At 33.8% G+C, this 129,404-nt stretch overlaps 1 protein-coding gene across 28 annotated transcripts; it reads right to left on the bottom strand.

Annotated features, from left to right (window-relative positions):
- Nucleotides 1–7,941: 7,941 nt before the first annotated feature.
- C2cd5 (C2 calcium dependent domain containing 5) lies at nt 7,942–103,448 on the bottom strand. 28 transcript variants are annotated; one of them, XM_078015089.1, is made up of 30 exons: nt 103,235–103,445; nt 102,953–103,071; nt 91,472–91,558; nt 87,250–87,421; nt 84,858–84,953; nt 82,865–83,020; nt 81,657–81,855; nt 77,114–77,238; nt 70,950–71,035; nt 70,354–70,386; nt 70,031–70,075; nt 64,492–64,600; nt 61,785–61,850; nt 51,900–52,014; nt 48,456–48,551; nt 44,747–44,938; nt 41,409–41,595; nt 37,885–38,049; nt 32,638–32,778; nt 31,382–31,445; nt 30,945–31,006; nt 30,617–30,715; nt 29,868–29,957; nt 29,030–29,117; nt 27,888–27,974; nt 18,207–18,257; nt 17,248–17,349; nt 15,740–15,930; nt 12,885–13,031; nt 7,942–9,253 (listed from the first exon to the last, which is right to left on the bottom strand). In XM_078015089.1, the coding sequence occupies exons 2-30, from the start codon at nt 103,040–103,042 to the stop codon at nt 9,122–9,124; spliced, it is 3,273 nt and encodes a 1,090-aa protein (XP_077871215.1). In that variant the 5' UTR covers nt 103,043–103,071; nt 103,235–103,445; the 3' UTR covers nt 7,942–9,121. The 28 variants fall into 28 exon arrangements, with proteins under 28 accessions (XP_077871215.1, XP_077871214.1, XP_021584491.1 ...); XM_078015088.1 differs by lacking the exon at nt 77,114–77,238 and adding an exon at nt 75,991–76,142 and having other exon boundaries at nt 103,235–103,444; XM_021728816.3 differs by lacking the exon at nt 70,031–70,075.
- Between the last annotated feature and the right edge of the window lie 25,956 nt (nt 103,449–129,404).

Raw genomic sequence — 129,404 nt, 5'->3', positions numbered from 1 at the left:
AATGCTATGATATACACTCTTACCATTATACATTATATCTAATAATTTAATAAAGTAATTATTAATAAGGCCAGTTTAATAAGAAACAAGAAAAAATAAATAACATCATTCAGTTTGAAAAGGAAAAAATAAATGCTTTCCTATCACAATTATGACAGTGATTATCTACACAGAAACTCCAATGATTCTACAAAAAAGTTACTAAAACTAATAAATGGATGCAAGATACAAGATCAATAAATATATATATTTATACACAAGACTTGTGTACTAAAAACTACAAATATCAATGAGAGAAATAAACACAACCTACATAAACAAAGAGAAATATCATGTATGGGAATTGAAAAACTTAATATTGTTAAGCTATCAATAATCTTTAAACTGGTCTGTAGATTCAGTACAAGCGCACTCAAAAATACCAGCAGGACTGTGTTTAAATAGAAATTTAAAAGCCTATTCTAAAATTCACATAAGGAAAAGAAAACAGAGAAACTCTAAGAATAGCTTCATAAATTTTTTTTTAAACATGAACAAAGTTGGGCTGGGTATGTGGCTCAAGCGGTAGCGCGCTCGCCTGGCATGCGTGCTCGCCTGGCATGCGTGCGGCCAGGGTTCGAACCTCAGCACCACATACCAACAAAGATGTTGCGTCCGCCGAGAACTTAAAAATAAATATTGAAAAAAATTCTCTCTCTCTCTCTCTCCTCTCTCACTCTCTCTTTAAAAAAAAAAAAAAAAAAAAAAAAACATGAACAAAGTTGGAGAACTCACACTCTTTGTTGCCAGAGTCACTAGAAAAATTTATAGGAATCAAGACTGAGTGGGATTTAAAACAGCATCGATAAGTAGAGTAATGGACCCACAAAAGAGTCCAGAAATAGGTCCATATACATGTGGTCAATCGATGTTCAACAAAATGTCAATTTTATTCACAATAGCAGGGTGGGGCACTAGGGAAGAATAGAGTTACTTTAGATTAGGTAGAGGGGAGTGAAGGGAGGGGAGAGGGCTAAGGGATAGGCAGGATAGTAGAATGAATCAGACATTATTACCCGGTGTACATACATAGTTATATACAACTGGTAGGATTCTATATCATGTACAATCAGAAGAATGAGAAATTATACTCCATCTATATATGATGTAACAAAGTGCATTCTGCTGTCATGTATGTGACTAATTAGAACAAATAAAAAAAGATCAAAGATTAAAACAAAAGCTTTCCATGCAAAAAATGTGGGCAGGTAGTATATTTCTGTGGGTGGGTCTAATTTGGTAACGGTTCAATTGTGCCTGGGTTTAGCACCTGTTCAGATAAGATTTTTAGCTTTGGTAGCATTAATAATGGGTAGAGGTGGGTCTGGGGTTGTGGCTCAGTGATAGAGAGCTCACCTAGCACCTGTGAGGGCACTAGGTTCCATCGATCCTCAGCACCACATAAAAAATAAATAAATAAAATAAAGGTATTGTGTCCAATTATAATTAAAAAGAAATATTTTTTAAAAAAATGGGTAGAAGCCATTAAAAGCCACTGGTGGGGCTGGGATTGTGGCTCAGAGGTAGAGTGCTTGCCTAGCATATGTGAGGCACTGGGTTCCATCCTTAGCACCACATACAAATAAAATAAAGGTATTGGGTCTACCTACAACTAAAAAATAAATGTTTAAAAAAATAAAAGCCACTGGTTATTTTATTTTTCATTAGGCAATTTTTTAAGATTTTATTTATCTGGCATTTTTTCGCTGTGGAACATAAAAACAACTTTAATAAACGATAAAGATAAATGATAAAATGATAAAGTTAAATTTCACTGGCATATACTTTTTTTTCATTTTATGTTCTATGATCTGAAAAACAAATGCTTTCGGAATTGTATAAGATTTATGTCTACTGTAAACATTGCTTAATTTTTTTGTTCTTGGTTTAAAAAAACATTTTGTTGAAAATGCTTTTGAATATTGCAGTCTGTATCACATACTAGATGGCTTCTTTTGTCTACATGATCTCCTGTGTTACCAGTGTGTACTGTCTCCTCCTTAAGGCAAACTTTGTCTTTGCTTTCTTTGCACAGTCTTTGGTTGCAAGTCGTAAGCCTGAGTCCAACAAAATTCCAGTAATTTCAAAAAATGTGGTATTAATGCTTTTCTAATAAACAGATAAGTTAGCTCAAGAAAAACAAAAGAAAAAGAAAAAATGATGAATTGGACTTCATCAAAATTAAAAAATTTTCCTCAAAAATGTCTGCAAAACACATATTTTTAAAAAAGACTGGCATCCATAATATATGTGAAATATATATACATATATATGTATTTATACACAATATAAATACATGTGTATGTACGGACATCTTTGCGGACCTATTATTCTGCCTTCCATAGATACTTAGCAATTGATCCAAGAAAAATGGAATCTTATGCCCCCCCACACACACACAAAAAAAACCTGTATATAATGTTTCCAAACTTTCATTAATAATCTCCAAACACTGGGAAAAACCCAATACATGATGGCTGGTGAAAGAATAAACAAACTGTGGAGCATCCATACAATGGAAAGCTAATCAGGGGGGGAAAAAAAAGGCAAGAATGAACTGCTAACACATGCAATAACAGATGACTCCGAAATGCATTTGCTGACTCACAGGCTACATTCTGTATGATTCCACTTATATAACACTACTGAAAAGGTAAAACTATGGAAACAAAAACCAGATCACCAGTTTCCAGGGGAAAAGTGTTGGCAGAGGAAATTAATTACAAAGGAATATGAAACAACTTTTTAGTATGATGGAAATGTTCTGTATCTGCTTGTGGTGATGGATGAACAACCACAGTATCTTTCAAAATTCATAGAATTTTACATTTGAAAAAGGTAAAAAATTTTGTATGTAAGCTATACCTCCATAAACCTCAACAAATTATGCTTTTATAGTAAGGAAAGATTTGTTAAAACAGAAGTCAAAAGACATATGAAATTAAATACTCAAAAGGTTAATAATTTTTTACCATATCAAGACCTTTTCAAAATATAATGACATGAACAGATGAAGTTTAATGAAGGATACCGGCAAGGCCCATGGCTGTTACTGGTCATCTTGACATTCCTAAATTCCCTTGGAATCCTTTCTCATGGCTTTTCTGGAGGTCGCGGTAAGGTTTCCTGGAAGCACTGAGAATACAGCTTGGATACGGCAGATTCCAGAACCAGATATAAGGTGGACCTCCTTAGGTTTCCTGGCCTCTGGAGGCAGCCACAATTGAAAAGTAAGAGAGCTGAGCAGTAGGAATTGAACTGGGGCATGCTTCCTTGGAAGAAATAGGTATCTATGGTCTAAAGTATCCTGGAAGCCGGTGTGGGAGTCTTGGCTAGAATGGTATCATCCCTGCATGAAGAGTGCAGTATCTTCTCAGTGCTGTGTGGAGACCACTCCAACAGGACACCACAGGATAGTGAGAAGCAAAGGAAAGCAAACTAAGGAGGTGTGGGAGCTGGATTTAACCCTTTGAGAGCGGTGCTGAGTCTCTGGAGCTCTTAGGAGAATCCCATAAGTAGAGTCAAGCTCAAAGGTGGGAGATTCTGAACTAATGCTAATTAGGCAGATATACAAAAAAAAGGAAAAATATGAAACATTACTATAATTATATTCTGAGTTTATGAAACATTTCCTACTAAATGTTACCACAAATGCATGACTATATGGAAATGTTTTACTTTACATATCTCCATTCTTCCACATTTTAAGAATTTGTATTATTTTTCTACTGCTATCATAATTACCACAACCTTGGTGGCTTAAACAACACAAATTTATTATTGCAATGGGTTGGAACTAATATGGGTGTGCCAGATTAAAGTCAAGTCATTGGTAGGAGTATGTTCCTTTCTGGAGACTGGGGCCGGGCAGGGGGCAGTCCATTTCCTGGCTCATTCACCTTCTTTGCAAAATTCAGTTCCTTACAGTGTAGAACTAAGATCCCTGTTTCCTTTCCAGCTGTCAGCCAGGGCCATTCCCGGCATCTAGAGGCACCCACATTCTTGGCTTGTAGCTTCCTTTTCCCTTCTTCAAGCCAGCAATGGCAGGTTGAATCCTCCTAACACACTCTTCTCTTTCTTTTCTACCTCACTTTTCAAGATTGATGTGATTAGACTCTAGGGCCCTCCCAAATAAACCATATATTCCCAACTCAAGGTCCTTAACCTTGATTACATCCACAGTGCATTTTATCCTATCATGTAATATATGCACGGGGGAATAGGATGAGAAGATTTGAGGGGACCCATTATTCTGCCCTCTATAGATTGTTTCAGGTTTTTTAATACTTAAAATATATTTTTTGAACTCCAATGAACAAATGCTTGTTTTAATTGATTCCTACAGACCTAAAACTCTTACTTCAAAGAGCAGAGGAATCATTTTACTTTTCATACTTTGCCTTTAAAATATAGGCTGCGTTGGAGAATATGTGGAGAAAAGGAAAGCCTTGCACTGTTGGTAGGAATATAAATTATTGTAGCCATTATGGAAAACACTATGGAGCTTTCTCAAACAATTAAAAATAGAACTACCATATGATCCAGTAATCCCACTACTGGGTATATATCCAAAAGAGAAGAAACCAATATGTTGAGGAGACACTGCATTCCCATATTCATTCCAGTGTTATTCAAAATAACCAAGATATGGAATCAACTAAAGAGTCCATCAACCAATGAAAGGATGAAGAAATGCAGTCTATACACACAATGAAATACTACCAAAAGAAGGAAATCTCTCATTTGTGACAGCCTGGATAAACCTGGAAGACAGTATGTTAAATGAAATAAACCACGCACCTAAAAAAACAAAACACTGTTTCACTTATTTGTGGAATTAAGAGTTGAACTCATAGGAGAGAGTAGTTACCAAAGGTGTAGGGTTGGGGAGATATTGGTCACAGGACACAAAATTTCAACTAGGAGAAATAACTTCAAGAAATCTATTATGCCTGTAGTGACTATAATTAGTATCAATGTGTTATATTTTTAAAAATATCTGAAATAGATTTTAAGTGGTTTCACTTTTAAAAAATGCAAGGCAATGCATGTTAATCAGCTCTATTTAGCCATTCAGCAATGTATACATATTTCAGAACATGTTGTACACCTTAAATTTAATATATACTTTACATATATATGTATATATATATATATATATGTATATTCATGTAGTCTTCAAAATGCCATGGCTTTCTTATCAGAAAAAAAATGTCAAACTTTTAAGTACAGCATTTGCCCTGCCATTACTAATATCTTCTTCAGTCCATTTCCTTATTTGACTTGGGGTTGATGAAGTAGTTTTGATAAACCTCCTGAAATAGATGCTAAGTTTCGTGTGTATGCTTATTTTTCTTTTAGGAAAAAGGTCCAGAGCTTGAATAAGATTTTCTGTAAGCATTTGTAAATATGGCCATGTGCTGGCATAACATTTGTCAATGACAAACTACCTATAGGGTGGTGGATCCCATAAGATCAGCAGGGAGCCAATTGCCTAATGGCATTTTAGCCATTCTAATGTCATAGAACAATGTATTTGTGGTGATGCTGGGGTGAACAAACCTACCGCACTGCCTATTGTATAAAAATACAGAACATACAATTATGCACAGTACTTAGTACTTAATAATGATAATGACTTACTGGTTTACGAACTTACTGCACTCTACTTTGGCCTATAAAATGCACTGTTTAACACACCTTATATATAAACAGAGATTTGATAAATTATGGTATAATGGTGTACTAAGAATTTTAATGCAAAAATAATTTTAAAAAATAAAATGCACTATTTCTTTTTTTATTATTAGTTGTTCAAAACATTACAAAGCTCTTGACATATCATATTTCATACATTTGATTCAAGCAGATTATGAACTCCCATTTTTACCCCGTATACATATTGCAGATTCACATCGGTTACACATCCACTCACTATTTCTATTGATTTAAGAAAAATAATAATTTAGTATAAAACAGGATGCCATGAGGGAAAAGGATAGACTTTGGATCTCCTATGTTCCTGATCCAAACTAAAACTGCTAAGTGGATGATGACACTTATGCGGGCGGAGAGGGAGGAAGATGAGAAGAAATATCAAAGGATAGCTAATTTGGTGTTGAACCACTGAGATGAGAACAGTTCAGGATGTGTTAAACTTGATGAACTTTCAAGATGGTCCAAAAAATCAAAAGGAGAAGGAAAGTCATCTTAACTAAGGGAACCTAAAAAAGAAAAGATAGTCACATTATTCATAATCAAATTCAAGTATGGATATGGTAAGGGTTACCATAAACTGTGTGGATAAATAACAAATAACAGAGCTACCACTGAGCCACAGCCACAGCTCCGATATACACAATTTTTAAGCTGTTTTTTACCTTTTACCTGGCTAGCTTTCGAATCCCATCACATACCTCCCCATTGCTGTTAATAACCTAGTATGTAGCCTCCAATGTTTCAAAACATCGGAGATATAGCATATATTCAGCAAAACTCATCTATTTTAAATGTATAGTTTGAAGCTTGACATTTTAATAGATTAAGCCACATAGATGATTTATGTAGCACTTTCATCAAGAAAGTGTATGCATTAAGTTATTATAAATACATAAACTTTTGCCAATAGTCCAATACTGCAATCCAACACTGGCCTCAGTATTTCCAAAAGACTAAGTATGAACACGCTCATTTCAGATGATTGTTTCTTGGGGGTTCCACACAAGCAGTTTGTGGAGCCTAGGTAATATTCAGTCTTTCTGGAAAGACCCAACGTTGGTACAGATCAATTGTGCCTCAAAGATATCCAACAATAAATGCCTCAGTGCAAGTCCAAGTGGCCAGGCTACAAGTCTGAATAAAGAAACTCCAGCTTTGATAGAAATAGTCTGGGTCTATGATGAATAGCAAATTGGTCACACTAAAAACGGAGATGTCACTGTTTCTTTTGTGGTTTCCTTTATTTTTTATTTATTTTTTTATGTTTTTAAAGAGAGAATGAGAGAGGAGAGAGAGAGAGAGAGAGAGAGAGAGAGAGAGAGAGAGAGAGAGACAGACAGAGAGAGAGAGAGAGAGAGAGAGAGAGAAATTTTAATATTTATTTCTTAGTTCTCGGCAGACACAACATCTTTGTTGGTATGTGGTGATGAGGATCGAACCAGGGCCGCACGCATGCCAGGCGAGCGCGCTACCGCCTGAGCCACATTCCCAGTCCGGTTTCCTTTAAATATTAGCAATTATGTGCAGAGAACATGACACAAAGAAGTACTCAATTAGAGATAGCTGCATTATTTTTCCTATGCCTAAATAGGACTCTGGAATATATGAGGCTATCACAAAATAGCTACTGTATAACAAATGGATGGGTGAACGAAATTATGACCAGAGTCAACTGTTTCCTATGCACTGTTTCCTGACTGAACTTCTCTCAACTCTTCATTCCAAGCTGCACTCATATTTCTCACTTAGTGTCGGATACAGAGCTAGACTGACTGTGCTTGATTCTTGGCTCCATTATTCATTGTTTTTGGGAAACTCACACAAACTACTCAACTTTCTCAACTATAACATGGAGCTAACAGGAGGGCTTCTATAAAGACTAAAAGGTTAATAAAAAAAATAGACTGGCTTCCATATAATAAGCATTCAATAAACATTGGTTTTGCAGCCAAATTTGCAGTTCTACGAAAGCAAGAACTTATTTTTGTTCACCACCTAAAACTATGTTCTTGAATGAATGCCAACTACTCAGTTGTTGAAAGACCAGGGCTTTGCATATAATAAGCACACAATGGATGTTTGTTGACAAAGGAATAAATGGAGATGATAAGATGGTTAAGTGATTCAAAAAACTCACAGTACTATATCCAAAAGGCAAAAAAGAGATTTAGGAACATTTCAGTATATCTTTATAATTTTTTTATTTAAAAAATAAAATTATAAACAAAATACAGAAAAATATTGACACCTGTAATAACAAGGAAATAACTAATCCGTAGGGCAGCTTGTTGGAGAACAAAATCATGAGTTTTTATAAAGAAATTTTATTGTGCAAAGGAGAAATATAATATCTAAGATTCATTTACAGTGGGCATTTGGCATTGACAAAAAAAAGTATTTCTATGTATACATTCAACATTTTGCAGCATATTTACTTCAATTTACATTTCCAAATTCTATGCCAAATACACTCCAACTCACTACCAAAAATTTCTAAGATACTACTAAAATTCTGTACATTTGGTAGGAGTGCAATATTATTTTACTGGAAAATAATTTTTATGTTCCTACTAGATCAATTATATTTTTACTACTTCAATAAAATTCACCAATGTTTTCTTCCCACTTGAAGCCAAGCCTCTTCAGACAAATTAAATACTAACTCAAATGTGGCCAGTTATGAAATTATATTATAAATTTTCCTCCCTCGTTGGAGATATTAAAACTTTTCAATGAAAAGATATCAGTTTTAATAAATTACTTTTTCTTTTACAGTAGTTAGAGGTATTTCAGAATCAAGTTACAGAATTTCAACTTTCTAAAAGACGGCTGAAAGCACTTACCCACTGAGAGTTATTACCAAATTCCTCATCAAAATAAGACACATTAAGAAATCCACACAGTAGTTTTCTGAAAACTCTTCTCCTTTTCTCCCACATTTCTCAAATCTATTATTTATTCATTAACAATATGTGACTTTCTTGCTTTGTTTTTCTAAATTATATAAAGTAGCTATTCTAGTTTCCTGATAATCCTCCCATTTCATTTTTAAATTATGATTTTATTAAAATCAACATAAATTAGAGTAACTTTCATTTTTGCTACAGTTCACTTAGAAATTTATTTTAACTTATTGAAGGCAGAAGATTTCATGGGGCCTGTCTATCTAGACTAGGCAAACAAAACATCAAGATTAGAAATTCTCATGCCTTCAACAGATTCCAGACAAAAATCTACGCATAATGTATCAATTCTTTCTCAACTATTTCAAATTAATTTCATTTCTTTTTGTCTAAGACAATAATGACAAAACAATGGAGACAGATAAATCTCAATGAGGTGAGCTCTTTCTTTCCTATTTTCTTCAGGTTGTAACATCTCCTCCAGTACATAATGGCTGGCAGGTGGCAGTAGGTTGCTGGGCTGATACCACTTCTAAGTCTGATTCACGAACAAAAATCACTGCATCACCACTTACGTTTATAAGACACTGTGCCTATAAGAACAACAAACAGGACCAGTTCAGTTACACTCAACAATACTCTCATAGGCTTCTGTTATACAGGGATAGTGTTGTACAGCCAAAACAAAACAAAATGCAGACTTACAAATCACTAGGAAAAACTAACTCAAAAAACAAATAAGAAAGAATGAGAGAACAATTCACAGGAAAAGAAATTCAAAAAGCCTAGAAACATATGAAAAAATACTTAGATATATATGTTGGTTAAAAAAAGTAGCGTTTCATTATTACCACGTATTGGCAAAGAAATGAGGCAATTTAAACACATTTAACATTTCTGGTGGGTGGGGTTTATGAAACCACTTTGGAAAGCAGTTTGATGATATGAAGCAAAAAAAAGTAGACACTTTGTGATCTGCCAGTCTTACTCTCATTTATGTGTGTGTATATAAGATACACATACTGCATATACATTTTTTTTCATGCACTAGAAAAAAATCTTGGATATGTTACTAAAAAATTACTATGATTTTCACTGCAGTGTGTTTGTAATAAAAAAAATAGAAAACAGCCTAAATAATGGAATATAAATGAACTAAAAGTTCTAAGAACTTAGGATAGAACTCATAAATGTCATGATGAATTAATGAAAATAAATAGAATGTGGAAAATATTCTCAAATGAGGGAAACTTCTTCAATATCTAAGAAAACTACAAACAAAGGCCTATTATTTGACCTACCAATTTCATTTTAAGGAATTTTTCCTACAGATACACTCAGACCTCTGCTAATCACTTCTGATTCATATTCGTTACAGTGCTGTATGTATTAGCATAACATTTATTAGAAACACCCTAAAAGTTCATCAGTGGGGAACTAGTTAAAGAAATTCTGGTTGACCCATACCATGAAGCATTATGTGGCTATTATAAACAGTGAGGATAATCTTTTTGCCCTTAAATGGAACAATTGCCTAGAAAAATTCAGTGAAAGAACAAGCTGTGGAAAAGGGGCATATCTTTGCTTAAATGTATCTAAAATCTCTCATGTTACATGCTATGAAGTGTTATAGCTCTAGAAGTGATATACAAAAAAAAACAAAAAAACATGAATAACTTTGGTTGTACAGGGGAAGAAACTGAGTGGATATAAGACAGGGAGAAATTTTCTGTTTATATTCTTTTAATACCCCTTCTGAATTTTGAATTATGTATTACCTATTTTTAAAATACATTAAAACATTTTAATACAAAATGAGACTACAGTTATATACATATATAATTTTTAAAATATAAAAGCCTACATAGAAATGGCAAAAAAATAAGGATGGTCCACTAGGTAGCAAAAAGAAATAGGTCCATAGAGGCTCCCACCATATTTTTAATATTTATTTCTGAAGCTGACTGTCAGGTTAAAAGTGTTTATGTTAGACAATTCTCTATACTTTTTAAGGGTATGCAAGATATCACAATAAATTAAAAGTGAATAAAAGCTAAATGACATGAAATATAGCACCTGACATTTGAGCACCTAAATGGCAAGCAGTAATTAACAGTTATCATTCAGGAAGACTGGCAGTGGGAAGGCCCAAAGCATTTGGAAAGAAAGAAGTGGGAGTATACTCTAGCTTTTCTATTTAGAGCCTCGTACTGAGCAATGAAATTCTTCAAGCCTCAGTTTTCTCACCTACAGAAGGGAGTAAATAATACCAATATGTTACAAAGTGCTAGAAATGCAAAAAAGCACTGTTCATTTGGTGGAAAACTACATAAATCAATACATAGGTTAAGGGCATTGGGGAGAGGTAAAAGGTAAAAACATAAGTCTAAAAAAGTTGGAAGAGTCCAAATTTTGGAAGACCTTGTATGACATACTAATAACCTTAAGTTTTATCATTTACTTTCATTAAAGACTTTGTAATATTTAAAAGATAATAGTAACAATTTTTATGGTATTTACTATCCACCAGGCACTTTAGCATATTACATACATTTCCGCCGTTTTTATCCCAATGTTACAGATGAGGAAACTAAGGCACAGAGAAAGATTTTGTTTTGGACAAGTTGATTTTGAAGTACTTGTCAAAGTGATAATTTTGACAAATTGAATAAATCTAATACCAGGAAAAACCTAAAACTACAAATCTCAATCTCAAATACAAAATAATTAAGCAAGAAAGGATCTTTTCAATAGAACTAGGGAAATCCTATTACACTAAATAAAATTATTGTAAAGAAATGTTCAGTTGAACAAGGTTTATTTTTAAGATCTGATGTTTTCTTCATGATCAGATTATATCAGATTGTTTACAACAAATTATTAATCCCAATCAGGATGCCCCTTCTCTGGTTTCTTCTCCTTACAGATGATCTGTCTTGAGGTAGTTCTTAGCGTCTTCTGATTTTTCTACCTCTCTTTCTACCTTTTTCTGCTCCACTATATACCCTTTTTACCCATTCTATACAATCTACTTGGCTCCAAATCTGATCAATAAACTGGTCCTGAATCTACAACTTCAGTTAAGAAATCTCATTGAGCCCTAAATGCACACTGGCTATCTACCAAAAAATTTCCTAGGATGTTTGTTAGGTCCCCTTCCTTCTCTCCCTTCTAACTTTCCTTAGCTATTGCTGAAATTTATCAAAATGTTGTCTTCCAGGCTCACGGCATTATTTTTTCTTCAATATCTATTAATGAAATATGATACACTCCAATAAGAAAAAGATATAAATTGTTGAGAAAGTTGAGTAAATGAAGCACCCTTGAGAAGAAACCGATTGTGAAGAAACTGAAAATAAAGGTGAAATCACTTTCAATGGTCCCCTCTGCTGGGCCAGAAATGAGGAGCAATCACCAACAGCCATAAGGAATTTCATCCATCTACCACTACCTGTCATTCAAATAATATGATTTTTGATGTATGCCAAGAGGAGCACATTGAGAAGTACTGCCTTTATCACAGCTCATATAGCCATTTGCTTAAAAAAAATCTTTTACAATTTTAAGTGAGTTATCTTAACTCAAAACTGATAAAAGAGGGGCCAGGATTGTGGCTCAGTGGTAGAACACTCGCCTAGCACAGGCAGGATCTGGTTCGATCCTCAGCACCACATTAAAATAAAGGCATTGTGTTGTGTCCATCTACACTTAAAAAATAAATATTTTTAAAAATGCAAAAAAAAACTGATAAAAGAACCTTATTTTATAAATTTAACCCAGTAAGACTCTTTTTATTCCCCATGAACAGAACATTATTTAACAGAAATAAACTAGTATAAACAGAATAAACTATTATGATATACCCTGCCCTGTATGGCAGTTAAAACTGGTCAGCACCACAGGATAAACTAACCTGTACTTTTAGCTCCCTGAAGTCAAGACATCACTGTACTCCAAACATCCACCAAGATGATGGTAGAAATAGGAGCTCAGGAGAAGTTCCAAAAATGGTTAAGAATAACTTGTTTCCTGAGATGTGAGAATAGCACCTAAGCTATATATGACCATACTTATTAATAACTTCACTAAACTATGTTTTTAGCATCTAGAATCAAAGAAATCTGAAGAGCATTTTTATTCTGGGAGGGTGATGGAGGTCGTTGGCTGGCCATGAGGGAAATTCTCAGGTTTCCCCTAAATCAGAGATTTCTAACTATATCTCACCTGGTTTTTATTTGGATTCTCCATGAAGACACACTGCTTCATTATATAGGAGACGACAGCATTTCCTCCTAATGCAGCAACGTGAGCCCTCACCATTGCAAACACTTCAGCAATAAAGGCATGGAGGAAACCACTGACTCCTCCTTCCTAAACAACAATGTGGAAAATAACCATATTATTTATATGTATCTAGGAATGTACATAAAATGTCAAAGAATATGTATTAAATCATCCCAAGTTATCCTAATAACAGGCAAAAATTCATAGGATTTACCGTATGGATGAACAAATAAAACTTTATTACAAACATGGCTAGATGAGGATTCACTATCCTTACTTTAAACTTAACTGAAGCTCAGAGAATTTGTAATCTGCCCATGATAAACTATAATCACATAAGTAGTACTGACTGAATCTGTTTTGCACATTATATACTTATACCTAACAGGTACACAAAATAAGTATTCCATAAATATTTGTTAGGGAGTAAAATCCATTAGTTTAGGGAATTTTTTCCATGTTCAAAAAACAAACAAAACAGAAATTAAAGGTCAATCAAAGTTTACAATGTTTTGTGTACCTGTTTTCTAGAAATTCTCCTGGAGGTTACTTAAATCTAGGAGGAAATTTCCAATTTTAAATTGGAAGAAAGGGAAAAGCTGAGTAAACTGTTAGAAAATCATTTTAATAAATCACATCTTTCTAAAAAGCCAGGGCATTCTACAGTCCTATAAAGGTCTTGCTTTTTGCAATTAAGGAATTAAGTGAGTTGTTTTAGATTGCCTCCAACTTAATCATAGATCAGTGCATTTTTTTGTTGGTCTTATTAGTTTCCTTCTGTCTATTAAGAAATTTTGAAGGTAGAGTACCTATAGAACTTTAATTTTAAAAAGTTTAATTGATGTAAGAAAATAATTTATCAGGCTGTGAACAGAACTGTAATACTGTGCTGTAAAGTTTCCATTAAAGAGAAATCTACTATGAAGCAACATTTTTGGGTACAGGAGCTTATGCAGAAGAGAAGATGTAGAAAATAAAGTCTTACAGATTTGCCAGGGGTCATGGTACATAATTGTATGTAATCCCAGTGACTCAGGAGGCTGAGGCAGGAGGATTACAAATTCAAGGCCAGCCTGGACAACTTATCGAGACCCTGTCTCAAAATAAAATATAAAAAAGTCATGGATGGAGTTGCAGAATATAATGTTAAGTTAGCCAAGCCAAAAAATCCAAATGCCAAATGTTTTCTCTGATTTAAGGATGTGATTCATAATGTGTTTGGGTGGGTGGGGAGGGCATAGGAGGATTAGATGAACTCTAAATAGGGCAAAGGGAGGAGGCATGGGGGTACAAAAGACAGTGGAATGAGATGGACATCATTACCCTAAGTACATGTATGAAGACTCTACTTTGTGTACAACCAGAGATATAAAAAAAATTGTGCTCTATATGTATAATATGAATTGAAATCCATTCTGCTATCATATATAACAAATTAAAAGTCTAGTGTTATAGCTCAGTGCCAAAGTACCCCTGCATTCAATCCCCAGCAAAGAAAAAAAAATTTTTTAATATTTAAAAAATAATTTATCTGGGGCTGGGTGGTACCTCAGTGGCAAAGCACTTGCCTAGCATGTGTAAAGCATTGGGTTCAATCCTCAGCACCACATAAAAATAAATAAAATAAAGGCATTCTGTCCATCTACAACTACAAAATGTATATATATATATATATATGTATGTATATATATATATATATACACACACACATATATATATAAAATATTATATATATAAAGATTTTGAAAAAAATAATAATTTATCTCAAAATTTCCATCTAATTAATGAAACAATCTGTCAGAAATCATCATTCATTTACATAAAATGCATCATGTTACTCCATGCCAAACACTGTGCTAGATGCAGGACAGTGAGCATGATATTGAAAACAGTATGCAAGCTTGATTTCTTTTAATATTTTTCTTTTTTAATTGTAGGTGGGCACAATACCTTTTATCTTATTTTCATATGGTGCCAGGGATTGAACCCAGTGCCTTATACATGGTAGGCAAGCACTCTGCCACTGAGCTACAACCCTGGCCCCTGCAAGCTTGATTTCTAAGAAGTTTTTCTAGTAAAACTAAGGTGGGGGTGGGGGTTGGGGGGTTGGAAGCACAATTAAGTCATTTCCATAACAAGCATACTTTATTAAGTACAAACTGCTACTAAAGTAAAATATAAAGCAATTACCTGCTTTCAAGCCTCAGTAATTAAAAATTATCCCTATATCACAGTATTAATTTGCTTATAACATAAGATTCAATATAATTTTCTTTTTACTGAGTGAAAATGAACAGCTCCATTGTCTTTTCAGAGGGATAAAACAATTAAGCTAAATTACATAAAATATCTACATAAACATGTCTATAATATGGTCCTCCACTATTTCTAAAGGTGATCCCTTAAAAATTGCTATTTAAATGTATCTCAGGCAAATAACTACTGAAAAAACTTAGCTGTTCTTTCAGGGCTATTATAAGAATCTAATGAAACATAGATAAATTTGTTTGATTTAATAAAGCTCTTGATAAAAATCTAGAATTTCTAACAACAAATGTGTTTAAACCTAACACAAACTCCTGGTAATAATACTAGCTACTATATGAAATGCATTAGTTTAATCCAGAATCAATATATTTAAGTTATTAAAATACAAATAAATAAGTAAAATATGTATTTATACTTATGTGTATTTATTATTTTAGGGAAAAATAATAATTTGAGACATGGTTTTGTTACTAAATAGTCAATCAAAGAAAATCCAAACACCAACAAAATAATCTAAGTAAAATTACCTCACGAAGAGAAGTAGTTTCCCGAATAAAAAACATGTTAATTATCCCAAGATATTTAGTTATTTTTGCTCCAGGAATGAAAGAAAGAGGTGTCATCTTAACAACCCCAACTGTGGAATTTGTACAAGGTGGAGCAGAACGGTTCCGGAAATTTCCTTCACCCATTGGACTTGCTTTTTCAAGTGTCACAGCTAAAATTGAAGAAAAGAAGAGGTAACATTAAGAACAGATACTGGTTATGCATATTGGTCACTTATTCCCTAAGGTTTCCAAGTAAGTGGTGACAACATTCAGCTGTCTGTGAGGCTAAGCCATGTCATGAAAGAAAAGAAATCATCATGCACTGCATGCAATTAAAAGAGAGAGAAAGAAAAACACATAAGGAAATGCTGGAATGAATTCTTTTGGAAGAAAAATGGCATTCCTGCAAAAGAAAATGTTGATGCGGAGTAGCTACACACACAATGATCAGTTATGAAGTGAAGAAAAAGAAAAAGCGGCAGAGCATTAAATTATCTGCTGTAGAAACAAATTATTACAAAGAGAGTGTGAAAGTTGTTATATTTCCCATTACAGTTATTTCCATCTTTTTCAGACGACTTCATCATTGTCAACTTGTAGATAAACCTTATGTTAACTAGTGGTATATATTTCCTTTCCAAACCTTTTGATTAAACAAACTCATAATTTAAAAAACTTAGCAAATGACCTTGGCCATCAAAAGGTTATTGTTTATAAAGTAACACAAAATAATTACCACTTGCCAAATAACTGCTATCAGCCAGACATATTATGTGTATGTGTATTGCTTACAACCCAGCAACATAGGTTATTATCATCCCCATTTTACACATGAGGAAGCTGAAGCTAAGAGAAATTGAATAGCTTGCCCAAGGTCACACAACTATTAAATTGGCACTTCCAGAATTCAAAATCAGACCTGGCTGGTTACATAGCCTCTGTTATTTACTCTAAAAGGTAGTTCCTTCCCTTTTAATGTAGTTTTTTTTTCCTCAAATATAGTTACTTTAAAATCTACCAAAACACATGGGGTATAGATAAAGAACATAAACATACCGAGTCTAGCAGTAAGATGAGAGTTAATTACTTTCTCTCCAGAAATACTTATTCTTTTAGCCCTCTGGATATCTCTTAGTAAGCTAACAGATGCAATATACAAAATACGCTGGGTCCTAGAAAAGTTACCTCTTTGATGAGAGAGCTGGTGATTACCTTCCATCTAGAAGGAGATCATATCTATTTATATATTTTTAGTTACGCCTTCACAAAAAGTTATATTTAAAAAAAATTCTGTTTTGTTAAAATTAACAAATCTAAAGGTCCTTCATTTACTCTTCCTACATGACCATTAGAGTCTGCAGCTTTCACACTCCAACACACGACTGATTGGCAATGTTAATACTAGGTAGTAAGGTCTAGCCTTCATCACTGCGAAATCAGGGATATGCTTCTCAGATCATCATAATGTGGTAGAAACATCCGCCTACTTGTCTTAATTGATCCGCGCCTTATGGTCTGAGCTTTCAGTTTAATGAGCTCTATCCAGCTGCTGCATCTGTCTGCAAAGGAACTGTAATCAACTGACGTTGCTGAAAACACAGACAGAAAACAAAAGAAAAAACAAAGAAAAAATATGGATGACGTCTCTTACTCGTCATAACACTCCTTCTGATGATGTAATTTAACTGCAACTTAAAAAAAGAATGGTCTTTTAAAGTCAGATTAGAGAGGTGGTAAAGAGTCAAGCTTACGACACTGATTTGTCCAAAACCAAGTTCTTGATCATCTGGCTGAGCATTTTTGGTGATGTCACAGCTGTATGGTCTCTTGGGGAGAATGTTAGTGGGGTCTAACAGCAATGAGAGGGCCACACATAAATAACTAACTTTATTTTCTATTCTATTTAACTATTTTAGCTATTCCTATTAGAATTTAATTTACAATTTCAACATTATAACTAATCCCCTTCTCTATTTTTATCCTAAAATAAAAAATAAAAAGAATCAAAATGTTGAAAACACTTGGAAAAAAAATCCTTACTAGTTGACTTATCTTGAATGAAAATATCTTCTTTCTACTATCAGTAATAAAAGTTAAAGGATCATTTTTGTCAATATTCTGTTTCTAAGCCTGATTTTTGGTAACAAAGCCTCTGATAAAGGGGGTGGGAAGTGGGTATGAGTCGAATAACTTCCTCCTTTAAAAAAAAATTCACTACTGCTAATTAAAAAAAAACTAAAATTTTATTTTTAGAAATTGAGAAACCATTAAAATGCTAAAAAATAAATATTTAATGAATAAAAAATACAAATGCTAACTACAATAAAGTCACATTGTGGTGTCTATACCATTGTCCAGTGCATTTCTTCAGTGTCTGAAATTTTATGCACCACCTAACTAGAATTCCACACCTTTGGTGACTATTTGCTTAATTAAACAAACTCACCTCTCTGTGCAGCTGGTATACCTGAGTTAGAACTTGCACTCTCCAGGTGTTCTAATAAGACAATATGAACAACATTAGCTTGAATGCTAAGTACAAGCCAGCATCTCTTCTTTGTTGTTTGTTAATATCTTCTATAAGCCAGAAGAATAGGAATAAATCTTTATGGCTTCATTATAAAAGCAAACCAAATAGAAATATTTAGGTTTAAAATGTAGTTTCTATTGACATGAAAGCTAGCTCAGTTAATAAATAACATGGTAAGTAAGACTGCTTGTTACTATAACACAAAATGAGTTTCAGAAACTGCATAGTCATAAGAAAATATAAACAGTAACAAATGTTAGTAGAATGACAGCAGAATGTAAGAAAACTAGACAAAGGGTCACTGTTTTGGGAGGGATATCTGACGTGAAACGTGGAAGAGACATGTTTGTAGGGAGTAAGAGCCAGTAAGATTAAAAATTACAAACAAAGTAATGCGCTATGACTCACAGATCAACACATGCTGCCTCCTACCCCTACCCTTCCTTACCATGAACCTCTTTTATTTGTCGGAACTATAAACAGCTCCCTCTAGTGGTAGCAAGACTTTGTGGAACTAAAACTGACTCATCTTCAGAGAAATAACTAACAATTCCAAACTAGAATCACTCCCTTTCCAGCACCTCAGGAAGTTAGCATCCAAGGTTTTCCCTGATATTTTATGTTTAGTAAAGATAATTAAGGTATCATGCAAATGTAAGTAGTACTATAAAAAAGTCATAATCCAATTTTAAGGCCCATGTTCTATCCACACTAGCATATTTAAATTTTTGTTTCAAAGTATGGAACAAATGAAAGAATAGCGTTGCCAATTTAGAAATGACACATGAAATATACTGAGAATAATTTGGGGCAGTCAGTTTTTTAAAAAAATATAAATTAAATATATTTTTTAATTTCTACTTAATGTGTTAATCTTTGGTAATATTCTTAAATTTATAAAAGTTTATTTTAAAATGTCATTTGTACATAGCATTTCTCCAAATTAGAAGAAGCTCCCTTTCAACCCCACCACCATTTTTTAAGCAAGTGACCAGTAGCTAATACTAGAGAGTATACAGTGGTAGACAATCCTCTGGATAGATAGATAACAAATAAAAGGGAACACTAGGTAAGGCCCACAAAAAGTCTGCGAGGGTACTATGCTATGCATATTCCCTGACTGTTGTGTCTGTAGCCTAGAAGTCTATTTGGGGACAGTCCTGATACAGGATCTTGAGGAGCTCTGGAAGTCTGGGAGAAGATGGAGCCCATAGGAAGGCTAGCAGGAAGACTTATCACATATCTACAGAGAGTTCAGGACAAGAATGGACTCAATGCAGAAACTGGGACAGCAATGAACCTACCCCAGGCTTATATATTCTAGGAAAATTCAAAGGTTCTCCAGGGTTACTACCTTGGGCAGTACAGACTTGGTCAGTATAGAATTACAGAGAGTACAGGAATTCATAGTAATTCAATGAAAAAAAAATTAATGCATAGGCAGAGGAATGACTAAAATAATTTTTGAAAAATTACTAAAATTAAATCATCTGCTATAACTCAATACTATCTGGGTAATACAGAAATCTGCAGAAGCAAATGTATACAATTTAATGACAAATACATAGACAGAACTTACTTAAACATGTAGTTATTTATTCCCACCTCTAAGTCACAAGTGGAAAAATCAAGGTACCCAATAATCTGTAAAATATGTGTGTTCCAATAAAGAATAAAAAGAGAATCTTTGTGAAGACAGATGAAACTGTTACAAGTAGTTGCCTCTTGGGAAGAGAAATAAAGGGAGAAGGGACTTTTATTTTGGATTACATGATTTTGATGTTACTTGAACTTTTTAGTATGTATAATTCATACTTTTCCAAAAATAAATTTATAAGAGTAGGGAAAAGAGGGGACTCTGAGGAGCGGTAGGTATTTATTACCTGACTTCAAATATAAATGCATTTGAATTAAAACTGAAAAAAAAATGATGCTTTAAAACTAGAGACATTCTTCGGAGAAAGGATAAGAATTTCTTTAATCTCACTTAAAAAGAGCTGTGTTATATTTTAACATATTGCCTATGATCTTAATTTTTCTCCTAACAGAAAAGACTCCAGATGAGCAGATCCTGGCAGGAAATAGACTCTGATTGGCACCTCAGGCTAGTTTGAATACTTTAAATACCCAATGATTGTTCCTTCTCATTAAAGTCAGGATTCCTAGTTAATAGGCCTTTCAAAAGAAAAGGCACCACAGTTATAAGAAATCTCACTCACTGAGAAACTAGTAACTCTAGTTAAAAAGAAATAAACTGAAGAACATGCAATCACTATCAATTCTAAATAAAAGACAGCAGACTTCATATTCAAGGTAGAAATATCATTTAAAGTCATTCAGGCTTTGTTGAGCATTAGTTAATGCTCAGTTGACTGCCATTTGTATATCTATGTGGAAGAGCACTTTGTATGTTGGATCCCCATTCCAGCTGCAAAGAGAGCCTCAATCCAACCATACAGCAGTCCATTCTCTCAAAATTTCTATTCCCACTGCAAATTGGTGCAGCCAATTTGGAAAGCAGTATGGAGATTTCTTGGAAAGCTGGGAATGGAACCACCATTTGACCCAGCTATCCCCCTTCTCGGTCTATTCCCTAAAGACCTAAAAAGAGCATGCTACAGGGACACTGCTACATCGATGTTCATAGCAGCATAATTCACAATAGCAAGACTGTGGAACCAACCTAGATGCCCTTCAATAGACGAATGGATAAAAAAAATGTGGCATTTATACACAATGGAGTATTACTCTGCATTAAGAAATGACAAAATCATAGAATTTGGAGGGAAATGGATGGCATTAGAGCAGATTATGCTAAGCGAAGCTAGCCAAGCCCTAAAAAACAAATGCCAAATGTCTTCTTTGATATAAGGAGAGTAACTAAGAACAGACTAGGGAAGAAGAGCACGAGAAGAAGACCAACATTAAACAAGGAGGAGAGGTGGGAGGGAAAGGGAGAGAGAAGGGAAATTGCATGGAAATGGAAGGAGACCCTCAGGGTTATACAAAATTACATACAAGAGGAAGTGAGGGGAAAGGGAAAAATAATACAAGGGGGAGGAATGAATTACAGTAGTGGGGGTAGAGAGAGAAGAGGGGAGGGGAGGGGAGGGGAGGGGAGGGGGGATAGTAGAGGATAGGAAAGGCAGCAGAATACAACAGACATGAGTATATCAATATGTAAATCAATGGAAGTATAATTGATGTGATTCTGCAAGCTGTATACGGGGTAAAATGGGAGTTCATAACCCACTTGAATCAAAATGTGAAATATGATATATCAAGAACTATGTAATGTTTTGAACAACCAACAATAAAAAATAAATAAAATAAATTTAAAAAATTTCTATTCCCATTTCATAAAAGACAAAGATTAAACCCCATCATTCTCAAATAACCCTGGAAACTTAGTAAGTAGGACAACAATTTAATTATTCTTAGCACACTCTGGGAAGCCCTATGTCTAGTGGTGTGCACAGATAAATTAACCCAGATTAAAAGCATTTAAGTGGTAATGAGCATATTGATGACAAAAGAAAAAAAAATGTGGCAAGGATTATTCCTCCTTCAATTTTATACTCTCCAATGTTTCTAAGGTTTGAGACTTCTTCATTCTTCTAAATAATTTCTTATAACCAATTCAACACTATTGGCTAGCTGTTAATATGGTCTGAATGTTTAGCTCTTCTAAAACTGTGGTTAAAATTTAATTGCCATCAAAATAGTATTAAGCTGAGTGCGGTGGCGCACACCTGTAATACTAGTGGCTTGGGACACTGAGACAGGAGGATCAAGAGTTCAAAGCCAGCCTCAGGAACAGTGAATGTGCTAAGCAACTCAGTGAGACCCTGTCTCTAAATAAAATACAAAATAGGGCTGGCAATGTGCCTTAGGAGTTGAGTGCCCTTGAGTTCGAACCATAGTACCAAAAAAAAAAAAAAAAAAAAAAAAACAGAATTAAGAGCTAGAAACTTTTAAGAGAGGATGAGGCCATGAGGGCTCCATTCTTGTGGGAAGGATTGGTACCATTAAAAAAGGGTGGTTCAGCCCCTCCTTGCTCTCTTTCTGCTCTTCCTTCCTGTGATGATGCAGCAAGAAGGTCCTTGCCAGATGTCAATACCTTGATATTGAACTTCTCAGCCTCCAGAACTACAAGTCAATAAATGTCTTTTTTTAAATAAAATACTCAGACTTGGGTATTCTGTTACAGCAACACAAAGTGGACCAAGGCAGCTGTAATAAAGTTTCTACACAGATCACCCAATCTTTTGACGATTCATTTTATATCATTAAATATAAAGATCATCTTTGCTCTGAATAATTTTAAAAAGTATTTAAGACAATCTTGCATACACATCTTTAAAAATTCCTAAAACTGAGAAAAATTCTACAAACAAGAATCTCTGGCAGATTAAAATATACATAATCTGGAGTCTTTAAATTTTATGCTTTATTTTCCCATTTTAACATTCTCAGTTTTAAGCTATTATGATCAAAATTGGGTTTTATGTTCCTTTAGGCAGTCCCATCAATCCATAAGACACTGATTGGCTATGCCTCATAACTATAAAATCTGGTTTAATGACTAAGTTAAAGCAAATGGTGTATCTGAACATTCAGTATAAATTTACCCATAAGGGTACTTAAATATTGATGAATTGATAATGAAATTGCCATTCTGTAGTTATAAATTATTAAGGTATAAAGAAAGATGGAAATAGCTTCAATTTGGGTAGTTCAAAAGAGAAAAATTCAACACCAATATACATAGGCAATACATACATACATTAGATGACCAAAAAAAATTAACTTCTCTATTTGGGTAATTTATGTTTCCCATTAAAGGTGTACAACATCCTAAGCCACTTGTCTTTTTCAATCCCTTTCTTATGTGCTCCTGTTTCCATTTCTATACATCCACTTTTCATCTTACTACTACCCTTTATGGCTCTCTTCCAAGTTATTTGGGTTTTCTGGCAGTTACCCAATTCATTTTTTTCTTTGCTTTTTAATCCCTCTGCCTCTGAATTTCACTGTTCTCAAGGTACCTTACAGAAGTTAGAGAGGTAAAGACTCTGCATTCTATTTCTTCATCAACTCCCTTCCCAACCTATTTCTTGGCTAAGTATTTGCATACATTTCCCTCGTTTTGGTTTCTATTTTCCTTATTCTCTTCATCAACTTTCTCCTTTCAAAGCCTGCCACTGATTGTTTTGGACGTCCAATATAATAGGGAGAACATCAGCTGTTATTTTTACTGTTGTTACCATTTGGTCATAATGACAAAATACACAGTACTTTAAAAACAAAAACAGAAACAGCAGACAAGCAATAGGTTATCAGTATATAAAGACATTTTTTAGTTAGTATAAAGAATTATATTTATTTGTTAACTATTAATTAGTAGGAAAAATGAAAGTTCTTATAGTTTTTAGAAATTTATATTTCTAATTGCTAGTTTAAAATAATCTTAGGCAGATCATTAAAATGAAACCATCTTTTTAAAATCAAATTTGGTTTAACAAAAACAAACTCGACTATAATAAAAATAAGGATTAAAAAAACTACTACTGTGTAGACCTAATTATGGAAAGCAATGCATTGCAGGTACAAGTCAATTTGTTTTGTTTTGTTTTTTTACATCAAAAGCCAGACACTAATCAGTACTTGCTACACTCGTAAGGCTATAGTTATATCACTGTACACAAAGAAATCATCTAGCATAAAGCAAAATGAAAGCAAAAAACAAGATGAGTATTTAAAAAAATCCTCTTCTATATGGTTTCACTCATATATTTGTACATATAATACTAATTAAACCTTTTAAAATATTTAAACTATCAGTGTTTAATAAAAATTTATTTATGAGACATTACATTTACAAAGTACTTGAAATATATGGTACATGATTTATACATACTTGTCTAATCTAAGTTTATAAGCTCTGTAAAATGATAGTATAATTTAAGTCTTTAGACTTTTGAAGTGCTATGCTAACCTTTTCTAAAAACTATATGCAGGGGATGAAGTTGTAGCTCAGTGGTAGAATGCATGTATGGCACGTGTAAAGCCCTAGGGTTCAATCCTCAGCACTACATAAAAATAAATAAAAATAAAACAAAGGTATTATGCTCATCTACAACTTAAAAAAAAAAAGACTATATGCATAAAATTCTTTAGCCAGACTGCAGTTTATGAGAAAAATCTACTAGTATTTTATGTATCTCTCAGACTGCATTTATTCAGACTCCTCATTTACTCTCTCATCTTTTTATATATATAATTTTTAAAGAATCTTGAAAATGACTTAGAGAAAAATTAAGGTATGAATAATAATGATGACGGGAAAGTACTATAAAAATTTTGATATAGTCATTTTTTTCTCATAATATAACCTCATATGAACATAAATAATTTATGTTGATACCACATCATGTATGTTCCTCATAGTATTCATATTCAGTAAGGAATTTTGATGACTTTATGGAATAATATCTTTTTGAAAATTATTGAAGCTCAGCACCATTTAATATTAAAAAAAGAGATAACTAGGAAGGTAACACCAAATCAACATAAATTTGAGACATACATAAAACTATTTTTTTACCTTGAGAAATAAAATCAAATATAATAAATGATGGAGGGAAAAAATTGAACATGGATGGACAATTCAGGCCCAGGCTTACTCAACACAATGAACCAAGATACATGTAACTACAGCATCATTACTTCACAAAACATTTACTCGTTTTCAATAATATAAAAAGATAATGGAAGGTTTATCTACAAGTGAAAAGACAGAAGTGCTAAAAAACATACTAAGCTTAGCTCTTGAAACTACTCTGTCAACACACCAGAAAATAAGAATTTTTTTCAATCCCCTACTTGTGTTAAGACATGAGATGTAAACTAGAATCCATTGTTATTAGAATTAAAAAACTTATCAGCTTAACTAACCAACTTAGTAAATTTATCTGTATGAGTAGTTGACTTTTAAGCTTTCTGGCTACATATAAGAAATCAGACACATTTTTTATTGTTCACTCCTAAACACTCTTGACTTTCTCTTTCCTGCTTAATTCCTCTAAATTGCTAAGCTTAAATTTTCAACACTTTCTACCATGTCAAAGCACATAATTACTCCATTCATATTATAAGGCTCTATTACCACATTTTTCAGACCTTTTCAAAACCCATCTTACCCTTAATTCTTCCAAATTACTTTCAAATAACTTTTAAAGAACAAATTTAACTCATGTCCTCCTGAAAAAACTTGAGGAAGCAAAGACAATAAATAAGCATGCATGACAAATCACAATTTAGAAACTACAAAACTATGAAGAGATACAGATGCATTTTTAGGTTTTTACTAATAATTTTAAAATGTAATATTCAACAAAAGGTACATAGGTTTTATAGTGAAGCACTCAGAGTAAAAAGCTTTATATGTATATTAGTATTAGATATTATGAAACTGATAATTACGATGATGATGATCATGATAATTTTGATGATGATAAAGGTAGCATGATCTGATCCAGTGTTTTTCAAATCTTTGAAACCCTTTCTTCAAATAAAATATAGAAAACTAATGTGTAAAATTCACTGAATCAAAGCTGCTCTAGTTCAGAGGCAGGTCATCCAGAGATCTATTCTCTCAATCCTTACCCTTCTTTGCAGCCTGAGGCATCTCTGGAAAACCCCTATGGTTTGGAGGAGCAGACTTTAAAACTTATTGGATTAACTGATTAGAAGTTTCTTGAAAACATTTAAAATAACAAGTATGAAAGATCAGTATGACTTTGGGCACTAATTCAGCTTTTGACTTTTCTTTTAAGTTTTTAACATGTTTATAGTAGAAGGCCTATAAAACACAAACCCAAGTAATTGCAGAATTTTAAAGGCTGGAGAGAATCTTAACCCTCTCACATTTTACACAAGAGAAACTGAGGCTTAGAGAGGTTAAGTAATTAACCCAAATTCTTATACCTTGTCACAGATGGGCAAAGAGGGCCACATCTGTTGCTTTTTTACCTCATTCATGATCCCTCTCCAAGCTCACTAAAATGATTTGCAAATGTTTTACATTGTTCTTTAGTTCACAAAGTATCATCTTACACTAATGACTACATAACCATTGGTTACAACTACCTTGGATAGCATTTTGAAAGCTATCAATACAAATAGGGAAAACTTACAATTTAATCTTCTGTAGGTATTAATAATATGGTAACATTGAGCTAATATGGCCTGACTCCACAAATATCTGTTTCCAGAGATGAGCAATCAAATCTTTTTGTGTTGATTAGGCCTTGGAGGGTTTTTGCCACATTGTAGGGTAAGGATTAATGAAATGACACCTAAAAGTCATTTGGAATTAACCTTATGTAAAATATAAGTTTCTCTATAATGTATGTGTTTTAAAACAAACAAAACTTGCTATCTAATGATTCAAGGAAGAATCTTGACAATAATGTTTTCTGTTTGGGAAATTATTTTTAATTCAGAAATATGAACTTAGCATATTCTTTAAATATGATTTTTCCTTCCTATTCTTTCAAGAAAATTGAGATATGCTAAAATTCTCATGGAGTTCTAAATTAGAATTTTAGGTGAGGACAAAAAGAAAATATGACCAAAGTTACTAGGTTAGAAAGCTCAGAATCTAATAATAGTTTATATTTTCATCTTGAAAATGTAAGTCACAATCCATTTATCTATAGATAAACTTTGAATTGGTTTGTAAAAATTCTATTGATACATATGCAAAGTGAACATAAAACTATTTTACACATAATTTGATATTAGATAAAATAACTAACAAGTAGGAATCACAAAACAACTTCACTTGCATTACAGAATATAAAAATAGAATATATTTGACTTTAAATAAAAAATGCATCATTTCTCAGAATAAAGCATTTATAAAAAATGCAAACTACATTTATTAAGATTATATAGTGTAGAATTAGGTATGGTAGTTTTGAAAAGTTTTAAAAATTACACTAAAATCAGAAGAGAAATGGGGAAAAAAAACTCCTATTTTTCTCCAAAGATTATACAGATCAAAATAGATGTAATGGTATTAAATTTACAGGTAATTGTTTTGCACTTAAAAAAAACTGCAGTATCTTAAAAATACATAATAATGTTCTTCAATTATAGCAAAAGTTAACATATGACAGGAAGTTCATCCCTGTCTCCCTTGTTCTACCCTAAAACTTTTCCATTTATCCTCTGAGGCATTCTAATGTCTGAAACTTTTGGTTATTTCTGGACAAAAAACTTACCAAATATAATACAAATATCAAATACACTACATGTGAAAAGTTATACTATGAAGTACAAATCTTTAAAAATAAAATGTTGATATATTTGAGGTCTGAGAATGGATATCATATAGAAAATTACCTTAATAACTTATGGTGAAATTACTTGAGAAATTAAATGAGTATTACTTTCTCCTGTTAATGAACATGGAGAAACACGTAATGAAGAAATGAAGGATAAATCTCAAGATTAAGAAAGATTGACTATAAAGAGGAAAGTGAAAGCACTATAACTGGGATTCGCATTTGAATTTCTTACTTAACCAACCTTTAGCTGGTGGGAAAGGATGTGAAGGAAGTGAATCTGAACAGAGTTCCAGTGGAAACTGCAGAAGTTCTTCATTATCTGTAGAAGCTGGAGAGGAAAGAAAAACAACAGTTATTTAGCACTGATCTGTTATGATTTTTTAAGAAATTAAGAACTTGCAACCGAATATCTACTCTGTGGGAGTGGGGGAGTGTGCATGCACACACATGCACGTGTGCGTGCATGTTATATTTCTCACCCCCACAAAATGTATACTGGCTATTTCATCCCTGGTTTCTTCCCTGGGTATCTTTCACCTGCATGATGTTGAAAGAGGTGCTGTTTTTCCTGATGGGAAGGTTGTCAAATTTTAAAAGATTAATTAATACCTATAAATCATTTAGCACACTGGCTTGTAAATAGTAAGCATTCAATAATAATTACTGTTCTCCTGTATAGTGTAACTTACTAGTTTATATGATGCTTAAAACAGCCATTATTTAATTTATCCAATAAATATCTGAACACATAATCATTTAATACATCTATTTGAAATTAACTCAATGATCAAATCTTTATTGATTTCATCTATGTGGGATTTAAATCAACTTTAAAACATTCAGGTTAATCATGAATATTTTAGTTAGTCAATAAGTCATTTAAACTTTAGAAAGCATTATATTCTTCCCCAGATATTCCTTTTTTATAATATCAATTTCTAATAATTTAACTTCTTTGGAATATCTTAAGAATGGCACTTCTTAAATTTTACTGGATTAAGGACATGTCTGAGAATCTGTTTATAATTAAAATTTTCCTGAGAAAAACAGGGTCACAATTTTGCTTACTATATCAATTAATTCTCAGGTGCCTTGAGGACCTCACCAGAGATCTTGGCATGGAACCCCTAAACTACTATAGAATTCACATGCTATCATTCAAGTCTAAAAACAGGAGCATTCCCTATGTGAATACCAGTTCATCACTCAGTCATGTGTAAAAAAACAATCAAGTCAGCCATGTTTATCCAGTTACCTCAATAAAATGAGGTAAATATCTCTTCAATTAAAAAAGTCATTCAACCTATCTGCCCTCTATATTTATCACTGAATTGTAATGCAGACAATCATGAACTATATACTTCCCATCCATTAAAGGTTTACCTCTTTGTAGTGACTTTTCAACATGTGGTTTTGTGGTCTGTAAAGCCTGATTTTTATCAAAAGTTATTGCAACTGCTGTGACTGTGACCTAAAATTGCAGAAACAATTATGATTAGCAAAATAATTGTTGCCAAAACTAAACTTCATAAAAATCATTTTCCATATCATGAAAACAACCTATGTCAATTGGTTAATTGCCTTTCCTGGTTAAGATCCCAAATGAGAATTATATATAAACTCAGATATTCTAACTACTATACTAAGCCCAATTTGTATAGCTAGATGTTTCAGAAAGAGCTCAGGAACTTCTCTAACAGATGGGGATTGGTGAAATCCCACAAAATAAGCACTCATCTATTATTCACATGCTGGAGCACATATGTGAAGTCCACCTTCAGATAATCAGAGTTCAGAAAAACAAAATTGACATATTTTTTAAAAATATTTTGAGGTAAAACAGTATGTGTTTAAATTATTTAATTATGGCAAAATTATAATATTAAAACAAGGGGTAGGGAGGGGGAGCATGGAAGAAATAGATGAACTCTAGATAGGGCAGAGGGATGGGAAGAAAAGGGAGGGGACATGGGGTTAGAAATGATGGTGGAATGTAATGGACATAATTATCCAAAGTACATGTATGCAGGCACAAATTGGTGTGAATATACTTTGTACACAACCAGAAATGTGTACAAAAAATTGTGCTCTATATGTGTAATAAAATTGTAATGCATTCCATTCGTTGTCATATATAAATTTTTTAAAAATAATTTAAAAAATGTTAAAACAAATCTGATAAAAGCTAGAAATCTTCAATAATAGATTGAATGTTAATTACCTGAATTAATTCATCTTCAGGCAGAGATACTGTGAAATTTACATGGCAAAGGCAGCAGGGGATCATGGATCGTAACTTAAAATACAGGCTCTACACAACAGAAAATATTAGTTATGTCACTTTGTTTTCATTTTTAAAAATTATAAAAGCTGATTTTGTCAATGTACACTAAATTGTGGCAAATAAAAATATTTAAAAAGAGTAAAATAAAACTGTCCCACTTCTGCTTTGTGTAATATTAAGAATACTTTTTTTTCTTTCTGTTTTTTGTGTTTTTTTTTTTTTTAATCCTGGAACTTGAACCCAGAGGTGCTTTAAGCTGGCCACATTCCAAGGCCTTCATACATTTTATTTTGAGACAGGTTCTCACTAAATTGCTGAGGGTCTTACTAAGTTGTGTAGGCTGGCCTCAAACTTGTAACCCTCCTGTCACAGCCTCTAGAGTAGCTAGGATTATAGGCATGTGCTACTGTGCTGAGCAAGAATAAATTTTTAATGTTTAAATAAACAATAAGATTTAATAATAAAAAATAATGTGCTTTTCAAAATTTACAAATATATACCAGATTTTTTATGAGATTTAAACCATTAACTAATTTAAACTGCTTTTAAGAAAAAGAGGACAACTTTAGCATCTCACCTGCTGACAGAGATACGATCTTTAGGTACATAAAAACAATGCAGCCTACAACTGTGTAATGTCAAGATTCTGAAGGCCTTTAAATAAAATTTAGTCAGAAGGTTCCTACCTTGAGTAAATTTTCACAGAGATCATTAAAGTTCTTATTGAGAGCTTGATTAGTCAGGTTAAGACTGCTTAATCTGATTACTCTTACTGATGTGAACATCTAAATGTGGAAAGACAGAACAGCATGTCATTTAATGATTTTTAACTACATACTATAACAATTGATAAAAGTGCCAAATAGCAAACAATAATAATTAATATGCTATGAAAAAGAATAGTCCTTTTAATGGCAAAGAAGGTCAAAAGCAATGTCAAAAACAAAATAGATATTTAGATGAACTTATTAAATAACTTATGTGCTATCTGCTTAAAATTAATAAAAGGTTTACCTGTATTTCTGATGTCCAATTATTTATACCAGGCATAATTTCTGTATTGCAACTATAAAAGCCTGCCAAAATAAATTATAATTAAAACATGATAATATTACTGATTTTATGTTAAAGAATAGCATTTTTTTAATTATATGAAATTCTAACTGTAAAACCTTTTTTTCTAAACTCTCTACCTGCAAAAAAACCTTTAAACCATCCTAATAATTACAGGGATTTTTTCATATATAAACATAAAAGTATTTAAAATCAGTTGTACCTAAGTTCTAACACAAGTATTTTTAAGTTATGTGTTTTATGAAGAAGCAAAGTATATGACAGAATTTCACACTATGATAACACCTTTACAATAAAGTTAATACTCTTAACAATCATGAACTAAAATGCTGATACATAAAATTAGTTTTATCTCAAAGTCAATTTCTTCTGTTCACCTGAAGGAGGAGGAACATCAGTAAGGAGAGAATGCACATCTTCCATTGCATCAGTGTCATCAATCTGAAAACAGAAAGATTAAAACTGTTGGCATATTAGCAGTGAATGCATAATTATTCCAAAATTTTTAAATTAATGTTTTCTTTTTCTTTTATTTATTTGTTCTTTAGAATGCAAGTTGGGGAGGGGAAGAATAGAAGATGTTCAGTGGAGTGACAAAGGGAAATAAAGGGAAGGGAAGGGAGTGGGAAAAGGAAAGACAGTACAATGAATCTGACATAACTTTCCTATGTTCATATATGAATATACCACCAGTGAAACACCATGTACAAGCACAAGAATGGGATCCTAATTAAAATAAGTTTTTTTAACTCATACTTTTCTCAAGCTTCTATAAGAATATGTTTCAAAAGACTTTTAAAAAAAAGTAAGCAATCATTATCTCTCTATAATTAAGAAGAATATTTTCATCAAATATAGACTTGCTTTTTAATAGAATTAAATAGGGATAAAATTTCAATGCATATCTAAAATAAGTATATCTAAATTAAATCATAGTGTTCTTTTTTCACAACCTTTGCATTGTGAATAATAGTGAAAATAACTACCTGGACACATATTGACATTAACCCATATAATCCTGTCCCAAAGACCTTCCCCTCACATCAACCTTGGAATGCACTCACTTTCAGTCCCACTACAGCTTAGATACCCACTGCCATACCTCAACCCACTGTTCCCTAAATGCTCCATTTACAAGATCTCACACTTTCTCCAACCATAATCTCTTTGTACTTCAGTCTCTTACTGAATCCTCCCCTTTTCTTTCAGTCCTCTGCCTACATCTGAAGCACTGCTCCCAACACAGACCCTCAATCTCCATTTCCACGCCAACATAATTCTACCACCAGCTTCCAGCTTCACTGAGATCAAAACATCTGAGTTTTCTCTCTCAACTTGCACCCTCATTTAGTTTCCTTTCCTTTGGATTTCAGGGCACTTCAGATTTTTGGATTAGAAACATTCAATCTATATTTTCATATTATTTCAACCCATACACTAATTGTTTCAGGAGTAAATGCATTATTCCATCAGTCATTAAATTCTGTTATTTTCAGGTTTGTCCAATTTCTATAATAAAACTTTACTGATATTTATCAGTTGTAATAACACAAAAATATCACATCAATTTAGTATCTAATTGTAAAGTGTACAATCTCTGAAAGCTTTAAGAATTAAGCTAGAAGCATATTACCTCCAAAACAAAAGCATCTTTTTTCCCATGTGAAAGATCTAATTCCATAACTTCATCAGAACTTTCTGACTGAGATCTTAAAAGTCTTGAGCGTTGTCTAGGTTCGGGGATGGGTGATCCTATAATCTCTTCAGATATCTCCTAAAGGAAATATAATTGCTTTATATCACATGAGGCTATATTTTTCAGTCTGATTTTAAACTTTCATACTAATACACAACTTCCAGCAGAGAAAAAAAATCTGCTAAATATATTTAATTAACTCTATATTTAAGTATACCCTTCTTAGCTATTTATAGAGGATATAGTTATTTCTTTTTATCCATAATTACAGCCTTATTGATGAACCAACCTAGAAATATATAACTGTCACAGAGACAAGCAAAACTGACAGAAAGGACTTTAAAATAAACTCAGAAATCCATCACTCCTGACTATGTGCATTTTCTACTTAGCATTTTAAAGTCTTAATTAACCATAAATATTCAAAGAAATATTTCCCAAAATAGTTACTCACCTTTTATATCCTTTTTTACCCAGAGGTAATTTTCAAAGGTGTTAAGTATCAGAAACATGAATATGTGAACAGATACATATATACACATGTACTTATGCATATATTTGCTATGCAACTTATTAAGCTAAATAAGCTCTAATAGCTATAATAATGATAATAAATCAGTATATAGTGAAATCTCACATGGATTAGTAAGATTTTCCCTATTACTCAGTCATTGATCTTACAAAAGATTCTAAATCACTATTGGCTACAAAGAATTAACAGAAAAATAAGGATATGTGAGCACAGTCCTATCATTGGTATACCAGAGCTATCTTACAAAATCAAGGAAATTACTAAGTAAAAGTTTTTCAAAAATAGAATTTTAAATGTTCATTTCTAGTACACATCTTAAACAAAAGATGACCACTGCAGTTTCATAACATGATAATCTATGGAGTACTTTCACAACCATTTATTTTATTTGCATTTCAAATTAACCTGTCCTATATAAATTTGATAAGATGCACAATATAATGACCACAAAATGAGAAAGAGCCAGACCTGGTGGCATATGCCCTGGCAATTTAGTGAAGCCCTGTCTGGAAATAAAAAGTAAAAAGGCTGGAGGTACTGCTTAGAGGTAGAGTACCCCTAAGTTCAATCCCCAGAACCACACACAATAAAAGAAATCACTGCAATTCAGGGTAAAGATATTTGCCTGTCTGAAGACTAGGTAAAGACCCTGTTTTTTTCTTTTTTTTCTTAGTGCAATGTTCTTCTCACAAGATACATTTATTTTTATGATTTCATAGTAGTTGAGAATTATACCTCTGATCACTACATCATTAATCTAATAAATATAACTGTCTAGTACTTAATATATTTAAGATTCATATTGAGGTTTCATCACTAATACTAGTATTCTAAAAGTTTGTATCTTATTCTAATACCTTATCTTAAAGTTTGATTAAGTGGTACTACATCTCAACATTAGAAATATTTTTCAGGGTATTAAGGAAAAAAAATTAAATGATCATCACATCTGGGGTAATCATCCTAAAAAGGGGCACACTGATCCATATTTTCAGGATGGGCATATACTGACTGTCATACACAATTAAAAAGACAAAACTACAATGTTTATGGTGGCCTGGTAATTAATTTTGTTTATTAAATTTGTCAAACAACTGAGATGTTACTCTAAAGGATTACAATGCAATTAGTATCTGAAATAAGGACATATTAGCAGATTCATAAATTGATGAACACTTTTATGCAAATATAGTCATCCTCAATACACAAAATCCATATATGCTGATTTTTTTTAATTGTGATAGACTCACTCCCTTCTCAAAATATAAGCTGTGTGACATGTAATAACAATTTAATAAGTACTTACTGAGTAAAGTAACTTAATTCACACTCAATTAATTACATCTCTGTCCTCAAGGAGCTTATATTGTCATCCTCAGTATCTTTAGGGAGTTGGTTCTAGAACTCCTCAAAGATTAATTAAAATCTGTGGATGTTCAAGCCCCTATATAAAATGGCACAGTATTTACATATAACCTACAATATCTTTCTATGTTCATTCATTCACATTCTCCCTCTTTCTCTCTTTCCCTCTCTCTCTCTTTCTCCTCTGCAGCACTGGTGATCCAACCCAGGGCCTTGTGCATGGTAGGCAGATGCTCTATCTCTGAGCAACAACCCCAGTACCTTCTATATACTTTAAATTATTTCTAAATTATTTATAATAACTAATATAATGTAAATGATATGCAAATAGTTGTTATATTGTGTTGTTTAGGGAATAAGAAGATAAAAGATATATATTTTCAGTACAGCTATAATTTTTTTTTCAAATATTTTTAATTCAAGGTTGGCTGATTCCACAGATGTTTGAACCATGGATATATTATATTAAAAGAAGATAGACAATAACATGTAATAGGCAATTTACTAGCAGACATTACAGTATAACAGGAACACAATGGAGGAAGAGTTATTCTTTTGTGGCAGGTCAGAATGGATTTAAAAAAATGATAAGCACTGTTTAGTAAAAGAATTCAACTTATTAGAACTAATAAATACAAAACAAATGGGGCTCTAAGATTTAACTTACAAGGCTTTCTCCCCAACTGGCATAAACATTACAAATAGATATTCAAATATCAAAATACTATTACAAAAGAAAAATGTATAGCTAACAATCATTCATTATGATGGAGTAAGAGGAGTCTGGGTAGAGTGGTAGCTCAGTGGGAGAGAGTGCTTTTCTGGCAATGTGTGAGGCACTGGATTCAATTCTCAGCACCATATATAAATAAATAAAAAATAAAGGTCCATTGAAAATCAAAATATATATGTGTGAAAACTAATATATATATATATATGTGTGTGTATATATATATATATATATATATATATATATATATATATGTGTGTGTGTGTGTGTGTCTGGCATTTATGGTGGAGTATGAAAGTTTTTACAAACATTATTTTTCAAGTATTAGTATATTAACACATCAACATTTTGATTCAACTTAGAGAAGCTCTAAGTCGGTGTTGCCCAACAGAAATATAAAGCAAGTCACACAATAAAGGAAACAAATTTTTACCCCTCACACATCAGATAGAGCTCTAATCTCTAGGGTATATAAAGAGCTCAACAAGAACCAAAAAAAACCCAAATAATCCAATCAATAAATGGGCCAAAGACCTGAACAGACACTTCTCAAACACATGGAAAAAATGCTCATCATCTCTAACAATCAGAGAAATGCAAATCAAAACTACTCTAAGATACCATCTCACCCCAGTAAGAATGGCAGCCATTATGAAGACATACAACAACAAGTGTTGGCGAAGATGTGGGGAAAAAGATACATTCATACACTGCTGGTGGGACTGCAAAATTAGTGCAGCCAATATAAAAAGCAGTCTGGAGATTCCTTGGAAAGCTGGGAATGGAACCACCATTTGACCCAGCTATTCCTCTTATCGGACTATACCCAAAGGACCTAAAAATAGCATACTACAGGGACACTGCCACATCAATGTTTATAGCAGTATAATTCACAATAGCTAAACTGTGAAGCCAAACTAGATGTCCTTCAGTGAATGAATGGATAAAAAAATGTGGCATTTATATACAATGGAACATTACTCAGCACTAAAAAATAATAAGATCATGGAATTTGCAGAGAAATGGATGGCATTAGAGAAGATTATGCTAAGTGAAGTTAGCCAATCCCCCCAAAAAAACAAATGCCGAATATCTTCTCTGATATAAGGGTGGTGACTCAAAGTGGGGTAGGGAGGGAGAGTATGGGTGGAAAATTACCTCTAAATAGGGAATAGAGGTGGGAAGGAAAGGGAGGAAGAATGGGAATAGCAAGGATAGTGGAAGGAGTCGGTCATCATTATACAAAATTAATGTACGAAGATGTGAATTTGGTGTCAACATACCTTATATACAAACAGAGATTTGATAAATTGTGGTATACAGGTGTATTAAGAATTGTAATGCAAAAAAAAATTATGAATGTAATGCACTCCTTTATTGTGATTATAATAAAAAAAGATGAAATCAATTTAATAAAAGATTTTAATTTGATATATCCAAAATATTAAATTTTCAACATGTAATCAATACAAAAATATTCATGAGATATTTTACGTTCATATTTAAATTAAGTCTACAAAATTCAGTCTGTACTCTACGCTTGGAACAGATCTCAGTCAGACTCATCACACAACAAGTGCCCCAGTGGCTACCACACTGAGCAGCACAGCTCTAGGCATTAGCCTTAGAATTCCTCTCAACTTCACAATTTTGCTAATCTGACAAAAGCTATCTGTCTGAAGTTAAAATTCAGATGTACTATTGTAGAAGACTGCAAAAAATATGTGGTCCATTTTTCTATCCAAAATATTCCCTTTGTGGAAGTATTTCATATCAGAGACTCATAAAAACAGTTGCATTCTAACTCCAAAACATCTTTCTTTCAATTCACACTAATGAAAAGGCATCTGTAGAGGAGGAAGCACTGTGATACCTACATCAAACTTAGCAAGAAAACTGACTATGGAAATGACTGACAACAAATTGTAAAAAAGCAGCTGTAATGAAATATCTCCTTTTCCACTTTTACCGTAAACACTTTCTTTTTATTAAAATAAAGACCATTTATAATCTTAAGCAAAAAAAATGTATTTATTAAGAAGCTACTACAAGGAACTTTTCTAAGTATCAGAAATACAGCCCTGATGGAGCTTCATTCCACTAGTTTTCACAAGCAACAGACAAAAATTAAAAACTTGCCTGCATGTTGAGTGTGTGTCAAAAAGTCACATACACACACAGAAAAGAGTTACAGAAAACAACAAAACATAGAAGGATGAGAGGAAGCACCAAAAATGGTTTGCAGAATTGCATTTTAAATACAGTGGTCAGTGTAGGACTTCTCAAAAAGGAAATATTTGTGTAAAGATGTTAAGGGAAGTGAAAGAACAAGTAAAAAAGAGAGCGAATCTAAATCAAGCACAGTAGCACACACCTATAGTCCCAGCTGTGCAAGAATTTGAGGTAGGAGGATCACTTGAGCTCAGGAGTTGAAGACCAGCCTGGGCAATGTAGTGAAACCTCAAACTCCCCTCCACCAAAAAAAAAAAAAAAATATCCAAAATAAGATGACCTACTCATAAACAGTGTATTTACAATGTAGAATTGTTTTACTTACTGGAGGATTGATTTCATATAATTCCTTGTTCTTAGCAATTGTATCATTTATCTTCTTTTGCATATGAGAGATATGCTGTTCATATGAACCATCATTAGGAGTCTTCCCAGCAATCTGAATACCACCAGGCATTGGTAAAGCCGCTAAATATACACCTGTGGCAGACTTGCAAAATAGAGAAATAATCAGATAAAATATGTAAAGAATTATGGTCTTTAAGTTTTCATATTTAGGGCTGGGGTTGTGGCTCAGTGGTACAGCACTCGCCTAGCACGAGTGAGGCACTGGGTTCAATCCTCAGCACCACATAAAAAAATCTAATAAAGATATTGTGTCCATCTACCACTAAAATATATAAATATTAAAAAAAGGTTTCATATTTAGGAATGTGATCTGTGTTCTGTAAGAAAACACAATAAAGCATCAGTATACACACAGGCCATCTCTAGAAGGGCATGCTAAACCTAACTCGTAACAGGAGGTGCTTTCCTCTGAGAAGGATCCTGGGTAGATGAGACACATACAGTGTGAAAGAGGAAATTTACTTTTCAGTGCATACACCACAGTATTTTTTAAGTTTTTACTTTGTAAGTATAAAAAAATAAGCTGCATAAAAAAGGACAATAGTAATAAATAAATAAAAAGTTGCTACAATTCTTTTTTGATGAATGAGTATAATATCAACTTTTTAAAAAAAAAATTTTGTAGTTGCAGATGGACAGAATGCCTTTATTTTACTTATTTTTATGCAGTGCTGAGGATTAAACCCAGTGCCTCACACATGCTAGGCAAGCACACTGCCTCTGTGCTACAGCCCCAAGCCAATTAACTTTTTTTTTAAAGTTATTGACAGACCTTTATCTTATTTATTTATTTATATGCAGTGCTGAGAATGGAACCCAGTTCCTCACACATGCTAGGCAAGTGCTTTACCTCTGAGCCACAATCCCAAACCTGACAATCAACTTTTAACAGTGGCAAAGTAAAAGGGAAAGTTTTGCAAGTTAAGAAATTTAAAAAACCCTGAAGTCCAGGACATTACACTTAGTCAAGATCATATTCAATAAATGTGAAGAAATTTAATCCAAGTATTTCTCACTGAGAAACTCAAGAAAATTTCACTATATAACCATAATTGCCACAATTTTTTTATTTAATGTAGATTTATTTAAAATATTTAATTAAATAACTATTAATTTCAGACTCTTAAAATAGTTACCACAAACTATCAGTACTGGAAAACTACTACGGAAAATAATAACAAGATGAAATTTACATATGTGTTTATGTTTATGTTTATGTTTATGCTACTATACACAGAGAAACAAAATAAGAAGTATAAACAGCAAATTGTTAAAATCGAAGAGGCAGAATGGGAAAGAGAAGATATTTCTTTTGACTTTGAATATTTATGTATTTTGAATTTTTAATTAATTTTTAACTAATCAATTAACAATTCTGTCAAAATCCACCCTAAAAGGGGCATGGCAGCCTACAATGAAGTCTGAGCAGACCAAACTGATCTCAGGAGTGCTCTTTATTGATTTGTTCACTGGCATCCATCACCACACCCATAACCCAGTGTCTGATGCTCAACTGCAGAACTTCTACTATGCTACATGAAGCTGTAGCAAGCACAGCAACTTTCTTAGCTCTATTCATTAATGAGGCAATGGCCTTGAATGGTTGAGTACTGGGCTGTTTGCAGTCCAGTTCCAGCACACATAACCATAACACTTTGTGGTCTCAACCTATAATAACATTTGTACTTTTCTCTTATGAAGTGAAAACAGTATTACATTCCTTCTAGTCTAGCACAGGCAGGACCAGACACCTAGCAGACACTCATGAGAGTATTAGCTATTATAGAAGCTACTCTTGAGATCTTGAGATTTAAGTAGAGAAAATATAAAACAGCACAAAGAACAAAATATCAAATAGCTGTAATGTCATTTAGTGATCAAGAAGGAAAACGTGAGTATGAACCAGAAAATCAGTATTTGAGTCAAACTTAAAATTATACCAGGGACATAAACTGGTTCCATAGGACTCAACCATCAGAAATGTTTGGTTTAGTTAGTAAATTAGTCTTTAAACTTTTATATTTGAATCCAGTTCTTAGTTCCCATAGGTATTCATCAATTGCTAGTCTTGTATTCAGCCCAAATTACTTATTTATGTTACACTCTTGCCAAGCATGCAAATTTTTAGACTTCTGAATTAAACATTTTTCTCTACTCTAAACATCAAGTATCTTAATGTAAACCAGATTAACTTCATTATTACAAATTTCTATTGCTAAAAAATTATGATACCTAATAAGTACATTTATTATAAAACAATTCTCCCCTACATACAAAAATTTATATATTTGCTCTTATACAAAAGACACATGAAATAGTAAGCAATTTGGCATTTTATCTACAAAATAAAAAAAGATATACTAAAAAAAATTCCAAGTTCCATAAATTCTTAAAATTAAACATCTACGCATGTCTTAGAAAGATGCCAAGAGAATTCAAATTTGAAAATTGCCAGTAACACAGACAAAAATCCTGGCTAGCAAAGTATCTAGAAAACAAAAGAATTTCCAAAAATACTGATTAGATTCCTATGATCATTATGGTTTGCAAACACCTACTTCTCTGGGTCCTTTGCTATTTACAAACTTTCTCCATTGACATCTTTCCAGACAGAACTCATTTTCTCATAAAACAAGGGGAACATGAAATGGAAACAGAGTTTTAACCAGTCTCACATTTTACTGGCACTTAAAAACACACATTTTGCCAGGCATGATGGTGCATGCCTATAGTCTTAGCTACTTGGAAAGTGAGGCAGGAAGATCACAAGTTTGAGACCAGCCTGGGCAAATTATCAAAACTCTATCTCAAAATAAAAAGTTAAAAGGCTGGAGCGTAGTTCAGTGGTACAGAGTTTGCCTAGAATATGCAAGGCCCTGAGTTCAATCCCCTGCATGGGGAAAAAAAAGATATACATACAAGTATTTTATTACACATTCCACTGTTAGCCATAGGTACAAGTTTATGATAAAGCTTACTTCTCTAACAATAGGCAGGAAAACATTTAGCAATGTCTGCAAACATGTTTGGTTATCAGAACTAGAAAGGTGCATTAGCATACAGTGGGTATGGTGCTTAACATCTACAATGAAGAAGCAGTACCCAGAAACAAGGAGTCACCCTGCACAAATGCCAACAGTGCCAAGAGGTAAAAACCCTGTTTCAGTAATTTGTAAACAATAATAAAATCTGGATCCATAGTGGTCAACTTACTAATAAGTTAAAAATGATAATTTTTAGATATTTAACTTTTATAGTTATGGTTACAGTCCCTTTAAAATATGTGAAAACCTACACCAGAGTCTTCTCTACCTAAAAACGCCCCAACCATTGCAGGTCTTGATGAGTTTCTTCAACTAAGACTTTTTAAAAGAATGACTCCCATAAAACAGAATCTACTACAACAACAGAAATCATAAAACCAAAAGTTTCTAAACTTACTGCTAAGCCCATCAACATATTTTCACCCACTGTGATCTGGATTCTTAGTCCAAACAAAGCGTTCATTCCTTTGAGTTTTAGTTTATTCATTAGCTGAGTATGTACTTCATATTCCATAAATGGCAAGAGATTACTGATAGCTGTAGCATTTGCTTCTGCCTGTGCTTTCTTTTTTAAGCGACATAACCTGTAAAGAAGAATAATTCAGTCAGTGGACAGTATTCTTGATATTATCTTAAGAAATGTCAAAAAGTTGAAAAACTTTCCAGAAGTGTACTTAATAAAACATTTATTTGTTCCAAATCGGCTTATTAAGTTACATCAATAATATTTTCTGCCATTTTTATTACTATGTAAACTCACTGTAAGTCTTATTTCGGGATGGGTTTTAGCTCAATGATAGAGCACCTGCCTAGCATACGTGAAGCAGTGGGTTCCCTCCTCAGCACACATAAAAATAAACAAACAAAATAAAGGCATTTTTTCCATCTACAACTGTAAAATTTATTTTAAGTCTTATTTCAATAAACAGAAATAAAAAAATTCAGTCTGAGGACATAGCTCAGTTGGTAGAGTGCTTGCCTCACATGCACAGATCTTGGGTTCAATCCCCAGCATCACCAAGAAAAAAAAAGAAATAAAAAATTTCAAAATGTTTCAATGAAATAATATTGATCAAATCACTAGACAATATAATTTAAAATCTAACATTCCAAACTGCCAATGATCATACGACAGATGACTAGCAAAGGGAAAAAAAATATTTTACTCATTAAAAGAACACAAAACTAGATAAAGAAAATGTGGTAGATATATACACAATTGGATGTTACTCAGCATTAAAAATAAATAAAATCATGGCAACTTCAGGTAAATCGATGGAGTTTGAGAATATAATGTTAAGTGAAGTAAGCCAATCGCAAAAAAACAAATGCCTAATGTCTTCTCTGACATAAGGATGCTGATTCATAATGGGGATGGAGAGCGGGGAGCATGGGAAGAATAGACGACCTTTAGCTAGGGCAGAGGGGAAGGCAGGGCATGGGGGTAGGAAAGACGGGGGTAGAAAAGACGGTGGAATGAGACTGATATCATTACCCTAAGTACATGTATGGAAACATACGAATGGTGTGACTCTACTTTGTGTTCAATCAGAGACATGAAAAATTATGCTCTATTTGTGTAATATGGATTTAATTGCATTCTGCTGTCATATATAATTCAATAAAATTTTAAAATTTTTTTAAAAAAAGAATATAAAAGCATCTATTTTAGACCAGAAAGTCTACCTTCAAAGGGAGAACAGACTAATATTATTATTTCTCAACAGTAGCAATAAAAGCCAAAAGGCAGTAATAAAAAGCTATCTTCAGGGCTGGGATTATGGCTCAGTGGTAAAGCACTTGTCTCACATGTGTGAGGCACTGGGTTCAATTCTCAGCACCACATATAAATAAATTAATAAATTAAAGGCCCATCAACAACTAAAAATTATATTTTTTAAAAAAACTAACTTTAATGAACTGTAAGGAAATAACTGTCAACCCCAATTATGTTTTAAATATAAAAGTAAACACATTTTTCAGACAAACAAAAGAGATGGTTCATCACCAATAGATGCATTAAAAGAATTACTTAGGAATATATTTCAGAAGAAAATTCAACATGACTTTGTAATGAATTTGATAGGGAGAGGTTGAGAAAGAGGACAATATCAAAGACCAAATTTGGCATGAAGAATTGGGTAGAGAAAGGTAGTCTTTTTTTTTTTTTCAAAAAGAAAAGACCAATCTGGGCTGGGGTTGCGGCTCAGCAATAGAGCTCTCACCTAGCACTAGGTTAAATCCTCAGTACCACATAAAAATAAATAAATAAAATAAAGGTATTTTGTCCAACTACAACTAAAAATAAATATTTTTTTAAAAAAGAAAAGAAACAATCTGAAAGATGATAAGAAAATCAGCAGTTCTACTTGGAACAAGCACGAGATGTCTGTGATATATCAAAACAGGATGTGAAGTAGACAGGTGTATGAATCTGAAGAATAGAAGTATGTTATTTAGAATTATAAATTTAAGAGTCATGGACATATAGATAGCATATAGATTTACAAATTGACAGAGGGTCCAAACCCATCACTCTCAAAAATCACAAAATGAGGAGTCATCAAAGACACTAAAGGCCATATAGAGAGGTAGGAAAAAACAGAAGGTATGACACTGTTAAGAGAAATTTCAAAAAGGAGAAAATGACCAACTGTGTCACTAACTAGTGAGATGTCAAGCAAAATGAGGACAGAAATGTCCAAAGGACTTGGTAACCTTGCAGTTGGTGAGAACCTAGACAGTTACAGCTGTTTGCTGTGTGTCACAATTTAGAATGTCCTACTCTAGTGTATTTTTGGAAGAAACTCTCAACAGTTAAGTGAAGCAGTAAAAGAAACACCACATAGTACTGTTTTTTGAAAGAAAAGGTCAATTTTCACAATATACATTGTCATGGTTTAGATAGGAAGTATCCCCCAAATGCTCAAGAATTAGACAATGCAAGAATTTTCAGAGGTGAAACCATTAAGTCATGAGAGCTAAACCTAATCAGTGAAATTAATTCACTGATTGGATTAATGGGGCGGTGGCTATAGGCAGGTAGGGTGTTGCTGAAGGAGATTGGTCACTGGGGGCCTGTCTTTGGATTTTTGTTTTGTTTTGTTTTGTTTTTTTGTGGTGCTGGGGATTGAAGCCAGGGCCTTGTACATGCAAGGAAAGTTCTCTACCAACTGAGCCATATCCCCAGTCCCTGTCTTTGGGTTTATATTTTGTCCCAGTTCTCCATGCTTCCTGGTTGCCATGTCCTGAGTTGTTTTCCTCCTTCATGTACTTCTACCAGGATGTCCAACTTCATCTTGGTTCCAGAGTAGTAAAGTCAGCCTTCTATGGACTAAAATTTCTGAAAATATGAGCCCCAAATACACTTTTTCTCCTCTAAAATTGTTTTTGACAGGTCTTTTGGTCACTGTGGCAAAAAAGCTAACTAAAACATATATATAATGTCATTTAAGCAATCTATGCTAGTAATATCCCTAGCCTATAAAGAGGTTAATAATAACCATGATGAACATTTATACAGCATTTAAATATTTAAAAACTCTTTCTGCACATAAACTTATTTGAGTTTTATACAGAGATATTTTTCCTCCTAAAGTACATGGAATAAAATACAAGGTTCCAGTAGAACTGCACAGCCTATCCAGGATCAAATAGGTAGGAAACAATAAATCTTTATAATTCCATGCCTGATAATTTTTTTGGGGAACACAAATACTGTATTTACAAACACACCTTGCTTGAATAAGACAACCTTTTCCAATAACTATTGCATCTATTGGGAGGTCTATAGTTGTAAAGAGAACATCAGGAACTTTTTGTTTCCTGCAACTATAGCAGTATGTGAGATGAGCTGGAAATGGCATATTCAGTTCATCATATGGTATATGGCAAAATCCACAGCCTGCAGGCAAATTTTCTTCAAGCCTATATAAATACATTAAGAAAAATGAAGAAAGAAAGAAAGAATTTTTCAGTTCTCAGCACACACACCAAAAATAAAAAAGGCATTCTTGAAAACCTATAATTTTTTTTCAGAAACAAATATTACATACATAGTACTTCTATACAAACTATATAACTTCTACCACAGGAGTAAGAGTACCAATTTGACTGGTAAGAATTACAAATGACCATAAAATCAGATCTGTACATTGTTTCTATGAGTAGCTTTAAAATAGAAAGCCATTTTGTACCAACTTTGATGACTCATCAGCTTACCATTGTTACAAAGATACTATATAAAAACAGATGGATGGACAATAAGGGTGACATTTTCCTACTAACTGACAAAAGTAAGCACAAAAAAATTTCTTAGGGAAAAAGAACATTTTACAATTAACTTACTTGTTAATTAAGTTGTTTAAAAAAAATACTTGTTTTTATTTGTAAATGCATTTATTTTATATTAATGTTTTCATATAGTAGTTAATTCGAAAACATTGACATAAAAACAAATGCATTTACAAAGAAATGCAGGTAAGTTAAAAATAAGTATACTCGCTAAGACTTCTAATTTCCAATGACCAAATTCTAACACTTCTGACAAACCAAATGCCAATGTCATAAATGACATACATATCATAAATAAGCCACAAGCAAACCATCTACTCCTCCCCATTCACTGTAAAATGCCTATTTGTGAATTCATTTTAAAATAATGATACATGTTTTCAGTCACTAAATTTGAAAAAATCAAGACAAGAACTGAAACAGAGTGAAGCTCCTCAGAGAACCCCAAACTTTCCAACAGCCATATCTTCTAGAGCTCTGGAAAGATGTGTCTAGATCTCTCTAACCTACGGAAGCCTACTAGATTAAATATGGCAAGCAGACAAATTTTAAAAGGGGAGAAGGAAAACTCACACTATATATACTAGAAGACAGGCAATCTATAGATTTCTTATATACATTTTTTCATTGAATTTTCATAATAACCCTCTAAATCACATTACATTATTCCTAGTTGTTATTATTCTACTGTAGAAACAGCATTTCATGTTAGAAATATGAGGGAAGTCAAGACAGATCTGAGTAAACTGTATGACCTTGAATAAGTTACTTAACGTCTCAGAGCCTCCTCTATGAAAATGTAACACCTACCTAGAAATGTTTGTGAGTGTTTTTGAAAATTAAGAAAACTACAGCTAAACGTATATCCCAAACTCAATGTAATACCTAGCAAACAGCAGCAAATACTAGTTCCTAACTATACTAATAATACTGATAATAACTAACATGCTAATAATAACTAATACTAGTTCTTCACTTGAAATTAACCCAGAAAATTAACTTGCTAAGTCACACTTAATACAAAGTAGCAGACCTCATATTTGAATTTCAGCGTGAACCCAAAGTCCATATTAGGAAGGGGTAAACCACAACAAGGTTTAACTAAACACTTCACACAAACTTGAACATAAGTGATACATCATTATAAGAGATAAGAATAAAAGCATGAAAATTTCCGAAAACATTTGAAATTTGCCTTTTATTCTACATTCTTTGAAAAAAAATTTTTTAGAAAGCACTGATAAATTTTTTTTAGTTGTTATTTATTTATTTTTATGTGGTGCTGAGAATCAAACTCAGCGAAAGCACTGATAATTTTATAACAGGAAAAAACATAAGCTTTTTTGTTCACAACTAGGGATGGCATCTGTTGTCCTGGACTAGCATATTAGAAAATTTACTACACATACCTAAGCCACAAAACAGAAAAATCCAAAAATGGGAAAAATAATTTATTAAAATAGGCTTCTAATTACTTAAGAATTAAATCTAGCAGGGTGTGTATGTAACTCAGTGGTAGCTGAATGTAGTTTGCCTAGCATATTTGAGACCCTGGGTTCAATCCCCAGCATGAATCACACACAAATCTGGGCTGGGGCTTGGGCTCAGTGGTAGCACACTTGCCTGGCATGAATGAGGCACTGGGTTCGATTCTCAGTACCACATGTAAATAAATAAAATAAAGGTCTATCAACAACTAAAAAGAATATTTTTTTTAAAAAAAAAGGGAATTAAATCTACTGAAGTGTTAAGAACCATATTTCAGGAGTGAGAAAATTAACTGGCAAAGGCAGTTTTCTCAACAGAATATTATAATTGTTTAACACACTTTAAAATGGACCTATTTATAACTTTTGAGGTTCTGGAATACAGAATGGCCAACATCCATTTAAATATTGACAAAAGAAGAACTTACCAAGGTTCTCTTTTGACTAGAGCTAAAATATATTGGTAATATTCAGATTTGCCAATTTATACTAAATTTGACCAAATATAGAATTATTTTAATTTCCTTACTTAATTCATAACTAATATATTAATACTGGGGAAGAAAGCAAGCATGCACATTGTGTCATAAAGCATAATTAAAATAAATTTTATTCAGGTAGACTCTGATATCAAACCAATAGTTTATGTGCATGTATATGCTTAAAAAAAACAATGTTTATATATACAATTGATGGTTTTGTCTGTTTATGAAAAACATTTTGATATTGTCAGTAACAAAAGTTCAAAGGGACTAAATAATTAAGTCAGTCACAAAGTTTATTTTACCTAATACTTTTACTTTCTGTTTTACAAATACTACAGTCACTTTCCATGAAGTTTTTATCTGTAATTTTATACAGTATAGTGATTTGATTATTTTTCTGAAATAAGAACTTTTTTTTTTAATCTTATTTCATGGCCTCTATTTTGTTTTTGAAGTAGGCATAAGGGGGAAAGAAAGGCAAAGTCAAAATAATTTCTATATTATAACAAAGTCAAAAAATTCCTCAATTGGTAGTTGCTATGGTTTAGATATGTCCTATCCTCCAAAAGCTCATGTATGAGACAATGCAAGAATGCTCAGAGGTGAAGCGATTATGAGAGTTGTAAACTAATTGGTGGATTATTCTACTGATACGAATTAACAGGGTGGTTATCTGTAGGCAGGCAGGGTATGAAAGTAAATCACTGGAGGCATGCCTTTGGGGTTTTGATTTTGTCCTTGATGAGTGCAGCTCTCTGTCAGCTTTCTGATATTCACATGTTCTATACCGCTTTCCTCTGCCACTCCCCTCCAATCCTGAGGTATGGACTCTGCCAACCATGGACTGAATCTCTGAAACCCTGAGCCAAAATAAACTTTTCCTCCTCTACACTGTTCTCATCAGGTGTACTGGTCACAGCAAAGCAAGAGTGGACTAAAACTATAGTCACACGTGTCACTTATCGTGATAGAAATATTGTGTGTAATACAGTGCTAAACCCCATACTTACCTGTTACCAAAGGTTAGTTAAACATCAGTAAAGTGCCACGTCCCAATTTCTATACTGTACCACTGTAAGTCACCCTATTAGACAACTATTCTGGTTCTGAGGGGAAAAAAAGGAGACAACCTCTCCCTTCTCTGCCATTACAGAAAATAAGGCAGGCTGCCATGACAACCTCTGTTCCAAACAGCCTTCCACGGTGCCATCCTGCAGAAATCGAGGGTTCAGAACAGCCGCTGTGCCAGATGCTGATAAAATACAGACCTCTTCACTGTAAAACAGGAAAAATACAAACAAGTGAATATTTTCAGGCAATATAACTTTGGAAAATGCTAAATACCAAAATTATTACAAGAGTGATAAATTCAAATTAGACTTTACTAAATATTGAATAATACCACAGGATTTACCTTCTAAATCTGGGATAAAAAATGGAAGTAACTTTATTAAAATGGAGAGGGCAAGAATTCTCTACAAATTAAAAATTGAAAAAAAAGGTGAAGCATAATATTAATAACAATAGCTACTTGGAAGATTTAAATGTTTCAAACTATAAGCAGTAACATACAACATTGTTGGATCCAATAATAATCCACTACATTATATTAGAATACTTTCTTAATGCATATAAAGTTTTATTAAAACTATTCTAAAAGTTTAACTATGTAAATATCTATATTGCTATAGCTTACTCTGAATTTGAACAATTATAAAGGTGCCTAAGATATTATTCAAAATATACTAAATGGAGCTTACTATAGATCAAAATATGATAGAAAATTGATTTTAAAATAATTTTTAAAATTCTTTATATATCACCTGTTTTGAAAGCTAAAATAATAAAACATATCAACATAACTACTGAAGGCTATCACCCAAAACAAATAAGACAAGTAGCAGCCCAGGGACAAAATGTAGAAACAAGGAGTAAATGGAACAGAAGCATAGAAATATACAAAAGAAACAGTCATGTGAATCATGAGTAAGTACAAGAATGCAAGGCATAAAAGGTACGAGGGCAATTTCAGAATGAATAACATGAGCTTGCAAAGGCTCTGAGTTAAGAGGTTCCAAAGCAGAGTGCACCTCAAAGAGTTTAATCTAGAACACTAAACAGGATGGGTTAGAACAGAAAAAAATAGTCAAGATAGTATATAAATACAAAGATTTTTTGTTTTTAAGGTCTAGGGGGGAAAAAGGGAATTTCTGGCAGATGAATTTGAACTTCTAAGTAAATTCACTGGACTGATATATAAAACAGACTCTTGCACCTGTGATCCCTCCTTAATTTAATGGCCTAATACTTAGACTCAGGCACCTGTGACCTATCTTCAGCCATGCCATACCCTTTGGCATTCTTCATTTGCTACATCTTTAGCTTTGAACATGCCCTGTGACTTTTCTCTTCATTTACATAATGCATATTCATCTCTCAAGATTAAGTTCAAGTAATAGTTACATCATTAACACTTTATTTCTATCCTCCTTTTGATTTTCAGCCCTCTGGAATCTTGAAGTGTACTGGTAAATCTCTAATCATAAAATGGATTACACATGTCACAATTCTCCAGGAGGAAATGTAAATCTGATGGTAAGAACTATGTCTTTTAAAATCATATCACTTGATATCACTTGAACCTGAAAGCCTATGAAACTAAATCTATGAATGAGGTAAGACCATCTGTCAGAGAATACAGCAAAACAAGCATTACAAAGCTGGTAATTACCTAGAGTAGAATAGCTACCACAGGAATAGAGTAGTTCAAATGTATAATATATGGTCTGCTACAGAAAAGAAAAGGACCACCAAAGAGTGAATAGCATGGCCCCATAATACTCACATTTACCACATTTATTTTTCTCTAAAATAATAATAGCCAAAGAGCAGAGAATCTGGCATTAAGAATTATCCAAGAGGGCCGGGGTTTGTAGCTCAGGGGTAAAGTGCTTGCCTAGCAGGAGTGAGACCCTGGGTTTGATTCTCAGCACCACATAAAAACAATAAAATAAAGGTTAAATTCTTTAAAAAAAAAAAAAAGAAGAAAAGAAAAGGAAAAGAAAAAGAAAGAAAGAACTAGAGAAAGAAAAAAAAAGAAAAAGAATTACCCAAGAATAGAAGGTGGAAAATAGGAAAGTAAAACAGCTTCTAGGTGACATATCATAAATTTTTCATAAATTTTAGGGAACATTGCTAAACTCCTCTGAGAGCTTCAACTTATTCATTAAGATGGAGAAAACAAAACCTATCCAATAAAAGTCCTTCAGGGAGTAAATGAGAGTATTATACTGGCACATAGCAAGTATAAACACTATTTTACTACAGTTCATGACTTTGTAGACTCCTTACACTGAAATATTTTGAACTCTTGATCTTTTATAAATGAATTACCAAGTGTCTTAAAAGTTTGTAAATTTATTCTACCTCTGTTTACTAACTGGAATGTAACTTTATTCTGCTAACAAATCATCCTTTGATGATTTAGCAGAATAAATTTTAATCATAAATTTTGAAGAGGCTGAAAGTAGGGTTCAAGGATGGCAAAACAGAAGTCAACTCAGAACTGAGGAAAGAAAATGAGAAAATACTTAATACAGGTCAAAAGAAATGAGGTATAAATGAGCAAATGAGTTGGTGGAAAAATATTATTATCTGAGAGTAAAATTTTAGAATTTCAAATTTTTTTAATGAAATAGTTTTAAGAGGCAATAACCCAACCACTCAGAAGATTGAGGCAGGAAGATAGCAAGTTTGAGGCCAGCCTGGACAACTTATTTGAAACTCTATCTCAAAATAAAAAATTAAAAGGATTGGGGATGCAGCCCTGTGGTAGTGCCCCTGCGTTCTATCCCCAGCACTGGGCTAGGGGAGAGAGATAATGAGGTCTGAAATATGGTTGAAAGTCAAATGGCAATAAAGGACTCTGACATGAGAAGCTTCAACCCAGGCAACTAGAAAGAATATGTAATTGGAAGAAATAGAAGACAAGTAATAAAAAGCAGAAGAATGTGTGGAGGTAGGGCTGTGAACAGTAAAATGGCTCTGATTTTAAAGGAAGGCAAGCTGTTCAAATGAAAGAGAAAAAGGAGCTGAGAACTGAGGATATGGAAGCCCCTCCCTACCTTGGAAGAGTTAGAAAGGATGATTTGTTAGCAGAATAAAGTTATATTCCAGTTAGTAAATGGAGGTAGAATAAGTTTACAAACTTTTAAGACACTTGCTAATTCATTTATTAAAAAAAAAAAAAAAAATCAAGAGTTCCAAATATTTCAGTGTAAGGAAAAAGTCTACAAACTCATGAAATGTAGTAAAATAGTGTTTATACTTGCTATATGCCAGTATAATACTCTCATTTACTCCCTGGAGGACTTTAATTGGACAGGTTTTGTTTTCTCAATTTTAATGAATAAATTGAAGCTCTCAGAGGAGTTGAGCAATGTTCCCTAAGCTTCACAGTGATTAAGTGGGAAAGATGGCACATTAAATGTGGCCCAAAGCACCCTAAGGGCCAAGCTCTTGACCCTCCTATTCTTTGCTTTACATCTGCATAAAGCTTTTTCTCCTTTCACATGACAAGCTAGATTCCAGTGTCTGAAAAGCCAAGTTGTCGTCGTCATTTACCAGATGCTGGTTGACTCACTGTAGCCCACTACAGCATGACAGCCTAAGGCTTTAGCATGTGATTTTATTTCTTGTCTGATTTCTGCCCACCATGCATCTCGAGTTTCCGGTTCATCTGAAAAATAAATTTTAAATCAGTTCACTACTCAACAGCACATTGTCTTTAAGAATAAGCAATGTTGAAAATAAACATACTATTTGAGATAAAGAAGTACTGCTCTACAACATTTTTAAACTTAACATCTTTAAAATGCTACTTCTCAAAAAGCAAAAGATTTAACATTTTTAAATTGGTTGCTAGAAAACAAACCACTCAACTGTTTGCTTTATTACTTTAAGGGACACCTATAGGTATGTATTTTATTAGATACAACTTAAAATGTAGACCTAGAGTTTCCAGATTCTAACCTTCACCAAGATAATACCCTATGTCTCACCTGTGTGGCTTATGTGTCACATCCATAAAGTTAATAAAAATTCTGATTTCATTTTTTTTTTTATAATCCACTATAGTCTAGGTTTTTTCAAATACAAAGACTTGTCAATGTTTAAAGAAAAAAAGTTGTGCTGGGTCTGTAGCTCAGTGGTAGAGCGCCCGCCTTGCACGTGTGAGGCACTAGGTTCGATCATCAGCACCACATAAAAATAAAGTTATTGTGTCCATCTACAACTAAAAAAATATTTTTTAATAAAAGGGGAGAGAGAGAGAGAGAAAGCTATATGCAGCCATCCTTCTACACAGATGTGGGTGCTAGATCAAGTGACATGAAATAAGGGGATTGGTCAATAAAAAAAAAAGAAAGCAAATACATCTAAAAGATTATATATATATATTTGGCTAATATATAGAAGGACAAATTTCAGATTGAACATAATAAACTTTTATATGGCTCTTTACGTCTGAGGCTGTATGCTCAGTGGTAAAGTGCTTGCCTAGCATGCGGGAGGCCTGGGTTCAATTCCTGGCACTGAAAAAAAAAAAGACAAGAAAAGCTTAGTCTAGCAGAATTATATTTTATTGCCACAGGGAAGTCTAATATTGCTTGCAATAGAGCATTTTAAAAGTAACAGCTGTCACACATACTTCCTAATCACTTGCATTTAGCTGCAAACTATTGGTGAACAGCAGCTGCAAATTAGAGTTAAGTTTTTACCAGCAAAGATGTTAAAAACAGAACTCAACAGTCTATAATTAGCATATCCTGATTTGTTTCTTTTTATGGCCTATTCCCATCTGGGAACAATTTGAAAATTTAAACAACTTTAAATAGGGTGCTAAGCTCTTATTGTAAAGTTTCCATAGAAAAAGAACTATTAAAACTGAAAACCAAACAATCCAACACAACTTTCTATTTTTATTTTTTTTTTTTTCTTTTTTTTTTTATTGTTGGTCGTTCAAAACCTTACACAGTTCTTAATACATCATATTTCACAGTTTTCTATTTTTAAATTGCAGTATATATCCATTTCAAAATAAGTAGAGTAAGTGGAATTATACTCACTATTAAAATAGTGAAGACAGCAAAGTAAAAAAGATTAGGAAGCTTGTTATAGGTCACATTCCTATGAAGTGATTGTTTCCTCCACAGGGAGGAGAGCAGCAAAAGGCAGAAATGAGGAGATAAAAGGCAGAACTAAAAATTATGCCAGCCAGTTCTTGAATTTAAGTTTTGGATCCAAGACAGAGCTACCCTAAAACTTTCTTTAAGAAGAAAAGAAAGAATACAGACTTCAGGAAACTGAGGAAAGATCAAAGTACAAGATAAAATAAAGAAGGAAGAGAAATAGAAAAGACTACAATCTGTTAGCACTCAATACTATGAAATTAAGAAATGTGTGAAACAATTAGGATGCCCTATTTTGCACAAATACTACATGTCTAAGTTTTTCTTAACATTCGTAACAGAAATGTGTACATAAACAGCACAGATAGACTTTCAAGCTCAAACTTGCTTTTTCTTCTAAGACACACGTGCTTGTGTACCACTCTGAACATCCATTTAACATCCTTTCCTAAAAGAGAATCTTGTATAAGACAAACAATTACTCAAGCTGTTGTCCTCATCTATCAAATTATTTCTGATGCTGAGAAAACATATCACAAATAATAACAGAAGTATAATTCAGTTTAGAAAATAACTGTTTTCCTAAAAGACTACATGAAATAAAAAGCCCAACTTCCTTAAACTCACTATTAGAATCTGCTACTTACTTTTTAAAGCACTTGGGAAGTTTAAAATATTATTTCCTAAAGCCAATAATTGTATACTATATTTTTTAAAAGAATAGATCTTCTTACAATAGGTTTGCCTACATCTATACCATAAGTAACATGAAGTATCTTCTCTGGTTTAAAAACAAATTTTACAGGAAATAATCCACATTACTTTAAGAATTAATTTTAAAAATAGAGAAAGCTACTTATTATTGTAAGTTAAAAAAATATTTATTTAGAAATGGCCAACAATTTAAATGGAAAAATATGTAATAATTCCTATGAAATACGTGTAACCACATAGAATACAGAAGTTACCTTATATCAAACTTACCTTGGTATAACACATATAATAACCAGGTAATTAAACCAAACACCATGAAAGAGTAAGTGGTTGATTAAAAAAACAACAACAAAAAAGAAAAAACACGGAAAAGCTGAATGCAGCGCACGCAAGTGGAGCATTCATATTCTTCTTACAAATTCACAAGCAGCCTTTATTTTGACACATGAGCCACACAACTGCACATGGGAATGCCATTATTGTATTTAATAAAGTATTTACAAGTTTAATAAAAAGCTAGAGAGTTACACAGCATGGGAGCTAAGGAAGCAAATGGTATATGTCCATATCCAGATAATTTGTTAACTTTGGTTTTTGGCTAAAGCAAAAGCTCAAGGAACAAAGGGTTTGCAAAGCAGATTCAGCATACAGGAGCCAGGAACAGTGATATTTTGGCGCATGCTTGGATCAGGTGACAGTACAGACTGAAAACTATGGCAGCTCACTGAAATGGTTACAGAAAGTAATGGCCCTAGATTCTAGGTGAAAGCAAGGCAAGCATACAGTAGGGAGCACTTAATCACAAATTAGTAATTGTATTAACAATAATAATCTATAACAAGGAACCAAAGGATGAATTTTGTGTCTATTAAATTTAGGGGTTATTTAATTATAATAAAATTAAGATTAATCAATTTATTTAATATTGAAAAAAAAGTGAAATTGATCTTAAAGCCTTTATTACACTCAGGCCAGAGAAAATCCAGAGAATCCTCAAGAGTAATTATGATTAAGACTAATTTATTAACAATAAGAATTGAGATATATCACAGTATTTAATTACTATAATAGAATTTTTAAATTTAAAAACTGCTAACTATATTTTTATAGGAAACACACTATTGAATCTGAATTGTTTTAATTCACCCTACAAAGTTAGAAAATTGAGAATCTACCATAGTAATATAAAGGCAAAACAGAGTTTGGCTCAAAAATTTATGCCAACTATACCTGCCACATATGAAACTGGATACAATTTGGTTATTTGAAGGATATACAGCTGAGATGTGAGCTCATCTTGAATAGACATTTCAAAGATATTTTAAAAAAATAATATATATACACATCTTCACTTTAAATACCATGCTCCTCCTAATAAACTATAGAATTGTTTATAGGATACCTTTTAAGAAAAATTAAAATTTAATTATTATATAAATTATATTTCACATTAAGTTTTTTTCTATGGGTCTAAACTCTTCATAGATAATATCACAAATCTTTTAATATATCCTTTTAATTGCAGGATGAGCTGAGCTCTAAATCAGTATCTCCTTGATGTCTCTTTTAGGGATAATGTTAGCACATTCGGGCCAACATCAGAATTAATTCATTTATACTACTATTACTTTCTAGAGCCCGATCACAGCTTGATATCTTGCCATCTTTTTATTATTTTATATTATTTCTGAAGTGCAGATGAAACGGGTAAAGATTCTTAACAGTTTGTATCTCAGAAAGTAAAAAACTGGTAAACTCAACATAATGTGTCTTTATTAAACTCAATCCCTTTGAGATTTTAGGTTGGATCAAGTAAAGATTTTAAATACAATGATAATCTATCTCATTAAGGATAGCATGAAAAGCTATATTCCCAAATACCTGAAAGTAATATTCCAACCAATAACCTTAAGAAAGATACATTTCTCCTAATGAAAGAGAAATAAGAGATTTTAGGTTCAAAGAGTTTATAACCTCAAACGAGGTGGGGATCAGTAATAGACTAAGAAAAGGAGTCTCATTATGGAAGATGTCATGTGAAAATACAGAGCAATCAAGACCTAGTTAGAAATTTGGGATGTTAGGATGGTAGCTGGCATATAACCCATGTTGGACTATACTGGAGTCTTTGTTATTTGTTTAAAAAAAAAATTCTGATATGTAATCTACTCAACTGTGGAATTTCACTGTTTCTATATATAGTGCAACTACGTATTCATTATTCCAAAATTACAGGTAATATAATATATTATCACATATTATATCAGTACATTTATGCATTCTTGAACTCTACGTACTTCCTGAAAACTTTTTAAAATACTGACAATCAAAAGTTGCTCAACTACTTTAGGTTTAGTTTTTACACATCTGCTCATAAGTACCTCTAACATAAAATAAAAAGAATAATTACTGAGATTATCAGATGAATTCTAGTTGCAAGAGAACCTGCCACCCATCTCCATTTATCTAGCACACATGTGTGTACATACACACACTCCACACACATACACACACAAACACACACCAGAAAATAGTATAAGAATTAGCCAAGACCAGGTGTGTGAAGAGGACATCTGCCTTGCAGTGTTCTTTCCCCAGAACCAAATACATGCTCCCTCACCTTGCAGGCACTCCACAAATATTCACTAAATGAAAAGATTTTACTAAAAATTAAAAAACAAGGAAAAAAAATTTAGATAAGCAGACTGACATACATATTCTATAAATATTGTTAAAATTAAATGTTTTGTGAAAATATTCATACTTTTTTTAATTTTTAACTAAATTTTTGCTTCCAAAATATGAATTCTCTAAACAAATATTTCGATAGCTAACAAAAAAATTTTCTAATTTCAAACAACTATTATAAAGTTTTACTTTATCACTAGTAAAAATTTATTGTATAGTAAAATAAACTCAGGTATAATATGTCCTAAAATCTATGATTCGTCAAAAACATACTTTAAGATTATTTAAAATATTCTCCAAAACAAAAGTTATTTAGTTTTTCATAAAATCCAACTTGTTTTTACCAATTCAGGACTTAATACACCAATTCCAAAACAGTAAGTTTGGAAAGCATTTCAAATATATAATTTCATTTTCAAGCCAGATTATATAACTATTATGTATTTCTCTCTTGCCACTTCCTGAAAAAACATCTCAGCTGACATAATACAAAAAAAGAATATAGCATATTTTCCACAACTACACTGAGACCATCACTTGTTAAAAAATTTTATGTGTGACTATCCAGAAATAGTCTTTATCAAGAGATAAAGCAAAAAAGATCATGCCCATTTGAAAAACAATGGGCTGGGACTATTACTATTTACTCTACTTTTTATAGTTCAACTTTCCAATAAACTTGTGTTTCCAAGGACAGAGTCAATGGCTAACTGAAAGCTTATAATTAATTATAGGATAATATCTCTCTCTCTCTCTCTCTCAGCTGAAAACTGACACTAGCTTGCTTCACTTGCCACATTCCACTTATTACCTGTCCTGTTGATTTTATATTCTCAATATTTCATTAATTTGTGTTTAAGAGTATAGGTTCTAAGGCCATGGTGCTCAGGTTCACATTACAGTTCAAGTCACTTTCTAGCTGTCCATACTTTGAGGAAACTGCTCTGCTTCATTTTGATCATCTACAAAGTGGGATTAGTGTCTCCCTTAGAGATTCATTTTGAAAATTAAACAACCTGCTATTATAAAGCACTTAGAAGAGTGTCTGGCACATAGTAAATTCTCAATAAAGTTAGCTCTCCTTTAAGTCTCCTTTTGTGAATCACCTGTCTCCTTATCTCTAGTCTTATTGACTATAGTCAATGATCTAATGCAAATATAACCATGGATGCCTGTTTTGTTGTTGTTGCTGTTATTTTTCTTGTGTGTGTGTGTGTGTGTGTGTGTGTGTGTGTGTGTGTGTATTTTCAGGATTTGACCCAGGGCTCTCTACCACTGACCTACATTCCCAGTCTTTTTTGTATTTATTTTGAGATAGGGTATCACTAAGTTGTCCAGTCTGGCCTTGAACTTGTAATCCTTCTACCTCAGCCTCCCAAGTCTCTAGAAGACCCTGTCTTATTACTGTGTACTCCTTTTCCTGGCATATCACAAACAACATCTGTAAATATGCCAGAAGTCAGGGCACCTGCCTATAATTCCAATGACCCCAAAGGTTAAGGTAGGGGGTTAGCAAGTTCAAGGCCAGCTTTGGCAACTCAGTGAGGCCATTTCAAAATAAAAACTAAAAAAGGCTGAGGATGTAGCTGTGTGGTAGAACACCTCTGGATTCGATCCTTAGTACTGCCAAAAAAGAAAGAAAGGAAGAAAGAAAAGAAAAAGAATTTTAAATACAGTATATTCCTTCCGAACAGCAAGATTTACCATTCCTTTCTCAAAAACATAAGAACCACCAGGTGTGGTTGACATGCCTGCAATCCCAGTGACTTGGGAGGCTGAAACAGGAGGATTGCAAGTTCAAGGCCAGCCTCAGAGACTTAGCGAGACCCTCAGCAACTTAGTGAGACCCCATCTGAAAATAAAAAATAAAAAGAGCTGGGGATGTGGCTCAGTGGTTAAGCATCCTAGTTCAATCCCCAGTACCTAAATAAATAAATAAATAAATAAAGGGGTCAATTCTTTCCTGCTCTATAAACATATTTTCTTTTACTGTAGTTAACACAAACTTAAGATAGCAAAGCAGGAAAAAAGCAGACAGGGGAATAAGCTAAACTACAGAAGATATTTTTAACTCAGTGGCAAACAACTTAGTTAAGGATGATGTAACTACATAAACAACATCAAAGGAGTACTGGCTGAGATACCGTTTTGCTAAATGCTGGAAGTTTTAGAACCACATACAACGTATATATTTTTTCCCTTCTGGTACTGGGGACTGAATCCAGGGCACTTTAACACTGAACTACACCCAGCCCTTTTCATTTTTGATTTTGAGATGGGTCTTGCTAAGTTGCATAGGGCCTCACTAAATTGCTAAGGCTGGCCTCAAACTTAGAATCCTCCTGCCTCAGCCTCCTGAGCTGAGGCAAGCACAACCATGCCTGGCACAAAGTATGTATTAACTGAATATGCTGCCTGCGATATAAATCTATGAGAGTCTCTTATATATCTTTCCAATCTGAATTCAAGAATTGCCACCTCTGTAAGCCCCCTGACACCGAGTTAATCATGTCTTCTTCATCTAGTATAACACCATACTACACAATATATCATTTAATGATTTTATACCTCCCAAGAATATGAGTTTTGTGAAAGCAGGGGGATTGGCAACCTTTGCCTTCTAGTATCTAGCAAATTATATGGCATAAAATAATCATGTGTCACTCAAAAATAGGGATATATATGTTCTGAGAAATGCTTTGATGGATTTTTATCATTGTACAAACATCACTACATGTACTTACACAACTAAGCTACATCATCAATTGAGCAATAATATATTTATGGACTACCATCATATACGGCCAAAAATTTATTATGCAGTGCATGACTGTATGTGCTTATGTGACATATCTACCATATTTATGAAACAGTATTGTGTGGCATAACATGCTTTCCTATATCTTTCTACATTTTAATGTTTCTAAAATGAGAATGTCTAATAATTAATAAGTATACTTAATGTAGTATAATTTCTTTTTCCTTTCTCTTAGAAGGCTACAATGTATCACATGATACATGATGTCAGAGAATCCTGGAAATTCAGTATGAAGGAACAATTCTAGAAATAACAAAAACAATACTAACAATTACTAACAAGTTCAATTTTGATTTTCTATTGTAATATAAAATAGCAACAGCTAAACAGTCCCAAATTACACAGGATACATAAGTGATTTGAATATATATTTATCAAAAACATCATATTTTCTTCAGAATTATCAAGTGCTTTTTCCTGAACTAATATCAAAACCAGCCTTATTTATGAAGATGTACCAGCTATTACAGGCAAATCCTAATGCCTCATCAATGAGATGAGAACAATTAACTGAAAATATCATTGGTATGTTTTTTTAAACATTCATTAATATATCTATATTTTTTCTTCATATATTTCTCACCTGGCATTATTTTAAATGATGGCAAGATATATTCCTTCCTCAACCATGTTTCTCTTTATCAAACTGTAATTCTGCTTACATGAAATAATGTCCCCATGTCTATAAGATTTAATTTTGCCTTTCCCACTTTCTAAGACTGTTCTATCATCTGACCAACATATATCTCACCCTGAACACCTTTGACCTTCCTTAAACTATTAAAGATCAATGCACTAAATGTATTTTTTAAACACAACCTTGTTCTCTACCCACTGTATTAAACTGACCATATTTTTAAAATGTATAGCTTCTATGAAATAAATCCAACAAGATATTTCTAAGTTTCTCATTAAAAGTTAATTATAGAATACTACACTAAAAATGGTAATTTCAATTAAAATCAATGACAGCATGATGGTAAAAACATGAATAGAAAATAGAGGTAATTTCCCTAAAGATTTACCAATTGACAGCAGTCTACTTACTGTAAAGGTTGGACCTAATCAGATTGTTTAGCAGATTGAATTTTGATAAATCTACATGATGAATATGACTTGCTTCAGAGTCAAACATGCATTACTTACATTAGAGTTTATCTCTTGGACTCCTACAAACTCAAAAGGTTTATAATATTGAAAAGATTATGGGATATTATCTAAAATACTGAGCCCTCTGGTGTTTTTGATTTTCTGTAAGATATACTTTTGAACCCAAAGAACTGAAAATTTTCTTTAGGCAAAATATCAGCTTTGATACAGAATTAAAATAGTTCTATAATTAAATTTAATTCTAAGATAGTAATATAAAGTTTAGATGTTTATATTAGTGAGAGAATATGCTTTTTTCAAAAAGAATTGACTGGTTCTGACTCTAAACCACATCATCAGCTGTAAAGTTCTCTTAGTTTGATTTCTTGAAAAGCTATAAACTATATCAATATTTAAATGGCTCAAAAAGAAAAATTATATTCTCATATGGAAAGAGAAGGAGGAAAGGTTATAGAAGCTGTTAATCTCCAAAGAAATCTGCTCTTGAATTGCCAAATTTTGGAACAGTTCTAGAATTATAAATAAAAATGCTAACAATTACATTTTTTAGAACTTTAGAAAACACTAAGTATATTCTACTCATATCTAAATATGCAGTTTAAGTCTACTTTTTAAAAGATTTATCAAATTAGTCATATATAGTTATTACTTAACAAATATTTGCTTAATCATAAAATTAATGCCTGCATAATCTCCCTGATATGAAAATTGTCTAAAATATATAATTTAATTCTCATTTGAAAGTTAGTCACAAAAGAAAAGTCATTCATAATTTATGGTATTTCTATGGTTTTAATTAATTCATTTTAGTTAACACATTTTTATATCTGCATTTCCATGGAAATTACAAGTTATTACATATGTATTGCAGAATGTATCTTTGTAACTGAATTGATATTAAACCTATTTAATCTAGAACACTTCTAAAAACTTCACTGAGCTGCCATAATTTTTGTCAGCATATGTAGTACTGAATGACCATTAAAATACCTGAATTGAAACTATTCCAGTCTAGTAGTTTGTAAGATCTTGTGTTACCCATAATTCCGACAAAGGCTGAGTTCAAAACAGCAAATTAGTAGATCAGTTTTAGGTGGAGAATAGTAGGATAAAACAAAAAAAAAAACTATAAACAAAAACACAATTGACAATACCACTTGACAGGAACTGGAAAGACAGACAGCAGAGTTAATAAGAAGTAGAAATAGAAAGGAAAGAAGAAGCATGATATAGTAAACTAACATTAACTAGTCTAATTGTTTAAGTTAATTACCTTGATTTTTTTTAAACCACCCCATTCTTCACCTTTATGCTCCTGTTTACTTAATAGTTAGCAAAGGAGAAAGTTCAAAAACAGAAAATCGCCAAAATAATAATCCAAAGAGTTTGGTAGGTGGTAGTGCTTCTAAAATATTATTTTTTCCTTGTATACTGAGAATGAAATAAAAATTTCCAATATTCACTAGTCAAAAAATAGCTAAAAGATTAACTTGAGGGTGAAAACAGTATTTTCAACATTGACACATGTATATCACTACCCAAGTTTCTATTAGCAGAATGGCTCAGTGATACAAAATTATTCATCGTCATTATAGTAGATGCTAATCCAGAGTTTAATTTTCTCAACAAATTAAGATTTTTTCATAAAAAAAATATTTAAGCAGTTTAGAGATTAACAAATGATCTTAAGTAAATGTTCCTTTTTAGTGTATAATACATACATAAAACAATCCAATGAATGATATTTTAAATCAAAGTAAGATACTATTGAAATCATTCGAATATATAATTGACATGTATTTAACTAAAAGAAAAAAAATGAAAATGTAACTCATACACCATTGAAAGCATTTATATGTATATGCCCATAGTCTTTTGGGAATAGTCCATTAATAACTGAAGAATTTCTATACCTGAACTGAAAAACTATTCTGAAAGTGGGGAGAAAGGAGGAAACTGGTGACTGCTAATTGACACAAAAAACATTCTGTAACAGGATTCTCATGTTCTTCACTGGACCTAGATTCTTACAGTTATAACAAAGCTATAATAAATTACCAGGTATGATAACCCCCCCAAAAAAAAACAGTCTTTTGTTTAAAAAAAAATAAATAAGTGACATTTAAAACACACCTCTACATGTAAGTTTATTTAAGTAACCTTTGTTCTCCCAGACTCTACCATTTATTCAGAGTACATGGAAGCAACAAAATAAAATATAAAAATGTTTTCATTTTAGAAGATATTACCAATGATTGAAAATAACCTTGAAACTGTTTTTGGAATCTCATTAGTAGATACCATCTATTAAAATATTGGAGTCAAAAGTCCACAGAAATTTAGGTGACTAGCATTGTGTTACCCAATTAATGTCACGTACCTTAACTAGTATTTCCTTAAACTTTCCAAAAAATTCAAAGTTCTAAACACAAAGATATAGAATATCTTAATACCCAATATCTTAATACCATAAAGTGGCATTAGTCTTAATTTTTCTCTAAGAAACAAAGAATACACAAGTACTACAAAGAAGAAAAGTTCTTAAATTAACCAAAAAAAATAAGAAATGGGGAAAAAATAAACCAAAGAAGAAAAAAAAAAGACTGGTGCTTAAAAGACGTATTTGATAAGCTTCTGAATTAAGTAGATCCGGTAGCACTTCTCTGAATCGTATTCAGAGTCCTGAATAATTGCATCCTCTCTGAAATTAACTCATACAAAATGAAAGCACGAAACATGGATTAAATATTGAAAAAGCTGAAAGAATGGTAATGCTATAAATCCTCAAAATCATTATCTGCAATGTTTTCCACCCAATAATTTTAAAGGATTCTACTTTTTTTCATAGTTCTCAGTATAAGCATCACAAAGATATTACTTCCTAGAGAGACAAATTAAAACTTTCAAAAATATGTATGTATATATGCCAAATAAGAATACTAATATAACTTCAGGTCTAAGATATGTCATCAAAATTAGTGACTTGAACAAATGATTGAGCATCTAGATAATGAGAGATGCAAAAATACATTCCATATGTAAAGTTCCTACCATTTGTCATGCTTATTTTAGATTTAGAAAAATGACCAGAGTATCTCTAATCTAAGGGCCTGAAATTACTGGGGCTTTGATGTCTATCTTCTTTTATAATTATGGTCCCATGTTTTAAAGTGAGCTACTATTCTCATTTGTTCATTTACATAGAACAAATAGTTACAAAAAAGAAACCAAAAAACCAAATATTAGTTTGTTCTTGTTCTTTTTAATTTTTAGATACTATACACAATATTCACAATTTAAAAGGATACCTCTTTTTAGAAACAAAGAAGTTAATGATAAAAACATATTGCTAGTAAAAAGAATTAACATCTTAAATTAATGACCATAATGGTCAAATTGTAAAAATTTTCTATCTTCCTCTGTCAAAGAAAATTGCTGATTCAAAAATCATTTAGGAATTTCCTTAGCCAAAAATAAATCAAGATGTGCTTGTTTTATATAGAAAAGTAACTAACATATACTTTTACTGAGTTTGATCATTTTTTAATGAAGATTACTATAAATATTTTAAGGTAACATGCCAGTTTATACTTTCTTTTCATTTTTTCTTTTCAGATAGATTTGGTCCATTAAATATAAAAATCAGTTTTAATAAACAGAATTTAAATAAAGGAAAGCAGTAAAAGCAAGAACATACCAGGATTGTGGATACGATCCAAAAGCTTCACAGAACGTGCACTAACAACACCTCCAACGTGCACAAGGAATCCAGGAGGAAATGTAGTCAGGGTAAAAAATGGAAATTCCTAGTAGAAAGAAATGGAAAAAATATAACTGTCCACGTGTGAAGTATAAAAAATTTGTTTATTAAACACATTCTATACATTAATAAAAAGCTATCCATTATACATTACAAATATTTTGTAATTAAAATTTTCCACATATACAATATTAGGCAGACTCCAAAGACCCTTTTTTATCAAATCTCATTGTGAAAAAAATGTTTTTAAGAGTTCAAACATGAGACATCTGGAAAGCACATTTCCTACTCTAGTACAATTTTACAATGAGATGAGAGAATAAGCCAACCCCTCTATTCCATTATCTATTTACTGCCCTCTCAAGCACATCCACAATATAAGATACTGGTAAGGATTCCAAAGGCTCGGGGAAAGAGACCTGAAAGAAAGTGGGATCAATGGAGGGGGAGTAAGAGGATGAGCAGTGTGGGTTAAGAGAAATGAGAAAGGAAAAAAACAAATTCCAAGTCAAGGTGTGCAAAGCATCACAGTATGGAAATATTTACTATCCTCACTCTGTCAGCAGCAGTAACAACTGCGAGTACTTAAACATATATTAAGAAAAGAGGAGGACTGACACTGTGGCTCAGTGGTGGAATACTTGCCTGGAACGTATGAGGCCCTGGGTCTGATCCCTAGCACCATAAGCGGGGGTAGGAGGAAGGCAAAAAGCAGAGGTATGGAGAATATGTAGTAAAAATACGTAGTAAGAGTTAAGGAGGCAATACCATTCTACAAGGTCTTCCAAACTTTATTATCCCCTTTTCTCTTAAGGACAGAAAACCTCTCAACTTGAAAGACAAGGAGAAAAACTCAAAAGAGAAATGAAAAAGTAGGGAAAGGACATTTATAGGCATGTACTCAGAGCGGGTGCAGTGCACATGCCTATAATCCCAGCAACTCTGGAGGCTGAGAAAGGATTGCAAATTAGAGGCCGGTCTGGGAAACAGTGAGACTCTCAGCTATTTAGAGAAATCCTATCTCAAAACAAAAAATACAAAGGACTGGGGATGTAGCTCAGTGATAAGGTACCCCTGGGTTTAATCCCCAGTACCAAGAAAGAAAAGAAAAGAAATTACACCCAGGAATTAGTTGGCTGCTCAAACATACAGGCCCCCTTCACATTATACAAAATGGAGGCAAGTAATGGGAATTTGTTATCTGACCTGTCTGGCTAGAAAATAGATGAATGTAGCTCCCTCAACCAAAAGTCACTTACCAGTAGCCTCAACCATTTTGAATGTAACAGATCTGGAAATATGCAAAACAAAGCTCTTAATAGTCAAAAGAACTATCAGAGCTGCAAGTATTAAAATTCATGCATTTTATTCATAGGCGATCTCTCCACAGATGGTATTCACTCTGTTATATATAGTAGTTACATAGTTATATATGTTAGGAATGTATAATTCTAAAGACCATGGCAGATTAAATACAAAAAATAGAAGCAGGGACAGAAAAAGATACAAAATACTGCTACAAGCAGGCACATAAAAAAGCAGCAAGATTTCTGACTGGCTGCTTAAAGCATGGAGAATACAAACTCACATAAGCATAATTCACAAAACATAGCAATCCGGAATCATTTAACATAAAGGCAAACAGTCCTGCACATATCAGTAATCCATGAAAGTAAAGTATAAAAAATGCATTGTGTATATTTTTTAAAAAGTTGGTCAAAATTTAGAGGAAATCATTAATATAAGAAGACCAAGTAATACATTCCACTATTGTCATGTATGTAAGAAATAAATTTTAAAAAAAAAGAAGAGGAGGAGGAGCAAGAAAAGACAACCTTATGTAAGAAAAGAGTATAAAACAAGGTTATGGACAGACATAGGGAAAGAAGGGAAGAAGATAGAGGGGGCATATATCACTTGAATATATCATAAACTATTTAGTTGGAATACACATCATCATCATCAATTTTTTAAAGTTTATATATATATTAGTTGTCGGTGGACACCCAATACCTTTATTTTATTTTTATGTGGTGCTGAGGATCAAACCCAGTGCCTCATAAATGTTAGGCAATCGCTCCACCACTGAGCCACAACCCTAGCCCAAAGAGCTACGATGCCAGCTCATTAATGTAAGTTTTAAATGACATGTATAGGTGAGCTTATGTTATTAAAAATGTTAGTATTTTCCATAATAAGTTGGGTCTTTAGGTTTGTTCCTTCTCTGTGCACCGCCCCCTCCCCCAATTAGGAAAATTTAGATTCTAAAAGTACCTCAAAATACATGAGGTATGTGATGGTCCCAAAGGGGGGAAAAAATACTTTACACTTAATCTTTATACTTAAGTCTTTTACATATCTAAATGACAGACATTGAAAATAATTTTTTGAAACTAAATGGAAAACTACTTTCTTCTAAAGCTAAAAAGTAAATTAGGTAAATTTACACACATTGGAAAACATATGCATATAAGATTTTAGATAAGTACTAAAAGTATGAACTTAAATGATTTCTCTATTCAGGACTTTTTAGTCTTCTCCCCAAATTTTGGGAGATTAGATAAAGGAATGAGAGCGAAAGCAACACTCTAGAGCAGAAGGATAGTAGCAGTGGCTGCCCTACGAAACGTGAAGGCTCACTGCCAACTTAAGCTCTAACATGTGTCACTCAATCAGCAAACCAATTAACCTAAAATACAGAACTTAACCTATTGGAAGCAAAAATGTCACTGTTGAGGCTGGAGTTGTAGCTAACAGGTAGAGCACTCGCCTACACATATGAGGCACTGAGTTCAATCCTCGGCACCACACAAAAATAAACAAAATAAAGGTATTGTGTCCATCTACAACTAAAAAGAAAAAAAAATTAAAGTCAGTTAATCAAAAGTCTATCTTCAGACTATTCTCTAATTAGAAGAGTTACTCTATGTACCTATCATCTCCATTACCATCAGCACAGACTGCTCTGTGGGAAGGATGTCAAAACTATGCTTTATAATCTCTCCCATATTGTTTCCAGGTTTAGATGTAAAACTGAGGTCATGAGGACCTTTGATTGATATACTGTTTCTGAACAACAAACCTCATCATCTGGTTCCCCTGTTATTTATGGTTAAAACACTGAGTGAAAGACTTGATTTGAATCTATAGTTTGTTCATTCCACTGAACAAATTTATAGATTTTTTTTCTTCCACTGAAAGGACAGTTTCCTTAAATGAGCCAAGCACACCCTGCTTTCAAAGCCTAAATGTGAATTTTAGCAATCATATAAGATATTTTCTCTAGAACTCTTTATATTTAAAGGATCTTTCCCTGTGGTCCCCCACATGGATTTTACTTGATGCTTTGGCATAAGCCATATGTATGAAGCATAAAAATATTTAACAATGTATGATTAAAAATAGGCTGGTTGAAAAATCAATAAAACATGATTGTTTTTAAAAGATTTAAATGTAATTTTTCAAAAAGATATCCAAATAGTTTTTAAAATCATATATTCTTTTTATTACCAAGAGAATTTTTCTAGATATAAAACTCCATGCCAGATTCCTACAATAATTTATTGTACAATTTTAACCTACTTTTAAAAGATTATAAATCAGGTGCTGGGGTTGTGGCTCAGTAGTATAATACTTGCCTAGAATGGGCAAGGCCTTGGGTTCGATCCTCAGCACCACAAAAAAATAAATAAGTAAAATAAAGGTACTGTATTCAACTACAACTAAAAAATAAATATTAAAAAAAGATTATTAATCACAAGAAGACAGTGTTTTATATCAATATTTCTCAAAATATGTTCCTCATGAATAGGTATTTTAGAAGAAGATTCCATGGTAAAATATATTTGGGAAATACTAAGTTAAACTAAGTTAACTAGGTTTTTATACTATAAGGGAGGGGGGATAGTAGAGGATAGGAAAGGCAGCAGAATACAACAGACACTAGTATGGCAATATGTAAATCAGTGGATGTGTAACTGATGTGATTCTGCAATCTGTATATAGGGTAAAAATGGGAGTTTATAACGCACTTGAATCAAAGTGTGAAATATGATATGTCAAGAACTATGTAATGTTTTGAACAACCAACAATAAAAATTTTAAAAAAAAAAAAAAGAAAAGAAAAGAAAAATATACACCCCAGAACCTAAAAAGTAACTTGGATTTTTTTTTTCAACTTAAATATAAATAAACTTTTACTTTAATTTTTCATCTCCCAAAACCTGGCATCTATTGCCAAGATCTCTTAATGTTTGTGTAAGAAAACAATATTTTTATTTTTAAATTAATTAACCCATTAAATGAGGTTGGGCAATGAAGTACCTCTTTAAATAAAATTTAAAAGGGAGATTTAGCAAAGAATAGAAATGAGTATTTTTAAAAAAACAACATTCAAAATGAGATAAGACACATCTAAACAAATGGGAAGATTCTTCATACTTCTGTACAAATTTTTCCCAAAACAAAAGCCATTCTAGATATACAAAGCTCTGGGTTTGATCCCCAAAACTGCAAAAGCCAAAAGCTTTTGGCAGCACAGGTGAAAGGCAAAGTCAACAACCATGAAGTTTTGTTATTTATTATTCATACAGGGCAGAGAAGTAGTCTCGTAAACTTAAGTAACTACCACTACATAACAAATGATATAGATGTACTACCACAGCAGTTACACAGCCAGCTTTTACAAAGTCATAAATGAAAACTAGAGTTCTCAAAACCTTTCCTTTTAATTACATGAAGATTGTTCAGTAATGTATGCCCAATGTGTTAATGTGCCAAGATTCTAAGAATGTTTAAAAGCACATTTAAAAGAGATTCGTGCTAATTAAATCCAAAATGATTTTCATTAATTTTCCCCTTCAAGTGAAACAGTTTTAAAGGTTCTTAAAATGGACAAGGCATATAATAAAGACAAAATTCATTATATCTAAATTTAAGGCAACCTAAGTTTTTCTGTTGATGTGAATTCTAGAATGGTAATTTGATTACAAGAAATCATATACCAATATGAAGGACTCTGTAGAGAACACAAAAACAGGAAGAGGCAGACATAAGAGTATTCTGGCCTAAAAAATGACCTGCTTCTCTTCCATGTTTTAGTGTTTTGCTCTATTTGGTTTTAACATGTGATTTAAATGTATGGATGAACTTTTTGGTGGTAGCAGGTGGTATGCTTCTGAGACGTGAGAGTGGCTGAAAGGTGCTGCTCAGTGGGGTATAAAGCAAAGAACTGGATATAGCTGATCGTATTGGTCTGCTCAATTCAGCTCTGCCATTCCTGTCCTTGTCTAAAAGGTAAACTGTGCACACATGGATACCTTCAGTTTGAGGAAAAATAGCCTAGAAAAATAAACTCTCTTATTATTGTAATAAGAGAATCTGAAAAACATTGTTCTCAACAGTCAAACTGTAGGAAAAAAAAAAAAGCTTTGTTTCATAAAACACATCCTTTCACAGGTTATTTACTATGCTTCACCTTTTTTTCTCCCAAATGTTGGCATAAAATATAATAAAGAAAATTCTATAAATGTTTATAGCTTCCAAATCAAACATAATAAAAGCTATGAAACTGTATCTTAAAATAATTGACATAACACATAAAATCATGCACTGTATTAGTAGAAAAAAAAGAACATGAGCCTAATGGAGCTATTAAATTAAAAAAAAAAGTTGCATTATGGAAAAGAAAAAAGCTGGCAACATTTGTTAAAAGCTTAAACAAAACTTAAGTGACTGAGATTAAAACTGGAAAAGCTTCTAATACAAGAAATAGGCTCTCACACATGTTTGGAAACATACCCGCCTTCTACAGAACCTATGAGGCGATCCTCCCTTAGCAATGAAGTTTATAAAAAAGAGAGAGAGAAAAATCATCCAAAAACTATAACTACTCATTTTCCCACTCAACCAATGCAAGTAAACATTAAACATAACAATCAAAATAGATGTATTATATTAATGAAACACTATATTAATCTGTAAAATCATGTAGAAAATATACATTTCTTATCTCAGAGATTGACCAGTGATAAAAAATAATTTTGTTAAGTAAAAATATTACTAAAGAATTGTTTTTAATAAATGCTACTGATATATTGTTTCTTCAAAAATGTTATTTCTTTATAATTTTAATGACAAAATTAAAAATGACTTCGGTATTCAATGGATATTTCTCTAAAATATTTCTAATAAATATTTAGAGGAAAACATAAAATAGTTACAGAATTACTCCAAGTCAAAAGTAAATATTCATACACAAGTTGGATTTCAAAACTATAATATTTTCAGATATAACCAAAAACAGTTTGGTTTTGGAAAGTAAATATGTACACAGAAGCATAAGATCATAAGTTCATATTAACAGTGTAAGAATAAGAATATCTGGTAAATCTTACCCTCTGCTCCAATGCTGACTGTGTCTGTTGTCTTAAAAGAGCTTTAAATGGCCCCCCTTCTTTTCCAGCACTACCACTGCCCATTCCTACAGAACATTAGCACATAAATAACAACCAAAAAATCCAACTATAGAAACAGAAAGTATAATTGCATTCAACTTCATAAATCTCATGAGTCAAAATATAAAATGATCCACACATTTAAAGTATTCAAGATGGCAACTAAAGCATATGTTTTACTCTAATAGACTAGCAAAATTTTCTTTGGAAGCAAGATGTCAAAGTTCTGATCATGGTTAGCTTTAGACTCAATGTGGTTTAAGAATTATGAAAAGAAACAATGTTAAAGAGATAAATATTTGTATAAATAAAATAAAAATCATCAAAATGGTAATTATTATTATGCTAACAATTTAAGAACACTAAAAAAACAGAGAAATATTAAGTGTTTGACTAAGAATAAATACAGAAAAGAAAAACGCTGAGATCACTAAAAATATCCCAAAATTCTCTAAAGAGCATGAAATCTAGGTAATTTTTAAATTTAGTATATTTATTTTCTGATAACTTCCCATTTCTAAACATAACATCATATAAAATGGTATTATTTTGATATATGTCAACATTCATTCCAAAAAACAAAAAGAAATTATTTGGGAAAAAAAAAACTAAAAGTCACAGAAATATAATAGACACATTACAAATGTACATAATTATGGATGTAAGAATTATATTTCCCAAGCTCATATCTGTATTTTTTAAAACTTAATTTTAAATTTCTTTTCCTATCTTATTTTATTGTCTTGAAAGAACCACTGGACAAACTATGATCCATGAAAGCAGGAGATGGGTGAGAACCCAGGATTCTACAGATTGGAATTCATCCCACCCATTTCAAACTGAAAATGCATACCTTCAAATTTACTACAATAACTTAAAAAGGAGCTAATTTAATTTTACATTTTTAGCTGTTCTTGGATAAGGAAACAAAGATTAGCATGTGTATAGTCCCATTCTGTTCTTTAAAGGTAAAAAGTAAATTCAATTTTCTTAGATTAACCTAAACATTTTTAAGAGACTATACAACGCTAAACAGAAATTAAACTAAGATCTTTATATGAAGCATATTAAAAGCCATAAAATAAAATGTAAATTTGTAGTGACAAGGAAAACATCAAAAAATATAGAATAATTTGATTAATGCAATGATCAGAAAAAATGAGACTTAAACTGATTCAAACAGAATAATTTACTAATGTAACCATATGGTTTAGCAATGAGATGATACAGGTCCAACGTGAACAGAATTGGTATGTAGGGAAGAAAGTAAAGCATCTAAAACAGAAATGCTAGTACTAAGAACTTAAATAATTATTGTAAACAGCCAGATCTATGTCATTAGACATAAACTTTTTTTAATGTATACAATAATTTACCAAATATTCATAATTATCCATCAAGTAATGCTCAATTATATCCTATGATAAATCTAATTGTTCAACTCTTTATCAGTAAAAAAAATAATAGAAATACATCCTGTAAAAATATGCAATAATTCTTTATAGTATGAAATAATTAAACTTTTTTCAAAAATGATTTAAAGTAAAGGGATTAAAAAGCTGACATAATGTGATCCTACCAGAAGCAGCCAGGAACAGCTCTTCACTGAAAGAAACACTTTTCCTCAGAACTGGGCTGACAAGGCTAGAATGATGAGGGGTAAGGCTAGATTCCGAGAGGAGGAGACAGGACTTTTTAAGATGAAGGGAACCACAAGAGAGAGAGGGGGAGCTGGGACACAGGTAAATCCTAGGTCCCTGTGGGTAAGATGCTGTGGAGGAAAGTAGCAGAGAAAAGATGCAGATTCAGAAGATGATCAGGAAATGCAGGATAAGGAAAGCAATGATGAAGCAGCAAACATAACAGTAAAAATGAATTTTAAAATGTATAGACAAGTTATACTAAGCATATGAAAAGTCACTAGCAAAACTGTCTATCCAATATAATACAAATAAAAGGTATATTCTAAAACTTAATGAAAACCTTTCAAACTACATTCTTTAAAAAAAATTAATGACTAAGGATTTAATGCCATTTTAATCATTTTCGTCTTACTTTTAACTGACTTCTTCAAAATACTTAAATTACCTACCCTTTTCTTGTTTATGAATTCAAAGGGTTAAAATGTACCACATTTTCAAAGTGTTAAAGCCTAAAACTTGTTGCCTCAACTATAAACACTTATTTAAAGTGGCAAAGTACAGTATTTTTAAATTTTACTAGCTAAAATAAAAGATAGCACTGTGGGTATGTGAATTGAAAATCTACTTTAAAAACAAAATCAAATGGCACCTCATTAGGTGTACACAATTGTCATTATTAATCTAAAATAAATACCAACTTCCTTCTGTCCAGCTTTGAGATATGTTAATACTTTTCTTTTTTCTCTAAAATTGTTCACACTTTAATCTGATCACAGTACTGTGTGAAGTACAGATATTTGAGCCTCATCAGGGTCCGATAACCTCTGGATCACAGAAACTATATATAGCTAGCTACCTGATTAAAAAAGAAAAATTTAGTTCAAGTCAGGTGTCGAATTAGTATTCTAACACTAGCATTTTAAAATCCCACTCTTATTAGTTGACTACTTGGGGAAAAAATAAAGCCTCATAAAATGTCATAAGTTAAAATTTACAGAAAGAGTTAATTTTTTTAAAAAAAAGAGGAGACCTACCAGAAAAACAAGCAAGAGCATTAATTATAAACAACGACAAAAAAACAACTTTTTCTATCTAAGCTTTATTACTTTTGTTATACTTTTTGTCTTCCCAGTTAGTAATGATAAATCATTATAATCAGATTATCTCATTCCAATATTTCTCAAGATACCAACTCTACATATGGATAAATTAGAAGGCAGAAAAGCATGACAAACATGCTGAATTATAGTTCTAGGAATTTTAAAACAATTTTAATATTACCAAATTACTTCTCTGTGAGAAACAGGAATGTTCCTCAGAATTATTCAGATATCTAAGGGCTCATGCTAAGGCCAAGAAACTAAAAACTGCGAATATTTTATAAATAAGCTATTGAGGTAGTAAATATTTATGGGTAAGCAAACTATTTAGAGCAAGCTTACACACTAAAATTAATACTTCATTTGTAAATAGATTTTTAAGTACTAATAATACAAAAAGGTTGTCATTGCTAATACTGTTAATTGCCTATCAGTTAAGAGAAGTGTGGTTCAACTGATTTATATCTTAACAATCTGCTTTAGTAGGCATAGACTTTAGAAACAAAAAGCCAAGGAAATACTCTCAAAACTTTATGTGGTATGGCAAAGGAAAATAAAAGAGTATTGAAAAGTGGCCTGGAATACAAAGTTAGTGAAAAAAAGCTTCAAAAAAGTATTCTTTAAATACTATCCTAAGTCTGTCTAATTATGATTGTCATGAATATGAAGGCCAGACTCTCCTATTCTCTATTTAAAAAACATTTTTTACTGTACTTTGAGTGATTCAATTTTTATGGCATAAATATGGTTAAAATGCCACATTCCAAAGCATCCATTACAATCAAATACTCTTATTTTTAGATGTTTGTTCATAATTAAAGTCAGTCATCTCTTAGCTCTGCAATAGACTGATGCAGGATAAGCACCACCACCACACCCAATACCAAAATCCACAAGTGCTCCAGTCCTTTACATAAAATGCAATCATATTTGAATATAGCCTGTGTACATTCTATGCATTTTAAATCATCTTTGATTACTTTATAATACCTAATGCAATGTAATGTAAATAGGTTGTTAGCAATATTGCTTAGAGAAAAATGACAATTTTTAAATCTGTACATGTTTAGCATAGATCCAATTATTTTTTCAAATATTTTCAATCTATGATTGGTTGAATTCAGAGGTAGAACTCAGGAAAATGAAGAGCTTAATATATATGTAAAAATAAAGTTATTATCAAAAGAAGTAAGTCTATAATTATCTTTATGTTTTAATGACATTTATAAAAAATAGCAATTAAAGCGATGAGCTTTAAAAAAAAAAAAAAAGTCCTTTCTCTATAAGTAGCACTGGTTTGGAATTAGCTTTCTTTTCATTGTTTTCACAAAATCTGGGATCATTTTATAAATTTCTTTTCTAACACAAAAGTAAGTCTATTAAAGATGGTAAGTTTAAAAGTAATACAAATAAGAACTATAATTTAATCAATCTGATGGGAAAACTGCCAGACAAAAATACTATTTACAAAAATTATAAACTGTTAAATGTTTTAACTTATTTTTAATTTTCCTTAGAAATAATAATAATTTAATGCTTTATATAAGTTAATTCTATTTTAGGGAGTAAGATACTAACTTAATCTGTATGAACTTTTTATCATAAACATATGCATAAAAACCCACAAAGATTACTCATAAAAATACAAATAGGAGAGGGAAAAAATTATAAGTTTAATAAATTGAGAAATATTCAAGTATAACTAAAAATGACATTTTCTAAGCTAGAGAGTAAACTAGCAAACCCAAACATTTTAAATAACAAATTAATAAATAGATGAATAGCTATGTACTCCAATGTAATCATTTCAGTTCTGAAAATTATTTTTATAATAAAATCCCAGAATTAAATTCAGAGAAGCACAAACAATGAATTTAAATTGCTAATACTTCAAGGAGTTTGATTGCAAGCCACTGGTGTTACTTTCTATTCAAATGCATTAAGATGTTATTCCTCCTGAGTATGAAATGAAAAAGTCTACACACAAAAATGAATTTCAGACTTTATGGCTACACTCTGATTAAATTAACAAAATGTTGATCTTTAAACAAGATAATTTCTGAACTAAAAAAAAAAACCTTAATATTTTAATTGTAATAACTGAAAATAATCAAGTCACATTATTTTTTAACTTAAATGCCAAAAACAGGAGGAAAGATTTGGATGGAAAGCTAGTAAGAAACAGAAACAAATTTTTTTAAAAAAAGAAAAAACAAAAGGTGGGTGGAAGCGCCTTACCAGTTTTGGGTGTCAAACTCAAATCTGTGTCAGAAGAAGAGGACTGTCGACTGTAGGACTTGGAAGGTGAAAAGGAATAAGTTTGGTTTTTCAGAGGGGTTGAGGGTCCTGATGAGTGAGTATTGGGATTGGGATCTTCATTGAAGGGAATCCTGCCAGAAGAAGGTGGAAAAAAATAAGTAATCATGTGCCAAAGGGCTTGACGGTTGGCAGCATGATCCAAACACCAGGAAAGTATTGGGGCAGGGCCAGCAGTCATTTCTTAAATGTGGAGCTGGGAATGAGGCCAAAGACAACCAATTGCTGTTTAACCATTCATCATTCTCCAGATAAATATTATCTGCATTGAAACAGTTAATAAGCCAAGTGATAAAGCAAAAAAGCATGAAATGACAGACTTAGGGGCTAAAACATATTAAAAGGAGAAATTAAAAAAATGACAAAATATTTTAAAATGATTTTTTAAGGTACAAAAGAAAAAATGATGGCTACAAATTGTGTGTGGAAATATTCATAATTGTTTTCATATTTGCACACACACAGGTATCTTCAAAAGAAAAAAATGTTTCCTTATCCTATAGCATCAAGAGTGCCACAGCTAAAAACACATCAAAGAGGAAAATGAATATAACTACACAGAAACATCACATTTAATGCAGAATAGTTGCTTACCTGTTTTCCAATAGCTCTCTTCCACAGAATGAAACAGACCCTACCGTAACAGGTTTAGTACATAAAGAAAACAAGCAAACTGGAAGGTTTGGTATCTATTTCATTTAGAATCTTATTAACAATTTCATTTCTAAAAAATTACAGAAATAATCACAAAACACATTTTGAGAAATTCTCCTCAAAACTCACAGTAGTACACTTATATAAGATAAGGTTCTGAGAGGATCTGTGGAAGAGACTTTGGAAGCTGGAAGAACACTTTCACTTCCATAGAGTGTGAGCCTCTTTGGCAACTAAATACAGAAGTTCTTCACTGCAGCTGGACTTCCAGTAAGAAAATGAAGAAGCAAAGACTTGTGGTACCTGCCTACGCTACCTGCCTGCCTGCCTCTGCAGCCACTCTGCCCGTGGCCTGCCTCTCCCCAGCTCTGGAGTCTGAGCAGTCTCGTACCAGTATAGATGAGAGTGGGAACAGACACAGAGAAGTTCTGAGTAAGTCGTGAGCCAGTAGCAGTGTGAATTGGGCTGTTGTGAGTCGAGCGGCATCCAAGGCTTGGAGGATGGACCAGCGGAGACCTGAGGGAATTTGTGGTCAAAGTGGAAGAAAAGAAAACAATACATACAACAGATTGCAAAGTTATGTTAAATAATTTTGAAGGAGCTTTAGTTCAAGGAGAGAACTTATTTTTAAATCCCTCGCATGCAAAAAAATTAGATGAAATTCAAAAAGAACATCTAAATATTAATTTGTTAGGATATGGTTGTAGTTTGAAAGGTTCAGATTAATAAATTATGATTGTAAATAAGAAAAAATACTAAGATTTGGATTTCAAGTTGCTTTAATATATTAATTTCATCAAAATGGAACTTACTATGCAATATTTATGGGAAGAAACACCCATAAAAGTGAGAAGCCAAATATAAAGTTCTCATATTACCTTTGAAACTGAGATATAAACCGCAAATATATTTATATTTTTCTATGAAGAAAGCTTAACTAACAACTGTTTCTGTCTAGAATCTCATGACAAGAATATTTAAGAATGTGAAAACTGACACATAAAGAGAAATGAGTGAACTGACTGACTATAAATAGATATACACATTCTAGTATATAAATAGATATACACAATCTAGTATTTCAACTGTATCAAATATATAGCTTATAACCAGGCTACACTGAAAACAAAACAAAACAAAGGGACACTGCTTTTACAAGCATACTAATAAAGCAATGTAAATAATGTTGTCTAGTTCTCATACTGAATATTCTACATAAACTACATTCTGAATTGAAATTTTGTAAGATACTAACTTATATCCTCTAATAGAACACATCTTTGTGTATATAGAAATAAACTTAGATTAAATATATAAATGTAAATTCATATAAAAAAATTTAAATTTCTCAAGAGGAATTTAGCTAAAAAAGTTATACTGAATGTAGTAAATAGGTATATTACATAAAAAAAGAATTGTGGACTTCATGTTGACAACTATTTCACTGTACAATATCTTTGTTTTTGTACAATGGGGGGAAGAACCCTATATAAATAAACTATCATATCTCCCATTTTTTAGAAGTCAAATTAAAAACAGGAAAGAGTTCTACTTTTCCTGGCCTTTCCTTAATGAGTGTACTAACTGCTCAGGGAAAAATCCCACCAATCATAACCTGTCAAGGATCAAACATGAGCTGTCACTTATTGGCCACAAAGGTTTTTACCAGCTTCCACAGGCTACCTTTTGAAAAGATTATTGATTTACAATGGGAAAAGTGTTTCTGCTTTTGTTGCTAATATAAATTTAAAAATGTGTTTTGTATAACTGATGAAAATCAAACACCTTATTGGCAATCAATTTTTATAGAAACAACTAAGTGAGATTTTGTTTGTTTGCTTTGTATTTTGTTGCTAAAGCATGAAAAAATCCGAGAATTCTTACACTGAAAACGTCTAGTCTAAGAATCAGAGCTGTACATAGGAAAAATTATGGCTGAAGTCTCTTAGAAAGCATTTTTAGAAAAGTGATACATTAGACTTAACACTTTTTACCACCAAGAATTCAGCAAGAAAAAAGGTATTATATTTTGCATTATGTTAAACATCTAAAAGGAAAAAACTCATGAAGTAGAACATACCATTAAAATGTTCAAATTATGACATCAAATTTTAATTCAAATACACTGAAGCACACCGTAATGTATTCTTGGAGTTTTGACTCTATCAGTCTCTTTGCATGAAAGGCTGCCTCACAATAACAACCTATGGTATTTCTAATATTAAGTCCATTCTATACATTGTAATATCTAATTCACTCAGGTAACTCATATAATCCGTTAAATCAAATCTACACTACCTTTTATCAAATTCCTATCTAGACTCAGCAATATTATATGATAATTAAATACTAGAATAATTATAATCAGCCAAGTCATAAAATAAGTTTGGAAATAGAATTCAAACTATCAAGAATACAATGAAGCTGGCTCAAATAAAGTTGCCTGAATACAGAGGGTTTTTCTAAATGACATGAACTAGGTAATAAGATGCTGTTCAGAAAATCCTAATAAAACAACTTAAATTCTTCATTGTGTTTGATAATCTAAAGAAAATGGCTATGATAAATTAGAAGAGGAGAATATCTATACAATCCCAGAAGGTTTACATCAATGGATCTCTTCCTGAAAGCATATGAAACATATTCCCCTGCTATTCATATCTCATCCTAAGACACCAACAGATAATATAGCTTTTTCTTTCCACTAAATATCAGAGTGGAAAAAGACCTTCAGATATCACAACTGCAAAAGCCAAGTCCCTTCAATCAGTGTAGGTAAAACTAGAGAGTGTCAAGTGGAAAAGGAGGTCTTCACTTAAATTTGCTATGAAAAGAAGGGGGAAAATTCTAAATCCCTCAAAAAGTTACACCTACAATCTGATTCTACCTCTAGCAGCTGACAGTTCATGTTCTTCCAGACCTATTTTAGCAACTTCACTCTTCAGTTTATTTTTTTAAATTACTTCACTTGTCAATGTGTTTTCAAATAAAATTATGCAATTCCATGCTTCCTCTTATGAATAAAATTTAATCCAAATGACTAAAGACCAGAAAAAAGGAAATGGCTAACCAAAAAGAATATGCTTAAGATAAAATGTCATTTTAAAAAGGGTCAGATTTTAGAACACTTTTTTTCAAGACTGATTGTTTTCCATTCAACCTCCCTTAAATATGGCTGAACTGGGAAATGGTTTAAGTTTTCTGACTACAGAATGCTGACTCCCTGACAATCAAGAACAGGAGTCAGTAAACTCCAGCCTGCAAGCCAAATCCACCTGCCATCTGTTTTGTAAATAAAGTTTTACTGGAACTCAGCCATACCAATTAGTTTGCATATTGTCTATGACTGCTACGGTGCTGTAACAGTGGAGTCATACAGTTGCATTAGCAAAAACTAAAATTATTTACCTGTCCTATGGGGGCATTTATCAAAAAAGTTTACCAATCCTCAATCTAGACGTATCTCTAAATCAATGCTCCTCAATGAAAATACTATTGGCATTTAGGATGGAACAAGTTTTTGTAGTTACAAGTTGTTCCTTGCTGTGTCAGTATCTCTGGCCCACAAAAAGAACCTACTAACCTAATCACTATGACAGGAAAGTCCTTTCTCAAATCACTTATTCAAAATGCTTGAGAACAAGAGTTCAGATTTCAGATTTTTTTTCAGATTTTGAATATTTACAGACTTTACTCAATGAGCATCCTATTCTGAAAATCCAAAATCCAAAATGTTCCAAAATCTGAAACATTTGAGTGCCAAAACTAAAAAACATTTGAATTTTGGAGCACTTTGGATTTCCAATTTTTTAATTACCAATGTTCAACATATAACATCACCAAGCTAGAATCTCTGCCTTTGACACAAATAAGGACACACAGACCAAATCCAACCAAAGGAACTATCACACATAGTTTCTAGAAATAAAAATTTATGATTCTAACCTCTTAGATAGGGGATGGGCAAACTCATGGGTTTTTCTGTTTTGTTTCTGATAAATAAAGACAGAGACTCTATTGTCAATGTCTGAACTATTTAGCATCTCTCCTTTGAAAGAAAAGTTTGCCAAGCCAAGCATAGTGGAATGCACCTGTAATCCCAGCTCCTCAGGAGGCTAAGGCAAGAGGATAGCTTTGAGTACAGGAGTTCAAGGTCAGCATAGGCAACATAGTGAGACCCCATCACAAAAACAAAAGTCGAGGGAGGACAAGGAAATGTAGAGGAAGACAAGGGGTGGAGGGAAGGGAGGAAGCAAAGAAGCAGAAAGAAAAGAAAGAGGGAGGATTTGCCAACTTCAGCCTTACACAGACCCCAGTATTCCTATTCAATTATTTTATTTTAATAAACTGCCTGGTCTCTGTAGATATTTGAGTTTGAGACTCCTGCACAAGCCAATCCTTATTCCTCTCTATACTATGTTGCCAATAACAAACATAATTGGATTATAATTCAGGGTTTCAAATATTCCCTAAAAAAATAAATAAAATTCCACACATTGCATGAATATTCATTTTATGTTTTAGATACATAATGTCTAAAGATGTAGAATAGGGGCTGGGGATGTGGCTCAAGTGGTAGCACGCTCGCCTGGCATGCTGTGCGGCCCAGGTTCAGTCCTCAGCACCACGTACAAACAAAAACTAAAAAATAAATATTAAAAAATTCTCTCTCTCTAAAAAAAATTAAAATAAAAAAATAAAGATGTAGAATAGTTTAAGTTTATACTACTTCACGTTTTATATTATAAATAAAATACTAGGATTATGTAAATATTTTTAAGTTAAAATTTGACAGTCATCTCTGATAAGAAAAATCACAGAAGAAAATGAAATACACATCAAACAATGCTACTAAAATGTTGTAAAGCGAATGAAAATGTATAGGTTAAGAGATAAAAATCTCCATAAGAACAATTTCATTAATTCATACTTACTCCTTCATTTCTTTAGATGGAGAATTGCATGCAGGAAGGAATGCTGCTGGGCTACTTAATTTATCCAGAGTACATGCTGTTCCTATGGCTCGTACCACTAACCCAGACTCGCCCTCCAGATCAAAACACTGTAAGTAGCCAACAACTGCATTTCCTCTCATTTCGAGTACTTTTAAGCCAATCTTCCTTTGTAGTTCACCTACCACAAAAGAAAGAAAAAAACTCATGCTTTGTTTCATTTCCCGACAATACATACTATAAAGCTAGATAAGGTAGTGACAAAAAAACAAGTTTAAAAACATCATAGAATTTTAGAACTTGATGAGAACTTAAAAGATTATCTGGTCTAACTTCCTACTTTCAGGGAAATGAGACTCATTCATGCACCTCATTTACCAAACCTTTTTTTGATTCTGTGCTATGTGCTTGGCATTCTTCCCTTCCTCAAAGTGCTAGAGATGCTTGGGTGAACAGTAAAGGTAAAGTTCCAAATCTAGTGAAGCTTAACATTGGTGGGATAAAAAGATAATTAAATAAGTAAACAAAAATAGATATTATAGAGAATATATAAATATAAACATAATACATAGAACATAATTTTATTATAATACAGTATGATTATGTCACAGAACAAATATACAGAATACAAATATAATACATTTATTAAATATAATATTTATTCTTGTTTGTGTCTTTTGTGAATATATATTGTATGCACACACAAAAATAAATACAAATTTCAGGTAGTAAATGAGTTCTCCAAAGAAGAATAAAGAAAGGTAATGAGATAAGAGTGGCAAAGGAAGTGCCAGGAGGGGTAGAGGAAGCTAAACAACAAATTCTCAGGAAAAGACTATGAAAAGGTAACATTTGAACAGAGAGTATCAGAGACAGAAATAAAAGATTTACTTAAGTTCTGACTATAAACCAATGCTAGAGGAAAGAAAACTAAAATCCAGTTTCCTGCTCAGGACTCCTTTCTGAACCTCCTAACTCAGGGCTCTTTCCACCCACTAACCCACTTCAATAACACAATTTCCTTTCATTACCTAGTTTACTACAAGCTTCTGATTCAGATTTCCACTTGTTAAAAATGTTCAGCAGGATGGGGCCAAGAGGAGGGAATCAGTCACCTAAAATCTTAGCCTTCATTACAAAAGGAAAGCAAAATCTCAGTATTAATCAAAATGAAATTAGTTTATGTATACCTGACATTAAAGAAATGAGTCTCTGTCTGGCCTCATTTGATGCCCTTGGTGTACGAATTCGATCGATCCATTGATATTCTGGGTCTTCGTTGACTACAAGTTCTTCTACAAATCCATGAATTATCACAGCTCTATAGCACTTTGGAATAGACGTTGCTGTTAAAACAAACTATCTATTAGAGCTTCCGTTTATCACAAGGTAAAAATTAATTTTAAAAAATGCATGTCAAAGTTCTTACCTTTTGGATATACAAAAACATCTTTTATATTATGATGATCTCAATGTAATTGTGTAATTACTAGTGGAATTATAATATTCCCAATTAAAAAGTCTTCTAAGACACATTTTAATCTTACAAATAACTTTTCTCTCATGACACACCTCACTTTTTCACATAAGCCGGATAAATATGAATTGTACTTTTACAATTAAGAAAATACCTACAGACCTAGGCCTGGTAGTGCATGCATGCTGTCCCAGCTACTTGTGGAGCTGAGGTAAGAAGATTGCCAAATTCAAGGCAACTTTGGGCAACTTAGTGAGACCCTGTCTCAAACTTAAAAAAAAAAAAAAAAAAAAAAAAGGAGGACTGAGGATGTAGCTCAGTGGTAGAGTGCCTAACTATGAAGCTCTGGGTTTGATTCCCCAGTACTACTGAAAAATAAAAGAAGAAGAAGAAAAACAAACATCTACTTTAAGATATTTGAGGGGAAGGGAAGGGGCATGGGCATAGAAATGATGGTGGAATGAGATGGGCATCATTATCCAAAGTACATGTTAAAACAAACTATCTATTAGAGCTTCTGTTTATCTCAAGGTAAAAGACATAAAGGATGTGAAGGTACTTTGTATACAACCAGAGATATGAAAATTGTACTCTATGTGTAATATGAAATGTAATGTATTCCGCTGTTGTATATAACAAATTTAGAATTTTAAAATTTTAAAAAAATTAAAATTATTTAAAAAATACAAATAAAAAACATACACAGGAAGGGAATCACAAAATGTGATGAATCTAATATTGAATTAAAAGTACAGTGACATAGCAAAAAAAAATCAAAATTAAAGTTAACTAGTTTATTATTAAGACAAATTATTCAGGGTCCCTGGCATAAGTTCTTCTGTATACCACATAATGCAGTTTCAAGAATTAGACCACTACATTTCTGATATAACCAAAGGAGTCAAATAGCCCTGCAGTTTCTAATAATCCATGGTCATATAGTCAACTGGTCCAATAGTCATTGCTCTATTTAATAGACTTGTTTAATATGTGCTCACTTAAGACTCATTTAAATAAAATGTCAGGGCTGGGATTGCGGCTCAGGGGTAGAGCGCTCGCTTAGCACGGGCGGGACCAGAGTCTCAGCACCACATTAAAAAAATAAATAAATAAAGGCATTGTGCTGAAAAAAAAAAGATATATATATATATATATATATATATATATATATAAAATGTCATTGAATTTATGTAAGATCTTAAGGGGTAGAATCTTAGAACATCTACACCAAACTAGTATATTAAAACAACATTCATGTATCAAAGATAATCAACTACCTAGTGGTTCTCAACCCTACTAATAAGGATTGGCTAGAAGATGCCCAAATTTGCACAGGCCAGACTCATATATTTCAAGGAGTTCTTGGGGCTTCATACTCGAAAAAGCCTATGTGGTATGGGTTTGTACCATAGTGCTTGGCTAAAATGTTCTGCTCCTATCCTTCAGTGACCTATACTACAATAAAACATTACTGGACTTTTTAAAAAATTTTTTCAATAAACTTGTAAAAATTAGATAACATTTATTCTTAAATCAAATAAATAGCCAGAGAGCTACAGTAATTGTTTCTAGAAAATTAACAATTTTTTCTTTAGTATTAAAATCAAAGTATACCATTTTTATTAGCCTTCTAAAATATTAATTGAATTTTTCTATATTTAAAAATCATTAAATTTCCTGTTAAATAAAACAATATATTTACTTACTGCAAAAGAATTTGACTCCACACGATGACTGTCTAAATCGATTTAAATCATTGAAGAGGTCTACTTTGACAACTACATTGATTTCTCCACGGATACCTACATATTCAAAAGGAAAATCAATATACCTTAAGAAAATAGTGTACAATAAATAATGAAGCAAATAGATGCAATTAATGGTTTCAAAATAATGTATAAATTATAATAATAATGTTAACTTTGTATCTTAATTACTTTCATTATCAGTGGTTTTCTTGTATTTTCTGAAGCAGACCATCTATGCACAAGAATGAATAATTTTCACTACTACCAAAAGTCTGCATTTATTTGAACTAAGACTGAATGGAGCAGAATCCCATTTAAATTGATGACAATGACAACGATGATGATAATGATGGTGGTGATAACATTTGCTGGGTACTGACAGATGAAACATATTAAATGTTTTTCATATAGTATCTCACTGTATTCACATCAACCCAAAAAGGTAATTTCTGTCATAGTACCATACCCATTTTACAGAGAAAGAAACATGTAATTAATAAAAATTAAATAATGTATTCAGTGTCATTAGCTAGTTAGTGAAAGATTCCAGGATTTAAGGAAAATCTTTGATTTCAGAGTATATACTCTTAACACTTAATGCAAGATTATAATTCAACAGAAGTCATATTCATTTCAATGAATAAAATTTCAAATAAGCTAACTAAAAAATTTTGAGAATATGATATTGGTCAAATTATTCTATGTGCATGTACAATATGGCATAATGAATCCCACTATTGTAAATAATTAAAATATACCAATTTTAAAATTCCAAAAATAAGGGTTTTCAGAACATAGTCTAATAAAAAAGAATGATCCAGCTCTTAGCTCTAAATATTTACTAAATATTTTCACTTGACTGTTGACTTCAAATTCACTTATGGCAGAGGGCCTTCTAAGAAAAGTCATTTATTAATTTATCTATTGAAATCATAAGATTGTATTTCTAACAAAGAGCCCATAAACATATTTAACTCCCTACAAACAATATTTAATAGTAAATGGTGGAGAAATTTATTCATTTATGTAGCTATTTACTGCCTTTAATCCAAGTCCAGATTAGTATTTCAGCCTTTTTTTTTTTAATTTATTCATTTAATTTTGACCACAGGCCTGTTTTGCCTAGGTTCAAGAAGTATGAACTTCTGCCTCAAACTCCTGAGTAGCTGAAACTAAAGGCTCATAAGGCCATAACTGGCAGAATATCAGTGTATTTTCTTAATTTGTAACATAAAAGATGACTAAATTTCTGTTTATAAAGGAAATATGTGTGTGTGTGTCTGTGTGTGTATGTATATTATATATGTATATTATAGAAAATAGGGGAAAAGTTAAAAAAAAAAAAGGGGGGGAGGCAAACAAGAAAAATAATCCAGAAAAGTAATTATCTAGGATAAACATTTGATAATGTATTCTGCAAATTTCTCCAATGATATCATATAAATATAATTCTTTGGGTTCTAAACAACTTTGAGATCATCATATAATGAATGCTTTATAACATGCATTCTATAATCCATAATATATCATGCACATTTGTTGCACTGTATTCTGAAAATGTGTTCTTTTTTTTCTGACTGTGTAACTCAGGTTCTATATTTGCCCTTACTTATTTACTCATTCGTTCATTTATTTTGCTGGGGATCACTTAATACTAAAAAAATTTAGTATTAAGAGAAGTATTGTTACATTTTTCAAATACCTATAATTTACTTAATGATAACACAGATTCTCATTTCTGCTCTGCATTCAGTTGGTGGTAACATCAAATGTCAGAAAAACTTCCAGAAAATTCCACTGTATTCTTGGAATAGAGTGAGAATAAATGTAGTGAATATATATGAATATTATGCTAAAAATAGTTCTCAACTCACAGACCCTGTGAAAGCATTTTTGGAGACCCTTAATTATTCTTGCAGTATACTTTGAAAACCCTGCTTTAACAACAAAAAATCTTTTAAGATTTTATAAGCAAATATTATCAGTTTGAAAATGTGTTTTAGAAATACAGAGTACCAGCAAAATTAATTTTCTTTTTTGAGGTGTTAGGAATCAAACTTAGGCCCTCATACATACTAGACACTCTACCACTGAGTTACATCCCAGTACCTCAAGATAATTTTTAAATAATGCATTTACTTACTATGTTGCACAAATTTTTCAGGCATAATTTTAATTTCCAATCAGAGGAGTAAAAATTCTATGAACAATATTTTACTATTACTTTTCTACTTGTCAATTTTTAAAAAAGCATGTAAGATATACATTTTAAAACCATGTAGCAGTAAAGTCTTCAAGAATAAATATAAAACATTAATTTTATGATATTTCTTAAATTATTACTCCTTACCATGTATAGTGTCATAAATTGGAAACCATCCTGAGATGACTGTTGCAGCCTCACTGTACAGTAAAGGATCAATATCAATGTACACTTTACCAATGGCATCATTTGCACTGTAAGTATCATGGTCAAGAACTGTGATCTGTAAAGGTTCATCTTGTAAATCTTCATCATCCACCTAAAAGTATACCTTGAAATTAAATCTAATTTTAAAATCTTAACTATCACAAATGAATACATATACCAAATGAAAACAATGACTTTTTAAAAATTTTTTTAGCACTGAGGAATGAACCCAGGGGCTCTCTAACCCTGGGAGAGTCATTTTTCAAAATGTTCTGAGACAAGGCTGGCTTTGAACTTGATATCCTCCTGCCTCAGCCTCTTGAGTTGCGGAGATTACAAACGTGTGCCACTCTGCCTGGCTAAAACTGACTTATTTCTGTAAAAGAATAGACATCTAAGCACAAAGATAAAAAGAGATTAGTACACACATAAAAACAGTATGATGTCAAGGATTAGGAATTAGAGATTAGGGCTATAGCTCAGTGGTAGAGCACTTGCATACCATGTGCTAGGCCCTGGGTTCAATCCCTAGTACCAAAACAAAACAAACAAACAAAGGGTTTGCTCAGCTCAAAGTGCATGTTAATTCACTAGTCCCTCCAGTACTCCCCATTTCTCTACCTCCTTCTGCCAGCCTAGAACACTAGGAAGATGCCTGGAACTCCAGCTGCTAACTTGGAACCTGAAGTGACTCTGAGTCACTTTGAAGACAAGCCAAAGTATGCATACATAATGGCATTCTATTCACCCAAAGGAAGAATGAAATCATGTCATTTGCAGAAAAATGGATGGAACTTGAGAGAGCATTATGTGAAGTGAAATAAGCCAAACTCAGAAAGTCAATGGTCAAAAGTTTTCTCTCATATGTGGAAGCTAAAGAGGAAAAAGGTGGGGAAAAGCACATCGAACTCTCATAAAATGGGAGACCAGTAGAGGAAAGGGAGACAAGAGGGAGGGAAAGTAGAGGTACTAGGGAGTGAAACTGTCCAAATTATACTGTTATAATGTGTGCATAGACAAATATGTAACAACAAATCTCACTTTTATGTTCAATTATAATGCACCAATAAAAAATACAAAAAAATAATTAAAGTCACATGATTCTCATGAATGGATGATGAAGAAAAGACAGAAAGGGTCTTGAATCTAAAATGTCTGCATAAAGCTATATACTAACCATCTCAACATTTCTTTTATATGAGAGAAAACATCTACTTTAAGATATTTGAGTGTTCAAAACATACACAAATAAACAACAGTTAAAAAAAGAACTTTATAACATCAACTATAAACACAAAGTTTATGCATATTCTTGATATCATATATGCTATTAACTAGAAGCACTAGTCAAAATAGTAATTTAAATTGTAAATAAAATGGCTGGTGACTATAGTTTCTGAAACCATTAATATTTTAAAAATCTCTTACTTCAGAAAAACTACAAATAAATACACACTTTTTTTTTAAGACATGGTCTTGCTACGTAAGTTACCCAGGATAGTAGCTTCATTCACACAATCCTCCCATCTCAGCTCATTAGTAGCTGAGATTATGGGGAATACCATAGAACCTATATTATTTAAAATAAGCTGCTGAAGTATTCCTTAGCCTTGAAAATTAACAGTATTGAATCATCAACAAAATGAAATGGTATTTTCTAAAATGATAATTTCTTAGCATCATAAAAACTAAAATGAAGCCTTCCTCCTCCTAGCTTTCCAATAACAATGTAATTAATTAATATTTGTTTTTAACTGTTTCTAGGTTATAAGAAAGGAGGAAGTCTCAAAGAAGGAAGTCTCAAAATAAACCTATGTAAGTATTCAAATGTTTTTCTAGGACAAGAAAGATGCACTTCATAATTTTATAAATCTGAAATCATGTAAGCAAGTTTCTCTGCTCACTTTCTCTGACTTACATAGTCCACATTTTATCTTAACAATGTAGTTGAAAATGGTACAGATTGAATGTGTGCAATAATGCATTTTTCAAAATATAAAATGGCATTTTGAAAACAGCTAAAAAGAAAATCTGTACATATCCACAAGAGAAAATGCAGAGACAAAACAGTTCATGACAAAAAAAATTAAACATGTAAATTAAAGTTGGAGGCTCACTTCCTGATTTAAAAATTTAATTACAAAGCTCCAGTAATCAAAACAATATGGTAATGACATAGGGACAGACATATAGATCAATGGCATAGCTCCCATACTTCTATGTACAACTAATTTGTTTTAACTTATCACAAAGGTAAAGTTGAAAATAGTTTACAATAATTTACTGACTTCCAAACCAATTTATCCAAACAATATGGAACTCCATTTTTAAAATAGTTGGAGTTAATAGGAACTAGAAATTTTCTTCCTTAGAAAGATCCATCTGTTCTTTGTCCTTTTGTTAGATATTTCAGTGGCATTTCAGTTGGAATTTTCATGACTGATGAGACAATTCTTATATTTGCTGTCCATTCAAATACCTTCACTTATGTGAGGCCTGTTCATCTTCTGAACATTTTTCTGTTGAATTATATTTTTCATTGTTATTTATAGAAATATTAAATATATTCTGGACCTGAACCCTTTTATGTTTATATATATTGTCTTATAAATGAAGCTGTTCATTGCTTTTTGAATTCTCTTAAATAAACAGAATTCTGATTTTAAAAAAAAAGAAAGATCCATCTGGCTGGAAACCTTTGGATAAAAGCCATTGGGAGATTAGGAATAATAGTTTCTACAACTGCATCCTTTTGGTATACAGTTGGGATAGCCAAGTCACCCCTCACCAACTCACAGCCACTCTACCAATAAGTGTGGTCTGTACCTCACACGCACCCTTTAAATTGATTTCTGAGAAGGACGGGAAAAGAACAGTTTCTTCAACAAATGATGTTGAAACAACTGGACTTCTTTGTATAAAAGAATAAAGTTGGCCTCTTACCTCAAGCTATTATAAAAATGAACTCAAAATGGATCAACAACCTATGTATAAGAGCTGAAACCATAAAACTCTCAGGAAAAAAACATAGGGAATGGATCAGGGATGCACCAGCAACAACAAAAAGTACCTCAAATTTCATCAAAATAAAAAACTTTTATACAAAATGGTAGTGTCAATAAAGTAAAAAGACAACCTATTAAATGGGAGAAAAAATTCACAAGTTATTTACCTGATAAGGAGTTAACATTTAGTATAGTGAACTTCTATATATCAACAACAAAAATATAAATAACTCCATTAAAAAAATAAACTGGGGGAGGGGGCAGTGGTATCATGGCATACACCTGTAATTCCAGTGACCTGAGAGGCTAAGGCAAGAGGACACCAAGTTCAAGGCCAGCCTATACAACTTAATGAGGTTCTGTCTCAAAATAAAAAAATTTTAAAAGGGCTGGGGATGTAGCTCAGGGGTACAGTAGCACTTGGTATACAGAAGGTCCTGGGTTCAATCCCCAGCACTGCAAAAAATAAAAATAAACAAAATTCACAAATACAGTGAAATATTAGCTTTAAAAAAATAAGATTCTGCTATCTGCCACAATGTGAATGATCCTTGAAAACATAAGGAAATGAAAGAACCAAATAAAAAGGGACAAATATTATGATTCCACTTAAATGAAGAGTCTAACATAAGCTAATTCAAAAAGATAGAATATAGATAAGTTACTAAAGTCTGAGGAAAAGGAACTAGCGAGTTACTGCTTAGTAGGCACAGAATTCCTATTCAGGGTATAAAAGTATTTTGGAAATAGTGGTGGTGGTTGTACAATACTGGGCACGTAATTAATGCTACTGAATTGTATACTTTAAAATGGCTAAAATGGCACAAAAAAAATATTGTGTATGTTGTTCATAAGTACTTCTTTGTATATGCTAAAATCCAAAAATAATAATAATAATAATAAAATAATACACTTTAAAGCTTTTTTTTCCATCTGCATTACCATATACCATATTTTCTTAAGGTAAAAACTCAGTGTTCTTTTAAAAACTTTTTTAAAAACTCAGTGTTCCTAGTGAGGCAGAAATAGAAATATTCTTACACTGTAGAAAATTTACTATGCCTGAAATGAAAGATACTCTTATCATTCCTAAAGGAAAAGAGTCACTTAAAAAATATATATATATACTCAAAAAACATGGGCATTTAAGAACTTACCTCAAACTTAAACCATTCTGAGTTCCACTGTGGATTGAGTGACTTGAGGTATACATCTGTTTTAAAGGTGGTATTACCAAATTTTACCTAAATACAAATAAGAAACCATTCAGAAATGTGAATAGACATCAGAAATGTGGAAAAAAGTAAATGTTAATGTCAGCCAAGCAAAGGGAGAAAAATTAAGCATGGAGGGAAAAAAAGCCAACTATCCCCTAAGCCAAGAGGAAAAAGGTATGCTCTGACAAGGTGCTTGCAGATTCACCTAATTTCCACTGCTCTGCTTGACCAGCTAGCTGCACAGGAAAATTTAAAACATAGATCATAGATCACTTTATTGGCATGGAGGAAGGGATTAGTACAGTCACTAAATATGCTCGGATGAAAGAGGACATCCTGGGCTAGAGAATTAGCTCAGTTGTGATTGTGCATGCATGCATAAGACCTTGTGTTCAATTCCCAGCACCACAAAAAAAAAAAAAAAGAAAAGAAAAGAAAAGAGGAAAGTCCTAGACTGACTGCTCAGTAGTAAAGCAGTTTCTTTGCATAAATAAGGTCCTCACCCCCAAACAGGAGAAAAATCTTAAGGAGAGATGACATGCTAAAATAAAATCAAGAGGTAAAGACCAGCTCACTATCCTCTTTTCTCAGCAAGAGAATCCAGAAGCACAGCCCGTTATTAGAAAAATTTAGTAATATTTCTTTGTATTTTCTAACTTACCCATATTTGTTATTTTCTTAACCCCTTATCTGTACTCACACAGTGTTATAGGCAATAAACTATTATGTTTTATGTTCCTATCTTCAGGGACAATGAAAGGGGTTGAGTAAGGAGACTTATCTTATTTCGTAAACAATCTTGGCAAGCACTGAATCCCAAAGACCCAAAAATAAGTAAATAAGGAAATAAAGAAGGAATAAAAGTAAGCTAAAATCCCTGGGATTTGTTTCCAACAAAGAATGGTGATTGGGCTGGGGATGTGGCTCAAGCTGTAGCGCGCTCGCCTGGCATACGTGCAGCCCAGGTTCAATCCTCAGCACCACATACTAAGATGTTGTGTCCACAGAAAACTAAAAATAAATATTAAAATTCTCTCTCTCTCTCTCTCTCTCTTGAAAAAAAAAAAAAAAAAGAATGGTGATTGTGAAACCTCAGACCAGATTTGGAAGTGGTCAAGAAGCTGAAGAGCAAAACAGTTAGACAATTACTTCTTCATTTGCCTCCCTTTTCAACATTTGATCTCTTCAAACTCTTTCCCTGATTTCTTCAGTTATCATCATCAATTATTTTTCCTAATCTCAAAATACACTAAGGATTATTCACTTTGGTCACAGCAGTTTGGCACAGTGTATATGCTTTGTAAATGCTGGTTCAATCAGGTAAAAATTATAATTGCTGATATTAATTGGTCCAAAAAATTTCCAAAAGCAAAATATCTAAAACTCCAATTATTTTTCTTCTCTGAATATTTTTATTATTTTATCATTTAGTTTGAATTATCATGATAAAAACCATTTGGCACATAAGCAGTTTGATTAGGGGTATAAAAGAATTAAAAAGAGCACATAAAAATAGCAGTTTCTTGCATGGTAAAGAATATCATGAAGCCAGGGCCAGGGATATAGTTCATTTGGTAGAGTACTTGCCTCACATGCACAAGGCCCTGGATTCAATCCCCAGCACCACAAAAAAAAAAAAAAAAAAAAAAAAAAAATCATGAAGCCAAAGACAAATAAGAGCAGGTTGTGGTGGCTCAACCTACATTCCCAGCATGCTGAGGCTAGGGCAGGAGGATCACAAATTTGAGACCAGTCTGGGCAACCTAGTCAGGCCCTGTCTCCAAAATAAAAAATAAAAAGAATTGAGGGGTAGGGATGTAGCTCAGTGGTAAAGTGCCCCTGGGTTCAGTTCCCAGGAACAACCCCCAATTCAAACCTCCTGCCACAAATAAGATAACCAACGTCATTGTAGAGATATGGAAATTAAAACATTTTTACTTAGGCTGGCAAAGATCAAATGGTTTGAAAACAATGTTGATGAGGCACTCTCATAATTTTCTGATGCAAGTATAATTTAGAAGTCTGTACAGAGAACCGTTTAACATATACCAAAATTTTAAAATCCATGTCTTTTAGCTCCCAATTCTATTTCTTGGGAGCTTAAGAGGTGCATAATACATATCAGCATTATAGTAGCAAAATATTGGAAACAATCTAAATATTCATTAATTTGCAAATGACTGAGTTAACCACAGCCTGGCCACAAAATGAAGTACTAAATAGAAGAATAAAACAGCTCCCTACACACTGATAAGAAACAGAGGTCAAAATAAAATAGAGCTGGGGATGTAGCTAGCTCAATGGTAGGCTGCTTCTCTAGCATGCCAAAAGCCCTCAGTTCAATAAACAAACAAACAAACAAACAAAAACTTTATACTGCAGAATGGTGCATATAGCATTCTTTGGGGAGAGAAAAATGAAAAACATTAAAGTATATAGATTATTTCTAGAAGGACTTACAAGAAAATTTAACGATGACATAAGAGATTAATGGGTTGGTTAAAGTAAAGGTAGTAAAAATGAAAGTTGACCCATTTTGTATCTTTTGAATTATGAACCATAAATATGTATTACCTATTTTTAATATATCATTTTAAAATCCAAAATATTGGAAATTAAAAACTCAAATGGCAATAACATTATTCTAATCAAATTATATAATTCCAGATCCAATTCCAGGAATTTAACTTAGAGAAGTACTTCCACAGAAATTGTCCTCCCCCAAAATATAAAAACTTAAATAGTCATTCAAAAAGAAAGTAATTAAATAAATTATATGCATCCCCACTAAAAAATGGAGTTGATTATATATACTGTCACAGTAAGATATAAATGACAGAAAAAGGGATAAAACAAGCAGAAAAATAAGTAAAATTTAATTACATCTCTTTCTAAAAAGGTGATATGCATATAAAAGTAATTTTTTTTAAAGAAGAGGAAGGGCTTGAAGTGGTGCAAGCCTGTAATCCTAGCGGCTTAGGAGGCTAAATCAGGAAGATCTTGAGTTCAAGTCAGCCTCGTACCTTAGTAAGTCCCTAAGCATTTCAGCGTGACCCTGTCTCAAAATAAAAAATAAAAAGAATTGGAGATGTGGCTCAGGGGCTGAGTGCCCCTGGGTTCAATTCCTGGCACTAAATAAATAAATGAGAAGAGGGAGGGTATACGAACACAAGCCAAAGAAAAAACAGCAATTCTCCCTGAAGAAAGGACTGATACAGTATAAGGAATATAGTATATGTAGTGAGAAAGAAATAAGAATTTCCAAATTATATTTCTGAGTGTTCAAATGCTTTTTAATGGGAAGTATTCATGTATTACATAATTTTTTTCTTTTCAAATCACAATGTTAAAGAAATGAAACTCAACAGGGGAAAAGAAACTTAGGGAGAGGTTTTTGCTTACTCACTAATCTAATTTTCATTATATTTCAATACTCAAGGCATGAAGGAAATATAGCCAGTCTCCAAACTTAGAATATTCCATTGTTTTTAATCTTGATTTAGAATTTTTTAACCTCACAATGGTGCAAAAGCATACCCATACAGCCACTCTGCTTTTCACTTTCAGTACAGCATTCAATATATTACATGAGATATCCAACATTTTACCATAAAATAGGCTTTTTGTTAGATGATTTTGCCCAACTATAGGCTAATATAAGTGTTCTGAACACATTTAAGGTAAGCTAGACTAAGATACAATGGTTGGTCATTGTGTTTTTTTGTTGTTGTTGTTTTGTTTTGTGGTGCTGAGGATTAAACCAGGGTCTGGCATGTGTGACCCACTACTGAGCTGCATCCCCAACCCTAATATTTAGTAGTTTAACTGCATTAAATGCACACTTTTAATTTACAATACTTTCAATTTACCATGGGTTTTTTGAAATAAGATCCCATCATAAATTAAGGAACATCTTACATATTTTATTGGGATAAATTATTGTTTAATTTACCTAAAACTTTTGAAGTAAAATGTTGTTACGATTATAAAAACATTAAAATGCTAAATAAATACACTTAAGGGTTTGATTCACCAAAAAAACAAATCATGTTTTAAGTTCAGCACCCTCTTTTGTTCCTCACCATAGCTCTGCTATATTGAACTTTTTTTACAACAGTGCATTCTAGATAAAGATCTGATAGTTCCCAAACTACATCAAACAAACAAAAAACAAGATTTCAGAAAAAGAAAAAGTCTAGAGTATGCATTCTGCCAAAATGTGATGATTTTTTTCTACTAGTAAAGGAGAATCACAGTTCATTTAGCCTTATTCAATTCAAAGGATATTTTATTACTCAGTAATTAAATGTCTTCCAACTTTGTTAAAGAACATCAGGAATTTTAATGGAGATTCCACCAGTAAAGTAAGGCATTCTCTTTTCCCACTCATTAGCTAAATTACCTTGAGAAAGTTATTTAACCTGTTATTTAAATCTACTTTCTCCTCTGAAAAGCAGGATTGCTGGGAGCATTATATGAGATAATGCATGTAGAGACCTAGCAAAATGTTTGATACAGAGAAAATATTCATTAAATATTAATTTCTTTTCCTCTGAGTGAGTATTCCTTCAAAAGCTCCTAGATAAACACAAAATAACAACATAGTTTAGCCAAACAGTTTGTAACATGCACATTAATAGAGATATATTTCATTACTGATTCCCTCGTTCAGAACCCCAATTTACTCTTCCTAGAGATTCCTGCAAGAATCATCTTTAAGTACTACTGGTCTTCACTGGCTCCCCAAACTCCTCACATTCATAAAGAGTAAAAATTCTCAATTATCCCGTACCAGTACTTAACCAGTTACTCAAGCAACTGAGAATCATTAAAAAACACTACAAGCCAGGCACAGTGGCACACATTTGTAATCCAGTGGCTTGGGAGGCTGAGGTAGGAGGATAGCAAGTTCAAAGCCAGTCTCAGCAACCCAGCAAAACCCTGTATCAAAATGAAAAATTAAAAAAGGGCAGGGAGTCTGGGGCTACAGCTCAGTGGCAGAGCACTTGCCTTGAATGTGTGATCCGCAGCACCACATAAAAATAAAACAAATAAAGTAAAGGCATTCGATTCATCTATAACTACAAAAAATTTTTTAAAAATAAAAAGGGGGGCTGAGGTTCTGGCTTAGCGGTATAGCACTCACGTGGCACATGGGAGGCCCTGGGTTCAATCCTGAGCACCACATAAAAATAAATAAATAAAATAAAGATATTGTGTCCAACTACAACTAAAAAATACTTTTTAAAAAAATAAATAAATAATGGGGCTAGGGTTGTGGCTCAGTGGTAGAGCACTCGCCTAGCTTGTGCAAGGCCCTGGGTTTGATCCTCAGCACCACACAAATAAATAAATAAATAAATAAATAAATAAATAAATAAATAAATAAATAAATAAATAAATAAATGTATTATGTCCAACTACAACTAATAAATAAATAAATAAGGGCTAGGGATGTGGCTCAGTGGTTAAGCACCCCAGGTTCAATCCTCTGTACCAAATAATAATATAATAAAATTGTAATACACGCTGAAACATGTTAATATAAAATATGTAAACATTCATTCCTGCCTTTTAACACAAGCAAAGGCCTCTTCTTTGAGTACAGGTCCACTGTTTAGATTTCTATATCTTTTTTTTTGCATAAACCACATTCATGTATCTGTGCTTTCTGGTTTGGGTTTGTAAAGTGACAGAATTTTAAATCACTTGTAAAAAAATAATAAAGTATTTTATAGTGGGGACCGCCCTGGATGAACACAACTTTAAGGACTATAAGTCCGAAGTGACTTGGGCAGTTACCCCAGATCAGATAACAAGGCATGGGTCCAGGTGTAGGTGTCACCCCTGGGGTTGAGTTACACTCACCTGTTCCTTTGTAATCCTACCCCTTCTGCCTTTTTTGGTAGAAAGTTCTAAGAAACAGCATCCACCTCCCCACCCTGGCCAAATAAAAGCCCACTTGCAAACATGCGTGCCCTCTCTCTCACTCTCTCATCAGCCTCTGGTGACCTTCTCTTGCCCCATTTTGGGGAGCCTGAACCCGGGAGACAAAGAAGACATCCTGAAACTCATATAAAAGGTATTTTGTGTCTGTATGGTATTTTGTGTCACTCCAAGTTCACACGAGTGACTTTAGTTCAGCCTCCCACGCTAGATGGGGATGGCATCTTATATTTTTCATAATCTTTTCTCCTCCTAATTCAACATCAATTTTTATAGACTATTTCTATAAGTCTTTACATAGCCTTATTAACTGAATTCTACCAATTTATATAAGGTTTAAATTAATTACAATAACAACAGTTGACATAAACAGATTTGGGAACAGGTGACATAAACAGATTTGGGAATAAACACGACCACCTCTGGGTAAAGTATATCAGCCAACTTATGGGGGCACACTCTCTTTAGAGTAGTCTAATGATATGGGGGGATCTAAGAATATGCTTGATGGAAGACATGCAGAGCACTGGAGACTGCAATGAGTCAGTCAATGAAAGTTGGCTAAGAAAGCTTCTATTACACAATCTTCTTACTCTGATTATCAGACTACTCAGCACTCTGTATCCCCTTTAATTGCTTTTATTTCCACTTCTATTTGACAGAACCCTTCTTTAAATTACATGTGCTCTCTCCCTCCTTTTGCTTTTACCAGGCTCATCCTATTCACCTGAAAATGCTCCTTTTTCTCTCTGCCTATGGAAATTTCACCATCCTACAGTCTCAGCATAAAGATTTCTTTTAACTAGCCAGGCCTGGTGGCATGTACCTGTAGCCTGGAAGACTGAGGAGGGAGAATCACTTAAGCCCAGGAGTTTAGGGCAGCCTAGGTAACACAGGAAGATTCCCTCTTCAGGAAAAAAGAGAGAGAGAGAGAGAGAGAGAGAGAGAGAGAGAGAGAGAGAGAGAGAGAGAGAGAGAGCGCCTAGGATTCATTATCTTCCTTTCCTGTGAGCTTATATTACTTATAACCTATATTACAAAATTTATGCCCTTATTATGTGGTAATCCTTTTTTATTTCCTCTTTCCTGCTTTAATTTCCCCCATTCTGCTGGATTATTCCTATTATAAAACAAATATCTTCTAGTATTTTCTAACATGTTTTAAAATATCTAAAACCTACATACTTAGGTACCACAGTATTTTTTATTTATCCCTTCATACCCATATTTCTTGAAACAGTTGCCTACTCCTGTTATTTCTATTTCCTCATTTCTTACATACTTTAGTTCTAACTCATTACAGTGTGGGCTTCATCCTCATCAAGTCTTTCATCAAGATCAATAACAACCTCTATATTGTCCAATCCAATGATTTCTATGTTCTCTTATTTGATTTCTCAGTGCCATCTGACAGATGAGTATTTCTTCTTTCTAGAAACTTCCTCTGGCCTTTTAGGACTTACTTCCTTATTTTTCTCCCCCCACCTTGCCCCCTGCCCACCCACTGCCTGACAATCTCAGCTTCCTTTCTCTAGTCATCCTCTAATATACCTCTTGATATTTTTTTCAAGGATCCACCTCACTTTTCTCTTCCCTAAGAGTTAGAAGTTTGCCAAAAGGAAAAGAATCAACTTCTAAGAAAGCTTTAGAAATTCTAGTAGTGTTTGGGGGGAAACAATAGTAGTAGTTAATGAGAAAGGACTAGAGATAGTAGGAGTCCTACAAGGCAAAAGTCACAACAATGAAGATTTGTCCTGTGTCATGACATTTAAATGTCCCACCAGATAGGCACATAACCAAGAAATCTACCTAGAACTTAACTCAGTTTAACAGATCAAAGTATAGTTTTAGAAACTAAAGCCATCATATTATCAAAAGACAACTCTGGTTCTTCTCCATGAGTTGAGTATTTTGGAAAATCAAATAACCAATAGCAACGAAGATTTATGAGATGCCAGAACTACACCTCTGCCTCACTCCACGAAGGGCAGTCATTTGATTTTACACATAGGTAAGGCAATCTCCATCGAATGTTCCAGCTTTATTTTCTCCAGGGCACACTCTTACCATCTAGCATACTGCATCTTTTACTTATATTTTTTATGTACTTCCCCCTCCCACAAAAAGTAAGTTCTGTGAGCAAAGTAGTTTTCACTTTATTTACTGCCCACTACAGTGTCTGATGCATACAAGGGTTCAATAAATATCCCGTGACTCAATCTGATTACTTCCTGTTTTCTATTATGCTTATGGACAAATATTTCAATATTGAAATCATTAAAAAATACCTTTATTTCTCTGTCATACTATGATCGAAGCACTGCATTGATTTTTTATTATGAGCACAGATAAATTATATTAGCTATGAAAATCATGCCAGAATATTAAGAGTAGACATCAAAATATCTATTATATTAAGGGGGTACTAAGTCTCAAAGGTTGAGAAACACTTTTAACCAGGACCTCTCTTTAGAATACCAGAGTAACAAATCCAATTGCCTCCTTTACAATCACAAAGAAAGGTCCTAAAGACAATCTCACTCTAACATGCCCAAATGGAAACTGATTATCTCCAATATGTCTCTATCATCCCTGTAGCATCTCAAAATATTACCCCACTGACTCCAGAAAGCTAGGAATCATATTTCAATCTTCCTTTCCTTCCTCCATGACTCCAATCTATCAACAAATTCTCTAGTCTACTTTCAAAATATATCTGGAATTTATCCACTTCTCTCCACTACCAAAACATTACCTTGGCCCTCACTACTTGTTATTTGAACTATTTCAGAATCTCACAGCAAGGTGCCTGCCTCCACTGTTTTCCCTTCATTCCATTCCCTACATAGGAAAAAAAGGCTCCCTTAACTGCTTCTGATTGAAATTAGAATAAAATTCCAAGTCTGGTGTGTGGCATAGGCCTGTAATTTCAGCAACTCTGAAGCTAGGCAGAAGGATCACAAGTTCAAGGCTAGCCTCTGCAACTTAGTGAGATTCTATCAAAATAAAAAAGAAAAGGGCTAGAAATGTGGTAGAGTGCCCCTGGTCACTTCCCAGTACCACAAAAGAACATAAAATAAAATTCCAAATCCTAAGCATGGCTACTTGACCAACTTTCCAACTTTATCTTATACCATTCTCCCCTTTACTCACAACATAACTGCCATAAACATGCTCCTTCACTTCCTACAACACACCAGTCTCCTCAGCGTCCTCCCTCTACTGAGACTCTTTTTTCCTCCTTTTCCAGCTTCTCTTCTGTCCCCTTGCCTTATGCTTATGCTTATACACAAGCACTCCCTGAGCAGTTGGCTCCTTTTCATTCAATCGGTCTTTGCTTGCCTGACACTCAGACTGATTTTATTCAACCTAAGGTAAATGTTCCCTATTATTCCCTTTTTATTGTTTTTTTTACGGTACTCACCACAGTTTATAATCATATATTTAATAATTTCTTTGCTTTTTAAATGTCTGTCTCGGTCACAAAAATAAGTCCCCTAAAAGCAAGAACAAAGTCTGTCTTGTTCACTGTCATATATCAGCTAGACCAGTAAGGATCACAGGAACTAGCAAATTGCTGACACTCAACAACTATTTATTGAACAATGAAATTAATGAGTCACCCTTGAACCTGATGCCCCCCCCCTCACCAGCAAAATCCAGTTTTCAAGGCCTAAGAATTTTAATCTCAAAAATATTCTCAAATCTTTACTAATCTATTCCCATTTCCACATATTGCCTTGACAATTTTACCATCTTCTTAGCTGCTTTTCCTGCTTCACATGGGTCCAGTACATCAAGGACCTATCAGGCTAGGAATAGAGCTCTGTGACATAGCACTTGCCTAGCATGTTTCATCCCATGCAAGTTTCATCCCAGCACCATAAATAATAAATCAATAAATTCAGGTAATCCCCAAAAGAAACAACCTAATACAAATAGAATCTTTTATTTCCACTGAAAAAGCTCCCCTGGCTTACCACTGCCTATTTATAAAGGAAAAACACATTAGAAATTAGATTTGACTCAAATCTACCAGCTCAGCCTCAAATCCTCAAACTCACATACCCCTTTTATTCCAGACACATCTCAAATTAAGATGGTTCCCTGAATATACCAGGTATCAAATTCTTGTCTTTGTATTCCTTCTGTACAGTAAAAATTCTGGGTGTCCCTCAAGGCCCAATTCAAGTGCTGCTTCAAATGTCAGCTCCTTACAAGTTTTCCTAAACCTTCAGAGACAGAATTAAGTTGCCATATTTGAATTTAACACTCTTCATCTTGCCTGGAGAGAGAGTAATAGCATAGTGGTTAGGAGAAATGATTGCCAGGCTATGGAGATTTACAAGCTAAGTAATCTTATGCAATATATTACCATCCCTGGGCCTCAGTTACCTCAACTGTAATATGGGATAATAATTTAAAAGTACTTAGCACAGATATGGCAATAATGAAATACAATTCATGTTACCTATTAGTTACTAAAATGTGTGGGAAAAGTATGCTTTGGTTATCTGTGTATCCCTATTACCAAACATCTAGCCAAAAGCATACAGAATTTTTTCAAATGAATATGAAGTTGGGATTAAGAATTACCATGACAAGTAGAGGTAAACTACAGTGGTGACAGAACATTTAAGGAATACAAAAAATATTTTATATTGAGATGAAATCAGGCTGTATATTATCATGTATCTATTAACTTTAAGCATTAATAGCCTAAACGATTATTGCTGTAATCCTTTGGCTCATCATGTCGACTTTTATTGCAATATTTTCTTGGCTTCTTTCAGCCTCTGGTTTATTACTTTCCAGGCTGTACGCCTGCACTAATTTGCATGACTTTTAAACTAATCATTAGATTTAAAAAGCAATTTTGTAATTTAAATCCATAGCACTTAATGACTTCCTACCTCAAGGCACTAAATTTACACTTGAAACAGCTCGTCGGACCTACCAGTCTATACAAGAGAGAAAGTGTTCCAGTTGTGTTTGGAACTTACACTGATGGTTCTGAAAATGTCAGGCTAAAGGTGGATATCCTACAATGTAGGACTGGGAATGCCCATAAAGGGCTGTATGTACATTCTCACGCAGAGGTCCATCACACAGGCGTCAAAAGTCATCCTTCCCCTAGAGAAGGACGTGCTTGTGTTTCCGTGGCCGCGCGGCCACGCCTCGGGATCTGTGCTGACTGGCAGGTGGCCTGTTGTGAGTCTAGACATTTAGGGTCACCCGGCATGCAGAGCAGTAAGAACCTCTCCGCGCGGCGGGGTGTACCGCCGAGTGCGGCCAGCCATGCACCCATCACATGGGCTTCGGCCTCGGCGGACATCCCTCTTGGGAGGTCTGGACAAGCACGACAGACAGCAGGGCAGTGGAAAGGGAATGGGATGAGGGGTTGGGAGCAGGTGGGTAGATCCTTCACTGGGCTTGGCGTTCTCTGGATTTTGAGGGGCAAGACCTTGCACCAACCTCCACGAAGGCATCAGTCAGGTCACTAGCACGGTCCATCACTGGCAAATGGCGCCCGGCTACGATTTTCACCTTCAGCTTCCCAGGCATCGTCTCGGCTTCGGCCTCTCCTTGGGCTCCTGCAGAAACAAACAAGCGAGCCTGCGCCGAGAGCCCGGCGGGCGGGGGAGGGGCGCGGGCGTGTGGGGAGCGGCGCGCGCGCCGGCGGGAACGCGCGGGGCAACTGACAGCAGAGGGCGCGCGGAGGCGCGCACGGGTACCGCGCCGCCGCGCTACACTCACTGTGGCACAGAAAACGGGGTTGTGTCGCACGGGCGCTGAGACCTCATTCCGGAGAGGTAGTCAGAGAGAGGACCTTGGTGGATTCTGCCGGTCTGGTCCAACAGTGCTGGGAAAAGAAGAAACTAAACCCAGTCAGCATCCCGTTGAGCCTGTGCTGCACCTACACGTACTTCTCCTGCCATTTCCCCCCTCCCCCGCCCAAAAAAAAAAGATGGCGGCTCTCGGGGCGTGGAGGCAGCATCGATCTTTCGGCGCTCTGCCCGCTTGGCGGAGGAGAAACTAAAATTCGCCAGGAAAAGATTAAGGAGGCGGGACTGACGTCGAGGAAGCGGGAGGGCAGGGAAATGGGTCGAGTCCTGCATCATCCACCGAGTCGCGCCGTCGCGTTGTGTGGGGTTCCGCGCTGCTATCCCGCAGAGAACCCCGCGTCCTCCAGCGAGCGGCGGCTTGGCAAGCCACAAGCGCCGCTTTCTGGAAGGGCTGTGACAGACTTAGCTGCAGTGAAGATTGCTAGAGGAGCCTGCCTTTAAACACCCGTTAGTGGTTCGTAAAACCAATCTAGCTGGTTCCTACGTGGAAGGCGTACAGGTGCGTGTGGTTAGATTCAGTTTTCTGTGAAATAAAGAAATATCAGGTAGTATTATTTCCCGAAACGTTTGATTCAGCCATCCGCGCTTGTACTGTGTACTGGATCGTAGATGTTACCTTGGGCGAGGAATGGGAAGGGAACACTCTAAAATCCAGAGTCCCTGAAAAGACCCCTGCACGCATAGATCATCTCTGTGTAGTTATCACGAACCTACGAGCGGAAAGGGGAGACCTGCCTTGAGAAAGTACAGTCAACCGTACTTGGGTTCATGAGAAATGAACCCGAAGAGCCATTACATCTTTCAGAATTGACCCAATTACATAGACGTGAACGTACTAAAGTGACGTATTATCTATAGGTCCAGATGATCAGAAAACGATAAGGGAAATTGAGGCACAGGAACCAGACAATAAAATCACTTCATACCAAATAACAAAACCAGCATTAACAATATACTTCATATCAAATGCCCAAGTCAGTGTTAAAAATGCAAGTGGCAAGGTGTATAACACAGGAATCATGAGGAATGAACATTTTCTAAATGAAGATATCCGCAGCATAATTTTTTTTTCATTTATTTTATTTTTTTATTTTTTGCCTCTCAGGTCCCCCTACGCTGGGGGTTGAATCCAGGTCCCTGCAAGTGCTAGACAGCTAAGTAAGCATTCTACCACTGAACTATACTCCCAATCCCAGCATGATCTTTTTAACTTCAAAAATACTCAACTGGCGTGGTGGCGAGTTTATGTAATCTTAGCAACTCAAGAGCCTGAGGCAAGAGGATCACAAGTTCGAGGCCAGCCTTAGCAACTTAGTGAGGCTGTACTCAACTTAGTGAGACCCTGACTCAAAAAATAAAAAGGACTGGGGATGTGGTTCAGTGGTAAAGTGCCTCTGGGTTCTATCCTCAGTACCCAAAAAAGAAAGAAAAATGTTCTATATATAGAGTTCTGCACTCCAAGCAGTAGTAACCCAGAAATGTTTTCAAGGCAGAAATTCCTCCTACAGAAGGAACACTGTTAACATGAGTGAGAAGTTGAACTCTCTCAAAGAGAAAAAGAAACAACTTGCTCAAAATAAAAATCTAAAGGATAGGGATGGGGTTGTGGCTCAGCTGTGGAGCACTGGCCTTGTACCTGGGAGACCCTGAGTTCAATCCTCAGCACCACATAAAAATTAGTAAGTAAAAATAAAGGTATTGTGTCCAACTACAACTAAAAAAATAAATATTTTTTTAAAAACCTAAAGGATAAATTATTGATTTTATAGTATTGAAACCTTTGTCCATTCAAACTATGACAAAAAGATAAGAGGCCCCAATTTTCTTGCAAATTTCCCTAGATCCAACTGTAGCTTTTGCTGCAGTTTGACTACCCTTAAAATGCCTCTGTCAAATGCTAAAGATTGACCTGCCCTATGTGATCAGTGTTTATTGTTTTGTGGTAGGGTACAATTTTTTTTTCCCTTGAAATTGGGGGTGGCATGAACCCAGGGCCTCACACATGCTAGCTACACCACTACATCCCTAACTAGCTTTTTCTAATATAATGAAATCATAGACTCATCATGTTACTAGTTCATTTTTAAAAAACATAGGGAAAAATATAAGAAAACTGAAGTTTAGCAATAATCTTATGGAAAATAATGCACTGTATTACAAGATGTTGTAAAATATATTTGCAAATTGCACAATGAAAGGTTAGCAACCTTGGCTTCCTAATTAGTAGACTATAAGGTACATACCTGTTGCCTTAGGCTTCATCAACAGAAGATTATAATTAAGAAACTTCCTGAATACTGTTTTTTATTGGAATTAAGCCTGACTTTAGTTTAACTGTTTCCTAATAATTGCACTAGTTTGTTCTAATTAATGCTGGGAACAGTGCTGTCCTTCCTGACAAATCTGTCATGATCTGACCTCTGATTACCTTCTTTAGCTTCAGACCCTGCCCTTATTCTTGCATTTTAGATCCTATAATTATGAGTTATTGCATATTGAATGTTTTCTATATGCTAGATATTTAATTCAGAGCTCTCAGCAGCTTTGTAGCCATTCTAAAATCCTATGAGATAGGAATTATCAGCCTTCCTTCTTTTCTTTTTATTTTTTAACTCAGGGATTGAGTCTTCATTTTATAGATGAGTAAACTTCAGCTTTGAAAAGATGTGATTTCCCAAGGCCCCAGAGCTGATAATGAGGGAGGCAAGATTTAAATCTAGGCAATAATTCCAAGAATCCATGCTCTTTAAAGGCTGCATATAGTTTTCCAGTAAACTGTGCTTTTCCCTCTGCCTGGAATATCTTCCTCAGTCATTTTACTAATACATATGAATTCAAAACTCAGTTCAAATATCACTTCTACATCTTCTGATTCCCTTCCTAATAAAGATACTCCATTCCTGCCTATGCTGCTACTTTATCTAGAGTATCTTCCCTTGTAGTAATTATCCATCTATAACCTGCCCCTACTAATTTTTGACCACCTTGAGGGAAAGGATTGCTTCTTACTCATCTCTCAATTTTCAGTTCTTGCCCTGTGCCCTTTGTGCAGTGAACAAATGCTTATGCATTAAATTGAGTAGAAATTAACCAATTATTACTACTTTGCTCTCTCCTCTTTTCTGTCTTCCTAAAATGTTGCTTTTAAACTCTCTTCATCACTTTAAAGTTAAATTTCTCAAGGATTGTCTGTATTTAGTGCCCTCTCTTCACCTCCCAGACAGACCTGAAACAACTATTTATATTCAGAATTAACCACCACCACTGTACCAAAACAGTTCAGACTAATGCCATCAATAGCCTCTGTTGCTAAATCCAGTAGACACTTTCAGTTTCCATTTTACATGACTCTCAGTAGCATTTCACACTCTTGACCATGTTCCACTTAAAATAGTCTTCCTCCTGTTATTTAGACACCATACTTCTCTTACTATTCTGATATATACTTCTGTCTTTTCAGCCTATTCAGTATCCTTAACTATTTAATATGTTTTTCTCAGGTTCATTTCCTAGACATATTCTCTTCTAACTATACTCTCTCCCTACGTGATGATCTCATCCATGCCATTGATTCCAATTTTGAAATATTTAGCTTAGAACTATCAATTTTTATTTTTAATCCATGAATCTCTTGTGGGATTTTGATCCTATTTCTATTTGAATTATCAAAGAGACCTCAAAGACAGAATGTCCAAAACTGAACTTCACCATCTACATAGTCAAATGCTCAAACCAGAAACTCACTGATTTAAGTTTAAGAGTAGATACATACAAACAAGAAGCTAAACTCAATTCAGTTTTTTGTTTTGTTTTGTTTCTTTTTCTTTTTTTTTTTTTTTTTTGGCAGCACTAGGCATTAAAACCTTGTGCATGCTAGGCAAGCACTGTACCACTGAGCCATATCCATAACCCCCAGTTCAGTTACTTTTGCTTTGATTTATTGCTAAAGTAAGAAATCAGCTGTGTAAAAATTAAAATTGAGATAAGTAGGCAGCTAGGTAGACTCATCTTCTATTGGTTTTCTTATGTCTAATTGGTTCTCTTGAGGCATGCCTAATGTATGATGGGCATAAGAACCACATCTAATAAAATACTCTCCAGATTGGAAGATTATTAAGGCAGAACACATTACCTTACATCAGTATCTATCAATGCACTCAGTGAGCCATAGTACCCAGATGTAATGGGCAGGTACTTCCTCATTGTTCCAGCACAAGGATAAGATCCCCTTATTAGTGGCCGTTATGGTTTAGATATTAGATATCTCCAAAAAGCTCATATGTGAGACAATGCAAGAAAGCTTAAAGATGAAATGATCAGGTTATGAGAGCCTTAACCTAATCAGTGCATTAACTCACTTGAATGGATTAACTAGATGGTAACTCTAGGTAGGTAAGGTGTGGCTGAAGGAAGTGGATTGATGGGGGTGTGCCTTTAAGGTTTATATTTTGATGTAAGGAGAGCTCTATCTCTGCTTCCTGGTGCCTGGTTCCTTGCTGCTTTCCTCCATCACACTCTTCTACCATAATTTTATACCTCATCTCAGGCCCCAAAGAATACAGTTGGCTATCTATGGACTGAGAGCTCTCAAACTGTGAGCCAAAATAAACTTTTACTCCTTAAAATTGTTCTTGTCAGGTCTTTTGGTCATAGTAATGAAAAAGCAAAATAAATCAGTGACTATACTACAAAGCCTAGAATTTTCCATTTATGACTACTTAAAGGCTGTTGTGGTTTGGATATGAGTTGTTCCCTAAAAGCTCTTGTGTTAATATAGGAATATTCAGAAGTTAAATGATTAGATTATGAGAGCTGCAACCTAATCAGTCCACCTTAGTTTGAACAGCCTGACTATAACTATGTGGTAACTATAGGCGGGTTGGGTATAGCTGGAGGAGCTAGTCACTGGGTTGGTGTGCCTTGGAAGGCTTCAACTTCCCTGAGGTTCCCCACACACACAGCCATCATGAGCAGAGTTTTCCTCCACCATACCCTTCTGCCATGATGTTCTGCCCCAACTTGGAGTCAGCTGACCACACACTGGACCTCTGAAACCATGAGCCAAAATAAACTTTTCATTCTCTAAGTTGTTCTTGTCATGTATTTTTGTCACCGCAATGAAAAGCTAACTGAGTAACAGAAGGGCTTTGTGGAAAACACAGGCACAATTGACTGTTATATTTGACTATTCCTTTTCCTCACCCCTGACACCCATTAATCACCAAATTCTATTGTTTATAATTACTAAAGATCTTTCAAATTCATCTATTATCCACCGTTTTCTATTACCTAGAAGTGGTATTCCCACTACCACTTTTGCCCTCTAATCCATTCACCACAAAGTAGTCCAAGGGATCTTTATAAATAGATAATGTATATTGCTTTCTTTAGGATTTTTTTCCCCAAAGATCAGGGAAATTCCCTTTACTTTTCAGGACTTTCTTTATAAGAAAATGTAAAAAATGTTCAAAACTTCAGAAGACAAATATCAGTCAAAAGTAAGATTGATTATTTCGCTTTGCTTTTGGGGATCGTTTAAAGTGATATTCTATGGATTCTCCAACTTGTCACCTAGGGTTATATTCTTCTATTTGATTTTAACATTATCTGCAAATTGAACAGGTTCTATTCACCTCAGTTCATGGATCTGAGTTAAACTCCTGACTTCAAAATTTTAACCCAACAATGTTTCTCATGTTATACAGACCATTTTTCCTTTGCCTATTAGCTGACACTAATGGTTTTAGAGTTTTATAGTTCTATAGGCCATTATCTTCAAGAGGCATTAGATGTAACATTAATTAGATTAATTAAATTGACACATAATTTCTCAACTCATTTGTTAACTTCCAGCATTTTCCTATTGTTAGAGGAATGGACCAATAATATATCAAATGTATCTTGGAAAGCAAAGCTAGATATATTTGCTAAATTTGTAATGAGCAGTTTATTATGGCTCCCAGGCTAGCATTATTTAAAGACATTATCTGCAGACAAGTGGACAGTTACAAATTGCTACAATCAATGGAAAGAACAAAAGTGAGCTGAGTCCATGGCCAGTATGCCTAAACAGACCAGGTGATGCGATATCCACTCAATCTTTCCAGAGAACTACATAAGAGGTTTCTAACCTTGCTTAAGATTGTGTTGCTTCCCAGAGGAGAAAGTAGATTCAACATTATGTACCATACAGGTAGGCAGCTACTGAACTTCAGATAAGGAAAAGCTGAAATATTAGCTTTAAGTAGGAATATTTATAGGAATCATGTTAGAATCAGAAAGACAATTACATGTCTTTTAATATTAAAAATGTTGAGACTGAATAAGTATCTCAAGTATAAATTCCGCCACATACCCCAGGACTTCAGTCACTTCTTTGTGTCTTGCACCTTATTTGAGCCAAGAAACCCAGTATTGTTACCTCCAGCTAGGGGAGATTTCCTCAAATATCCTTTTAGGTATATTTCCCGTTTTAAACTTTTCTGTGTCTACTGCTATTAAGATAAAACTAGCTAGAGTATAGCTCAATGGTAGAGTGATTGCCTAGCATGTGTGAGGCCATGGTTTTAATCTCTAGAACTACATAAAGAAAAAAATAAACTTTTAAAAAGTCAGGCATGGTGGCATATGCCTATATTTCCAGCTACTTAGGAGGCTGAAGCAGGAATATCTTTTTGAGTCCAAGAGTTTGAAACCAACCTGGGCAATGATATGTAAGAAGACCCTGTCTCAAATAAACAAAACAAACAAATAAAAACACAGCAAAAATAAAACTAAAATTTCTAATGTAGACCTTAGGATTCTACATGATCTGGCACCTGCCTTTTTTTAACTAGCTTTATTTCTCATGACTCTCCTACTATTCCAGCTATTTTGGTGGTAACAGCAAAAAGAAAAAGAAAAAAAAAAAAACACCATGTACCTTTCCTTAATAATAAAAACCAGAGCCAGGTGTGATGGCACACACCTGTAATCGCAGCAGCAAGGGAGGTTAAGGCAGGAGGATCACAAGTTCAAAGCCAGCCTCAGCTATTTAGCAAGGCATTAAGTAATTCAGTGAGACCCTGTCTCTAAATAAAATATAAAAAAAGGCTGGAGATGTTGCTCAATGGTTAAGTGCTCTCAGGTTCAATCCCTGAGATTGAATAAATAAATACCAGGATAACTGGAACGCCATAGGGAAAAAGAAAAAATTTAATGTGTTCCTTGCATTGTCACACTTGGAATTTCTATTACAAAGAAGTAATAGTCCGGATATATAAAGAGATTCTAAAGTAGTTACAATCCTTTTAAAAATACACAAGATAGAGTTGGGGTGTTGCTGAGTGGTAGAACATTTGCTTAGCTCTGGGTTCAGTCCCTAGCAGAAAGAGGAGAGAAAAAGAAAAGGAAATATAAATAAATGGTTCATAGAAAAGAAAGTCAAATGTTCTTTGCCATATGTAGAGATGCATAATAAGAAAGATGCAAAATGATGCCATAATGACTTGTCATTTCTTTCATATCATGTGAAAATCCAAAAGTTTGACAGCATCCTCAGTTGACAAAGCTATGGGGACATAAATACCCTCAAATATTTCTGCTGGGAAGGCAAAATAATACACCCCTTATTAAGGAGAATTTGATAACATCTAGCACAATTGGAAATGGATTTGTGCTTGACCCCAAAATTCCAAAAACCTGTCCCAAAGAAACACCAGCATAAAAGCACAAAAAGTTGTATACACAGTGTAGTTGTGGCAACACTCTTTGAAACAGCAGAAGACCAGAACCAATACATATCCTACCATAAAAACACTAAATAAACCATTATTTCACATATTTGAATAGTCTATGCAGCTAAAACATTAATAAAGACTATATTTACATATCACTATAGAATAATCACCAGGATATACTAGTTAAGCATTAAAAAACAAGCATAATTAGAAAAAATATATGTTGAGGAAAAGAAAACATGCATCTTTTAATTAAGAAAGGAGAAAAAATAATATATATTGATATATCATTTTTAAATAAAGAATAAATAAAAATGATTAACTATTTACAGGTAGAGAGGACAAAGAGGTTAAGAATAAAGGTCAACTTTTCTGAATATATCTTGTTTTGTAGCATCTACTTTGGAACTATATAAATGATTTACATAAATATGAAGTAAAATAAAACAAAAAAATTGCTTGAAAATAAATAAATAAATAAACCCAATTTGCAGAAAGAAAGTTTTGTTGATGTTGTTGTTGTTTGTTTTGTTTTGTTTGGCAGAACTGGGGTTTGAACCCAAGGGAAGGGCACTCTACCACTGATCTATTCCCCTAACCCCTTTTTATTTTTTTTATTTTGAGACAGGGGCTCACTAAATTGCCAAGGTTAGGCTTAAACTTGCAATCTTCCTGCTTCAGCCTTCCAAGTAGCTTGGGTTATAGAGGTTTGCCACCACACTTGCTGAGAGATAGAAAATTTGCCATACAAAAAAGAATTATTTCAAGTACCTTTAGAACATAGGAATTTGTTTATACATCCCTAATGAAAAATATCCTAAACACCAAAAAAAAAAAAATGCAAAGCTATCTTAAACTTTTTTGTAATAATACTATTAGTAATAATTTTGGTATTACATATCTGAAATAATGTGTGTATAGCTACATATATACCTACATATATTTTATGTGGTTCTATAGATATATGTATATTGAGAGAAAACATGTATTTCAGTTTCATCAGAAACTAAGATTTTCATGATAAGAATGAAAACAAATACAGTATAAAATTTTAAAAATATAGTATAGTAATCCTAATTCATGGTTAAAGGTATCAGTATGAATAGTATGAATTTATCATCTATTTTATCTTTAAAAATTTTTTTCTAACTCTATCCATTCAAATGCCATAGAAATTTTAACCAAGCAATGCCAATGAACCAAGGTTGTGGTCTGTACTCTAAATACCATTTTCCACTGAAAAGAACCAAGACAACTTCCTAGAGAAATAGTTAACTGTAGGTCTGGAGTAAGAGCACTAATCATAATTGAAAGCAAGTTATCTGTGAAAGATTTCTGGGGTCATAACAGTGTTTTAGGATCCAGTAAAAGAGGCTCCCTGTGGCCTAAGGTGGAGCAATTTGAGCCTCAAGATCAGTATTGCAACAAATCAGAACACATCAAATTTGGAAAAATTCAGAGCCCTTAATAATATTAACAACAATAACAGAAAAAAATTAACCAAACAAAACTCACTGATCCCTCTAGACAATGCAAGGACAGCAACACATTAGTCTAAAAACAAAAAATAAATATAGATGGCCCAGGTTTCAATATTTGAACTTGGAATATTTTGATATCATGAGATAATGATATGCTTTCAGTGGACACCATACTTTGCATTTTGAATTTTGATCTTTTCCAAGCTTAGTGATATACCCTATAATAGTCTCTCATAATTCTGGGCAGTGGTAGTAAGTCATAACTGCCTGTCTGCCATTCCATCACAAGGATAAACAACCAATACTCTACAGTATACTGTATTGCTAAGCTCTGGAGTTCAATAGGTTAGTTTTATTAAATGCAGTTTCAATTTACAGTGTTACCAATTTACAATGGGATTATTGGGACTCAATAGTCTAGAGGAATATGTAAAGAGAATAAATCAAGCATTTATTTTGCTTTTCCTGAAAGAATTGTACTGCAGGGTGACCTGAGGTATAGCTGATGAGAAAGTTTCTCTATATAGAAATTTTCCAGTTGATAAATGAATAAGGAATGCCAAATTAAAGTATCACTAATCTGTCACTCCTAATGAAATCTTGGAGTAAAGCAATCATGATCAATATTTACTGGCATCACAAAAATAAAAACAATCAAGTTTATTTGTCACCTGATTTGATGCAATAAGACTTACATAACACCTCATATGAAATATTCCTGAAAAAAAAATTGAACCTGAATCTGATCAAACCTCTATCCCTCATTATCAATTTTATAGAAAAGACAATGTTCAATAAGAATGGGGATGCAATCAGGAAAATCTAAAATAGGGTCACTTGTAAGGAACAAATGACTGTTTCTCAAACATATTACAAGAAAAATGAAGCAGAGAAATGTCATTCATTTGAAAGATTTAAGACATGATTCAACCAAATGTATTGGATGAGTCTGATTGGATCCTTATGTTAACAAACAGAGCATTTCTGAAGCAATCAGGGTTGGTTCTTTCTTTCTTTCTTTCTTTCTTTCTTTCTTTCTTTCTTTCTTTCTTTCTTCCCCTCTCTCTCTCTCTCTCTCTCTCTCTCTCTCTCTCTCTCTCTCTCTCTCTCTCTTTCTTTGTTTTGGTGATGCCACGGGTGGAAGCCAGGGCTTTACACATTCCAGGCAAGTAATCTAACACCGAGATATACCCCTAGATCAATGAAATTTTAAACTTGACTAGATATTTGATATTTTATTGTTAAGCTTCTTAGGCATAAAAGTAGTATAGTTACTTTAACTTCTAATATGTTAAGATACATAATAAAAGTTTTCTTTAAAATTTTCTTCTTTTCAGCTATTTAGGCTATTTTTTTTTTTTTTTTTTTTGCCTATATTAGCACATCACTAGTGCTAATATAGCTACATCAGCTTTCTTTGGGACAGTATTACCATGATATATAGATTTTTTTCTTATTCTTATTTTGCAATTTTTGTGTTTGCAATTTTGATCATTTAGTATAAAGAATGTTGTCAAATACATGAATTTGTTGAATGAAGGCAAAGGTTGGTAAAGAAAGTAAAGTTTTCACCTAAATAGTAATTTCTCAGTGCTTTACTTGACCAATTTTTGGCCCTTTTAATTATAGTCACTCCTTTTGTGAACCTTTTAGGAACTTTTGACAAAGGGTTCACCCTTCTCCCACTCCTCTTGGCATTCTGAAGCATTTCCTTCCCTCTAACCACAAGGCAACTCTAGCAGGAGGGTCTTAGATATAAAATAGATCCTATTATTTTATGTTACAGAACTGAATTGAGGTGATAATTTTCCTGTTTTGTGGACACTCCTCTCTCTTCCTGTAATATGTAAACAACGTCTAATTTAAAATTTTATTTCAGTGATCATATCTGCTACAACTGTAAAAAGTTCTGAGACAAAAATGAGGTTTGTTGGGCTGGGGATGTGGCTCAAGCTGTAGCGCGCTCGCCTGGTATGCGTGTGGCCCGGGTTCGATCCTCAGCACCACATACCAACAAAGATGTTGTGTCCGCCGAGAACTAAAAAAAAATAAATATCAAAAATTCTCTCTCTCTCCCTCTCTCTCTCTCTCTCTCTCTCTCTCTCTCTCTCTCTCTCTCTCTCTCTCCTCTCTCACTCTCTCTTAAAAAAAAAAAAATGAGGTTTGTTGTGGGCTCAGGTTATGGCTTCATGGTAGAGCACTTACCTGGCATGTGTGGGACACTGAGTTCAATTCTCAGCACCACAAAAATAAATAAAATAAAAGTATTGTGTCCACCTATAATTAAAAATTAAAAAAATAATGAAGCTTATTGTAACTTGGAGAAAAATAAGCAAGAGGGAAGAATGATAGTTGAGTGCTTCTTGTTCTTGAGTCCTTGTTAAGGAGATAAATTGACTTATTATTAAATTTTATCTTTCTCATCTCTGAAACAAACCATACATTTTCTCATTGTTGCTCTTTTTCTCCTAGTTTAGAGTGCCCCTTTTCTCACCACCTCCTCAAATCCTACCAAAATCTTACGGCCCTTTCCAATATAATTACATTTACTAACAATATTTTACACATTATACAAGGTATAAAATGTACACTTACTCTCAAGATGTTTGCAACTTAGGTGCATGAGTAAAACATCTACACATAAAAAAAGTAAGTTTAAAAAAATGACTTAACATTTAGTGTTAACTGAATGGTTTATAAATACTAAATCAATTCAAAAAATACCCTCGTAATAATCAGGATAAAAGCCTCAGATGGGAGTTATCATTTGAGGGCTGAAAGAGTAGCTCACTTGCCTAGCATAGACGTGGTCCTGGGTTTTATCCTACAACTGGAAGAAAAAAAAAAGCAGGAAAAAATAAATTTGAAAAAATAGGTGCAATGGTACACACCTGTGATCCCAACTACTTGGGAGGCAAAAGTAGGAGATTGGCAAGTTTGATGCCAGCCTCACCAATTTAGCCAGACCCTGTCTCAAAATACAAATTCAAAAAGAAAAGTGCTGGGGATGTGGCTCAATGGTAGACCCCTTACCATCACTCCCAGGTTCTATCCCCTGAGAGAGAGACATACACACATACACAGACACGAAAGATAGAATTTGAATTAGACATTTTTAGATTTCCAAGATCTAGCCAGTGAGAATTCTGCTGTGAAAAAATGAAGAGCAAAAATATTTTTTAAAAAATGCTTTTACTGGGGCTGAAATTGTGGCTCAGTGGCAGAGCACTTGCCTTGCATGTATGAGGCACTGGGTTTGACCCACAGCACCACATAAAAATAAATAACCAAAATAAAGGTATTGTGTCCATCTACAACTAAAAAAAATTTTTTTAAATAATGCTTTTATTGCTAGGTGCGGTGGCCCATGCCTGTAATCCCAGGGGTTTAGGAGACTAAGGCAGGAGGATTGAGAGTTTGAAGCCAGCCTCAGTAAAAGCAAGGCCCTAAAACAACTTAGAGAGATCCTGTCTCTAAATAAAATATAAAAAATGTCTGGGGATGTAGCTCAGTGGCTGAGTGCCCCTGAGTTCAATCCCTAGTACTTGCCTCCCCCCAAAAAATAAATACTTATATGGCACAGTCTAAAAATAACTGACAATACTAATTTGACTGGAGTTTGAGTTTGTGGGAAAAAACTTTGAAGAAAGCTAGGTTATGCCTGGAAATATACATGACAGACAAAATTAGGAGGGAGATGATTCAATAGATAAGGCTGAGGAAGCCATTTAAGGATTTTGCATGGAAAGAAGCCTAATTAGAACAATATTTTACTATGATGACAGTTACATGAGAATTCAAGATAAATTCAAGATGAAAAGCAGAGAATCATTGTTGTAGTTTAGTTAGTTATTAAATTAACAGAAATGTGGCAACAGTATAAATGGAAGGAAAAATTGCTGAGATTTGGATACGGAAGAGAGGAGAAAATAAAAATGATTAAGAATAAAACATGCCTCTGTTTCGAAAGAGAATAAAGAAGACATGGTGATTGTATTTCTAGAAAAAAGTAAAATCTGAAAATCAAGAAAAATGAGTCCAGTTTTGTACATATTGAGTTCCATGAAATCCTCCCCAACTATTCTGACTTCTTTTGACCACCTCAAAACTTGGTGACCTAACAGTATTTATTGCACTCACATTTCTGTGGGTTGGTGACAGTTGCTCTGTCAGCTTTACCCATTCATGTATCAGCAAATACATAGAGGGTTGACTAGGCTGGGATATGGCCTTACATGTCTGGTGTTTTGGCTACACTGGTCAAGTAGGGGTTTCAAGTCTCCTCTGCATGGCCTGTCATCTGTGGTGGGATAGATTTGCTCTCACATGATGTTCTTAGGCAGCATTCCAATAGAGCAAAGACAGTCTGCTGGTGAAATTTCTTGCCTTAATTATTTCCAGAGTTTGAGAATTTCATCTATGGTGAGGATCCAGAGTCATGGCCTAGTCATGTCTTTCCTTGCAATGTTACCTTCTGTTTGGGTGCCCAAAATGACATAAAATTAAGTTTTTAAAATTTTATTTAGGGCCTTAAGAGGTGGGCTTTCTTTAATTCCTAATAGAAATGTTAAATGCATACAAAAATTTCATGGCATAGAATAAGATATAAAAACAAAATACTCTTCATCCTTTCCTCCTAGACTTCGTTATCATTGTTCTTTTATTTTGGGTTGTTTGTTTGTTTGTTTGTTTGTTTGTTTGTTTGTTTGTTTAAGATGTAGTCTCACAATGTTGGCCAAACTAGTCTTGAACTCATAGGCCCAATTGATCCTCCTGCCTCAGCCTCCCATCTGGGACTACAGAGATGTGCCACCACACCCAGCTAGCCTTGTTATTATTTTTAAAAATTATGTTTTTCAAATCAGATTATCCTAGCTTTGGGGTACTTTCCAGATAAATGAGAGATTGTCACATGGCACATGAATGCTCCAAGGGCCCTTGTCATTCACAATTTGCTCTGCCTTTTGTTCTTCTAGCTCATACATGATGGCTTGAAATGTTTCCTGAGGATTTTATGAAATTTTATGGAAAAAAAGGAGAAATTAGCAGAGTGAGGACACCTTTGTCAATGATCTTAATTATTATAGTCTTAGACTAACCAAATATGAGTGTTTAAAAACTAAGAAGAAAAAAAGAGCTGGCAGATGGCATCTGGAACTTGCCTGGAAAGTTTTGACTTGGTGTCAAATGAAGCAAGCTTATTTGTTTTTGGGAACTTCTAGGTTGTTTGAAATTTAGTAATTAGAGCATCAAGACCTCATGGACGGATGAAGTGTTGTAAATTAAGAAACATAACTTGTATTGGGCCAATTTAGGCCCCTTTAACAGCCATTTATCATCACCTCTGTGTCAGATCTATCATTTTTGTGAACACTGGATAAATGTATGCTAAGCTTGATAGACCTCTGGCCCCTCCCAATCTTAAGGCTGGGATGAGACAGCACCAGAATCCTGTAGGAAATTACCCTGCTTTTTTGAAAACAACATCTGAATGTGGTCCATTTCCCCCACTTTTTTGTAGTTCACCTGCTGACCCCACCTATTTTCTTGAGACTGTAAAAGTCTCTTGTAATCTCTTCATGGAAGAAGCAGGTCTTTGGGAAACCATGTCCTTTGGAAGCTTATGTTGTTAACTTGAGTTTGTGTTCCCAGGGGATGGGTTATTTGTGTTGGCTCCAAGTGAACCATTTTCTCAAAGTTGTTATTTTCTGTCCACACAAGTTAGGAATTGAAGCTAATCAGAGAATATGATACTTTTATTTTGTTGTTCCACTATGTATCAAGCTAAAATATAATACTTATTTTAAGTAGTTTTTCTTTGGGACAGTGCTGGGAATTGAACCCAGGGCCTTATGCATGCTTGACAAGTGTTATATCCCCATCCCAAAAAAGTATTTATCCCATAAAAAGTATTTATCCCATAAATACTTTTTATGGGATAAATCATAATTAACTGAACCAAGGGCTTGTTACAGTAGTATTCTCACCTTACCTGCATCTAGCCTATCTTTAAAGAACACATTGATGGGCTTCTGTAGTCACATGGTGATGACAGCAATCATAAAAACGGTGTCTAGGAAAAAATAAATATCTTGCTCCTCAGGATCTTTTTTAAAAATCATTCCCTAAGTGATTATAAAAGCACAATGTTTTTGCTTTAAATATCTAGTTTCTATATAATATTATGGAAACTTTGGATTTCTAATATTCTAAATGAGGTACAGATTCCAAAATATGCATAGCCAAAACACCAATAAGGTGAAATCTAAAAACTGCCAAATCAACTGAAGAAGAGCCTATCTAGAGATTTTTTATTTGTCCTTTATGGTACCGGGATGGAACCTATGGCCTTGGAAATGTTAGGTCAGCGTTCTGCCAATGAGCTACATCTCCAGATTTTTTTATTTTACTTTGAGACAGGGTCTTACTAAGTTGCCAGACTGCCCTGAAACCTGTGATCCTCCTGCCTCAGCTTTGCAAATAGCTGGGGTTTCAGGTGTGTGCCACTATACCTGGCCTATCTAGTTTTTACTCACCTTTTCTTGAGCTCTTATTGGATTCCTTTCTTAGGTTACTCAGGCTTTCAATTCTATACTGCCTCCACTCATGATGTTCTTGATTTGTTTTTTTGGTGCTGGGATCAAACCTAGGGCCTTATGATTGCTAAGCACTCCTGTCATTGAGCTACACCTCAAGCCCTGGTCCCATGCTTCTATTCTTTAAACTTTGTGGTGCTGGGAATTAAACCCAGGGCTTCAAGCATGCTAAACTAGTCAAGCACTCTACCACGGAGCCACATCCCCACTTTTCCCATGCTCCCATTTTTTTAAAAGCAAGGCTATTGCCTAATTTCTAGACACCTGATATGTGGCATCTATATGTAATATGTCATCAACAAATGGATATTTTAAAATTAATTTTTTTTAATTTTAATATTGATTTTTTAGTTTTTGGCGAACACAACATCTTTGTTTGTATGTGGTACTGACGATCAAACCCGGGCCACACGCATGCCAGGCGAGCGCGCTACTGCTTGAGCCACATCCTCAGCCCTTAAAATTAAATTTTAATTGTGAGGTGAAATTATTAAACCTATATGCAGTTATGAGAAATAATAGAGAAAGATCCAATGTCCTTTTTTTTTTTTTTTTTCTTTTTTTGACCTACTCTCACTATCTGGCCCAATCTGGCCTGAAATCTTTTTTTTTTTTTTTTTTTTAAAGAGAGTGAGAGAGAAGAAAGAGAGAATTTTTAATTATTTATTTTTTTTAGTTTTTGGCGGACACAACATCTTCATTGGTATGTGGTGCTGAGGATTGAACCCGGGCCGCACGCATGCCAGGTGAGCGCGCTACCGCTTGAGCCACATCCCCAGCCCTGGCCTGAAATCTTATGCTCAAGGAATTCTTCTGCCTCGGCCTCTGGAATAGTTACATACCACAAAACCCAGGTTCTATGTACCCTTTACTGAGTTTCCTTGGTCAATCAATCCAAACTCAGAAACTGCAAAAATAACTGTTAAGTGAAATAAAACATAAGACACAGAAAAACAAATACCACATGTTCACAGTAGGGTAACTATAGTTGACAATAATTAATTGAGTATTTCAAAATAGCTATTAGAAAAGGTTTTGCATGTACCAATGCAAAGAAATGATAAATGTCTGAGGCAATAGATATGCCTGTTACCCTGATTTGATCAATATACATTGCATAATGTATTGAAATGTTACACTGCAGCCCATAAATATGTATAATTATTATGTGTCACTTAAAAATAAAAACATATTTTGGGGCTGGGAATGTAACTCAATGGTAGAGTACTTGCCTAATATTTGAGTCCTTGGATTTGATCCTCAGCACTTCAAAGATTAATTAATTAGTTAAATATATATATATATATATATATATATATTTTTTTTTTTTTAAGTAAAATGAACTTTATTTGGGGTTTTAGGAATTGCAGTTCAAGAGACACAGATCTCAGACATCAGTGGTCTGAGAAAGGCAAGAGAAGTAGGAATTACTTGTTGAAAAGGAACGAGAGCTACATGAACCCTAAAAGATAAAAACAATGTTTAAAAAAAATGGAAATGTCCATAATACAAGAGTCTCATAACCTCTTAATGTGTACCTTGAGCCTTTGGGCACAATGTATAGCTCCTTCCAGATGCCTGCAGCCAAAGGGTAGAGAGGCTTTCATTGTAATTTTCTTTTATTTTTATATCTCTAAGGTTATGAAAGGTTGCATCTTGCAAAACTTTAGTTTAATAATGCAATCGTTACTTGATATTTTTAGCTCTTCAAAAAAATGTTTTTATTATTGCTATTTTATTAATTAGCTAACCAACCACGTGAATTCATCCATCAGCAGGGGTGGCCTGCATGGGCTCATTACCTGCTCCCATCATTGTGTAACCAAGCAAAGACTCATGCTGAAAGAATTGAATTAATCATTTTAATCACACTCATTGGAACTCATTATATAATTGTAAGTTGTTGAGATTTAATTCCATTAAAAGATGGTTCTCTGGGCTGGGTTTGTGACTCAGTGGTAGAATGCTAACCTAGCACATTCAAGGTCCTGGATTCAATCCTCAGCACCACATAAAAATAAATAAATAAAATAAAGGTATTGTTTCCAACTACAACTAAAAATATAAATTTTTTTTTAAAAAGGTGGTTCTCTATGGGTATGCAGGGGGAAAATGCTAAGAAAAATCTCAGTTTTTTCAATTTTATTTGTTTTCAAAATACATACCCCTATTTCAAATACTACTTCATGAGTATTGGTGAAGTAGGCAGAATTCTAAAGTGGATCCCAATACTTTCCACTCACATTTTGAGACTGTGGGATCCTTAGGACTATGTATATGATGAATTTAACTCTTAAGATTATGTTATATGGCAGAGTTGAATTTGAGGTAGGGAGTTTATCCAACTGGTCCTGACCTCATCATCTGAACTCTTTAAAAAAGAGTTTTCTCTGACTGGTCACTGAAGTAGAAGCTTAAGAACAGGGCTCCAGGGATTAGAATATACTCAGTGGTCCAATGCCTGCATAGCCTGTATGAGGCCCTGGGTCAGATTCCCAGCACCACACACACAACTGGGCTCCAGCTGGCCTAGATGAAAACAGATATCCATTTGTGAAGTAAGTATGGTGGCCACAGGGAAAGAACTTAAAAGCAACCTCTAGTTGCTGAGAGCAACTCCTGGTCAGCGAAGCATGGGAGTCCTCAGTCCTACAACCCCCCAAATTGAACTCTTCCAACTACATCAATGGACTTAGGAGCTAATTTTTTTCCAGAGCCCACCCAAACAAAATATCTGTCTAACTTACTGGTTTCAGCCTTGTGATACCAAATATATCCATATCATAATAGACATCTGAATAGTTGATGGTGTAGAGGATGAGAAAGAAACTCAGGTGTTTCTAAAAAGACCTCTCCCTTTGAGAATCAGCATACTGAAATTACATTTTAAAACTAGGGTGAATGTTTCTGTCCTCCAAGTTTCATATGTTGAATTTCCAATGTGATATTAAAAGGTTGGGCCTTGGGAGTGCTTATGTTGTGAGGGTAGAGACTTCATGAGAATTGGTAGTTCTATAAAAGAAACCCTACAGAGCTGCTTGCCTATCTTCCCTCTGAGGACACAATGAAAAGAGGCCATTGTACTGAAACCCGAGTTTGAGATAAAACTGAATTCTCCACTTCTGTGGAGTCAGCTCACAGGGTCACAGCTGCAAAGCCTGATTCTTCTCCATTGCTATCGAGTTATGTGTTGAAACTCTCAGTGTTGTAGCTCTATAGGTGGGCTATGCCCTCCAGTATTACAAGGGACACCAGCAGCTTGCCACCAACTTCCTTCAGGATTCTTGTCTTGCAAATCCAAAAATGAAATTCACAGGACAACAGAAGGCAAGAGTGAAAGGAGTAGGATTTATTCAAATGTGAAAAATAGAAACAACTCTTTCAGGGGCAAGAGGTGCGTACTAGACTAGGGGTTAATACAGTACTTGGGTCAATAATGTTCTTCTAAATTTATGCTAACCAGGGTTTGGAAAAGTACTAACACTATTGGTTAGCCCTTGAACTTCTATTCCACTTTTGTTTTCTCACCATTCACCTGCAATCCCATCTTCCTAGGAGGTTGAAATCAGCAGATTGTGGATTCTCTGGGGTTCAGAGCAGAGGTGATTTGTGGAGCAAGCATCCACACTGGCCAGGCCACAGGGGTTGGTGGGGAGTGACAGTTTGGTGCACCCTGGCTTACTTTGCTCAGGCTTGTGCTGGCATGGTGGGCTCTGTGGCAGGCCTGAACTTACCACCCACACTCCAGCGCACCTAGACTATTGCTCATAAGCTCCAGGACAAGGACTTGACTTCCATGTGAACCAGGAAGTAGGCCCTCACCAGATACCAAATCTGCCCTGTACTTTGACTTTGGACTTCCCAAGCTCCAGAATAGTAAAAAGCATATGTTTTTTGCTTTTAAGTCACACAGTTTATGATATTTTTACAATAGTAGCCAAGTGAACTAAAACATAGAGTATTACAAAAATGTATGACAAAAGGAAAATAGAAATAGATAAAGTGTCATGTGGCCCTGACTCATGTTTGAATCATATTTTGTAGCAGCAAGCATAAAACAGAAATCAATTCCCCATTGTCATGAATAAAAAGAAGAAAAAAAGCTTCTTGTAACTGGCACATAAGTCATTTCTAAGTATGTATCCAACTATTTAAAAAACTGAAGATACTTTTGTTAAAGTTTTAAATTTTCTAATTATTTTACCCTCTCTGGCTTTATTGCTTCATTTATTTGTTTCTCAGAAGAGAGCAAATTTCTCATTAATTTGCTCAATGAAACTGCTTTCCACTTTTGTGTTTATGGCATGTTTAGCAAAAAACCCATTTTATGTTTTTTTTTTAATATTTTGGTTGGCACAAAGACAAATTCAGTTGTATTTTAAACTTAATTGTTACTAGTAGACACATAAATTGAATATAAACACCTAATCATGACCCTCTTGGATTGAGAAATCACATTCATTCACTTAACAAATATCTATTGAGCTCCAGCTGTATATCTTTAAGTTCTGGGAATCCAATAACACAACATGACCCCGTCCTAGGAACTCACAGACTAGATATGGAGAAGGGCTCAGAACCAGAAAATACAAATCATCAAAGCAAGTGCTATGAGAGAAGTGAGGATCAGAAGTTGTGGGAACATTTGGAAAGAGTACATAACCCAGCTTGGGAGATCAGGAAAGAAGCTATAGATACAAGAGGAAGTGTATTCATTCCCCATGGCTGCTATAACAAACTACGACAAATATAATGGTTTAATACAAACACAATTATTATCTTGCAGTTCTGGACTCAGAATCCAAAATCAAGGTGTCATCAGGGTTGGATACTTTCAGGGATAACCAGTTCCTTGCCTTTCCCGACTTCCAGAGGCAACCCACATTCCTCAAGATTACATTCAGCAGTAGAATCACTTGACCATTGTATTCCCCCCATCACTTCTTCTCTCTCACTCTGATCCTCTTGTCTCCCTTGGAAAAGCCCTTTTTAATTACATTGAGACTGCCTAGTAATACTGGACAATCCCCCCATCTCAAGATTCTTAGCCTAATCACATTTGCAAAATCACTTTTACTATGTAAAGTAATAGGATCCAAGAACTGGGATATGGACATCTTTGTGGGTTCAGGGGAGCATTCTTCCTCCTAACCATAGGAAGTAACCAAGGAAGGAAGTACTGGAGAGTCTTCCAGGCAATAGAAACATAGAGAAACCTAAAAGATACCTACAGGAAGAGAGTCGCGGAACTTCATAGCTTAGTGTTATGGCTATAAAATAATACAAGCAGGAAATGTAGCTCAGTAGTAGAGAGTTTGTCTAGTTTGTGCAAGGCCCTAGATTCAATCCCAGCACACCACACACACACACAAAAAAAAATTATGGAATTAAAATAATGGTATCTATATTTCCTCATCACATTGGATAAAGTAATACATATAAAGCTCTGAGAACATAATGTGTTCATTTGTGCTATGTAACATTAGCCCTGGTGATGAAGAATAGAGGAGGAGGAGCAAAGTTTGTAAAGAAGCTAAAGTAGTAAGCAGGAACCAGAGAAAGATTGAGCTTATTGCAATCTTGTTGAATGAACCTCAGGGGGATACACCAGTGAATTTTAAGCAAGAATGTAGCATGATCATGTTTGTATTTTAGTTGACTATCTATCTGTCCTTGCTGAGTGGAAAACAGAGGGAGATGAGACTTGAGGTAGGGAGCAGCGCTGGGGCAAGCATGAAGTGAGTGAAGGACTTGCTTAGTGTACACAACTTAAAGAGGTACTAAGATTCAGTAATAAAGATAAATGATACTTAATATAATATTTTAGAAAATCAAATTAATATCAGGGAATTCATGATGGGTAACTTGTGAAAATTTGAAAGACATGGTTATTAGGGAATTTATTGAAAATATGTTAAAATGATCCAGATGAGAGATGATGAGTGCCTGAAGCAGAGTTGCATTAGATAAAAAGATAGTCCAATGGATTAAGGAGAACTATGAGGGGAGCGAAGGGATGCAGATGTGGGCTGCTGCTGCTGACTTTTACTGAGAGAACACAAAAGTAGACAAGCTTACAGAGGGAGAGGTGGCAAAGTGTATCATGGGAGGAAATGATGTTCTGTTTCAGAAATACTGAGCGTAGGAGGCCTATTCCAGTGGGCAGTTGAAATACATGAAGCAAAATTCATTACCTTATGCACAGTCTCAGCTTTTCTATTCTTTATCTTTTTTTTTTTTTTTTTTTTTTTTAGAGATTAGAAATTTATTAAAGGACAGAAGAAAAGACTTCTCCCAGAGGAAGAAGGGGACCCAAGAGGTGGAATCCGTGGAAGTGCGGTTGTTTTCCCTTTTTATAGTTCTTTCAGTGATGGAATGTAGGTTGGAAGGCCCCAGGGATGGGACACAGGAGGGCCAAAGAAGTAGTCTGAGCAGGAAGGACTTCATTATCACTTCTTTGTGATGGGCTCATTAACATTTCTTAGGGATGGGCTGTCTTCAAATCTGTTGGAGGCTGTTCATTAATACTTCCAGGTGGACTTTGGCCTAGGCCCTTTTCGGAACTTCATTAACATTCCATGAGTTGTCCTGTGTTTTCCCTGAGTCATTCCCAGCATGGCCTCCATTTTAGATTTCACTCGGTATTAGACCCGATTTACCTAACTACACTAACTACCTAACTTTAAATCTGGCTTCATTCCCCCCTCTAATTTGGGAACTCCTTACTGCTGTAAGGAAAGGGGGCGAAGAAAATCTTTCTGGCTTCTTCAGGCTGACAAAAGGGGCGATGTCAAGGGGCAAGCAGTTTGGAGTCCCCTTTAAAAATATCGGGTCTATCGAGTGGTCCATGCTAAAAGTCCAATTGAGAAGTAATAGGCTGGAGGGCCATTCAAGTGATGGGTGGTCTCGGTGCAGAATATCTCGGTATGGGACCTCCAATCTGTTACCGCTGTTGACCGGTGACGAGTTCTTGCTCCCCGATGTTGAAGAATAACACCAAAGAAGCACGCCGAGGCAAGGCAAGAGTAGAGATTAGAAATTTATTAAAGGACAGAAGAAAAGACTTCTCCTGGAGGAAGAAGGGGACCCAAGAGGTGGAATCCCCTATTCTTTATCTTTTAACCTCTAAATTTCTTCACTATTTTTTTTCCTTTCTTATTCTTTAGGAATAAGGGAAAGCATCTTAATGGACCTAATACCTGAAATTGAGAACTAATTTATGGAAGAGAGATGACCAAAGATAACAAATGTCGACCATCTGTTAGAGCAATTGTGCATCTTCCTTTTGCTCCTGGACCATTTCCAGATCATTGCATTTTCATTCTCATTATTCTTTTATGGTTCATGTCACCAGCTGTCCCAACCTCTGATCCCATTACTGTCACTTACTGACAACCTGGTCATTTCCTCTTTCTCACCAAAGACTTTGACCCATGTATAAGCCACATAGTACATCAAGTTATTGCCTGGAATTCTTTCACTCTAAGATCTTGAATTCAAACACACCACTCTAGGACTTTAACCTTCCAACTCTTTTCTCAGTCACTTCTATTACAACAGTTTCCTTGAATTCATCAATACTTAATGGCCCTTGGCTCCTTCAGTAGGTTATCTATCAACCTCATTCCACCTTCCTTTCCATTGTCATCCAGATAATACCGCAGAAACATCACTTCAGCCAATATTCTCCCTATCCATGGTTTGTTTCCTGGTGTCATACCAACCGATAGACCCCAACTCTGCCATAACCATCACAAACATAGGGACTGATTGTGCACTGCACAAGAATACCCTGCAAAGGGGACAAATGGAAACAAACTCGAGTTTGCTTAGAGTCTTGCGATAGTTCTGCCCTAAAGATGTGCCTTTTTCTAATATGCCACATAATCTAGAACAGAAATTCACAAACCTATGAGCCCCACAAGCCAAATCTACCTGCGGTCTGTGTTTGTATGGCTCAAAACCTAAGAATGGTATTTGTATGTTTAAGCAATTTTAAAAATCAAAGGAAGATTTATTTTGTGGAATATGAAAATTGTATTAAATTCAAATTTTATGTCCATAAATAAAGTTTTACTATAATACAGCAACTCTCATTTGTTTTCTTATCATCTACTACTGCTCTTACACAAACTATAGAGTTGAAGAGCTGATTTGCAAAGCAAATCAAAGGGCCAAGCCTCAAGTCAACATGGGAAGAGACCATACTAAGGTGTGGATGTGTGGTATGCTGAGAGTGGAAAGAAGGAGCTCTGTACCCTACTATGTGGCCTGTAAATCCTAAAATATGAACTAAATGGTTTATTTCAGAAAAAAAATTGCCTGCCCCTGGTCTAACAGGTATATTATCTGCCTTCAGTGTACCAACCCCCTGGACTGTTAAATATTTGCTAGAGAAAAATCTATCAATTGTGTAGTTGGTGCCACAAAGCCTATAATCTCTAACCCCACCTGAAAAGTCAACATCACTTGGAAACCCTCTGATCTTCCTAGTTGGCTCTCTGTCTTTCCTCATCCTTTCACATTTTCTACCCTTAAGCCCCCAAACACCATCTTAACAGATGCCTCACTCCTACTTCAAATTGAAAATAGAAGTAGAAGCCATCAGATTGACACTCCCTCAGTTTCTTGCTACTGCATCTACAAACTTGCCTATAGTTGCCTTGTCTTCCTTCTGTGTTTACTACATATGGTTTCAGTAGGAGTGGGGACTTTTTACTCATTTAAAGCAAATCTTCTTCAACTAGTGCTTTTTACTCATTTAAAGCAAATCTTCTTCAACTAGTGCTTAAGTTTTATGTATTGATTTGACAAGGGAAGCCCAAATAGCAAACAAATATTATTATCTGGGTGTGTCTAAGAGAGTGTTTCTGGAAGAGATTAACATTTGAATCAGTGAATTGAGCAAAGGAGATCCGCCCTCATTATTGTGGGTGGCCACCGTCCAATCCTTTGAGGGTCAGGTTAGAACCAAAAGGTAGAGGAAAGGCAAATTGACTCTCTCTTCCCACATTAGACATTCATCTTTTCCTTCACTTGGATGTTGAGATCTAGTTTCTTAGGCCTTCACACTACACCCGTCTGAATCCCTGTCCTATAGATGGGTATTTCAAAGTTAACATTCCCAAAGAGAATTCATGATGTTACTGCCCTACCTCAATTCACTATTTTTGCATTCCTCCCCATCCATTTAATGATCCCATCATCTATCCAGTTGCTCAGTTAAAACTTAAAAAAAAAAAAATTGAGCCATTCTCATTTACTTCTTTCTTTTATGTTTCCCATTCAATGTGTCAACAAAACTTTCTTGTACATCCGGAACCCAGATTCTGACCATTTCTCATCATTCACACTACTACTCCTTATGTGGTCCAATCCTCCAACATATTTTATCCAGTTTCATGTATTACCTTGCAAAGTGGTCTCCCTATTTATTTCCTTGACTACCTTATTATCTTTTTTTTTTCAGTATAGCAACCAGAGTAATATTTTTGAAATATCATATTATGTCCCTTCTTGGCTCATATCCTTCTTTCTCTTTTTCTTTTGTTTCCTTTCTTTTTCAACCTTCTAATGCCTTCCCATCTCAGAATAAAAGCCAAAATTCACACTATATGTATTAATTATCTATAGCTATATAAAAATCAAACTCACAAATTAGGGCCTTAAAACAACATCTATTTTATTTGCTCATAATTTCATGGATCAGGGCAAGTTGGCTGGACACCTGTGAGAGATTCATTTTCTGGTCTTTCCTGTAGCTAGTCATGTGACTGAAGTCAGATGGTGGCTTGAATGAGGTTAGACTGTCTAAAAAGAATTCACTTGTCTGGTGGTTAGTGCTGTAGCTGCTTGGGCCATAGGAGTACAGCATGTTGCCAACTAGCTCAAATTTCTTTATATGACATTCTTAAGACTGCAAGACAGAGCAAAGCAAAATCACAGGCCAAGCTTCAAATCAATGTGGGAAGAGACCATACGAAGGTGTGGATGTGTGGTATGCTGAGAGTAGAAAGAAGGAGCTCTGTACCCTACTTAGCAGGCACTGAGGGGATATATCACTTATTGAGAATTTTGAGATAATACTAAAACCTAATGAAAGTTGATTTGATTTTTTTTAGCACCATGAACATTAATTCTTTTTTTTTTTTTTTTTTTTTTTTTGATACTGGGGATTGAACCCAGGGGCACTTTACCACTGAAAATTATACCCACCAGCCCTCCTCCTTTAGAATTAACCCAAGCAGCCCCACAGTAAGTACTGATTTTTAAAAGACTCAAAGACA

Source organism: Ictidomys tridecemlineatus, chromosome 6, assembly GCF_052094955.1.
Source record: "Ictidomys tridecemlineatus isolate mIctTri1 chromosome 6, mIctTri1.hap1, whole genome shotgun sequence".
Classification (NCBI taxonomy): Eukaryota; Metazoa; Chordata; class Mammalia; order Rodentia; family Sciuridae; genus Ictidomys; species Ictidomys tridecemlineatus.
This window is presented reverse-complemented; position numbering and strand designations above follow the sequence as displayed.

Bases quoted from the DNA above. Each gene is read 5' to 3' on its own strand.
- C2cd5 (XM_078015088.1), bottom strand. From the start codon at position 103,042: ATGCCTGGGAAGCTGAAGGTGAAAATCGTAGCCGGGCGCCATTTGCCA. The intron at 76,143-81,656 runs GTAAGTATGAAT...TTCTTCTGGCAG, and splicing joins CCATCTAAAGAAATGAAGGA to GATTCCCTTCAATGAAGATC. The intron at 32,779-37,884 runs GTAAGTAAAACA...TATTTCCTTTAG, and splicing joins TATATGAAATCAATCCTCCA to GAGATATCTGAAGAGATTAT.